The 132,817-nt window shown below is 38.5% G+C and overlaps 1 protein-coding gene across 4 annotated transcripts; it reads right to left on the reverse strand.

Moving 5' to 3' along the window:
- Positions 1-7,781: 7,781 nt before the first annotated feature.
- On the reverse strand, positions 7,782-93,533 carry fynb (FYN proto-oncogene, Src family tyrosine kinase b). Of its 4 annotated transcripts, none has more exons than XM_056250871.1 (13): positions 93,336-93,533; positions 60,647-60,714; positions 34,521-34,795; positions 31,821-31,917; positions 30,024-30,122; positions 28,110-28,213; positions 27,055-27,204; positions 21,246-21,401; positions 18,741-18,920; positions 17,856-17,932; positions 16,723-16,876; positions 13,306-13,437; positions 7,782-8,055 (listed from the first exon to the last, which is right to left on the reverse strand). In XM_056250871.1, the coding sequence occupies exons 3-13, from the start codon at positions 34,783-34,785 to the stop codon at positions 7,847-7,849; spliced, it is 1,623 nt and encodes a 540-aa protein (XP_056106846.1). In that variant the 5' UTR covers positions 34,786-34,795; positions 60,647-60,714; positions 93,336-93,533; the 3' UTR covers positions 7,782-7,846. The 4 variants fall into 4 exon arrangements, with proteins under 4 accessions (XP_056106846.1, XP_056106679.1, XP_056106608.1 ...); XM_056250704.1 differs by lacking the exon at positions 21,246-21,401 and adding an exon at positions 22,332-22,496 and having other exon boundaries at positions 60,647-60,710; positions 93,336-93,532; XM_056250633.1 differs by lacking the exon at positions 21,246-21,401 and adding an exon at positions 22,332-22,496 and having other exon boundaries at positions 93,336-93,532.
- Between the last annotated feature and the right edge of the window lie 39,284 nt (positions 93,534-132,817).

A 132,817-nucleotide genomic window follows, 5' to 3' on the forward strand; every position in this document is an offset into this window, starting at 1 on the left:
GCATTTTTCCATCTTAAAAACATATCTAAATTACGCCATATGCTCTCACTAACAAATGCAGAACAATTAGTTAATGCGTTCATGACATCAAGGCTAGATTATTGTAATGCTCTACTGGGTGGTTGCCCTGCACGCTTAATAAACAAACTACAGCTAGTTCAAAACGCAGCAGCTCGAGTTCTTACCAGAACCAGGAAATATGACCATATTAGCCCGGTTCTGTCAACACTGCATTGGCTGCCTATTAAACATCGTATACATTTTAAAATATTGTTGATTACTTACAAAGCACTAAATGGTTTAGCTCCGCAGTACTTGAGCGAGCTTTTAAAGCATTATAGTCCTTCACGTCTATTGCAATCTCAAAATTCCGGCCAGTTGATAATACCTAGAATATCAAAATCGACTGCTGGCGGGAGATCCTTTTCCTATTTAGCACCAAAACTTTGGAACAGTCTTCCTACCATTGTCCGGGAAGCAGACACACTCTGTCAGTTCAAAGCTAGACTAAAAACACATCTCTTTGACCTAGCATACACATAATACATTATCGACTTCTATAATTCAATGTTAGGCTGCATAGATTAGGTCAGCCGGAACTGGGAACACTTCCCTTAAATCCAGATGTACTCGTTACATCATAAGAAGAATGGCATCTACGCTAACTTTAGTGTCTTTGTTTATCCCGAGGTTTTCCTGCAGTATGCCGGATCCAGGCCGTATCCAGATCTGACGAAGGAGATTCGCCTGGACCCGATGACAATGCAGTGCTGAAGTGTCAACTATCCTCTCCCTATGGAGGATCCCTTTCCCACTCTACAGATAAAGCGTTGTTGAAAATCCGGTTCGCGTACCCCGAAGTGATAAAATAAAATTCTGTATCAAATTTATAGGCAAGACAAGTAGTCTGTTTAGGCATGGTTGGTAGGGAAATTACAAACCTGCGCACACATATTCAAACGAATATAACTATAGAATCAATTTTTAATGCGCATGTGAACGCCATCCGGTCACAGGTTCGCGTTTAAAGTCTGTTTAGAGAGAACGCCGTCGTCTTAGTGGCCCCTAATGCAATAACAAATGATAATTTTGCTGGAAGTGAATCAATCAAAACCAACTTTAGCCGGAAATAACATTATTCAAAATCGCTATAAAGCCAAAACAATCTCTGTTACCGTAAATTGTATGTTTATCTCTGTAAAGCTGCTTTGAAACAATCTCCATTGTTAAAAGCGCTATATAAATGAAGATGACTTGACTTGACTTAATTTTAAAATTGTAAAAACGTAAAATTGCAATGGTTGTTGTAATTGTAACTTTTGTTTGTGTGTTTTATTAGTGACAATTTTGGGGTAGAGGATACATATTCCAAAACTGTCTGAAAATACAGTATGAGAATTAACTACACAATTACTAGAAATGTTTACCTTGGATATTATAAAATTTGTATGCATACACAATTTGTGGAAAAATAACAATTTTCAAGACGTTTCCAACTCTAACTTTGAACCAATTCTATAGAATATATATATATATATATATATATATATATATATATTCATTCTACAGAATTGGTTAAAAGTTAGATTTTGAAACATCTTGAAAAAATGTATATTTTTCCACAGAGTACCACAAGAAAGAATGCGAGGACAAAAGAAATATACATCACTGTGTTACAGTGACACACCTGTGTGAAAGGCTCATTATGCAGCTCATTATGTGACTCATTATGCAGGTCATTATATTCTCAGGTGTGAATCAGGGCATTATTCAGGATCCTCACAATCATTCACGCCCCCCGCATATTGCCTTTCCAAACAAAAAGTGTCTTACAAAATTTAAATCAATGTATTGTTTTGTGTAAATGATTAGGCAGGATGATTTTCAGATCATTTTGAAGAAAAAACTCTAGGCAACAACATCCATTAGTCAAAAGTCTTGTGGACACATATTTAGTGTGTGTTTTGTGGCCTTATTTTAGAAACTTTAAGTTTTTTTTTTTTTCAATAACCATGTTTGTCAGTGCATGTCAAATATCAGTGCATGTCAAAACATCTCAAGGACCCCAAAAACACCGTAGACCCCAGAGGGTTAATGATTATCGACCAATTGCACTTACGCCTTTAATATCAAAGTTCTTTGAGAAGTTGATTCTGGCACACATTAAAAGTATCATTCCAGCCACTCTAGGCCAGCATCAGTTTGCCTAGCGGGAGAATAGGTCAACGGAGGATGCAATCAACCTTGCTCTGCATACCGCCTTGGGTCACTTGGATAAGTTGAACACATGTCAGAATAGTTTGTTGATTTTAGCTCGGCTTTTAACACGGTCATCCCCAAAACCCCTTGTGTCCAAACTCCACAGCTTGGGAATAAGTGCAGCTATCTGCAGCTGGACTTTGGACTTTTTAAACAACCGCTCCCAGAATGTCAGACTAGGAAAGTACACTTCTTAAAGTCTTACCCTGAATACTGGTGTTCCACAGGGATGTGTGCGGAGTCCCCTGTTATATGTATTCTTCACTCATGACTGCCTACCTGCCCATGAAACAAACACCCAGAGCCGTCGCAAGGGCTGTGCGAACTGTACAACCGCACAGGGCCTCGCGTCACTAGGGGGCATCGCAATCCTGCTGGTTTTTTTTCTCCCCCCAACAAATTAAGGGGGTTTTTCATAGGGCTGTAATCTCCCAGTCAATTAGTCGATTTATTGGTCGATACGTTCTGGATTTTTTTACTTTTTGACGTGTTAATTTCATCAGGTGGAAAGCACTAATTGCTAATGGGGGTGTTTTCAGAGCACCCCTGTTTCACAGGTAACAGCCTGTCTTCAGAACACCCTCCTTGTTTTCACTTTTTTGGATTAGCCCAACCCACTGGCGACAGATTGAAGAAAGTACTAGAAGGCATTGGTATGGAGGTTTGCTGAATATTAATTTAATTGCGAGCGTTTAATTTACTGTCAGTCCTACTTTACCATGTCATAGACATCGACAGAGTGACAGCATTTTACGAAAATAGATAACGGAAAAAAGTCGAATGCAAAGTTTGCAAGCAACAGTTTGCATATCACAGCTCGACTACAAACATGGCATATCACCTAAAAACGGTGAGCTAACTTGTCTGGGTTAGGTTGCCCCGTCTGTTTTGAGCAGGCTATATGAATGAACATAAGAATTGGCATTGAAATATGCCAATTAGTAATAATCATGTTTATAACTGCAGGCGCACCCGCACGCAACGACAGTATTGCGTAATTGTGCTGTATTTGTTTAGAGCCAGTAAAAAAATAAATAATTTAATGATGTCACGGAATGGGTAAGACAAAAGGTGTGAGGACTCAAGTGCAGGAGAAAATTATACTTTAATTATAAAATAAACAAACACAAACCAAAACCCACAAGGGGGGAAAACACAATGAATAAAAATAAAACAACAACAGAACCTGAACAGAGGATCACGGGGAACGGGAGACATTAGACAACGATCCGACAAGGACTGCAAACAAGAGGAGACTTATGGCCCTGTCCACACGGACACGGGTATTTTTATAACCGTGACTTTTTTTACGCGGTTCGGCCGTTCGTCCACACGAAAACGCACTGAAACCGAACATTTTTGAAAACCCCTGCCAGGGTGAGGATTTTTAGAAGCGCCGGTTACAGTGTTGTCGTGTAGACAGTGAAACCGGGGTTTTTGCCTTGCGACGTCAGAGTGTGCGCCGTTATCCGCTGTGTTTGACGTCAGATTTGCGCTTCTGATTGGCCAACGTGGCTTTACGGTTAAGGTTTATATCGCCGCCTGCTGGCGTGGCATGCCCTTGACCGCGCTTGATAGCGTGTTTTTGCGTTTTCATGTAGACGGAGACCGAGCATGTGTGGACGGGATTTTTTTTTTAAACGCTGTAGGAAAAACTCCGGTTATAAAAATACCCGTGTCCGTGTGGACAAGGCCTAAGAAGGGAACAAATCAAGAGGGGACAGGTGGGAGAACTCAAACAATAATCAGGTAACAAGGGGGAGGGATCAGACAATGACAAGAGCACATGGCCCAAAATAACAAAACACCCATGTGCAACACAAGACAGGACAGGCATATGACAAATGATCTCCATAGCCTACGGGTGATTATCCGCTTATCATAATTTAATCTACCCACAAACTAAATTTACACTCTATTCAACAGATTTCAATGTAATACCTTTTAAACATTTGAAAAATATATTCGTGTCTCAGCCGCGAAGCTGAGCTTCAGCCTCGCTCTGTGCGAGGACATGCACAGAGCGGCTGAAATGATAGTGTCTGTCAGTTATTATAACATGACAAAAACAATTGTCTAAATTATGTTGCATATTCCTCAACAGTTCTTGTGCTGATATCACTAGTTGACATAGTACTATTTTCGGAAATTATATGCTTTATTGCGCAGGTGCACGTGATGCAACGCCGTCAGAGTGTGTAATTTCAGTACCAAATAATCAGGTCAAAAACGATTTAATATACTGCAAACATCCTATTAGTTTTTTATATTTATTTATAATTCATTTAAGTGGACAAGGCTAACAAGTAGGCTGTGCAGCCAATTATTCTAACATTCAGAGCCTGGGAGGGGCCTCGTATTTCAAGTTCGCACAGGGCCTCGCACCCCACCTGCGACGGTACTGCAAACACCATTGTAAAATTTGCCGATGATATAACAATCATTGATGCACAATGATGAGTATGCATACAGGGACGAAGTAAAGAATCTGACAGCCTGGTGCTCCAACAATAATTTCATCCTTAACCCCAAGAAGACAAAAGAGATAGTGGTGGATTTTAGAAAGACAAGGAAAATTGATCTGAGTTTTGTGTTCATAAATGGAGTGGCTGTGGAGAGACTCCCCCGTTTTAAATTCTTGTGGTTCAACATTACAGAGCATTTTATTTGGTCTACACACCTCCTCTGTCATTGGAAAAGCACAACAATGTCTTTATTTTCTGAGAAGATTAAAGAAAGCAAGATTGCCTTTTAACGATTTGCAGTGGAGGGTGTACTAACATATTGCATTACACCTTGGTATGGTTAGTTATACAAGAGAAGAACAAATGGCTCTGCAACAAGTTACCAAAATGGCACAAAATATCATCAGCGCAGTTACCATAAGTTGAGAACATTTATTTGTCCAGATGTCGGAGCAGAACCTCCAAAATTATTTGAGATCCCGCTCACCCTGCACACTACCTCCCTTCATGTAGGAGATACAGCACAATTTACTCTTGTTCCACAAGACTGAAAAAAAGCTTTTTTGCTAGAGCCATACAACTACTGAACACGTCCTGACTGGTTTCCATGTATAAATTATATTTGTAATTCCACTACTATTTTGTGTTTCCTTTTTTATTTTTGATGTTATGTATATGTTGACAATAAAGTCTTTAACTATATAAATAAAAAAAAGACAAATAAATCTGCTAGGCAAGTGTCATTTTAATCTTTTGGTTGTGCGGTTTTACAAGAAAACTGCTTGCACCCTGGATGCTGAAAAACAGCTGAAATTAGATATCAATTTAGTATTACAAAATGTAACATCAAATAAAATAATAATAATAAAAACATTTAAAGAATTTAATTGGGAAATAAGAAAGAGGAGCAACGCTTGTAAAGTGTAAAATATTGTACTTTTTTATTTACAAATGGGAAACGAGTAAACAAAATGCTATGTTAAAAAAAATGGGAATGGCAAAGATAATTTTTAGGTGATTACTAACACAATACTGTTAAACCAAATGCAATGTTGTTGAGGGGTTTTAAAGACGTTCTGATGAGCACTGTACAAACCAACAAGGGGAAAAAAATGGTACTTTGGAGTGTTCCATTGATCCAAATTCAAACAGTTCCACATATATTTATGATAGGTTAAATAAAATACATTAAAACTGTGTGAAGATAGGGACCAGTTGTTGTGGTAACCACTGAGGGCAAATGGAACCTGATTACATTTTAATGAGGCTGTGTTTTACATTTTACACTCTACATTTTAAAGACAGCTGCTCTGCTTATTCGCTGCCCAGTCAGTCAATGACCTAACATTTCTGCGTAAAGGGAAAGAAAGTTTCAGGCAGGCTTCCAAGGCACCATAATGTCATGTTTAATTATCAAGAACAAATTCAATAACTTAACTTAACGATTAAGCAGTTCATAGTCGTCTCTAGGCTTGCTGCGGTAGTCAGTGTTACCGGTGTTAAATGGTCTTTGGCTGTATGCCGATTACATTACTTGGCCACCATGGCACCGCCCACACTGTTGTTTTGCTTTTTTAAAGAAATAAAAACCATTTAGTTCAGTTGGACAACGGACGCTATACAATTATACTAAACATTATAGTGAACAATTATCTGAAAGAGTGTGCTCCATTCAGCACGAGCTGCAAAGTTGCAGCAGGAGTCAGATTTCACTGACGAGAGTAAGGAGAGATGACTGACAAGACGATGGCGGAGGATTTGGTGCAAAACACATCCTAGGCATCATTGACAAATATGGTATCTTGTAAAATGTGAGGTCATATTCCAATTTTGCACATAAGTTAAATTCGCAGCTAGTGACAAGCTGTTGTACCCCTAAAGGTAAAATTGTTGCATGTTTTTTTGACAGTGCTATAAACAAGTTTAGCTAAACTTTAACTCTGACTTCCTCTGCAAGATTCACTTCTGCAGCAATGCATGGGATCAAGCTTCCGTAACTACAGTGTCATGTATGTGTAAAGTATGATTGGACCTCTAGTAGAGAGAATGCTACACAAATATTGGATTTCGAACATGCCTTGGTGACTTTCTACCTGAATCTATCTGAATACTGTACGCGAATGTAGCATTTTTCAGGCTTTGGACACAGCCTAAGTATGGGGTAACGGACTTTTAAACCTGAATAACCCTTTCTCTTCCACCATGGAAAAAACATCCATACTTGAATACCCAAAAATACTTGGTAGTGAGGAAACTTAACATATGCTAATATACATTATGGCAGTCTTAAACATTTGGTAGAAAACACAAAACTGTAATGTGCATTAAGTGTAAAATATTCTTTTTAGATTAACATCTAATAATTTGGAGAGGATACAATTCTCAAGAGATTAACAAAATGTTAAATCAATTTAGTATCTTAATAATTATTGTACAAAATATTAAATAAAATGTAAGGAATCAATTTCCCTTGCAGTTTGAGATTTTAAAACCACTAGAATAACAAAGACACTCGGATTTATTCCTCCATCTGGAACATGATTTCATCAGCAGAGGAGAGGACGAATAAAGCACATACATTCTCAAATCTCAAATATAACACGCAGACATAGAGATTCGTTCTATGCATTGGCACCCAGCCAAACCCTTCATAGTTGTCTGCTTTATCCTTCACAAAGAACGGGTTCCTCAACGCGACCATAATTGCTATTTTGCAAAGCAAAACAAAAAGACGAGCGGGCATAACAAAAAACATGAATGGAAACAAACCAACAAAAAAAAACCATAAACAAGCATCTTGTATTTACACTGAATACAGGCATCATTTCATTATAATGGTTATGGCCACAACCCTCAACAAAAACATTTCCACATCCTCCCCCTCCCAACTTTACCCACAATTCCCTCTGTTTACCTCCCCAGCTTGCTCTTGTATACACCCCTCAAGTTGAAAGTCTGTGCAAATTGTTCAGTCTTCAGTCGACTAGGGCATGAGGCCATAGGGGAGTAACAGGAGCTTAGGTGAACACATGAAGCTGTACAGGCCTCCAGTCAGGAGGGAGTAGAGGGGACTAGAAATGGCCCGGGGAGGAGAAGATCAGGGTGAGTCCAGGAGGCTGGGTTTAGAGGTTGTCTCCGGGCTGATATTGAGGTTCGGTCGCCGTGAAGTAATCTTCGAGGAAGGCCTGCAGGTACTCAAAAGTGGGCCGCTCTTCTGCGTCTTTCTTCCAGCACTGAACCATCAGCTCGTGTAGAGAACTTGGACAGTCCTGGGGACTCGGCATCCGGTAGCCACGCTCCACTTGTTCTAGTACCTCCCTGTTGTTCATCCCTATCAAAAACAACAGAAAACTCAATAAGAGAAATAAGAGTAAATTTCAGCAGAACAATGCTTTTACGGGTGCCAACCAAGGGCGTAGATGGGCCTAACGGGTATAGGCTCGCCCACTATGAACAGGCCCCCCCGTTTTTGTTCAAATATTATATTTATTAAAGTATTGTTGTTTCATTGATTTTGATAAAACTACAAACATTATTATAACATCTCAAATCCTAAAATATTGTATAATGATTGTATAATGCTTGATGAGTTTGATTGACATCTGTGTTAGGCAATTACCCAGCTAACAGAATTTTGTTATGAGAACGTTCTCCAAATATTCAGTGTTGGTTCTGGGAACGTGAAAAATGTCCAGTTTTCTTGACGTTAGAGGAATGTGTTTTAAAAGGTATAATGTTCCTCAAACGTTCTTTAAACGTAATTTTCGATTAAAAATTCAACATGATAGTAATGTTGATTTCTAACATTCCAAGAACATAAAAATGTCCAGTTTCCTGAATGTTACTACATAGCAAAAACTCAAGAGTGTTAAAGACTCAAGAGTGTTAAAGTGTTAAAATTTGAGTGTTAAAATAACACTGAAGATTGTTAAAATTAATGTGCTATATAAGTTATTGATTGAGTGATGATTGAGCATTATTGAAGACACCTGATGATAACAAGTAAGTAGAATCGCTGAAGAAGAAAACTCAAATTTTTGTCACCATTGTGGAGATCAGTGTTTGGTTTAGTTGGGCAGTTGACCTTTACATGTTTAACTTTAGATTTTGTTTGGTTGCTGTACATGAGTTATGACAGCCAGATGAACAAAGAGAAAAGGTGATCTGATGGTGTTGGTTATGTTATAACATAATCATTATTTCACTATCATATGACCTGAATCACTGAACTCAAGTAGTCCTAATCTCTGATTAGAATGTATATTGGTCATTACAGATTCAACTGTATAAATTCCAGATTGTTCAATATAATCTAAATGATTTCTTAAAAGTTGTTCTGATAAAAAAAAAACTCTCTTTCAGGCACACACAGACATATAGAATCAGTGTATGAATCTCAACAATGGTGACAAAAAGAATATTTCTAAGACAATTCAGATCATAATTTATTCATACCGCAATGTATGATGGGAGCTATGAATGAGTTTTGATTGGTGGCACCCAGAATGCACTGCAACGTGCTTTATTATTGCCACCATTGTTGAGAATCACAGGCTGATTATTGATATCTGTGTGTCCAAACAAATGTCCATTTTCAACGACTTTTGATCAGAACAACTTTTAAGAAATCTTTTGGATTACACTTACAAATCTGGATTTTTTGCTGTTAAATCACTTTGATACGATAATGACCAATATACATCTATGTCAGAGATTAGGACTAAATGAGTTCAGTGATTTAGGTCATACGATTGTGAAATAATGATTGTTAAAACACAACCAACACCATGAGATCACATTTTCTCTTTGTTCATCTGGCTGTCATAACTCATGTACAGCAGCCAAACAAAATCTAAAGTTAAACATGTAAAGGTCAACTGCCCAACTAAACCAAACACTGATCTCCATAATGGTGACTAAAATAGATTTTTCTTCTTCAGTGATTCTGCTTGTTATCATCAGGTGTCTTCAATAATGCTCAATCATCACTCAATCAATAACTTAAATAGCACATTAACTTTAACACTCTTCAGTGTTAATTTAACACTGAAATTTTAACACTTTAACACTCTTGAGTCTTTAACACTCTTGAGTTTTTGCTGTGTAGTAACATTCAGGAATCTGGACATTTTTATATTCTTGGAATGTTAGAAATCAACATTACTATCATGTTGAATTTTTCATCGAAAATTACGTTTAAAGAACGTTTGAGGAACATTATACCTTTTAAAACACGTTCCTCTAACGTCAAGAAAACTGGACATTTTTCACGTTCCCAGAACCAACACTGAATATTTAGAGAACGTTCTTATAACAAAATTCGGTTAGCTGGGTAGGTGTTATCCAGGCTGTCTCAGGCATTTCACGCCTGTAAGATGTGTGTTCTCCCATTCAGTAATAATTTACAGTTGTGTTAGAATTTTGCTTAAACTTAGCTGCTGTTTTTCTGTTCAAAAAACTTTTTTTAAAAACTTTTAAAAAAGTACTATTGAATACGGTTTTACGGTTGACAAGCCGTCCATCAGCCCACAGGTAGCGGCAACACTTTTTAAATTTCAAGCCCAGGAGTCTCTGGCTTATTCTGTAATATCCAAGGAGTTTTGTTTTGAAAATCAGATCTTTTTTGAGTCATTTTGTATTTGGACGGGTCGTAGAAATGATAGGTGCTGTTGTTTGTCGATGGTGTATGACTTAATTGACAATTGATAAAAGCTATGTGTTAAGTATTCATATTTGAACAGATGCGAGAGATTTTTTCTACACAGCTTTGTTCTTACTTCATAGTCTGAGTATTGTACCTAGGATGTCTTATTTGCCCACACTAAACAAAATGGGGAGGTATAGAATTTCTGAAAAACAAGACAGAAATTGAAGAATGATTTTTTCTTGCAGTGTATACTCATGATAGATGCCATTTTATGAGAGATGTGGATACAGACATATCTCTCCCAAACTCACACCATTGATCGAGTCATATGGTGAGCTAGCTGAAATTCTGAAGTAAATAGAGAATGACTTTTATCTGTATGTGCTGATGTTTGAAGGCTGGTACACACAACTAGCCGGAGATGTTACGGGCCTGTGCCTTGAGTGTGTTTCTTCTCCTGCATGACGTCATGACTATATTCTCTGTCTGAGCTTGATTGTTTGCACCTGCGTCTCGTTGCATGAGTTGCTGATTAACTAGGCTATATTAAGGACATTCACCAGAAAGCAAGCTTTATTCTACCATTTTGAATGTGAATCATACTGATCAGTTTGTCTTCACTTATATTAATTACATACGGCCATGTCGTTATGAAAATATTAGTGTATTGGATTGCTCAGAAAAGATGTATGTTGGTCTTGTCTTCGTTGTTTGCTTGGTCACTTTCGTTTTTCTTCTTGTGCACTAGTTTACAAAGCTGAGTTTTTTGACACCAGGAAAGTTTTTTGAAAGATGTACTTTCACAGGTACAAAAAAGTACAGTACATTGGACCGATTGTGCATATTTCCATCACAGTTTTGTAGCATTCGTGGAAAATCAGGCCGTCTACATTGACAAAGGTCCATTGCACATAGTTGTGTTAGGGATTTAGAACAAACCACTTTTCAATTTTTGTTTTGTTTTGTGGATGATAAAATAGGCCAGAAAACAACCACCTAGAACAATCACCTAAAGGCGGGCGTACACGGTGCGAGTTCGGACACTCGGGAGGTCGTGAGATATTGCACACGTTACGAGTCAGTTAACTTGATAATCACGTCAAAGCAGCTGGTACACGGCACGACTGTCCTGCACGAATTTTATCCCGAGCCGGTGGCAATCATGTGAGCTTTTGCGCTTAACACAATGACAGAAATGTGTGTGCAAATGATTTGTTGAAAAGCAGAGAACATAGCCATTCCTTTCAACTTAAACAACATAAATAGAGAGAGAGAGGTGTGTGTGTGTGTGTGTGTGTGTGTGCGTGTGTGTGTGCGCATGCTGTATGATTGCTGCCACTGAGCTACAGTCCCATGACGTGGTTGTGTATGATTTGGCAATAGGGGACAGGCTACGCTGGTGAAAATCGGGCCGACTGCCCGAATTTTTTAAACATGTTTAAAAATTATCGGGAGTTCGGGAGGTGCTCGTAGCGTGCTCGGCTCGTAATTGCACGAGCGTGCACACACTGCGAGCCGCGACCATAACTGATTCCCACGCGATCATCTGCGAGCTCGTAAAGCAGAAAAAATAAAAAATAAAAATCGCACCGTGTACACCCCCCTTAAGTAAAAAAAAAACTCAATGTAACAACTTTATAACAAAATGTTAAAATCACTCAGAACGCCTTTGCAACCATATAGCAACACCCTAGTATTGTAGTAGCAAGTTTTACACTGGCATGCACAACTACAAAAATCGAGTTATTGTCGGAATGAATTTAGTGCTAATAAAATGTAATCACTTTTGAACCAAAATGACTAATAAAGAGATCCTCAAACTCATGCTGCAAAGGGAATTTTGCAACAACGACTGGGGAGATAAAAACAGACTAAAACTATCAATCAAACCAAAAAATGCAATATCAGATCCCCATTTTTGAAGATATGAGGGCAGGACAATAAGACCTGCTTCTCATGATTAGTGATCCTGGAACAGAACTGCACGTATGAAGCCAGAAGATTCATCATCACCATGAGGGACATGACCAGATTTCAACAACTGAGAGAGAAACGCCTGCAAACATCTGTGGATGACGCAATACTGTGTCGACTCAATGGCATTTCACACCTCCCCCTTTCATTTCTCCCCTACATTCCAGCTAAGATCAAGGTTTTGTTTTTTGTTTTTAGAATTTGTGCAGATATAATTCAACCATGGATCCCCGTCTTCAGCATATTTTAAGAGCCTGAGTGTGATTAAAAGGGTGGTTAATAAATTTTACACAGATACTGATAAATGATTCATCTATTTGATCTAATTACGGAGCCACTGCATGTCAACATGACTAGTTCTGAAAAACGTAAAGGTGTGGAAAGAGCCCGTTTGAAATAAAATGAAAAAATAAAATCTGAGACTGGACATGCCTCTCATAAATTAGTCTACAGATATGTATATCAGCAGATACGCATCAAGGTATGTGGCAGCAAATATCTTTAAACACCTTTAAATGTTAAACATGTCTTTTGGTTTACAGAAGCAATAAAATATCATAAGCTGAGTCTTCAAAAGACACCTATTTTGGATGTAGGTTATAATTTTTTTTAGTTTGATGTATTTTAAATAGGGCTGTCAGTTAAACGCGTTATTAACGGCGTTAACGCAAACCCATTAATTTTTTATCGCGAGATTAACGGTCTTTTTGGCCTAGCAAACTTTGTAGGTTTTTTTTCACATGCTTTTGCAACAGAAAAAAGAAATCAAGAGACATTTAGAATAGATAAAATTGTGCGATTAATTGAGATTAATCGCGAGTTAACTATGACATTAATGCGATTAATCGCGATTAAATATTTTAATCGTTTGACAGCACTAATTTTAAACTTTTAAAGGGTCACATTAGTAATTTCACAATACATCTAGTGATCACTCAAAGCAACTGTTTTAAGATTTACCTGGATATGGAACTCTGCCTTTAGTGACCAGCTCCGTAAGCAGGATTCCAAAAGACCAAACATCGGATTTAATAGTGAACTTCCCATACAGAGCTGCCTCAGGAGCCGTCCACTTAATAGGGAATTTAGCCCCTGAAATACAGACATGGGAGAAAGAAGATTCATTAAAATGAAAGTGCACTGGAATTTCTAAAATACATTGTCTCAAAGACAGCCACCATTAAAGACTTTTAAAAATAAAATTGAATTTTGATGTCATGATTCAATGTCATTTTTTCCCCCCACCTAATATTGGACAGGAAAGTAGGGTTTAGAGAAAGCAAATAACCAGAGACAAGAGAGAGGAAGAGGACCTGGAAAGGACTTCGAGCCACCCAATATGTGCTATTGCTCTGGATTCAAATTTATTTCTTAAAGTCCCCCTGTGTTGAAAATCAAGCTTTAATTGTGTTGTTTATGTGGTGTTTTTAATATGCCTTAAGTCAAACCATGTTCAAATTCAAACCATGTTCAAATGAGTGAGTGGAGGCGGGGCTCGTTTGTTACATTCAAGCTATTTTAAGGCATGACGTTTTTTTTTTTTTCAAGGAAAAACTTTTAAATATGTAATTTTGGTGATCAAAGAAGAGTTTTAAGGGGTAAAATGATTAACTATAGAGGGACTTTAATATCTCTGGTAGTATTGTGCACAATTCATTAGATCTTCTGAAACAACTTTTCTTTTCTGCTGATGTAACCAATGGTGTGTGTTGCCCAACAATATCAAAGTTCACTTCTCACGATCCAATCAAATCTCAAACTATAAAATCAAGTACCATCCTACATTAATTTCAGCTGAATATTCTGTATTAATCGTGGAGCTCCCACTGTCAGTGGCGTAGCCTGAACTTTTTTTCAGGGATGGCCAGGTAGGAACCAGTGATTTTATTGGTGTGGCTAAATAAATTAATAAATAAATATATATATAACCGGTTTTCAAATCTAGAGAAAATCACTTAACATGCATCTAACTGTGTATAGCCTGCGTGGAATGCATTAAACTGATGTGGAATGGAACACACATAAAGCCATGTAGCTACACCCTGCCCACTGTGCCTAAAAATGTTACCTTTCCATGTGAGATACGACCTCTTTTGCTCTAAAAAATTAATTAATCTGTAAATTAATTGTGAAACTGTTTGTAGCTTTCCTGTAGCTCAAACAGTAGAGCGTTGGCGCTTGCAACGCTAAAGGTCATAGGTTTGATTAACAGGGAAAGCAAGAACTGATAAAAATGTAAATGTGTACCTTGGAATGCAATGCAAGTCGCTTTGGATAAAAGCGTCTGCCAAATGCATAAATGTAAATGTAAATGTTTGTTTTGAGAAGTGGCTGATTCTGGCACCAACAATATTGGGAGTTGGGTGGCAGGATTTCTGTGCACGACGAACGCTTCATGTTCACGTCAGCTTCACAGGTCTTCCTGCCGCTTGCCCTTCTTACAGAAAATAAATTGTGACCTTTCAGGTAACTTTTTTTCCGAGCAGTTCCTTGCTCTGCCGCAACCTCTTTGGCTGCTATCTCTCTGCACCTCAGGAATGGGATAAGCGGTCTGCCAATGAGAAAAGTCTCTGCTAGTTTATCTGCTAGAGGCCAAAACTGTGGGAGGGAAGTTATTCAAATCACAGCTTAACACTTCTGAGGAGACAGCATCCCAAAGACTGGAGTTGAGAAACACTGAACAAACATATTGAATTACAAATAATATCTTCTTAAAAAATCTACTTTTGTGTTCTGTGGAAAAAGTTGGGTTTGGAATAATATGAGGGGAAATTACAATTAAACATTTTTGGGTCGACTATTTCTTTAAAGGGTTAGTTCACCCAAAAATGTCAATTCTGTCAATAATTACTCACCCTCATGTTGTTCCAACCCCGTAAGACTTTCGTTCATCTTCCGAACACAAATTAAGATATTTTTTATTAAATCTGAGAGCTGGCTCCCTTCTCCATAGGCTTCTTAAGGGATTGAAACTTGCCGGCCCAGAAAGTTATTAAAGACATTGTTAAAATAGTCCGAGTGACTACAGTGGCTCAACCTTAAGTTTATCAAGCGACGAGAATACTTTTTGTGTGCAACAACCCCCAAAAATAACGACTTTATTCAACTATTCAGCTGTTACACTACGTGAACTCGCGTCAGAGGCCACACAGAAGAAAATGAATAGTTGAATAAAGTTGTTATTTTTGTTTGTTTTTTGCACACAAAAAGGATTCTCGTCGCTTGATAAACTTATGGTTGAGCCACTGTAGTCACTTGGACTATTTTAACAATGTCTTTAATAACTTTCTGGGCCGGCAAGTTTCAATTACAGAGAAGCCTATAGGAGTGAGACAGCTCTCAGATTTAATCAAACATATCTTAATTTGTGTTCGGAAGATGACCGAAAGTCTTACGGGGTTGGAACAACATGAGGGAGAGTAATTACTGAGAGAATTATCATTTTTGGGTGAACTAACCCTTTAAATAGTAGTTTCCCATGCTTCGGGATCAGCATCCAAAACAATATGTATATGTATGTTTCTAGATGGTCTGTAAACACCATAAAAATATGATCAATAAGTCTTTAAAAATGATTTTACATTACTTTAACCAAAGTCCTTTTAGGCAAGTCATGCCACTCGGCCGCCATCTTGGCAACGCCTCCGGGCAGCTATTTCGGACTAACAAGACCAGGCTCCTATCTAAATGAATGGGCAGAGACTCAGAACTGCACTTTCACTGGTCACCGGGACATAAAAACTGCATGTATACAAACACTAATAAAATATGATAAAAATCGCTGAAAAAGTGTGATGACTTTGCCCCAAAATAAGGTTTAAAACGCCTTTTTCCCCACAGGTTATACTTTTACTGCGCATGCGCAAGGGTTCTCTCGCTCTCTGTCGTGCGCGCGCTACTGCTCGCTCGCTCTAGATTCCGGGAGATTTGAACTAATTTGCGGTCATCAGGGAGCTGCTATCAATCTGCGGGAGACTCCCGGAACTTCCGGGAGACTTGGGATGTCTGATATTTACACAACTAACACATCAAATCTGCCGCCTTTTCAAACAGTAACATATTTTCCGCTGTCGCAAACCTCAACTGTGCGCATGCGTCGGTGGAACCAGTTGATAGGCTTAAATGTTTTCCGGCTTGACTGTTAAAAGCAGACGATTGGCTTTCCAGCGGGAGGGGCGGGGCATGTGCATACAACCGCCATCTTTGGCGTTACGGGTTTTCCCTAAATAGTTGTATTAAGGATTGGGGAAGTGGCATGTCTCTATATAAACAGCCAATTTGATTATACTTAAAGAGGCAGCAACTGAATTTAAGTTAAGTTTTTAAGTTGAAATATGTGATTTTTTTTTTTTTTTTACAGTGGATGAATGTGCTTACCTTGTCGGGCAGTGTACTCATTGTCTTCAATGAGTCTGGCCAGGCCAAAGTCAGCGATTTTACACACAAGGTTATCGCCGACCAGAATGTTAGCGGAGCGCAGATCTCTGTGAATGTAGTTCATCCGCTCGATGTAGGCCATGCCTCCAGCCACCTGAATATATACAAACACCGGCATTGAAATATGGTGAGCAAAGTCAAATCCTTGTGGAATAAGTGCTGAGGTTACTATAGGCAAAACTAAGAAAGACAGCCTTCTGAGTATTACAGTGCTGATACAGTAGATGCATAGAAATGATATAACTTCATGAACACAACAGGGGCCAGAAAAGACTCTTTTCAGATCGAGCGGCCCAAAGCAGTTATTTTCATCCTGCTGTACTTGTTACATCATTGATCTACAGTGGCCTCAGTATTTTAAGCAGTAGTATACCTATTCTTGCATCATTAAAGTACAGTAAAATATATCTGTGAATGGTTTGTGTTATCGTTCTTTGAAATACATGGTGGCTTGCTGTTCTCTTATCCAATGCAATGAAATTCAGTAGGGAAACACCAGAAGATATGTTGAAAGATACAGAACAACTTACTGAAATGAATCATGTCTCATGTTATCACTCAATCAGTGTTTCAACCAGGGAAAGACGTCAATAATTCAGCTTGCAGTCTATACAATTTCCTTTAACATTACATTTACCTCAAGAAAGCTATTCAATGTCCATAAACTCATTAGTTAGGTAGAAAAAATTACTCTAGAGAAGAGCATTTTGCTAAATATATGCAGTGAATTACATAATACTAACAGTTTAAGTAAAAATAGAATGCATGTCTTCATTATTTAATGTATATTTGAATAAATCTGTCATGAAAACAAGTTATCACAGTACATTGTTGTTTAAATGTTTATATTTCACCAACAAACTGGTGTAGAAACAAATCTGTTATTAAAAAGTTGATGTACAAACATTTAAATTGCAAATTTTATAACTTTATAATAAGAATTTTCATTACATTCAGTTATTTTTAAGTGTGTCCAAATACTTTCTGGACCACTGTAGATGAGGTTTCATTTGTATTTAACCCGGAACATTCCTAAAGAAGGGCTATTTACACTCAGAGTGATGATGTAGTACCTGGGCCGCCATATCGACGAGGTTCGGCAGTTTCAGCCCCCGTCCCTCCCCGTCCTTAAGGAAATCTAGGAGGCTTCCTAAAACATGCAACGTGCACATGTTAGCTTCACGGATAGAAGAGACATTTCTGCTACAAGATCATGTGTACGCATGCCTGCATAATCACAGATAAACTGTACTTAACATCATATTCCCTTGTTGTTCTGATATAAAAGTGTCTGATGTGCTGTTAACAAATAAAGCTCCTTCCCCAGTCCACCCAGACCCTTTATTAAAACTAAATCACAAAAAGACTTGTTCAGAACTCTACATAGTATTGATGTCACAACCATGAGCACATTAACAGATAACCATCAGCATTAACTTTACATATCAACACCTCTTAGTAAAGAGCGACTTGGCTGTCCTGATGAATGACAATAACAGTATACAGAGATTAGCCGATAATAACAGAGTCCATTTTGTAGAACTAAAAAAACAGTCTGTTTAAACTAATTTAAATGCATGAATTTTTTTTTCTTCCAAGAAAGACGGTGGATTTTGGTCTTGACTAAATTATGTTTTTAATGCTTAATAACATGTGGAGTTCAGGATTTTTCCATCCACTGTCCATTAGGTTTTTCTTCAGTGTTAGGTTAAACGTCTGTTTCCTCCATTACAGGTCTTCAAATTAAATATAGGCCACTATAATTTCTTTTTCTTTCTGTCCAAGCGTTTTGAGGCCTCACGTGACAATTTCTGAGGTTAGAACATCAACCTTCAATCCTGATTTATCTTTAATTGGATTTTTTTTTTTTTTATCAGTGTTGCTAAAATAGATACATTCTATGCCTGTCCTCTGGTTAAGCCATTCTCTTCACTTTTACGATGAGAACAACTGCTGACCTTTGCCCATGTACTCAGTGACAATGTAGATGGGCTCCTCAGAAACCACAGCATAGAGCTGCACTAGTTTATCGTGTCGTAATTTCTTCATGATCTGCGCTTCCTCCAGGAAGGACTCTGGAGACATGGTCCCAGGCTTGAGGGTCTTCACAGCCACTTTAGTGTTGCCATTCCATGTGCCTGACAGCAAAAAACACACAGTTGTCAGTCAGTACAACAGCACAAAGCCCCTAGCCGAACAGCATGCCACAAAATGACTTCCATGCACCCAGGAAATATTGAAACCCCTCTTGTTCATGCAAAATCATTTTGCAATTAAAACAGCCATTATCCCACAAGTACACTCATGGGAGAATCCACTTAAAATCTATGTATAGCATTGTCCATTTGTAGTCACTTTCAGTTGAGAGGAATTCATGTTAAATGAGGAATTGACTGCATGGTCTATTTTTAGCAGGTATAACATTCCATCATTTGATGAACACTGCAAAAAAACTTTTTCGTAATAACTTTTTTTTTTGTCTCATTTTCCAGTAAAAATATCTAAGCATCTTTAAAATGAGAAAAAATGTTATTTAAAAAAAAAAATACTTGAGAAGCAAAATAGTGTAAGATAATAAGATTTCTTCTCAGAGAATATATTGTATATTGAATTTGCCTCATTGTTCTATCCTACTTGGTAAATTATTTTATATAAAAAAAAAATCATAAGCATATGTATAGATACCATTATAGACCATTTTAAAATAGTATAAATAAAATAATTTTGTTACATTTTAGATTAAATCAATAAATGTATTTGAAGATATATTCCGTGAAAACGTCTTAATATACTGCTTATGCAATCTAAAGTATATTATTTTTAGGATGCTTAGATGTGTTGACTTTATAACAGTGATTGAGAAAATGATCAGAACTACTGCTGGTCAATAGAAAATAGATTACAGATTACACTGTACTTGTGATATGTGGCTGTTTTTCTGCAGGACACAGTGAGGAATTTCAACAGACAGAAAACAACACTAGCCGCTTTTCCACCGTCGGGCCAAACCGTTCTCTTTGCTGAACCGTTCCATTCCGTGGCGATCCGGTCCAGATATGGTTCCATTTTCCACTGTGGATCTGTGGATTCTGATTGGCTGTCTATGTTTGTATCGTTCATCAGCTGGATAAAATCGTTCTGAAAGTGATTCCAACGATATTGTTTCTCTGTACCGTTATCATTATAGCTGTGGTGTGAACTCTACAATTCTTTAATATTAAAAACGATTTTTAGAACTATATCTTTATAGTTATAGTCATTAGTGTGAACGGGCCTTTAGCCAGCTACAGAGCAACTAGTAGCCAGGCTACAGACAAGTGACCGATCCTGAGCGGCGACATCCTTACACACATTCTACCAGCACAGTTCAGTACGGTTAGACAACCGTGCCGAGAACGGTTTGTAATCGTGCCGTGCAGTACCAGGCTCAAGTGGAAATACAGCTGGAACCGTTCCTTACCGTTCTTGGAACCGACGGTGGAAAAGTGGCAATTATTAATTTTACAACACTGGAATCTGCTTGCCTTTAAATGACACTGCAATGGTGGATATTCTATTTCAAATGTCAAGTTTTTAACTAGATATTAAAGTTACAGTTACGCCTTCCCTATCCCAACTGGCCCAGCACAACTTCACATTACAGAAGATAATGTTCCAAACGTCATCTCGTGTTTACTTGCAGGCGATGTCAAGGTGGTACTAAAATGGTTACATCAGATGCGGTGCTTGGTTTTTAAATCCACTGATCTACACACACATTGATCTGTGTGACTCTGCTCATTAAAAACTAAATACCAGCAGTGTCCTAAAGGCAATAATTATAAAAGGCAGATTCAGGAGATATTTTGGGATGCACATCTACAGGGAAAGGGAAAGTAAGAGGGTGAACAAGATCGCTTGTGATTAATAAACACCCATGATTCAACTTAATATTTACGGTTCTTATTCTTACCTCCATTCAATGACGTGATAACCACATGTAGAAGAATCACTGAAGCTCTTACAATAATTATAAAAAATAAAACGTGCGCGCACAAATTAGCTACAGTTTGTCTCTCACATAAAATTTGTTCTCGTGAATTATTTAAGTTACTTTTTTTGCAACATTTACATCTATGATGAGTTCACATGTTCATCTAATCCTTGAGCATGGTATGGGTAAACAGAAATGGCTTGCTATCCGTAATGAAGAGGTACGGAGCCCCAAAAGGGACATAGTCATGAAAAAAATATGAGATGGGAGGAACAAATTTATTTTAATGCTTTTGCTTTTGAGGAACTTTGCGTTCGCTCACAAAAAACGCAAAAGTTTTGAGAGCGAACGCAAAGTTTCTCAGGGGAACGTGTGAGAGAATGAGGAATTAAGTTAGCAACCAATATGACTGGATTAGATGAAAATGCTTCTCCCAAACCTAAGTTTGCGTGGAGGTCAGTGAATGTGGGAGAGGAGGCGACTGTCTTACCACACCAAACATCAGCGAAACACCCGGCCCCCAGCTTCATGTCCAGCGTCAGAGACTCGCGGACGATTTCCCAGGAATCATGGCTAAGTCCCACCGTATCAGGGGTGTAGTCAACGCACACGCCCGTTAAATTAAAGCACAAACCATCTGCACTCTCTATAGAGGGGAGGAGTAGAGGGGTTAACTAGCAGGACGGCGGAGGACATGCACTGAGAGAGAAGGAGTGTGGCTGTGATGTTCTGAGAGGGTCGCTCACTTCATGTCTGAATATTTCAGAGATGGATGTAATAGATCCAATCTTTTCTGTATTCGCTTTGATTTTAGGTTAAACATAACTTAACTTTAACGAAAACATTAGTGCTCTGATGTTGGCACTTACTGAACTTATTGTTTTAAAAGTGCAGTCCCAAGACTTGAGACTAAGGTGATCAAATCCTGCCCTTCAAATGTACTGTTACGGCATAACACCAATAACCTGGTAACTTTTATAAAGAACGATAACTGAAAGAGTGGTCACATGACTATCTATAACCAGTAGTTTTAGATCCACCTAGACAAGTAGTTTCAGCTCAAAAAGTATGATCTGGACAACTTTATAACTCCAATTATAATTTGAGGTTTTACTGGATGATTTAAGTGTTAAATTCATCATGAAAGGAAAATTATGATTGCCTAAACTTCTCTTTTGTGATGTACTGTATAGTGAAATAGGCGGGATTTTCAGATGTCATTGTAAGGGGTCTTTTGATTAAAGATTACGAGGGCACATGATTTTTTTATTTATTTATTTTTTATAATGATGTGCTTGGATAAAACATTTAAATAAATACTGCAATATTTCATTAAAAAAGTTTCAAACTTTGCCTTTTAAACATTCCAGAACACTGGCCCAGTTTACTTCCACTGTAAGTGTGTTTTTTCGGCACTAATGCTTTCGTTAGAGCTGGACACGTATTAAACCTGGAAGATCCGTGAATATATTAGCTCACACATTCAGACATTTGTAAAGTGACTCCGCACTCACTTCGACCTCACTCCATCTCCCTCTCTGGCCGGTTGTTGTTAAGCACAGTGGGAGGGCCATACCCATCCAAACCTCCCCGAACTGGCCGTTGCCCAAGCGCTTTATGAGCTGCAGTGACTCCCGAGGAATCTCCCACACATCTTTGGTTTTGACAGACAGGTCAGTGAGCCTTGGCATCCCTTTGTGGCAAGGGACGACCAAGCGACAGCAAAGCCCTGCTGCCCGCTCTGAGCACGCACACAAACACAGAGAAATATACACAATGTCAGAGAGAGAGAGAGAGAGAAGAAAAGCATCAGAAGCACGGAAGGAAGCAGTACAGAGTTTCAGCATGACACCTGCAGATATAGGGTGCAATATGTGTAGCTTGTGAGCCATGTTGCATGTTTTCTTTTCAGTGGCCTTGTGCAACACTAAATGTTAGTGAACTCTCTTAAAGTCCCCCTGTAGTCAATAACTTTATCCCTTAAAACTTATCTTTGATCACCAAAATTACATATTTTAACGTTTTTTTTCCTTAGAATAGCTTGAATGTAACTACACCCTTGCCTCATTTGATATACGCGGTTCTACGAATATGCAAATGAGCCCCGCCTCCACTCACTCACACAGCAGCTCAGAGATTTTTGAGACTGTCTTTGGTTCACTGCAGTTTTAAAGGGGTGATGAACTGAGAAATCTAATTTTACTTGAGCTTTTGACATCTAAGAGGTCATCATATTATAAGACTATGCTGTAAGTTTCAGAACTGAAAACGTCCTTGTTAGTCCAATAAAAGCTTTTATTGACACCAGGCTCAGCAAACGACTCGTTTTTCAAAGTGGGGAACTATGACGACAAAGAGGATAAAACACCACCCCTGCAGAAGATCAACACCTACTTCAACACGCCCGGTTTAGCCCCGCCCACCGATTCGCGCATTACACGTTAAACTCATTATAATATGCAAAACTGTTATCCACTCACAGCAGTGGGCGTTTACTTCCAAGTCTTCAATGCGAGACGCCCATAAAAACCGAGCGTTTTTGAGCTAGGCTCAAAACTAGGGTAGAAGATAGCCTACTTATTAATTTTGATGGTTTTGAATGTAAAAACCAAGCGAACGTCATAAATTGACCTCAGACAACAATATAAAAAAATTTAAAAAGCCAGTTCATGACCACTTTAAGGAGAAAATACTCAGCAATGGTGTTGACATGAATTTGCACATGGTTTGTCTTAAAGCATATTAAAAACACCACATAGAAATATAAAAAACATTAAAAGCTGGATTTTCACCACAGGGGGACTTTAAAGGCACAAAAAAACTCTTTCCTGTGCAACAAAGACTTAAGGACTTTTTTTCCTACATGATCTTAAAAAAAAAAAAAAACTACAACAATAACTAATAACTAAAACCTGGTAACTGATTGGAAAAAAAAAAACAGTGATGTTATCAATCAAACATTCAGTCTGAACTGTTATAGCACTTTTTGAGATGTTTTCCCCTCATTGATTGGCAATAGTGTTGGGCATGCCAGTTGGACTTGTTTTGACATTTAACAAATGGTTAATGTGTGTTCATTTTCCAACAACGCTACAGCAATGTTTACTCCGGACTGTAAAGCTGAGATAACAGAACACTTGGCACCAATAGACGCATCATTTCAGGAATCGGTCACCGAGTACAGTACCATCTGCTCTGAGCTCGAGGAACCCGAGCGTGTATCCGGCCATCAACACAACATGATCCTCTCACACGTGGCAATAAAAGTGTGATGATGACATCGGGTTCATACTTTTTTCTGGTGCGGACTTGAGTTTGACGTCAAAGTTGTTTTGGCAAGCACTTTGATTAAAAGTTTTGCAACATGACCTCACACAAGTATATTTTAAGTTCTGGTGTACATGTGTAATTCAATATGGGTCAAAATTGGTATTAAAGTAATCATACACTCACCGGCCACTTTATTAGGTACCCCATGCTAGTAACGGGTTGGACCCCCTTTTGCCTTCAGAACTGCCTCAATTCTTCGTGGCATAGATTCAACAAGGTGCTGGAAGCATTCCTCAGGGAGTTTGGTCCATATTGACATGATGGCATCACACAGTTGCCGCAGATTTGTCGGCTGCACATCCATGATGCGAATCTCCCGTTCCACCACATCCCAAAGATGCTCTATTGGGTTGAGATCTGGTGACTGTGGAGGCCATTTTAGTACAGTGAACTCATTGTCATGTTCAAGAAACCAATTTGAAATGATTAGAGCTTTGTGACATGGTGGAAGTAGCCATCAGAGGATGGGTACATGGTGGCCATAAAGGGATGGACATGGTCAGAAACAATGCTCAGGTAGGCCGTGGCATTTAAACGATGCCCAATTGGCACTAAGGGGCCTAAAGTGTGCCAGGAAAACATCCCCCACACCATTACACCACCACCACCAGCCTGCACAGTGGTAACAAGGCATGATGGTTCCATGTTCTCATTCTGTTTACGCCAAATTCTGACTCTAACATCTGAATGTCTCAACAGAAATCGAGACTCATCAGACCAGGCAACATTTTTCCAGTCTTCAACTGTTCAATTTTGGTGAGCTCTTGCAAATTGTAGCCTCTTTTTCCTATTTGTAGTGGAGATGAGTGGTACCCGGTGGAGTCTTCTGCTGTTGTAGCCCATCCGCCTCAAGGTTGTGCGTGTTGTGGCTTCACAAATGCTTTGCTGCATACCTCGGTTGTAACGAGTGGTTATTTCAGTCACTGTTGCCCTTCTATCAGCTCGAACCAGTCTGGCCATTCTCCTCTGACCTCTGGCATCAATAAGGCATTTCCGCCCACAGAACTGCCGCTGACTGGATGTTTTTTCTTTTTCGGACCATTCTCTGTAAACCCTAGAGATGGTTGTGCGTGAAAATCCCAGTAGATTAGCAGTTTCTGAAATACTCAGACCAGCCCTTCTGGCACCAACAATCATGCCACGTTCAAAGTCACTCAAATCACCTTTCTTCCCCATACTGATGCTCGGTTTGAACTGCAGGAGATTGTCTTGACCATGTCTACATGCCTAAATGCACTGAGTTGCCGCCATGTGATTGGCTGCTTAGAAATTAAGTGTTAACGAGCAGTTGGACAGGTGTACCTAATAAAGTGGCCGGTGAGTGTATAATTATCCTATTATGGTATAATGCATTTTATAAAGGTTTAGTTCACCAAAAAATGAAAATTCCTAATGTTATTGCAAAGCCAAAAGATTTTCATTCATCTTCAAAACACAAGAGAAGATATTTTAAATAGAATTTGTGTCACTCCATTGAAAGTCCAAAACTTAATTATTTGTAAAAGTAATTACTTGTGACACATGAGAACAAATCTCATTGCTCATATACATTATTAAGCAATGTGTGTTGATCAATATTTACATGGGAATAAAAGCCCTTAATTTAATCGGTTTATTATATGAAACGATTGTGTCTGTTAATAAGGCTTGGATTAAACCGTTCTATTTATATGGATCACAATATATCTATGAACTTTTTCAAGTGTTAACGTTTTGGTGTAATGGAAATTCAAAGGAGGGACAGAAATCTCTCAGATTTCATAAAATATTTTCATTTGTGTTTCAAAGGTGAACGAAAGTCTTACGGGTTTGGAACGACATGAGGATGAGCGAATGATGTCTCGAGAGACGTGATTTTGAGACATGATGCAATAATGGAAATAACAGAAATAGCCAATCAGTAGAATAGATGGCTCATATTTTTGGCTATTTCCTGGCTATGGCATTTCACCTTGATTAAAGCTCGCTGCTCAGAGAGTTGCCATGCCAACTCGCTACTGACAACAAAAGCTTGCAACACTTGCCCCGCCTCTGGGGTCTTCTGATTGGTCCACTGTTTTGGAACTGACATTGGTAATTTTTTTAACTCGACACGGCGGTTAAAAAAACCCGCAACGCTCATGTGAAAGCGCAACTGTCAAACACGTCCGTCTACAGTGTGCAGACTGTCACACATATCTGTATCTGCAATGTATTGTCCTGCATAAGATTTTAAAAAACGTATGATTAATCATTTTAATACATTTTTGTGAATAAATGCAGAATCCAGTCTTTATGTATTTCTGAATAGATTTTCACCCACTCCAAGTTGTTCCTTAGCTACAGTAGTAAGATTGTATTATTTGGTGCATCTGCATTGTAAAGTAATGTGAAACGAGACCTGGGGGACAGAGGTAGCTGGTGGAATAGCGCTAAGGTTTGGACCAAGCAATCGAAGCAAATGTCTGCTTTCAAATGCACTGGCGTACCAAGACAAACACAAGCTGCTGAAACTGAAGCCGGTCAACAATGAGAAAGTGTTAAGCTAAAGCAAACACAGCCTTAGAGTAGCATCAACAGAGCTACTGATACGCAGTTAAGCTCATCCTGATGAATGTACTATTATGAGTATCTGTGTGCATGTTTGTTCTCTGGGCTCAATATGAGAGGTCATGGAAGCAGCAAAATGCACACGCTATCTAAAATCCATACGACTCATTCTCGATGCATTAACGGTCAATATGTTAACTGGAGCATAGACAAAGTACATCCTATTGAGAGAGAGAGCAAGCGCTTCTCAGTTGAGGTTTGCAGTGCCGTCTCCTGAAGGGAACCGCAGAAGCACTGTCAGCGGCATTATGGGATAGAACCATGCCTTTGCAACTCTAACAGGCATCTAAAAATGATCCTGAGTTAAAACAATAATCACCTACAATAATTCTGCATGTGTTTCTGTGTGATGGGTCTGTGGAATGAGAAGTGTGTGTTACCTGTGTAATGCTGGACCAGCTGTTGAAGGGTCTCAAACTGAGCTCTAGTGGTGATGTAATATCCTCCACTGTCCAGTTTACGGATTTTATAATGTTTCACGTGGTCCCCCTTCACATCGTCCCAGTCCCGGATAGACAAAGAGAAGGCACCTGCCACACAGACACACAACAGAAGGATTGCTGTAGTGCAGTGTGGGAATGGGCAACGCAGTAGATGGTGAACCAGAGAACCAATTCTTTATCAGGACCGGTTCCGTTGTTTAAAGAGTACTGGAATAGAATGATGTTAGTTCTGTGAATGATTCTCACAATATGCAAATGTATTCAAATATTTAAGTAGTTTGAGCTAGTAATGAGACTGACTCGATTACATCATTAGTGTTTCATTGGAGTGACGGGGTTTTCATGCTCTACTTTTTCAGTGGCTTCTTTTAAAAGTGAATCAAACCCAACAAGTACTCAGTGTAATTATAATTAAAGAATAGTCTGTCACTAGTATTTAAAAAAAAAAAATATATATAAATCTTTGAAATATGTTACCACATTTTGTATAATACATAGTTATCACCAATTATTCGATTGCATTTGTGCCGCCTCTAAAAATAAATAGATTTAATGCTTTTATATTGAAATGATCATTGGCAATGAAAATTTAGACAAAAACTGTACACAAAACTGTTAAGAAACCAGAAATGTGTGACAAGTGATAGTTCACCCAAAAAATTAAAATTCTGAATTAATTTACTCATCCACATGTTGTTCAAACCTACATGCATTTATTTCTTTTGCAGAAAACAAAAGAAGATATTTTGAAGAATGTTTCAACTTTTTTTGGCCACACAAAGAAAATCCAAAACAACACTGGAACCCATTGACCTTTACGAGACATAAGGGTGACTGAATGATGACAGAAGTTTCCATTTTGGGTGAACTGGCTCTTTAAGAGAAATCAGAATCGTAACCAGAATGCATTTTTTTAATTCTTTATGAATCGCACCCCTAAGAGCAGTAAACTTTTGAGTAATGGTGTCCAGTAAGTGCGTGCTGTTTATTACCTTTCGTGGTTTCGCTCTCACGGATCAGGTAGGTTCCTCGCGGGTTCCCCGTTGAAAGAAGCTGCCTCTCTGCATCTTTACGCCCCAACTTTCCAAAATACCAGCTGAGAGACAGAGAAAGAGCAAATGATCAGAATGCCAAGTCTACATTGTCTTAATTCTGTTGATCAAGTCACGACTGCTTGGATCTTTGTTTATATAAAAGATTGAATGCATTCTTTCTGAACATTTTACTGTATTTATGTTATTCATAACGTCAAAACAAGAAAATGTTTATCTAGGAACATATGTAAACTCAATCAAAAAAAGAAAAAAAGGATGGCTGGGAAAAGTTTTTTAAAGCTGTACACTAAAACGGCCTTACATATGACATCAGAAAAATGCAGACAACATCTGCAAACTTGCATCACTCAAGCATCTCCCTCTGGTTAAAGTTAAGCGTGTTAGACTGAGCCAGTGTCTGACATCAGTCTGGTTTTTGAAAACATAAGGAGGAAAAAATCTGACATCATTAACACACAGTGTAACCCAAGACATCACAGGAGAAATCAACATAATTAAACATTTTGTTTAGAGCAGAAATGTACCTGCCGTCTAAAAAAAATGGTGTCTGAAAAGTAGTAACAAACTTAAAGTTGTGTTTTTTTTATTATTCTTTTATATTGTTATGATAAACGGTTTACTTGGCAATCCATTTGGAGAGAGGGGGGTTGACTACAAGGTTTTTTAGAAAAACAAAAAAGGGGGATTGAAAAGAAAACTTAATTTGTTGTCGTTTTTGGTACAATAACTCAAGATGCAGTCACATTTACTGTTGCTCAGTGGAATTTCAGAGGCAGAATCCAGCCATTCCAATAGGAAACTATAGGATAGAATACATCTAAGATGGCGATTGGTGCATTGGATTAGGATAATGTCACGAATATTTGAAATAGATGTTGGTATATTACTGACAGAGAAACACTGATGTTTTCTGGATAATTGTTTTCTAAAAATTTATCATAACCATTCATTTTGTCAATATACTTCAATATACACTAAAGTACTTGGATTTCTGATTGCCGTCTTTCAAACAACATTTAAAGTCCCCCTGTAGTCAATAATGTTATTACTTAAAACTCATCTTTGATCACCAAAATGACATATTTGACGTTTTTCCTTGAAAAAAAACAAACGTTCATGACTTAAAATAGCTTGAATGTATCTCTACACCCCTTGCCTCATTTAGTACAAGCGATTCTATGAATATGCAAAAAGATCCATTCGTTGACGATCACACGTTGATCTGATTGGTTACAAGGTAGTTTGTGACGTCAGAAACACCAGCGATTGTCTTTGGTTCACTGCAGTTTTAAGGAGAAAACACTCAGCAATGCTGTCGACTTATGAATTTGCACATGGTTTGTCTTAAAGCATATTACAAACACCACATAGACACATAAACAACATTAAAAGCTGGATTTTCACCACAGGGGGACTTTAAAATATAATTTTTTTAACTAATATTTGACTGCTCAAATGTACTTGGCACGTGGTGAATTTTAGCTAAAATGCAGTGTTGCTCATTGGTGCCCTTGGAAAGCGCCTAGTTCGCCTATGCCTAGAATCAGCCCTGCCTTTATGCTTCAGATACGGTTGAGCTTGATAAAATGGTAATACGTGGGTCCGTTTTTGGGAGGTGTCTTTGTACTTTGTCCCAAACAACAACAACATAAATGTTGCCTAGCGATAACATTCAAGCACCGCCCTGCACTACAACTGCCTCTGGATTCATTTAGAGAGGGCTGAGGTTTGTCAAGCATCTTACTGAGGGGTCTCTGGGTTAAGGTAGGAGTGAACCGAATGACATCACTGTACCCCCACCCTTAACACAGCCCGGTGTATTTAACACACACACACAAATCCAAGACTTACTCCTCAGCCTGGATTGAGTCCACCGGGGCGACGTAATTGCTGGGAATGTAGCCGGTTCCTCCTGTAGTGAGAGAGCGGGCGTCCCACCAATCACCCTCACTGACATAAAGAGACAAAGACAGAAAACACACACACTTCTTGTCATGTTTAGGCTTAAGATTTTTTTTTTTTTTTGCAGATTTGTCCATGAATCTGTCCTTCCGTATGTTCATCCATCTGTTCATCCAATACATCCATTCATCTGTCCATTCATTCATCAATCCATCTTACAACCATTTATCTGTTTGTTCATCCATCATCCAGTCTTCAGTACATCAGTCTTCTTCCATCTAACCATCCATCCATTCAGGCATTCATTCAGTCATCCGTCAATCCTCTTACTACAATGTCAAACTCAACACACACTATACTTCTACCTCTTCAAACAGAAACAGGTTGTTGTGTGAAAGACTGAAAGGCCAGATGCAGGTACCACTAATGTTTCTGTGGAGGAGAGAGAGATTGTGTGTGTTTTTCTTCAATTTTTATAATGATCCCTTCATCACAGTATTGGTCATTGCCTCACATCTGTCTCCTACAAACCTTTCAAAGCAAATTCACCACAAGTAAACAACCACATCCACAACACACACACACACACACTTTCACTTACAGAGTGGAAAACGATCTGGTAATTCTGTGAACATCCCATTTATTCGATAACATCCTACTCTCTCTTTAACATGCCCTTCGTGTAATACCCCTCTCCAATAACCAATCTCTCCCTCTCTCAAATAGCATGTGCTCTTCATACAAAACATCATTTCCAAGAACAGCCTCTCTCATCTCTCACAATCATTGTATCCACTTCCCCAGACACACACACACACACTATAGTAATAGCGTGACATTAGAAGACCTGCTGTACTAAGCAGTGCAGGTTACATTACCACCAGCAGATGGCGCTATATTATAAAACATTTTGGCAACAATGCAAAACAGGCTTACTACTACTTACTAACTTCCTTGATACCTACCTTTGAATTCAAGGAGGTCGAATTAAAACTAGACGGAATTCATATAACTGTTGTAAGTGTAGTTTCAATAAAGTATGAATGCAATATGACTAAGTGCAAAATATAAATTTCTGTGGTATAAGTACTGTTTTCCCACAATGCAATGCACTCACTGACCTTTCCTATCCAGTGTGTTGAATAGAAGTAATATTAGGCATGATTTTTAAAATCCCTGTTACAACTTATTACTTGATTGGCTGCCAAAAAGAACAATATTTATATCCTACATGACAACTGTAACATGGTTAATGCACATACATTGTGATAAGGTCACGTGACAAATATTTGAAACCGTTTCAGAGATTGTACACAACATTGTACGCGTGTAAAAATCTAGTCGACTCGTATATATATTGATAATGGAAGAAATTACACTATATGCTGTGGCTGTTGGAAAATAAGTTTCAACTTACAGTTAAAAGAGCCAATCGTCTGTGTTTATTCAATAAAGCGTATGCATATTAGCTGGACCTTTTTTTTTTTATCAACACACTCACGGCAGTTCCGCAAATTTGTGTCTAATTTCATTCATACTTTTTCGATATATGACCCCACTGACGGTTATGTTTAGGAAAGGGGTTCGGGTCTTGCATGGCTAAAAATGACTGTCTGGGGATGTTACTAAAATAGTGTGTGACCTGACTTGCCTTAAAGGGACTTTGACATGATTCAGTTTAAATCAGCAAGTAGTGAACAAGTAATCCATTCCGAACATAGCTTATGTTTCAGGTCTTTGACTTACGTGCTGTTGATGATTTGAAACTTCTCTCCTTTCCTGAAGCTGAGATCATCTTCAGTACGAGCCTCATAATCATAGAGAGCAACAAATAGAGTCACACCTGAGAGAGAGAGAGAGAGAGAGAGAGAGCACATCAGCACCATGAGGATTAAGAATAAATTAAAGCATACTTTATATCCTGGAAATGGACAACAACATAGTGCAACGTGAGCACTGGGAAAGAAAAAGCCATTTTGGTCGGCGGAGGCTTTCAGACAGATCGAATGACATTCAAGACCTGCAATTAGGGCCTTTCAGGAGCCATTTCAGGAGTCAAGACTGTTTCAGCCGATTCAAGATCACCAGTCCAGCACAGTACACACACAAACAGACCTACACACACACACACACTGATGATGTCTGGTCTAAAGGAAGCTGAAAGCCACACCTCTCCCGATGGGATATTATAAAGAAAGCTGTGTGGGATCGGGATGGGGAACATTTGTCTCGTCTGGCAATGCAAAGTCGTCTTCACTATTGTCATTTAGATTTCACTTTGACTGTGTAACTGTCTTTGCCTCAAATGATTCCCACAAGATTTGAGAAATTTGGTCATGACATGGAACCAGAGTAATGGGACACAGGCAAACCAAACCCTTCATTAGATGGAACCCAAACCTAAAATCTGTCATTAGGCACACACTCAGTAAGACAGGAATGTAAAACAATCAACCTCAACGGGCTCACATTCGACAGTTAGCAGTCTGAGGCCATAAGCCATAAGTGATGGTGAAGACCAATCTTTATACATCTTGGCAATCTCATGACCAATCAGAGGTCACACTAGATTTGAAAGGATAAGCCAAATAAAGTTTCCACTTTTTGTTTTGTTGCAATGCAATAAAACAGTGGACAGTTCTTAAAGTCCCCCTGTGGTAAAATCCAGCTTTTAATGTTGTTTATGTGTCTATGTGGTGTTTTTAATGTGCTTTAAGACAAACCATGTGCAAATTCATGTCAACAGCATTGCTGAGTGTTTTCTCCTTAAAACTGCAGTGAACCAAAGACAGTCTCAAAAACACGGTTTGAAATCGCTGGTGTTCTTCTGACGTCACAAACTACCTTGCAACCAATCAGATCAACGTGCGGACAGCATATCATTAACAGTGAACTAGCAGGGGAGTCTCAAGAGAAGACGGGATATCCCGGTATATTTTTCTGTTAATATGACAAATCGGGTACATTTAGCAATATAGCGGGTGAATTATATATATATATATATATATATATATATATATATATATATATATGATGTATGTTATGATATTATGATGAACTATATGCTTTTCTTCACTGACGATTGGAGTTGTTCAAAGCGTTTCTAAGGATGCTGATTTCTAGAAGACAGATTGAGATGGCGAACGGGAACATGGTTTGTGTAACATTAGCAACACATCATTAGCTGTTTGATAACGTTAAACGCAAATGATAAGGTTGCACTACAAATAATCCTTATCCATCAGTTTGACTGAATAAGCTGCCAATTTGATTCATATGTTATTTTCAGACGTATTTTCCTCTTAATTAATAATTTTTTCTTTGTATTCAACTGTCACAAAACGAAGACAACATACTGTGGTCTGCTCTCCCGATTTAATTTACAATATATCCCATTAATAATTCACTGAAATGCACTAAGAATCTCTTGGTATTTCTCCCCAAAATCCTTACGTTTCTTTCCAGGTTTGTTTTCACACGGATGCTTTAAAATGTAATTGTCTCTCCTTTTCACTTCTAATCCCTATCACTGTCAAAATGACGGAAAGCACACTGAAATATTATCACTCAATGCTAAAGTTAATAAAGATTTTTGATTAAGGCAACATATGTTACATAATATAGACATATATTACTGCAGTGTAAGTATAACTGCATATATATAACCAACCCATTTTATTGCTGCGGAAAGAATCAAGCTTTTGGGGTTATCCCTTTTATTTTTTGATAGTTGAAGGGTGAGTAAATCTCATTGTACCCAGATAAATTAAAAAAAGCAAAGAAAAAAATGCATATTGTGTTGATAGAGTGAACCTTTTGCTGATTGTTTACAGTTTAACAGAAGATATTCCAATAATTTGCACAAAGCATAATGGGGCATAGGATAAAAGTGGATTAAGACCTTTTGTGCAATGGAAAGCTTCTGAGGAAGTTAAAGTTATTTTCAAGGAACCAAAGATAACAATAAAGAAACTTTATTTTTAATAGTCATTTCATGAAGTCTGCAAGAATGCACACGTTTTTTTGACCGCCAACAAATATGGGCACTGAGATATGATGCTGCACATTTAATATTTTAACAAATTATAAATAATAAAATGGAAGTTTCCTCCTCTTGTATTTCAGCCAAGGCAGCAATATATGATGTTCAGATTTGCTTGTTCAAACGTCTTTTTGCTTGATCAATTCTGAGGTCAACAAATGTTTTTTTTCAGGTCAAATTAGACGTTTTTGAAGTTTGGCAAATATGGAGGCAGACAAAAAAACAAGATTCAACAACAGAGGTCGATTGAGAGCCCATAACTGAGTAACTTTGAAAAAGCATTATGAAAACACTGCATTTTGTTTGAGCAGCCAAAAATAGCAACATTGACTAACAATGAGGTTTGGGCAGTTGTAAGTTGTAAGAAAAGTGTGTGTCAGAAATTCTAATGAAGTGTGTGTTACCTGTGCCTCCTCGCGAGCGCAGCGTGCCTTGGTGTGTTGCTGTGTTGACCCCTCCGAAGACGGTCACTCCCTGCGTGACCCCAGTGGCATGGAAGTTGTTGTAGTTGGGAATGGCAGCGACCCCAGTGACCCCACTGAAGCTGGGGTAATGCTGTGGCGTAGGGTCGACACCATATCGATAACCTACTCCGCTCTGAGACAAGCTGGTGTCCCGGTCCTCTGTTAACTTAGCAGCCTCTTTGTCCTTGCATTGCACACAGCCCATCCTCTATGATCTATGAAATGAAGACAGAGAGAGATTAGGAATAAACTACCATATAAGTACACCTTAGCATACTTTATAATAACAAATATTTTTTATATATATATATATATAAATATAAATAAAGAACACACACACACACACACACACATATATATAATATATATATATAAATAAAGAACATACTTGTGCAAACTGAATGTAATGTTTTCGAACACAATGTGATTTATAATTAAATGAAAATGTTTTATAGATAACATTTATATTAAATATAATTAGTTGAACTTAAGTGTTTTTTTGACCCACTTAAGTAGTACTTAAGTATATCTTTATATTTAATTTCATAATTACTTCTATTGTCATAATTACTTCTATTGCCTGTGAAATATGGTAAATCTTTACTGTCGAATGTACTGCAAGCTAAAATATACTTTGTCATTTAATCAATTACTATTGAAACTTGTATGTCATACATTTAAATATATTTGTAATTAGTACACATTTGAAGTTACAATTTAGCACATTTAAATTATATAACTTTAAATGTAACATTGAATAACACACAGTTACAATGATAAATATAGCTGCAAGCAGCAAATAACAGGGTTCAAGCACTTTAAGGCCTTCAAACACATTAAAAGTTTTATTAAGCAAGCCTGTAACCACCTAGATCATAGATGAAAAGACAATTTACAGACAATACAGGCAATTTACTAAGGAAATATATGGTGCAAAAGCTTTTCAACAGTTATCGAGGTTGAGCAAAAACTAGTAGATTTTTTAAATAATCTCCAATATTTAAGGAAAGATTCGATTGACAACAGTGGTCCTAGAGGTAAAGAATAAGGAGCTCTACCATATGGCATGAATGTCGTGGACATGTGCGAAAAATCACGTGATATACAATCCTTAATGCACGTTAAAAACGCGAAGAACTGGCTTGGCTCCGTTCGGGCGGAAAACTTAGCAAAAGTAGGTTTTTCAAAAAATCCAAAGCCAATCCGAGACGTGTGTTTCTGCCAAGGAGACAAGGATTCCAATGATATAAAACACTTAAGCCTGCTTCTGATCACTGTAGCGCCACCATCAGGCCTCAGTGACGTTGTAGCATCCCTCACAGTTTCAAGTTTCTACGACGTGCGGTTTGTCTGCCCGATCACTTTTAGGGGAGAATGCTGATCCTTAGGGTTTCAGCGCTTCACACTTGAGCCTTGAACCCCTAACAAGTACTTTGTGCTTTAGTAATAGTATGTTAGCCAACACATCAAAATAAGTTTACATCTTTAAACTAAGACAAAAGATAAGTATAACTTTTAATTTGACATTATTACAAAGTGCACTTATTAAACATGTACTTAAGCATGTTAAAAAACAGTCATAAAGTGTACACTTTAAGTACACTTAACCAACCTTTAATTTCAGTGTACAGTTAAGTACAGTGTTAAGTACAGTGTTATGAAATATATACAGCACAGAGGAAGAATTCATTTTTGCATAGAGATTCTTAAAAAAAAATCTTAAACAAGTAAGGATGAACTAACTGTTTTGTTTTTTTGTCAAGCTCCTCTTGTCGGGAAATTCACTCACTAAAGCACTATAGACACAAACAGCCAGAGAATGTGTGTGTGTGTGTGTGTGTGTGTGTGAGTGTGTGTGTGTGTTCGGATTTTAAAACTGAACTCGGAAGTTCAGCCCATGATCCATCAACAGCACAACAGCTGAACTGTCTGACGGACAATAAACTCCCATCAGGAAACGTCAAGATCTCTTATCCCTCTTCCAGAAGACCCTCACAGTGAAACAGAGAAAAACACACTTGTGAAGAAGTGTGCTTAACTGTGTTGAATGTGAACTTGTAGTGTACTTTAAATCTTAAAATTATATTATTTCTGTAATAAGTACTCTTTTTAAAAGTGTGCTAAAGTGTACTACTTTTTCACATGGGGAGAGAAGGCGAGATACAGAAAATGTCTTAAGGTAGTATTTTTTTCAAAGCCGAGGGGCATCTTTAAAAAAAAAAAAAAAAATTGTAAAATGTTTTGCTGAATAGTGTGCTTGTCCTATCTTTAAAATAAATGCCATTTGGTTTTATATCTAATGAAATGACAGACATACAATTCTAACTGAAGTGACCAAATATAGTAGTAAAGCTGATAGTAAACACTGTAAACTGTTTTCTAGAAACATATAAAGTCAGATTTGCTGGATACATTCTGATTCTAGATTGAGTCATCAGTGCAATAACGAATATTCATGCACTTTAAACTCCATCCAACTAGACAGAAATTCAAATGGATTTTTTATAGTCTATACTAAGAGTTTTTATGATCAAGATGGCTGGACAAAATCAGTGCACGTGTTTGAAAGAGAGAAATAAATGTGTGTATAAAAGCCATTTTTCCTGCTATAATCCAGATCTGTATCAGATTGAAATCTGCAAAGATATAATTTTTCAGTTTTTGAATTTAATCGATGTTTTTCAATGCTGTGCCAGAAGTGGGAACGCATGGATCTCAGTGTTCTTAGCTACGACAGGATTTGCTCATCTTCACTTATGTCTCCTACAGACACACACTGAGGCTGCTAGCTCACTCTGTCTGTACCCATCTCTGACAGGAACATCCGGGAACGGAGAATCCCCTGCTTCGGCTTCCTCTCTCGCTCTGTTTTTCCTCTCATCTCTCTCAGACGGACCCCTGCTGTGTGTCAGTGAGCAGACTAGCACTCTTACACCTACGAGCAGGTCTCCTGTCGTCTCGCTCTTCCACTAATCCACAAAGCTCTCTTTCCATCTTTTATATTTGTCTACCTCTACCATGAATAATGTATGCCTTTCTTGCACTTAAGCAGAAGCACCTGCATGCTGTCAGAGGCGTTACCTGAGGTTCAGCCCACATCCTCTCATTTACAGCTCAAGAGTGCCCATAAACAACAGCTTACTGCAAACATGAACCCACAGCTCTCCACGGGATTCACTGAAGCTACAGAACGTTGACCCCAGGAAATCAACGCAGGCTTATTGGAAAAAGTGACTGTGGCGACAGTTTTGCTGCTGATATTACATTGCTTTTGTAATGTCCAGTAAATGGCGCTAAAAGCATGATCAGTTTGATCCAAAACAGATAAATGTGAAATGAATCTGGAAAAGTTTTATTACGGTTGTTGTTGTACATATTGTTGCAGTTCGGAAATGATATGTCCGATAAGTGGCGTTGAAGGTAAATGCTCTTATCGCGTTTGAAAACCAAAGCAAATCGTCTGATAAAAATGCATTTGCTTTTCGATGTCGAAGTGCAACACTGTACCAGGTGAGCTACTGAGAAAGTTTACTACCGGTATGTCAGAAAATATGGAGCTGGTTATGTGATGAAAACATCAAAATGTAATCGTAACACATGCAACTGTGCAAAAATAAGTCTTTATTAATCAATCTGCCTCTGTAGTCATAATTTGTGTGGAAAGGAATAGAAGTAGTTGGTGTTTTACTGCCATTAGTGTTTATTTCAACTGAAAACAGCAGTGAATTAGGTACAGTTTAGGAGTTTTAAAAATGTAGTTAGAGGCACGTTTTTCCAATAAGCCTGTGTTGCAGGAAATCTATCTGTAAAAGCTCATTGTGTGACAGAAACACTGCACGGATTAACTTTACTTTAAACTGCTTTTGCAATGTAAATCATTGTACTATGCTTACATAAATCTGAATCTTTAATCTTTAGGTGCAAAGTGTAATGTCGATGACACCAATTGGAATTTCCAAAACTAACCACTGTTTGCCAACACACAGAAGCCCACAAAGATCACACATTATTATTATTATTTTGTCTGATTACTGATTCATTCTTTTCTGTGATTGACTGTGTGATTTTCTATGACTGGAGCATCATAATCGATTAAACCTGATCAGGGCTGAAACATTCGGTCTCAATTTCACATGGAAGCACACAAAAGCATTTTGAATGGTTGTGATCTGTCTTTGTTTTAATTTTTCTTTAATAATTAATTACTTGAAAATGTTTAATTAATAAACGAGTAAGTGTCCATTTTTCTGTTGCATCTAAATTGATATAAATAGTTAAGACATTTTTGTGGAATTAGTATTGAGTATAGTACTATAGTACTGTAGTATAGTACTGAAATGTTGATACTTTGACAACCCTATTTTCAGCCAAAATATACACCGTTATCATGAAATTACTCAGATTTACTCATGAAATAAGATGCCTACTTATATGGGTGACATTCACACAAATTGATGAAACTAAGGGTGTGTTTACAGGACAATGATATGCTTAAAATAGAAAAGTTTTCCGCATACAGACGACACCATTGTAAAAACGATCCCCTTTCACACGGATCCGTGAAAACGACTAAAAACGCTGTTTTCTGCTGCCAGGACATTAGATGACGATGTAACACTACAGATTGAACACGTAATACGCATGTGATTAATGTCATCGTCTTCAGAGATTCGCGTTTTTGTTGTTTACAGGGTTTACACGTTTTCAAAAGTTTGCGTTTTCAGGCACCCAAAACGCTGTTGTGGTGTAAATGAATGGCCAAAACACAGAGTTGTACATTTTTAGTTTAAAACGGTGTCGTGTAAACAGCCACTAATAATGACACAAGGGCTTGTTATTTAGGAAATGTGTTAACTATAACACTAATTTGTGATTTATGGATAACAGACCGTACCAAAAAAAGGGGGGGGGGGGGGGGGGTTTGCAGGACTACATTTGCACACAGGTTGTAACACATGTTAGTGAATGAGACACTTGAAGTGACAAGATAAGAAGAGAAGGGCAATGAAAGAAGAGATTGGAGAAGAACAGCGGTAAAGACAAGATGTGATGGATGGAAAGGGGGCGAAAAGAGACGTGAAAAGAGGAGAGAAGCATGAGAGGAGATGAGATGAGAGGACAGGAGAAACAGGAGATGAGAGGAGACAAAAAGAGAAGCGAAAAGTAGAGGGGACGAGAGGAGAGGAGGTTAATGAGATTCTGCAGATGACAAGTGAACTGCTTTATTAAGGGAATGGTTGTAATAAGAGATGAGAAGGAAGAGAAGCAAGAGAAATAAAGAGATGAAAGGGCAAATGAAAAAAGACAAAGAGCAAAGAGTCTGCAGAGACCAAGGAATATTTTATATCTAAGAGTGAGAGAGAAAGACTGAGAGAAGTGAGAGAGAGGTGGAGAGATTGTGGCCTGCGGGTATTTTGAGTGGTTCAATATGCGAAATTATCACCATGTAATAATAAGTAAATAATATGCTATATAAATAAGCTAATTGGGCTATTTTTTTTAAACGTATAACAGTTAGTTCTTGACCTGAAGAAGGACAGACGCAGGCAATCGCATTCACTCAGTGTGTGTGTGTTTGTCCCTGAGCCCAGCCTTTTTCTCAGACCAGATGACAGAGGCAGTGCGATTGCCTAATATATTTGTGAATTTCATTTTATGTAAACAAACATGCATGTAAACACAATGGGTAATATATCAGGTCACCAAAACTCATCATGGTCATGTCCGTATATCTTGTTACAACACAGAAAAAACATTGGCTGTTGTCAATAATCAAAGCAAATGCCAAATATCGGCCATGGCAATAATCCCAACCTATATCTAAATTTGGCATTTCTTTATGGATTGTATGCTTATACACCTTTTTGGCAAGGTTTCACTCCCTTTGGTCAGCATTGTGATTCTGTTGTCAATGTCATGAATTAAGCAAAGAGCAAGACTCTCAGTCTCAACCTACAGTTACTCCAAGATTACAAGTTAAGATGGGGCCATTGAGCATCAATAACAGTGTACTGAGTGTAGTATGACTATTTAAATCATTCAGAGCTGTCTGTTGTTTATATAATCATATTACATTATATTCTAACCAGTAACAATATAATTAAGATGTTTAGTAATGTAACATACACATTACTAATATACACAGCTCTTACATATTTAAAGTGTAGTGGCAATGCTGCTTATAGCTGGATCATGAAGTTGTCTTGTCACCATAGTAATGACCTTGTCCCAATTCTTCCTGTCACTCCTTGGGATGCAACCATTCTTGTACAGCTTTCTAACACACTCTCACTTTTCCCACTAACAGAAACTCCCAGGGAAAACGTCCATAACCCAGCGGAGACGAAGATACTGGCCTTCATCTCAACCGTCTGTCAAATACAGCCAGCACAGCACCATTGTGTCAAATGAACGCAGTATCAGAGAGAGAGAGAGAGAGAGAGAGAGAGAGAGAGAGAGAGAGAGAGAGAGAGAGAGAGAGAGAGAGAGAGAGAGAGAGAGAGAGAGAGAGAGAGAGAGAGAGAGAGAGAGAGAGAGAGATAGAGAGAGAGAGAGAGAGAGATAGAGAGAGAGAGAGAGAGAGAGAGAGAGAGAGAGAGAGAAAATCAACCATAGACTTTGTACTAATTAAAAATTTGACAAAACAGAAACGTTAAAAATACAACTAGTCAAATTTGAGCCAAATTTTTTTGTGTGTAATTTGAATACAATTTTGTCGTCATTTCACTGCTTTAAAAATGAATTCCATAATTATCCATATTTCACAAATCTAGAGAAATATTGATGGGTGAAGAAAAAGTATCTTTCATGTTCTCATGTTATGTTTTTATTGTTAAAGGGATACTTCACCTCTGGAAAGATGAATGTGTATTTAAAATGGGTCATTTATGTAGAAGAAATGTGAAATTATTTTTTAATTTGGAGCTTTCTAGACTGAGAAAAGCCAGAAAATGTATTTTTGGCTTATGTGGATGAAAGACAACAACTCCCAGAATGCACTTGCTTCGCTGCCCTAGGAGGCCACGCCTACCGGTAACAGACCGCAGTAGTTAAACAACAAGTCTAGGTAACTAGTGAGTCTCTGTGATGAGTCTGCCCGAAAATGTGTTTTGAGATCGCCCAAAATGTCCGGGATTCGGCTTTTGCGTTCTACAGTCGCCATTCATTATGTTTACTGTGGAGAGTAGGACGAGGCGAGGGCCGCGGGAGAACGGCGCGAGGCCGGTAGCGTGATTACCGATGAGCGACACCTGTGAGACGCACCGGTCTTGTATCTCTCTCGGAGGAGCGGGAATTTTCTTAGCAATGTTAAAACGCACATCAACCGATCACTTGTTTAGCGTTCATGTAAACACTGCATTCAGATTCACCAATCGGAATGAATTCAGTTAGATTGAAACAAAAGGTGTGCATGTAAACAATGAATGGCGACTGCAGAAAGCAAAAGCTGAATCCCGGACATCGACGGCCGGACATGTCCGGGAAAAAGAGGATGGTAACCCCTACTAGCTTTCTCCACAGAACAAGAGCCTGCTAGCTTAGCTTCCAAAAAAAGATGTCTGACACTATGTGTACATTCTGTGAGTGAGATCCCACCCTCTATGGGCGGGTTGAGAACATGCGGGATAGCCCCTACTGGCTGTAGTCTTTAGCCTCTGGCCAAAAAATCATCCAATGACGCAAAATGACGATTTTTGCGTCATCGGAGGATTTTTTCCAGACAAAAAAATACATAAATCTCTCGTCTCAGGGGGATATGAGGGTGGAAAGCACGGTAATTCGAAAATACTACAGGTTTTCTACTAATACAAAGCTTAATGCTAAATCCTGAAGTATCCCTTTAATTAACTCAAATACTTGTGTTAACCTTTTTCATTTAAATCTAAAATTGGTGTGAAAAATACGGGGTGGGAATCTTTAGGCACCGCACGAATCTTTAGGCACCTCCTGATCCGATTTCGTGTCATAAAAGTATTTTGAGACGCACATTTCACCACATACACAGAGTCGCGCACAGCCGCATGCGCGAGAGCTCTTCACAAAGTGCACGAGCATTTGAAATTGAAAGCAGCTGTCAGTAAGTTTCACAAGTTCCATTTTTAATAAGCCTACAGCATTCCAAACAACAGGAATTATTCCTTCGTAGAGCATTTGTAAGGGAAATTCCGGCAGGCGAGACCACATACTCACTGCAAGCATAACATCAAGCAAAGAGCACGTTTCTCACAGCGCATATCCTGTGAAATTAAGCCTGTGAATGTCCTTGTAATTCGCTTAAACTTTTCCGAACTTTATGTAAGGGATAATGTACATCCAGCTGGTTGTTATCTCAGAATAAACCCCGACAGGGTGATCAGGACTTGATCGGGTCTTTCATCAGACTGAAGGAGTTTATTCTGATATAACAACCGGCTGGATGTACATTATCCCGCTTATTACACGGCTACTTGCCACACAAGTAAATAATTAGACAACAAATATTGATCTAAGACGAAATATTTTATTAGGTCTTTAAACGCAAAGCTTTTGTTGCAGCGCGGCAAGTTCAAATTACACAGCATTTCACCACATATATAATTATGAGGATAAGAGATATCAAGCGTAGCGTCAGTTCTGGCAGGTCACGTTAGTCAAGCTGGAATCATGTGACTCTCAGCTGATCCACGTCTACCTATAGGAATACGACGCCTATCACTGTATACATATACGTATAAGCTCCTTCAGTATTATCAGCAGCTATCGCGTTTCTCAGGAGATAATTAAATGGCGAAATTCGGCTGGCAAACCACATTATCTCACAAGGAATCGTGCAATCGGGAATTTAGCGAGAGGAATTCGTTCCCCACAAGGATTTCACCTCAGATTCATTCAAGTTCTTGAACTTGAACACAAGATTCGCCGCATCGATCATAAGCTGCCTGATTTGGAAGTGACCTCAGTCTGCATTGCTGCTCGCATCGCTGCATTATTGACACAGGACTCGACGTGGTTCATTCTCCATTCATCTCTGAAAGTCTTTACGAAGCTAAACTAAGTTCCATTTTAATGCTCATTGCTAAAAGCTATCAGGATAGGGGCAACATGCTTGTTGCTTGGGCTTATCTAGTCATTTTCATTCAAATACTCCTGCTAGGCTTATGCGGTCATATTGTCTATGTGCGTTACTTATCTGTTGTCATTGGCAACTGCTCGCGTTGCACATGCAGTGATTTTAGCACTATGCAGCACAGATTTAAGCAGCTTGCGGTGATAGTTAGGAAATAACAATTCATGGTGCAAACGGAATAATTTCTTCTGTGGCACAGCTCTAAAAAGACATAATAAACAGTCACATTCAGTTGAGTGTCAGTTCAGCGTTGATCCTGTCGGGTATTGGACACGCATGTGCAACGCAAGCAGTTGCCAATGACAACTGATAAGTAACGCACATTGCTGCCACTTCATTTCAGACGGCATGTCATCCATGGGAATATGCATGTTTACTACTTAAGCATTTCGGGTATTGACAACATACTTGTTGCTATGGCTGATGCGGGTATTGGCAACATACTCGTTTAGGTCATCCAGGTAGGGGCAACATACTTGTTTAGGTCATCCAGGTAGGGGCAACATACTTGTTTAGGTCATCCAGGTAGAGACAACATACTCGTTTAGGTCATCCAGGTAGGGGCAACATACTTGTTTAGGTCATCCAGGTAGGGGCAACATACTCGTTTAGGTCATCCAGGTAGGGGCAACATACTCGTTTAGGTCATCCAGGTAGGGGCAACATACTTGTTTAGGTCATCCAGGTAGAGACAACATACTCGTTTAGGTCATCCAGGTAGGGGCAACATACTTGTTTAGGTCATCCAGGTAGGGGCAACATACTCGTTTAGGTCATCCAGGTAGGGGCAACATACTCGTTTAGGTCATCCAGGTAGGGGCAACATACTCGTTTAGGTCATCCAGGTAGGGGCAACATACTTGTTTAGGTCATCCAGGTAGGGGCAACATACTCGTTTAGGTCATCCAGGTAGGGGCAACATACTCGTTTAGGTCATCCATGCTTGTTTAGGCAACATACTTGTAGGCTCACTCAGGTCACTGCAAAAGCATCCAGAATCGCGCTGTCAGTTGGGTTTGGGGGATATTGGCATATGGTTTTGTTTTGGGGTTATTGCTGCTCTCCCTGCTCTTATCTATGCTAGGCTGCATGGATGCGCAGGGAGTTCTCGCCCAGAACAGGACCATACCGCCAATCCAAACTGTATGCTAACTGTCAATCGTATTTGACGATAATGGTCCTGACAGAAATTGATTTGAGATGAAACGATTTTAAAATCGTACCTGTGTGTTGTCTTTCAATCCAACAGTGAACAAAACAATAGTAGCAAAATGTCATCAGCTGCGTTTGTATGAAACAAGAGAGAGCGAGTCCACGATACTGGATGGCATAAATAACCGTAACACAAAATATTGAGTTTTAATATTTTATTAGCTCACCAAACGCAAAACTTCCACAAAGAAAAAACGTTCCTAGCAAGCGTAAAGCACTGCTGACTTCAGTAACCCGGATGAGCCTGTGTTTCTGTTTTCAGCGGTTGTTATCAGGGAATAACATACCACTGGATGGCGCTATTGACCAATCAGAATCAAGCATTCCACAAAGCAGTGTAATAAGAAAGATTATTTTACGGAAGGTTCGAGTGTTGTGTGTGAGGAAAAGGAAGCAAGCAGAATACGGGTGTTCAAACGCATTGTGCATCTGCGGTTAAAAACTCGGCTCAGAATCGATCCAGAACCATTGGAGAGAGAATTGCAATGCATCGATTTTTCCTCCCACCACTAGAAAAATATGTGAGTAGATATGTGTGGCGGATGATTTTAGCAGATTTGATCTGCACTTACAGATCGAGGACCACTGACATCATCAAGGCACAAGAGCAAGAAGAAATTCCTGATCTTCCCTGACTGCAGCTGCATTTTAAAAGTCCAGCTTTATCTATTCAGAAATAAACAGTGAAGTGAAACTAAGATGAAATGATCACATAAGTGCTGGGAAGTCAAGGAAATAAGTGATGACATTGCCTTAATAATGAAGCTGTATCCATTGTGAACAGACTGTGTTTTGCTGTTAGTCAAAGTTTAAAGATAGAAACAAAGGGAACAAATGGATCTTTTCCATATGCGCAGCGGCTCCTTAGATGCATAAAACATTGGAGTGTCTGGGGTCTGGCATTGCTAGGTGAAAGTGGGAATTTGTGGATTGCTCACCTCAGAGAAAACTCACGTTAAATATAATTTACAACCGTAATTTAAAGGGAAGTCTAAATAAATTCATGTTGCATAACTACTGTCAACATTTTTATCTGAATGTTTCTCCTTCTCTGACCTCATATACTCAATCAATTACTATTGATTCTTCATTAGTCAGGCATCGTAGGAGAGGTAACTGTTTTTGCCGGAGAATACCATTCCTCCCAACTAGGCCATCAGTGAGCACATCATGGAAGCCATCAAAGACTGCAGATTTTGCCTTTTATGATTTCTGACATGGGACAGCTGTCAGCAATGGGTGGCTGCAATCACACGGCGCAGGGAATACAACACAACAGCTTTTAGTCAATACATCCAACAGGAAAACTCCGGAGCAATAATAATACACAACTATGTCAAACGCAAACGTCACTGAACAAAGAACTGAGAGCACAGAAGGCTTAAATACACAGAGTAATCAATAGTGTTGGGCGATATGCTCCACATTTATATCGTCCTATCGTCAGCAATACACAATACTTTCGTGGGGGGCGGGGATTACTTATTTGATCATTAACTTATTTATTTGCTTATTTACTCATTCATTTGCTCACTTTTAATTTTTTTTAAATTAGGTCTCAATTTGCAATAGATTTCCCAATCCTACTCGGTCCCAGTTGTGTTTGCTATACCCTTTGCCACATCTCTCTCAACCAAAATGTTTTTTAGCTCATTATCAATCCATGTTGCCCTTCACTGTATATTTTTTCACAGGTGCATGTTTGTCCACTAAAGTGTAAAATAATCTTTCAAAAGCTGCCAATTCATCATCAGGATGATTTTCCTTATAAGCATCAATCCAACATACATTATTTACGTCCGTACAAAATAATTCCTGACATAATCTCTTATATGATCTTTTATAAATAACTTTTAGTTTCCTTTTAGGAACCTTTGCTTTCCTAGTAATAGCTATTATATTATGATAACTACACCCAATAGGAACTGATACACCCTTAGAGCACATTTCCACAGAATTTGTAAAAATGTCGTCTAAACAAGTAGATGTTTTCTCGCTGGAAAATAGTCTCGGAAAATAGTGATAAATTACATGCATTAATCACATTCACAACTTTACTCTTTAGTGGACAGTCCAGGAACATCCAGTTAATGTTTAAATGACCCATCAAGTAAATTTAATTTCCAGTACCACAAACATTGTCAATCTTATCACACAGTTCACTTCAATAACAGCTGTTTGCAGATGGTGGTCTGTAGCAGCAACCAACGAATAATGATTTAACAAACTGTAGCTGTACTTGTAGCCACATCAAGTACTACATCTACAGGCATTAAAAAATATACAGCTATTTGTGTATACGGCAAACCCTCCACTGTACCCATTCCTATCCTTCCGGTAAATATTATAACCATTTATATTCACTACATAATCTTAGAATGTCTGATAAAGATGTGTTTCTGATACCGCTAAAACATGAATATTTGTAAATCAATACATCTGTTGTTGTTGTTTTTTTTTAAATTAGCAACTAACAATGACAGGGAATACTGGGAAACAGGAACAGAATGAAAGCGAAACAAAACAGAATGAGACCGTTACAACAACAAAATATGTTATACATGTTATACATATGGACAACATATGAGCAGTTCCATAATCCAAAACCAATTACACTCTGCACATACAGATCAATGAAAGCTAAATTTTTTAGGCCAGAGATATTGATTGATGTTCACACATGTAGGGTTGCACATGTGGTAGTGATTATACATATAGGTCACCACATGACCCTCAAAAACATGATGCCACGTCATCATCAATTCATGTGCATTTGTGCTTTTGTTGTGAGGAAAAAGAGGAAGTTTGGCATTGTTCAGATAAACGTCTGGATTTCCACAGTTTCCTCAAGCTCTAGTAACCAATACACAAACCCAAAGGCTAGGTTACACAAACATCTTCGAGGTCAAGTGTTTTTTAATGCTACAGTATAACACTTTCTTCCATCCCAGTTTGATGTGCAGAGTCGACTATAAGCAAGCCATTAGAAAGTTGACTGGGTTGCCACATCTTCTGACCAATGGATTCTCATTTAATTTTCCCAGATATGGATTTTTTTTTTTTAAATAAAGACTAAGTGAGAATTAATTAATCCAATAGATTAAGAATAAGCTGGTAATCCAAAAGTTGTATAAGGTTGTAACAAGTGTTGTCAACTCCCCCTACACATGACCTAAATTTACACCCCAGTGTCTAATGGAGACATGCTTGAAAATAATCCATACATGAGGAATTTAATTTACCAGATGCACTATAAAAAAACACTTTCAGAACTCAATACAGCTGAAAAAGACCATTTATTGAAACTAAAATGCAAAAATGGTTGTCAGAAAAGTGTCAGTAACTTGTAAATGTTGTAATCATGTCATCTGGTTTTCTAAGTGTTCAATTCACTGTGAAATATGCCATCAAAGTACTGCAATCCAGAGCCGTCAGCTGGCTCATTCTGCAAAGCTACTCCAGAGCGGATGTATAAGCTCTGATGGTGACAACGCTGTTTCACGATTGGCCGGATTCACTGATTTCCTGTTTATTTCAAACGCCTTCATTTTGTGAGCTGATGCTCACAAATCCATGTTTTAAACAGTAAAAAACCTTTATTTTTAAATGGTATAGGTTTATGTTCAACTTTAGTCTTGTACATAGAGGTACATAACTTCCCCCGCCATTGATGAGATTTTTCATTATGACACAATACTGCCCCACTAGTTTTACCAGCAGTCTGTGTAACTTTTAGGGGCCACTGTGTAACTTTCAGATTTTCTGAAATGATACAACATCTCCCGTAGGGCTTTATGATTAATCATAATTAATGTTCGATTTTGATTATGACTTCCAACAAATAAGAAAACAAAATAATCAAGGTAAAACAATTTTTGTGCTGCTGGCACGTTCAGCGGTGTGTTTTCGTTCCTCCCGAAGCCAAACTTAACATCCAAATCCGCCGAATAAGTGAGTGTTATAAAATGCAGTCTACTGTTGCTGAACTGTGGGACGTCCCTGACATTAAAAGAGAGTTAAGCCGTGAAAGAGACACTGACTACGTTTACATGCAGCCAATTTTTGGGTTAAGGTCACTATTCGGGTTTCTGAAACATTAGGAATAACCCGTTTACATGCGTGAGCAGAGAGAGTTTCTCCTGTATACATGGAGTTGCAATATCCCGATGTAAACGGCGACGCACGGTTAGCGTCAAGACGTGCGGACAACCTTAAGACGCAATATGCGTCATTTCCGATTCTTCTTCCTGTATCCAAAGACAACAACAACAGCAGCAGCACGCGGATAATGAATAGTTCGGGGCAGATAGCGATCGCCTTTGTTTGCGCTTTGGTGCTGGTAACGTTACTGACCTCACTCCAAAAGTATGCTGTGCTGCGTCTCGCCATGTTTACTTCCGGTATACTGCACGCGGGTTTTTGTAAGCGCCGAGAAGTTCCTCCACTCAAAAGACCAAGATTCCTTGCGAATAGAACATGCGCAGAACACAAATCATTATGGGGATATGCCGATACGCGTTTACATGACCAAAAATTCGGGTTAGAAAAGGGGTACCCCAGGTATATTCGGGTATATTCGGGTTTTGGCCGGTGTTTACATGGCCGTGCGTGACTGGGTTATTGCTAATAACCCGGTTTTGAACGGGTTATTGGCTACATGTAAACGTAGGCACTGTTTTTCAGGCAGCTTTCTGTGCGCGTGCTCCGAGGCGGAGCGAAACGCGGATAAGCAAATGGTCTTCGGATACACAACTAAACGGTGAAATAGCCTACACACAAACATGTCAAAATGCCATTTTGGCAAGTATCCTCGTAAGCACAGTAGGTTATGTCTTAAGTGAATGTAAACAGTTGAGAAAGAAAACGCATGTGTAACAGTCTTAAAGTGACAGCAGCCCAATATTACTGCTTGAATTCAGTGTCATTAATGTTAATCAAAAAAATAAAATAAAAGATAAAACCACTCACTGCTCTTGAATAACTTTTGTAGTTTTAATAATGATTAATCTATATTTAATGTATACAGTTAAGACAATGTTATTTTACATTTGATTACTTTATTCAGTTTATTTTGTATGATATTACTTACTAATATGAAATAAGACTTTGATCATATTGCCCACCAATAATCGTGTTAAATAATCGTGATTCCAATATGATTTTTTTCATATCGAGCAACCCTAATCTCTAGATCGAAAAACAAGCAAAGAAGAACCACCTAAACCAGAAGAAGCGGATACAAGCGGTTTACACACAAGTAAGCTAACGTAATCGCCAAACGTTCAACAGCATATAAATCAAAACTGCTTGACGTTACCAAGAAAATGTCAAACTCATGAAGAGGTAATGACTAAAGCTTTGTGTTGATGGACTCGTTTCTACTCGCTCTATGTATCGATCATCATTCTGAATCCGATTCTGCTGCAATTTTCACAGGTTTTTTTGTTCAAAATGTTTTTTTTATGAAACTTACCCACATTAAAGTATGGATAAAAAAAAAAGAATTAAGCTAAAATAAAAATAAAAACCAAAGGCTCTTCTTTCTTTTGATATATGGACCTTTTACATATTCAAACAACAAGATATTCTGGGGGTCATGAAATCTTGTGAATATGGTCAAAAATGCTGCCGCTGGCTGGCAACTTAAAAATAAAAAACTGGCGGGGAAAGAGTTTTTTCATAAATTCATACGTTGCTTAAGCAATACATAAAGTACTGAATGAAAAGTGTTTCTGTTACTTCATGAAAACATCTGAAACAATTGACAGACGCTGCATCTAATCCAGTTCCTCTGTGATAAAGTATAAAAACACCATCAGTCTTCACATCTCGGTTTCCAACGCCTCCACCAACTGCAAATGGCAAATCTTGCCGATTGGTTAAAGTCCCCCTGTGGTGAAAATCAAGCTTCTAAATGTTGTTTATATGTCTATGTTGAAATCGCTGGTGTTTCTGACGTCACAAACTACCTTGTTACCAATCAGGTCAACGTGTGATCGTCAACGAGTGGATCTCTGAGCTGCTGTGAGTGAGTGAGTGGAGGCGGGGCTCATTTGCATATTCATAGAAGCTATTTCAAGGCATGAAGATTTTTTTTCCAAGGACATTTTTTTTAAATGTGTCATTTTGGTGACAAAGATTAGTTTTAAGGGATACAATTATCGACTACAGGGGGACTTGAAATCCAGCTGCAGCCAAAGTCAAACACACCGATTAATGATGCCGATTCAGTGTTCAGAAACTTGGCCTGCTGAGTAAAAGTGAAGTAACAAGATAAGGAACTGTTAATTACAGTAACACTCATGGAGGAATGGTGACAAATGTCAGTAAATCAAACTGTCCAAACAACCAAAGAAGGTGCTGTGGTTCAGCTGGGAGAGACTCTTCTGTGTGGGTGCAGGTTTCAGATCATACAGAAAGGCAAGCTTTGTAGGAATTTATAACCTTTCAGACAATGGCTCTCGTTACAAAGCTCCACTAGTCACATTTGACGAAAGTAGAAGTCAGTGGGTGGGGTGATCGGTGTATTGCACCGCTGTAACACTCAACACCGTTGTTTGCAGTGCTGCTATTATTGTGTGCATGTATGTAGTGTTAAGCTCCAGAGGATGTGGTTAACCTGAGAATGACAATGACAAAGCAACACACAACCACACTAACTTTCCATCAGAGGTGTTTCTCCCGAGGGCAGCAGGAGCAGCCAAGACATATTTAAACAAAATGTCAGGATTTAAAGTCTCAACCATTAATTAGTCAGAAAAACTAATGAGGATGGCAATAAATAATCAGCAAATAGTTGTTCTTTTCAGTTTACACAAGTTAGAAAGACAAACGTTTTAGATCTCTGTTATGTAATGTTAGTGCTCAGCTTAACTTGGCTTGAACTTGGATTCACAAGTAAAAAAAGTTGAGTTCGTAGAACTTATGTTTGATGAAAGCATAGATCAACTTTAATTGTTGTTCAGTATACTTAACCACACATTAAGATGAATGAAAATGCTAACGAATAGCTCTCCCCTCATGGTATATTATAGATATATTTAGAGACTTGGATCAAATATATAGGGTGAATTCAGGTTGACTGGAACACATTTTTGCCATTGAGATGACAGCGATACATTTTATAGTCTATCCCCTAAACCTAAGCCTTTCAGGAAAACATTGCTTAGCATGGTTTATAAGCGGTTTTCCTCATATGGACCGGAATTTCGAACAAAAAATTTGGGGTGTAACGATACCCTCATGTCACGATTCGATACATATCACGATACGATATTATTGCGATACTCCAAGACATATGGTAAAAGGTTAACAAAAAATGTACTGTTGATTAAAATGCTAAATTTAGTATTACATTGTGGGTGTAAATGAATAAGCTTGGACTTGGTGCTGGAAACCCAAAGCACAGAACAATAGAGACACCAGAATAACAATATTCATGAATCTGAAGCTGAAAATACAGAATTATTTTAGACGAATATGCTAGCACTCCGCCACTGACTAGATGTATTTAGACACTTTTTACTGGTAACAAGACATTTGGCATTATCAGGACCCACAAATATTCCCCCATTCCATTATAATACATTATATTCAACATTATATATAGTAGTTCAATGCAGAAGTGAGTGACACTAAAACTCTGTAATTTTTATTTCGGGTGAAATATACACAATACATATTGATGCATTTTTGTATTGCGATATATTGTGACACGATATTTTGTTATACCCCTACAAAAAAATGCAGGTTTTCCTTTCCTTGGGGGGACATTCCTTCCCCACAATGCAGAACATACCTGGACCACATACACAGACATTACATTTTTTTTTTTTTAAAAGAAAGAAATATTTTGCTTAATTCGACTCAAAGAAAGCCTTAGTACTAAGGTTCTTAATTGATGTTAAATCAAGTCAAGTCAAGTCATCTTCATTTATATAGCGCTTTTAACAATGGAGATTGTTTCAAAGCAGCTTTACAGAGATAAACATACAATTTACGGTAACAGAGATTGTTTTGGCTTTATAGCGATTTTGAATAATGTTATTTCCAGCTAAAGTTGGTTTTGATTGATTCACTTCAAGCAAAATTATCAAATGTCTGTGTGATGAGGGGCTTCCAGTGACAACAGCCAGTCAGAAACGGGCAGAGGAGACACATCATCAGACGGTTGCTAGGAGACCCGATTCCTCCTCACGGCACAATATCCACAGTGTGAGAGAACAGTCTATACTCTCATCAAATGTGTATGTGTTGGGAGCACATATATTCTCAATACATTCCGATTGATTTTGCAGGTGATACAATATTATTACGCAACATTGTGACTAGGGGTGGGAGAAAAAATCGATCCATCGATGCATCGCGATTCTCTCTCCAACGATTCTGGATCGATTCTGAGCTTAGTTTTTAACCAGATGTGCGATGACGAGTTTGCTTTAGAAACACCCGTATTCTGCTTGCTTCCTATTCCTCACACACATACACCACTCGAACCTTCGGTAAAATAATCTTTCATAAAGTTCGGAAAGGTTGAAGCGAATTGCAAGGACATTCACAGGCTTCATTGCACAGGATACGCTGTGAGGGACGCGTGCTTTCTCTGATGTTACACTTGAAGTGTGCTGTCTCGCCCATCGGTATTTTCCTTACAAATGCTCTACAAAGTCATCATGTATGTGGTTTGGAATGCAGTGGACTTATATATTTAAAATATGAACCTCACTAACAGAAGGCTGCTTTCAATTTCAAACGCTGACGCGCGCTTTGTTTGTGAGACTGCTCGCGCATGCGGCTGTGCGACTCCGTGTAGTGGTTTAATGTAGCCTACTTGTGCAAAAATAACGTAAACACAGCCAGTTAACAACAGTAAAGATGAAGAAAAATCACTCAGTTCTTGAATGGAAAACGTTCAGATAATCTATAGGCTACTGAAAGCACTTTTTGTTTGTTATATTTTTCTATGCTCCTCTTTATTATTTGTTATTAGTTTAAAATTCTTAACATACAACTGTTTTAATAAAAAAAGTATTTTTTAAAAAGTAGGCTACTTAATTACTTAAATGTAAACTAATTAATTAATAAGGGGGGGAAAGGTAGATAAAGAATCGTTCTGGAATCGGATCGTGAATCCCAGAATCGGAATCGGATCGGATCGTGAGGTGACCAAAGATTCCCACCCCTAATTGTGACTATCACAAGGATTTTAATGTGCTTTTTATTTGGCCATAAAGTTTCCTAAAGACACTGTTCTTAGACTTGTTGTCCAAACTTTCCTTATCTTACAAATATCCGTGTTAAAAGACAGAAATGTGTTCTAACAGCACCTGTCATGTAAACTTTAATAGCAAATATAATGTAAGACAGTGAATCAGTTCAAATGGTACACCACGAATCACGTAAAGATTGAAGTGTGCAAGTACATCAAGTTATTGAGAAAAAAGTAGTTCAACGAGTCAACAATAGCAGGATGTAGAGTCATGTCAGGTGTAGAGTCAGTCCCTGAGCCTCGAGGCTGAATATACGCTGACTGAAGCCAAAGATGTCGGCTTATTTCAGACTTCTGTCGCTCAGACTGAGTTTCTACCACACGAGTGGCTCATCCTATTAAATCACTGTAAATGATCAATATGGAGATTCAGTCAGACACTACACTCACCCAGATATAGTCCAGGACGAGATGACGGACCACTCGTAGAAAAATTAACAAAATAATAAGCAGAGCATGCTAAGGAAGGTCTGAATTTCAGTCAAAGAAGCCAATCGCCAAACATTTGGCATTTACAGTATCCGTTTAAACTAAAGGCAGTTAGATAAAGATTTCAATGATAAATGTTTAAGAAATAAATGTTACAAAAAAATGTTTTAAAATTTCAATTAAATTATGTTATTTGGAACTTTGTTCATCAAAAAATCATGGGAAATACTGTATCATGGTTTCCACAAAAATATGAAGCAGCACAACTGTTTTCAACATTCAGCTTTGATCACATGAATTATATATTAAAATATATAAAACATAAGTTATTTTTAAATTGTAATAATATTTCACAATATTACTGCTTTTAGAGTCTATTTACAACAGAATGAAACAATCTTAGACCCCAAACTATTGAACGGTACTGTAGACGTGACTTCAAACATCAGTCGAAGCAGAACTTCTCAGGAAACAAGACCCTTCGGTGTGTGTGTGTGTGTGTGTGTGTGCATGTGCATATGTGGTCAGTGCATCCAAGTTGCACGCTCACAAACCTTGGGGCTTTTGTTTTGATGCCTCTGCAATTGTGCTTGCACAGAAATGCATGTATGAAACACTACCTTGGTATCGCTGACTCACAAAGCTAGAATATTTCGCTTCTCAAATGAGTGCATGATATTGCAAGCGATTTCACAGTGATATAATGTTTTTTTTTGTTTTTCTTTTTCTTTAAATGCAGGAATGTAACAGTGGGAAACTGCAATACTACGTTAAAGTTATGGGTCTGGTTTTACACATTGAGTTTAGATTAAGCCAGGATTAGGCCTTAGTTCAATTAGGACATTTAAGTGGCTTTTATAAACGTGCCTTAGATAAAAACATGACTGGTGCACATCTGGAGACAAAACAATGGCACTGACATATTCTTCAGATTTATCAGTGCAAGTTGCTTTCAGTTAAACCAGCTCAAAGATGCATTTTAGTCTGGGACTAGGGGCAAGGTGATGAGCGCTGAAACGTCTTGACTGTTCACAGCTACACTTGACTGTGACGCATGAAGCTTGGCTCTACCCACAATCCTTCACGTCTACCCACAAGCATCTATTTGAATGGCTGAAAGGCAGCTGCTTAGCTGGTTATTTCAAAATTAAGATCAGAAATAGCTTCCGAGTTTCTACTCTAGATTACCCCCCACCCACGTCTCCGGCCCTAATGTTTACCACCAACCACTGATCTGAGAAATGCAGCCTGGAGGTCAAATAAAATGCTGCACGACTGGCGCTGTGGTTAAACACGCAGTTGAAAATGACTTGTTTCATCTTTTAACCTTTTTTTACTAAAATAATGCCTTTCAGTCAAAATTACAGCATTTATGACAATTAGACAATCATGAAAGCAAATTGGAATTGCTCATAATACATCTTCATTGTGAATATTGACAGTACAATTTTGAATGACCACACGCCGCAGCAACAGGTAACAGCGTACAGTGTTATATATATATATATATATATATATACTCATACCGTATATACATGCTAATATTTATTAAATATATGCATGTGTGTGTATTTATACAAAATAATTATACACAATACACACACATATATTATGTAAACAAACTTTTATTTTGCGATTAATTGTTTCACAGCCCTAAAGGAAATGTATATTTTGCATAAAGAACATGAAGCCGGTTTCAGACAGTTTTTGTATTGTGATTGTTGTGATCTTTCCAAACTGTCAGCAGTAAAGTACAGTACTGCAATGTGATCATTTGTGTAATATTCACAGTAAACAAATTTCAATGAGAAAGAGAGTTTTGTGCTTAAAAGTAATGTGACAAAACAACTTTGGTGTAATTGTTTTGTTGTTGTGGAAAATCCCCTAAATGCTCTTTTCTCATAACACTGAAATAAAATAAAAACCATTTTAATAATACTTGAGCGTTATATCTCATCCCTGCTTCATGATTGTTCTTGCGTGTATGCGAGTTGATTTAGATTTAGAGGAATGCTCAGCTGTGGTCTTAGCTTAGGTGTGCAAGTGTCAACAGCCAGATAAAGGATCTTTGCAAAGCTGCATTTTCTATCTGAACGAACTGTCGTGTGTGAAGACGACGCCAACAAGAACCATGTGCCCTCCGAGTCCCGCTACACAATGTGTGTCACAGCTCAGACTGGGAACAATAGAAGAGGAACAGCTGGGCCCATCCAATCCTCATCTGTCCGGTATTAATGCTGGCCCATAAACCTCTTTAGAGAAGCCACAGCGCAGAACGTGACAGACTGCACTCCATTTAAAGGCCTCGCTCTTAATTATGCAAACACACTGTGAAACTGTGTGGGTTAAAGGAACGTCTGTGATATTTTGAGGTGGGCGTTCATGTAGGTCGTGTGGAAGGTATGAGTTGGCAGGGTGATGCTTATTTGGGGTGATGCATGCACACGTGCTGGTGTCAAACACTCAGCTAGCTGGAATAAAAAGAAAAATGTTACCAACATTCTCAAGTACTTCAGCTAACCGATAAACCAGCATCGTTTTTGGTACGCTCTTAAAAATGTGATATTGTAAAGTGCTACCAAATGATAACATTTTAAAACTAAGGTCTCATTTGTTAACATCAGTTGATCCATCCATTAACTAGCATGAGCTAACATTGAGCAATATACTTTTACAGCATTTATTAACCTTTGGTAATGTTACTTACAAATATTCATGTTAGTAGTTCACGGTGCATTAACAAATGTTCTTAAATGCATTAGTAAATGTTAAAATTAACAATAGATAAGATTAATAAAGGCTGCAGAAGTTGTATCAAAAATAAATAAGAAAGTTAAAGTTTTATAGGCACAAATGCTCGCCTTGCGAACTCTCCTGTTCGAACTCGTTCATTTTGATGAACGAGTCAATGACTCGGAAAAAAATACGTTCATTTTGATGAACGAGTTCGAACAGGAGAGTTCGCAAGGCGATCATTTGTGCCTATAAAACGTTAACTTTTTTATTTATTTTTGAAATGACAGATCGTTTCTCTAGATAAGACCCTTATTCATCGTCTGGTATCGTTTAAAGCCCTTTGAAGCTGCACTGAAACGGTCATTTAGACCTTTTACCGTTTGGCTACCATTGAAGTCCATTATATGGAGAAAAATCCTGGAATGTTTTCATCAAAAACATTAATTTCTTTTCGACTGAAGAAAGAAAGACATGGACATCTTGGATGACATGGGGGTGAGTAAATTATCAGCAAAAGTTATAAAAAGATAATTTGATATTTCTTTAACTGGAATGAGCCCTGCACTATTATTTTGTTGTTGTTGTTGTTGTTTTGTCATTTGCACAGTTTCGACATCACTCACCATGCAGTTTTAGTTCCCAACTATGTTTATTTTAACAGTCCAATCATGACTAAACACAGTTTAAGATTCACCTACCACGAAATATGAATATTTTGTGCCAAGATTCAGTGATGTAGTACAGGCAAATGAAACATGAATTGACTTTAGTTTTTATGCTAATAATAGCAATATTACCATACGGTACTTGCATTTTTTTTATTATTATAAAAACAATGTGAACTTTATATCTACACAATGTTCTATGACATGAACAAACCTTTAAAAATAATTACACTTTTTGAAGTATTTTTTATTTGCTGATGTTTGTCTGATTAGTAACTGATTTTAAGTTTTGATATTTTAGCGTGCTTTAATATGGAAGGTTGTTTCTGCCACAGAATAAATGAAAAAAAAAGGTAATTGCGACCTTTTTGTCTCAGTTGCGTGATATAAAGTCACACTTGCGAGTTATAAAGTCAGAATTGCGTGATATAAAGTCAGAATTGTGTGTTATAAAGTCAGACTCAGAATTGTGTGATATAAAGTCGCTATTCTGAGGAAAAAAGTAATTTATTTTTTTCCTTAGAATTGGACTTTATAACTCATAAAGCCAGAATTTGAAGAAATAAATTCACAATTGTAACTCACAATTGCTAAATAAAAAGTCGCAATTATCTTTTAAAATGTTGTATTCTGTAGTGAAAGCTTCCATACTTTAAAGTCACCATGAAATCAAAACTGACAATTCTTATTTTTTATGCAAAATTCCAGTAAGCATTTAAAAAAAAAAGTTTATTTCATGTGCTTGGCAAGGGCAGGGCAACCTGTCTCTCACATGAGATCACAGCAATAGCAAACCACAATAATTCATTAATTCCCCAAGGACAAAATCTCCTCCCTCAGATACACGTCACAATATGGAAGAAAAGACTATTGCAACTTCCATTTCATGTCGATTTTAAAAAGTGTGTTTAACATCATGCTGTGCTTTAGTTGATAAACCCCTTTTAGAAAAGTTGACTATTTTACAGAGACATTCAGACATGCCTTTAGCTATTGCGTTGTCTCTTCCAGCATCCCACCTTGAATGTTGCATTTTTAAGATGGTGAATTAAGTTTAATAAGTTGCCTTATGAGTCACGACCTCCTCCATTTCATTCCATCAGTGTCGTTTTCATTGACATTTCTAGCATAGAAATTACACTAAACCAAACCAGCACAGAACCAGAACAGTTGAATTCCTTACTGTTCTCATTCCTACATGATGCCGTTCCACCCTTCATCTACAGTAGCTCTAGAGCGTATACTGCTCATTCAGACTGTGCTTATATGAGCCACAGAGGTCTGGTTTAATGCAACTGGGTCCTGGGTTCTCTTTATTATGCAGTAGGAGTGTTTCAGGCCTGCTGAGTTACTCAGTCCAAACATCTTTGATGTGCAGCAACCGACTGACACTACCCAGCAGGCCCTGGGCTTAAAACGCTGACCACTGTGTTTCTCTTCTTAGACAAGAAAAAAAAAAGAAACACAAGAAGAAAAGAGAGAGACCCAAGGGGCATAGGACAGTAGTAAGCAGCTACACTATTATAACGTATGGCGCACGTGACTCACTGAAAGGTCAAAACCCAAACACACACACACACACATTCCACAGAGTCTAATCACTTCAGTATGTTTTAGCTAGCCCACATTACCTCACACACAGCACAATTCATATAACTTCACATACACACATTTCCGAGTCAGTTTTCTTTCCACAGAGAAGACACACCCAACACTGAACTCTATCCAATTTATATCATCCAATGTATACATTATATCACACGTTTACTAAATGAAGACATACAAAAGACCTTTACTGCCCTACAAAAATTGTGTTTAGAATCTTTGCCCATTTTCTTTTCTGATTTTGGGCAAATCTGTGTAATTATATGGAACGGATTGAAACATGGTGAACTGTGTAAACAGAGCGGAGCACGACACACAACCATATTAGCCCAAATATTGAATACATAATCAATTATTGGACTACAACTATACTCATTATGCATTTACTAATAACATCAAAAGGACTAACTATTCTTATATAACTAGTTAAGATGCGTTCAAAAAAGTATTTTAAGAGGTCTGTTACGCCAACCTGATCTCATAAGAAAACATAACTATTTTACAATTTCATATGAATTCATTTGATGTGATTCATACAGAAACACAATTTTTAGAAGAAAATAAAGCAAGCATGAAGGTCCAGCCCAAACCAATGCCTAAACTGCAAATTGTACCGAAACATAGAAATAAGATCGTACGATATTAGCCATCAATTCGCCAAAACTTGAAATGGTTACGAATAGCCTTGAGAGTGTGTTGGTTTCAGCTGTTAACAGTGTAGGACCCTATACATTTCTCACATGAATATAAATGGCTGTCAAGTAAAAAGCTGAGTAAGCAACACATTAAGTAAATGACTTGTGTATTTCCTTGACCTTTTAAACACACAGTAGTATAGTTTCGTTGGGTCCTATTCTTTGGAGCCCCACAAAAAAAAAGCATAAAAGTGTAATTATTGGTCAAATGTTTGGTCAAACTGATTAGCGTTCTTCTGTATCTCTAGATGTGAATGTTGGGTTTTGAAATAGTGTAAATCCTCAGTGAGTTCTGTGGGTGTAGATTGATGTTCGCCAGCCTACAGCTTATCACAGTGTGTTACACTCACCTGTATTTAGAGCACAGCACAATCCTTATTTCCTCCACATCGCTTTGCGATTCAAAAGAGAATCCTGACAGAAACAAAAGGAGAAAAAGACTGATTAATATTACATTTATAATGTGATAAACAGCTTTATGGTGCGCTCTGATCTGGATTATGGACCTTCTGTGAAGAACTGCCAAAAAATAACAAAAGAAATATGTCAATCACTTTGGGACAGTTTAATCACAATCAACCTTTCTATGTCCCCGCTCTCAATAGTATTAGCTGCTATTTTTAGGGACAGATTATATCAGAGTGATGGTCCTCACCCACCCAGACAGAGTCGAGTCGCGTCGCAAACAAATGCAGCCCTAGTCAAACATATCTAGACTTATGACTATCTGTAGGTCTGCACAATATTACATTTTGACAATTTTCACACAAACTTATCGTCAATCCAATGGTGCACCCGTGGGAACAGTCCTTATCATGCTCCAGTTCACCAAATGGTTCGTCCTGACAGTCACAACGTCCCAAACATCACTAAAATTAAGCAGCAATGCTCAGCAAAAATGCTAGCAGGAATCTGGATATTGTACAAACCTCTTGCCATTTGAACACTAAAACAGAAATCAATTAATTTAATTCAATTCAAATTTATTTGTATAGCGCTTTTTACAATACAAATTGTTTCAAAGCAGCTTTACAGAAAGTGCATTTCAGAAATGTAAATAGAAAAAATACAGTTAGATAATCATGTATTAATTTAGGGCATAACATATCGCCGGCGTCGAGTCGTCTCTTCACAGGCGTCGAGTCGTCTCTTCACAGGCGTCGAGTCGTCTCTTCACAGGCGTCGAGTCGTCTCTTCCAGGCGTCGAGTCGTCCCTTCACAGGCGTCGAGTCGTCTCTTCACAGGCGTCGAGTCGTCCCTTCACAGGCGTCGAGTCGTCCCTTCACAGGCGTCGAGTCGTCTCTTCACAGGCGTCGAGTCGTCTCTTCACAGGCGTCGAGTCGTCTCTTCACAGGCGTCGAGTCGTCTCTTCACAGGCGTCGAGTCGTCTCTTCACAGGCGTCGAGTCGTCCCTTCACAGGCGTCGAGTCGTCCCTTCACAGGCGTCGAGTCGTCCCTTCACAGGCGTCGAGTCGTCCCTTCACAGGCGTCGAGTCGTCCCTTCACAGGCGTCGAGTCGTCCCTTCACAGGCGTCGAGTCGTCCCTTCACAGGCGTCGAGTCGTCCCTTCACAGGCGTCGAGTCGTCCCTTCACAGGCGTCGAGTCGTCCCTTCACAGGCGTCGAGTCGTCCCTTCACAGGCGTCGAGTCGTCTCTTCACAGGCGTCGAGTCGTCTCTTCACAGGCGTCGAGTCGTCTCTTCACAGGCGTCGAGTCGTCCCTTCACAGGCGTCGAGTCGTCCCTTCACAGGCGTCGAGTCGTCCCTTCACAGGCGTCGAGTCGTCCCTTCACAGGCGTCGAGTCGTCCCTTCACAGGCGTCGAGTCGTCCCTTCACAGGCGTCGAGTCGTCCCTTCACAGGCGTCGAGTCGTCCCTTCACAGGCGTCGAGTCGTCCCTTCACAGGCGTCGAGTCGTCCCTTCACAGGCGTCGAGTCGTCCCTTCACAGGCGTCGAGTCGTCTCTTCACAGGCGTCGAGTCGTCCCTTCACAGGCGTCGAGTCGTCCCTTCACAGGCGTCGAGTCTGTGTCTGGACGACACAGGCGTCGTCCCTTCACAGGCGTCGAGTCGTCCCTTCACAGGCGTCGAGTCGTCCCTTCACAGGCGTCGAGTCGTCTCTTCACAGGCGTCGAGTCGTCTCTTCACAGGCGTCGAGTCGTCTCTTCACAGGCGTCGAGTCGTCTCTTCACAGGCGTCGAGTCGTCCCTTCACAGGCGTCGAGTCGTCCCTTCACAGGCGTCGAGTCGTCTCTTCACAGGCGTCGAGTCGTCCCTTCACAGGCGTCGAGTCGTCCCTTCACAGGCGTCGAGTCGTCCCTTCACAGGCGTCGAGTCGTCCCTTCACAGGCGTCGAGTCGTCCCTTCACAGGCGTCGAGTCGTCCCTTCACAGGCGTCGAGTCGTCCCTTCACAGGCGTCGAGTCGTCCCTTCACAGGCGTCGAGTCGTCCCTTCACAGGCGTCGAGTCGTCCCTTCACAGGCGTTTAGTCATCTCATTAGTTCTGGGTTCTGATTTTTGAGCCAATGGAACCCACCTTCAGAAGACCTACTTGTTCATTTTTTATTTAGCTTTTCTTTCTTTTTCTTTTTTTAAAGATTTTTGTAAAAATGTTGAACATTTGTAAATTAATCTTACCCTTTCCTTATTCCTTATGTAATAGCCAGCCGTAATTTTACAGAATGTCATTTAAAGTCCCCCAGTGGTGAAAAGCTTTTAATATTGTTTATATGTCAGTGTGGTGTATTTCAAATATTTTAAGACAAACCATGTGTAAATTCATGAGTCAACACCATTGCTGAGTGTTTTCTTCTTAAAACTGCAGTGAACCAAAGACACGGTTTGAAATCGCTGGTGTTTCTGATGTCACAAACTACCTTGTAACCAATCAGATCAACATGCAATCGTCAACGAGTGGATCAGTTATTCTGAGCTGCTGTGAGTGGAGGCGGGGCTCATTTGCATATTCATAGAACCCTGCATATACTAAATGAAGCAAGGGTGTAGAGTTACATTCAAGCTGTTTTAAGGAATGAAGAATTTCTTTTTTCAAGGAAAAAACATTTAAATATGTAATTTTGGTGATCAAAGATTAGTTTTAAGGGAGACCATTATTGACTACGGGGGGACTTTAAGGCCTGTTCACATCAAGGACAATAACTATAGCGATATAAAGTTCTCTGATCAAATCGCTCTGAATATAAAAGAATAGCAGACTCCTCACTACCACTATAATGCTAATGACACAGAGAAACAATATCGTTGGAATCACTTTCAGAACCATTTTTCCAGTTGATCAGAGCCAATCAGAATCCATCCTGCTTTAAAGTGCTTGAGCATTTAAAGCTGCAGAAGACAAAACTTACATCATTTACATAAGTTTGTGCTAGTGATAAAATATTGTGTTAAACAGAGTTGTATTGAATGAAGATGTTTTCTAGTTATTATAACAACACAGCAATTCATCAAATGATGAACAAACAATGGAGAAGAGCATAATAATAACGAGGAGAATATCCAGACGTGGTGTCGTCAAGAACATTTTACCATTTTATAGAGCCTAGGTGCCGGGTTTACTGTGGCAGCTTTGTGTCAGATCAAGATCATTCCTACTGAAATCGCATATAAATATCTAGAGATTCCACAAACATCCCCAGAAGCGCTCATTGTATTGGTCGGGTAACTTTGTTTCCCAGCATACTGATGAAAACATGTGCACTTTGCCTGCCAATCAGATTAAGGTTTGTTGCTCTGAGTAAACACTTGCTTCTTTTTGCAATATGCTTGAAAAGATATGATCTGTGAGTGTGATGTCAGATCCTGAGACTGACAAAGGCCAAACTCATGTACTTCACCCAAGACTTAAGAGAGCCATAACACTGCAGGCTAAAACTCACCACAAACACACACGCAAAAGCAAAGCACTGACTGAAATAAAATTAACCTCCAAGGACAGCCTTTTGTAGGACAAACCCATTTTCTTAATTAGGTTTGAATACAGGCAAAAAAAAAAAACATCATGGTATTCAACAAGATTTAAGAGAGTGTGACAGTAGTAAATGGATCTTTGTTAAATGAAAAGCCACAGATATTCTATAATGGAAAGGCAAGCAATGATGCCTGATTTGTTCTTTAATGCTGGGCTGTCAAGATTTAATTTAAGGGTTAATACACCCATTAATGAAATTTGGCCAATATTACAACAATTATGTCATGTTGTTCCAAATATTATTATCTTCTGTGAAACACACAGGTAGAAAAGACGTCTGAAGTACCGTAGCTCTTCTATGTTCAAGGTAATCGTCCATGTTGGTTTAGCTCTAAAAATAAATATCCTGCTATGTTCACTTACAAGAGATCTCAAAATGTGGCGAATATGTTGCGGAGATCAGATGTTGTGCATGATGACAAAAGAAATATATATACACAAGGGTGTTTTCCATGTCATAATCATGTTCCTCTGTATTACAATGCACACAAGTTCCATTCACATCAAAGCTTGTATAACATGTTCCCCCAGGAATGTGATTTATTCATCCCAATGTCCATGTCCATTAATGTATTTTAGGAAAACATCTGAGCATTAAGAATTTTAGTGAGGGAACATAAATCAGCCATTTGTAGACATGATGTTACTTCTATTGCTAGTAGACACTTTTTATTGACTATCATCAGAAGATTGAACAATACTTTTTTTTAGAAGGTTATGAACCCACTGTGGTGGACTCCTATAGGGCTTAATTGTTATTGAGGATTTCGATTTATCATAATTTTTGTAAGAGAGAGAGTGTGTGTGTGTGTGTGTGTGTGTGTGTATGTGTGGCCTGGTAAACCCTACGTTATGGGTAAAATGTCCCCACAAGGATGGCAATATCCGAAATCCTTGTTCGTGTGGGGACATTTTTTGGTCCCCATGAGGAAATCAGCTTATAAATCATACTAAGTGATGTTGTTTGAAAATGTAAAAATGCAGAATGTTTCCTGTGATGGGTAGGTTTAGGGATAGGGTTAGTGTAAGGGAATAGAATATACAGTCTGTACAGTATAAAAATCATTATGTCTATGGAAAGTCCCCATAAAACATGAAAACACAACGTGTGTGTGTGTGTGTGTGTGTGTGTGTGTGTGTGTGTGTGTGTGTGTGTGTGTGTGTGTGTGTGTGTGTTAATAGGCACAATATTTCTGAACGGCATGTTAGATATCTGGTCTGTTTTTTTTTTCAGGCTCAAGAAGGTGGACTGGTTTTTAGTGGTGCTCATTGCAGTGTTAACTTAAGCTACACGGCTAACCCAGAGCAGGTTTTATTCTGCGTTAGAGATCGCAAACCAAAACTGGACCAATCAGCTGTGAGCAAAGTGGCATATCTGATGCGATAAAGCCACTAGATTGCCCATCTTTTGCTGCAAATTATGAATTAAAATTATGAATAATTCATTTATTCATATAATTATATTAATTGACAATTCATATTAAACTTGGCAGTTAAATTAATATATAAATACATACTGATTAAGCTTACGTATTTTCATTTGAGCTGTGCGAAATGAAATTATTTAAATTCAGTTGACTCACTTGCATTGAGTGTCATATTTTTTTCAGATGCCTTCTCAAACTCTCACTACAGCAGCAGTTTATTCCTGCCTTGTAAATGCATTTAAATTCATGATATTTTTCATAATGACCTCTTAATCGCTTCTGTGGATTGATTGTTCGATTATGAAAACCTGATAATACTCAAGTATTAAAAACAAATCTCTGAAAAGCAGTTAGTACACTGAATGCTGCTAGCCAAAACATGTTTATTATTTTATCCCTGTTGTGATTTAAAAAAAAATCTAAAAGGACAGACCTTTTTTTTTAAAGCTTTTTAAGCAAATTAACAAGCTCATTTGTAGCAGGAGCTGCATGAAAATTATTCAAAAATGACACAAAAAAAAAATCATGACAACTTTGAATGAGTAAACAATTTTTTTTGGACCTTTTTCATTTCTGGGTGAACGATTCCATTAATAACCAAGAGAGAGAGAAAAAAGTTATGATGTAGCAAAGAACCTGTCTGGATTCAGACCCAGCAATGACATTATGACCTGACAGCATGTCCCTAATGTTCACATAACACATTCTATAAAAAAAAATCAACACAAATATGATGGTGTGCTGCCTTAATATTCGTTTTTAGTCGCAAAAAAGATACCGAAACAACCTTATGGTTCATAGATCTTCAGCCAGACATCGTATGTGTGGAGCAGGCAGAGGGAAATCTTTAATTGAGGGTTCAGTTGTATTTTTAGAACAGCTTGGATATAAACTAAAGGAAGCGCTCGCTCTGTGCGGCTCACAGAAGGGAAAAGCTTTCATTTTCTGCCTGCTCCACGAGGACGTTTTGTGAGTATGTGCATCGGACTAATATGAAAACTACAAGTAATGCAATTAAAAATAAACTGGTACTGGTAAAACAAACTAGACTTAAATACATGACTCTAAACCTGACCTGAATTATATTTATTTTTTTAGGGCATGGTAAATAAATATTAGAAACACTTTAAAACCCAGCAACAGATCCTTCTTAAATCAATCTGTCTGAACAGGACAGATAGATAGATAGATAGATAGTGATAACAATTATTTATTTATTTATTTTTTAAATCAACATTTGAAATCACAATTACACTAGTACTGTATGTGTCAGGCTGTCTGCCATTTATTCAGTCGTCCTCGCTCTAGGTCTAGTGAACTCCCAGCATGCACTACTCTCTTTTTCTATCCTCGATTTGTCCTTCTCTCCCCGTCTCTATCATCATGTGGGGTTCTCGTGAAGATGCAGTCCTGAGGGTGTCGTGCATTCAGCTGGATGCAAGCATTCACTCACACACACAGACTCTTTATATGTCAGAGAGAGGGCAGCTCAGAGGAGAGAGAGAGAGAGAGAGAGAGAGAGAAACGAATCTCACATTCAAATGAATGTTATTTACTGACTGATAGTGGCATGGCGGGATATTCAGTGCTGAAGGCACAAAGCTGCACTGTTGCCTGCAAACAACACATACGCACGTGTATGAATGATCACAGCAAGACAATTCACAACATGAATTATGCAGAGACCAGAGAGATACAGATGTCTTTTGTTTGGGTCTGTACAATATAAATACTTGACGGAGCTGAGCTCAACGGGAATAGAGCATTTCATTAATTCCTGTAATGCACCAAAATTCTTGAACTGAAAGTCTGGATCCACTCTGATGAAAGCAGAAACTGGTCAATGAAAATGCTCATTTCTAAATTGGCCTTTGTCTTGATTAATCATTTCTATTAGTGTAGTTAACATATGCTTGTGCAGTGTTGATCAATGTAAGAACTTACTATTTCAAACTGATATCTTGCTTTTTTGGCATAAACTATAGATAAAGAGAAAACAGACCATCAAGGAACTCTCAAACCGGTTTATGAATTCCATGTGATGTTGTGTTAGCCACTGATATAATGCAGAAAAGTGTATGCGTACAGGGAAATTATTACAGGTCTTTATTAACCAGCCAGCAAATTTATGCATCCATCTTTTTTCGGTGCATGCATTATTGATTTATAAGAGTGGCCAAACAGCACTAAGGAGAGAGCGAAAACACTTAGGCCTGAAACCTACTCTATGCTATGTGTTAGTGCATTTAATAACGCGTTACCTTATAATTAGTATTACTATTTTTAATTAACACTTTTTATATATTTTTTTTTTTTACAGTTAAACATAAGTTAAAAAGTTACAACATTATGAAGGCATTTGTGTGTATACATTTAGATGCGTCTTGGTTTTCCACCACGTCTGTGGTTGTACTAAAGAAATTATGCGCATCTTAACTGCAGCTGAGCATGCTAACATGTTCTATACATCATTAAAAAACATGTTCTATACATCATAAAAGCAGTTTTTTTTTTTGTTTTTTTTTATCTCCAGGTTCGGCATTAAAAATGACAGCATGAAGGCTGAGCAAACCAGGACTAAATACAACATTTTCTTTTTTGTACCGGACCACAAGTGTGAACACACCCTTAGTTTAAAGTTTTTATCCACACATATCCAATTAATGCCTACTATTTAGTCAATGTTTTGTGCCCAACCACACAGGGTGTTTGATGAGAGACAAAACGTGTCTCTGTTTGTGTGATTCAGCTTTGCCCTGGGGACTGTGAGGAAGCAAACTGTTCCAGCTAATTGAATTCCTTCAGAAAGTCTGCTCCCCAGACAGCAATCACAATCAGCCACAAACACACACAAAGTCTGTTATCATGACACACCATGTCACTAAAGACAGAGCGGCAAATCTGTCTCGTTTTTAATGTTTTGAATTTAGTAGGCTAAGCTTCCCAACAAGACATTTGATATATATTTCGCCCCCAGACCATCTAATTTATTCCAGACACAAGGGCACCCCAAACTACGATCATATTTGGCCATCAACTGTGTGGATGATTGTTTAACTAAACCATGCAGCACAGAAAGAGCTTCAAGTTTTACAATTGGTTCTCAACAAACAAACAAAAAACTCAACCCCCAAAACCTCAACTTGATCTTTTAAACATTAATTCTGAACAAATTACAAAGTCAAACTCATTAGGGTAACAACTTAGGTTGTCACATGCAGTTAAATATTATACGCACAGTAGTTTGTTACAAATTTATTTTTTTCCTCCAAACTGACTGTTTATAAAAAGCATTTTGACAAAGAAGGTCATTTGACCATTTTCATTTGATCATGCAATGCTACTGAAATAGACGTGTGTAAATTTCACAGGAAATTTTCCAGAATAGGAACATGTGGTCGAAATTATTTGTACACAGAGTTTCTGAACTTCTTCTGAAAATGATGTCATGAATTATTACACAACTTGTCCATGACATGAAGTCCCAAAATACACACTACACGTTTTGTAGAGAATCTTGCTGAGAAAGTTAGTTAAAGCTAATTAAACTATCATGTTTATAGCGAACTGCCTGAAAAACAACATCTGGACAACGCAAGAAGACATGTTAAATATGGGACAGCACGCTTAATATGCCCTGGCTAAACATTTAACATTTTCATTTGCATACTTGTGTTAAGTATGTTCCTGGCCTAAGGCAACAAAGTGGCCAATTGTTAAGTGTCTCTATGGATTGGATGATGGTCTCTCTCAAAGAACAGGCTTAGCTCCCTACGCAAGGGCAGAGCAGTGCACTGTGGGCCGTGGTGATATGTGATGACCTCAGCAGAGGCTGGGAGTGGTGCAGCTGAGACGAAAAAGAGTCTGACCCAATCAAGATTTTCAACTGCTCAAACACATAGACTGAAAGAACAGAAGGATCAAAAGATGAATACCTCCAATTTATCCTTTAAAAAAAAAGTACCAAATTTTAATATTATTCAACTATCTTTGATTTTATTTAAATTAATCCAATCAAATCCTGGTGGTTTTTAAGTCTTATAACCATTTCCAGCTAAATAAAGATCACATTATGGAAGTTAAATGCATTGAGAATGCCATTTCACATTGATATGACTTGTCCTGAAAGTAGTTCAACCTTAAATAAAAATGTGCTTTAACCACTGTTGAATGGGTTTGCAGGTCATTTTTTATAACTGGTAGACTCTTTCCTTGCGCACACTTGGGATGTAATATTTTGATGTAAAAAATACCTTCACCACCCCAACTTAATATGCAAGGGCAACTATAATAAATCATTTGTAGGAAGATTTCTTTAAGAAGTGTAAACACTGTGTCTCAAAACACTGCAAAACTGGCTCAACCAATGGCAGGGCTTTGGGGTGGGATTCAGAGTTGTGTTTCCCAAAAGCTTTGTTAGCAAACTGTGGTTGTACGTTCTATCATTACCAACATATTTCAACTATTCTTTGTTTCCTGAAACTATAGTTTCAACGAACATTCGCAAACATCGCAAAGTTGTGTGGTTGGAGCAAAAAAGCAAGCCAGGGCCCCACACTAAATTCATGTTTCTACCACAATACCATGGTTGAGAACGCCTCTCATCTTGCAGAGCGGTTTAGTGGTTGTGTGATAGAGATGGGTCTGCTAGTAAATGCACTTGCTCTAAAGCTCACGATGAGTGATCTTTGGGGTCGAGCAGACAACTGGTCCATGTGTCGCGCTTCACACAAGTAGCGCTGTTTCATTCCGCTGTTGGCGCGTTAACCATTTAATGTTTCTCATACGTAACAGAAATGGCAGCGCTTATTACATAAGCAAATTGGTAGTGGCGCCAGTCCAAACTCTAACAAAGTTTAGTCACATCGGCAGGAAAAAAGATGGTAAAATGTGACAATTTAGTCGCAATTAGGAGCCCTGCAAGCTAATATTCAGTAGGCTACAAGCTTTCATTTAATTTATATACACAAATTTCGTATAAATTTTTACAGATCTTTTAGTGGATAGTTCACCCAAAAATGAAAATGCTGTTATAATTTACTCACCCTCGTGATGTTCCAATCCCGTAAGTCTTTCGTTCATCTTCGGAACACAAATGAAGATATTTTTAATAAAAACTGAGCCAGTTCTCAGCTACGCAACCACTTTGATGCAGGGGCGTAGCCAGTATTGGGCCAGGGCGGCACTGGCCCGCCCACATTACTCACTGGCCCGCCCAGGCAAGTTTGATAAAATTCCATTTTTAGTTTATTTTTATTATTCAAATGTATTTATGAAAATATATTAATATATACCTGATTAATTGTTGACTGCTGTGTGTGTTTAATTTGTTTTTCGAATAAAATTTAACTGGTGAAGCAAGTTGTAGAAAGCCTCTCTCCGGAACGTTATTGGTTGCTATGGTTGCTGTGGGTTCCGACAGGAAAACTCTCAGCGGCGTCGGCGCCACAATAATGGCTAAACAACTTTCTTTAATGTGCTATTTGGAAAAAAAGCAAGAGTTGAGGAAGAAGACACGCCACTGCCTTCATCATCCGAGTCCACCCAGCCCAGTTCTTCCGACTCATTACCCCAGGAGAAGGCTAGTCAGGTGCTGGCGCCGGCCGCTTCTTGCTCCCTCTCTCCCCGTCAGCCTGACGCGGGTTTATCCGCCGATCTAACTGGGATATTATTATTTTAGCTTACTTTATTTTCGGGTGAACTGTATTTGCACTGCTGAACAGAATAAAATAGACAGGTTATTGTGTCTATACTGGTTTGTCCAGCCTTTATTGAGCTCTGTTGGTTGAACATAATGATTTGCCAAATATAAAGGTGTAACTGTTTTTTCAGTTTGTCTATTAATGTTAATTATTATTGAAGTCATTTTTCAATAATTATTATTGAAGTCATTTTTTTCTAGAAAAAACTATAGGCCCAGTCACATTTTCACTGGCCCACCCAAAATACAATTTCTGCCTACGCCACTGCTTTGATGCTTCAAAAAGTTCATAAAGAGATCGTAAACTAATCCATACAAATTGAGTTTAGTCCAAATTTTCAGAGAGGCGATCGCTTTATATGATGACCGAACTGCAAAACTCATTGGATCTTGCTGAAGCTCAAACGTGCTGCGTAACAAGACAATGAACCTCATTGGTTCTTGAAGAAGAGAATGAACCTCATTGGTTCTTGCAGAAGAGAATTAACCTCATGATCACTGGAGCTGGATATATATATATATACATATAAAATATTATTAAAAATATTATATATTATATACATCAGGTTACCAGTTAGCTAACGTTAGTGAAGTGTTGGTCACGTAAGCTATCGCTGCAATTAACCTATTATCTTCCAATAAACATTTACTAAAACTGGCTACATAAAATATAACTACAGACTAGATTCACGAGAGGTCGGCTAATGTGTGTAAAAGTAAAAAAAAATACAGTAATTTCAATAATTTTCCAGCGAACGTGCTTCTGAAGCACTGAAAATGAATGGGGTTCAATGGAGAAACTATCAGTGTTTGGAACTATTGGCCGCTCCACGACACGCGTTACTTCCGCATTCCAAAGTTCCTATGGCGGTCTATGGGAGTGTCGCAACTCTTTCTCTCTATGGCTCTGGCCGGACCATCATTCTATCCAACGATTACATCCAATCAAACTTCATCCTTACGTTCCTAACTTTAAAGCAGATTTTAGATAGGTTAATTAATATTAGCTGTCAAACACTCCCATTCACTTACGCTGCGCTCCGTTGTCACGTGACAGGGAGCTGACTACCGCGCGACTATAAGGCTGAATGAGAGAGAAAATGAAACGAGGTTTTTCCTGCATTGAATTTTTTTGGCGACCGCCAAAGCCTTATTTGATTGGTGAGTGATAGATGACTGACTGCTGCGCTTGTGACAGGGCTCATATTACTGAAAGAACGAGCAGAGAGAGAGAGAGAGAGAGAGAGAGACGGTCGCGCGCGCGCGCGCACAGTCTTCAAACAGTCTTGCTCTCCCTCCCTCACGCATATAAATCTAGAATTGACACGATGGTAAAAGGTAAGAAGACCGAAGTTTCACGTGAAGCATTCGGAGATTTTTCTAATGACTCATTTGAACTGATTCCATTTAATGAATGGTTAAAACAACTGATCTGTCCAACACTGAACTCACGAGACATCTGCATCGGTGTATAACAAATCGGTAACACTTTACAATAAAGTTCAATTTATTAAACTCTAGTTAACTACATTAGTTAACATTAACTATTAATAAACTGCATTTCTACAGCATTTATTAATCTTTGTTAATGCTAATTTAATCATTAATAGTAGCCTTATTGAAATCAAAAGATGTATTTGTTAACATTAGTTAGCCTAATGCACTGTGAAGTAACATGAACAAACAATGAACAGCTGTATTTTTTATTAACTAAGATTAACAAAGATTCATAAATACAGTAACAAATGTATTGCTCATGGTTCATGTTAGTTAGCCTAATGCATTAACTAATGTTAACCAATCAAACCACATTTACTCAGAACACCTGTTAAAATAAGAATGTAAGTGTGCTTACCCCATTTATTTTTAGTAAGAGTGGTTAGGAAGATTTAACCTTAATAAACTACAGTATTTTCAGGTTATTTAAATGACAATGTGAAGAAAACTTACCAAAAAAACCCAAAACTTTTAGTTTAGACTGGAGTGAGGTGAAACCAAAAACAAAAAGTGCAAATCAAGTTGTTGTTAGCTAGCTTCTAATTGTATTCAATTGTATATGGTAGAAAATTAGTTAAAATAAACTTTTTAATGCTTTATTATTGTAGTTTTTGATATTGATATGATGATATACCAAAATGATGATTAGGTTTAGCAAAGAAGGATTTTATCTTACAAAGCTATGAAATACAGTGGTAAAATCACAGCTTTAATAAAAAATAAAAAAAACAGGGCAAGAAAGGATGACAGTGTCCATCGGCCACCACCGAAAAGAAAACCAATACATTTTAAGCGCAAGAGCTTGGTTAAACAAGGAGAGAGTGCCAAGCACAAAAAAATGCAGGGACAAGTGTGTGGAAAACAAATCAGGTTCAATTATTAAGGCTTTTAATCATCAGAATGCTGCCGGTCGTTCCGCTCTACTGGCAGAGCTAAACGTCAAATTTGGTGGCTGCTCCTAAATTTTTGCTGGTGCTCCTAACTTTTTGAAGTTGGGAGCACCAGTGCTACCAGGTAAAAAAGTTAATTTCGAGCCCACTACAAAATTAATGACAGACACGTATGGCTGCCTTCACTTTAAGAGCTAGTGCACGGATCATGTGTTCATTATACTGGCATGCGTTTTATGCTTATTAAAGACAAAACCGACTATGTTTAGAGTATACTCACGAAGACCGAAATTGACAATTTTGCGTGTTAAAGAAATATAATCCGCGAAAAATAACTTTTGTTACTGGCCAGCTGTTTTTGAGGAGGATTTTCTATGAATGTGCGAATAGAAAATCATCTCAGAGAGCACTGATTAGTTTAAAATCGCTTGAATGTTTAAACTGGTAAGACTTAAAAAGACGTGCAAATGGTAAACTTCAGTCACGATGCACTGCTGGCCCGATTGTGCAAGTGAATATTCCGTCATGACCCGACTCCTAAACGCGAGTGTGTTATCGCCGCAGCGCTTGATGCTTGCCTTGCACAACACATTTTGAGAGAAGAGATAGAAGACGCGGCGCCGCTGAACACTCACGCTGTTTGTGAAATTGCGTCTGGCAGATAGTTGTTAAAAGAATGATTTGATTTTATAATCGGTGTGGATTACGATTGCGGGAATTTCCCGCATTATAAATGGGAGACCTGCGGGAATGATTAGAATTATGCGCAATACCCGCAACCCCACGCCGAAATTCGAGCCCTGCACACAGACTGTTGTCTTTGTTCTGCTCTGTTCCTCAACAAGTGACATTTTACCTGCAGTATTAGAATAAAGTATTTGACATTTGCCTTACACAGTATGGAATACAGACTCTAGAACATGTTTAGACTGCTACTGCAGGCAGGGCAGTTAAGGCGATGTCTGGTGGCATAAGCACGCCTCTATGAGATGAGCCCCATTCGTCTGCTCAGAGAACACATCTGACAGAGGGTGAGCAAAACAGGATGACATGACACTGCCTAGAAAAAAAATCATCTCAACAAATTCTCCAGCTTAAAGGTACAGCCCAGTCAGAACAGCAAGTGGAATAAAACCCCAGAATGTTTCGAACGGTCATCTGCGTTTCCACGGTTACCTTTCCAGGGTTCTGGATGCTGATGCCGTGGCCAGATGCTGGATATGGTTTCTCCTTTGTGCTAAGCATTCACACAATGTATTTCAACAAGCAAACCTTGTAGCATTGGGTTAATTGATTAATACCAGCAAAAAAGCATTTCGAAATGGAGCAAACAGGAACATGTGAGATGAAAACCGCTTTTGTGGTTAATGAGAATGTGACCGAATGTTCTGGAAGTGGTTTCGTGCAGTGTTTCAACAATTCCACCAGCAAATACCAACATAATGTTTCGTCAATGACAGAAAAATGTAACAAGCAAATAGAATACCAAGCAAATCTTGAATGACAAAGAAAATGGTGAATGACTGTGTCCAAATTGTAGGGGTGCTCCGATCAGGATTTTTGGGGCCGATCACCGAAAGCTGTATCACCCGATACCGATCACCGATTACAGGGTCTATTTGAAGACTTCTTTTTATCATGTAGCATTACTTATTAAACTATATTTAACAACAATGTATGTACATTAAGTATTACATTTAAGAGAAGACAATGCATCATGAATTGACACCATTTGCAAGCAACATGTATTAACATATAAAATAAAATAAATAAAAGACAGAACATCTGAGTCTTTAAATTTAGCTTTAGACTACTTTAAACTAAAAACAGCAACAAAAAAGGCTATAGCCAAAATAATGTTTTGAGTCAGTCAGCCATCAGTTTTTCTAATACACTTAAAGACCCACTCCGATGAAAATAATGTTTTTCTGGGTGTTAACATGTTCTTATGGCATTTTTCTGATGTTAGAGGACATATCTTGAGAAAAATAATCTCAAAGTTGTATTTCTGAGTATTTCTACATTCAAATGGCTGTGAATCAGTAGCAGACGCTAAAATGCCGGCTAAAATAGACTGGAGTTGTGACGTAGTAACTCCACTGGGCGTCGCGACGTCTTGGAGTGAAATAATGATCGGTGATAACTTTGATTAACTTCGGATAATAATAATTAACGTGTATATAATACTGTTGCCCCACCGGTATTGGGGATGTAAGCTAGCGGGAGAGACAGAGCTCTCAGCAACGGGCAGGGGGAGGGTCGTCTCTGTGCCAACGGCTCCGCCCACAACGCAGAGGCGAATTGCTAATGAGCTGCTGCCGCTCTGCTGAAGCGAAGTCCCAGAAAACGGCACAGGTTTTGTGATTTTGGCTACAAATGGCATAATCATAATTTAAAGACCACTGGGAATGTTTAAAAATAGCTCAAAATATGATCGGAGTGGGACTTTAAAGGACCACAGGTAGTAAAGTGCACAGCAACAAAAAAAAACTAACAACTTCCATATCTGTATCTATAACTTAGCTTTCTTCTGGGATGCTTAGTCAGATTTTGTGGGCATTTAGAGAGGAAGAGAGAGGTAGAGAAACCTGTGTGTGTGTGTGTGTGTGTGTGTGTGTGTGTGTGTGTGTGTGTGTGTGTGTGTGTGTGTGTGTGTGTGTGTGTGTGTGTGTGTGAGTGAAGAACCCTTGCAAAATTATTTTAAACATTAAGAAAGCCACCACTTCTGGTCACATCTATGGTTAGATTGATTTTTTTTTTAGATCCAGTGAAGTCTGTCCCACCATGTACCTAATATAAATAAATAAAACATCTTCAGTTAACTAGCAGATCATTCATTTAGTTCGCTATTAAATAAGAAATCTAGCGCTAAAACGTGTTTTTGAACTCAAGCTGCGCGCTCGTTGCCACGGCGATCAGTTGCATGGATACAGTGCTCTGTGCCTCGCGCAGTCTTCACTCGGACGCGCGCTTCAATCTATCGCCGTTGCGGACTCTTCATTCCGGTGAAATCACAAAATGAAACACAAACGTGTCCTTGCTTGATATAACTGTAACCACTGATGAACATATTCAGTTTTGATGAGAGAAAAAAAATATGTACGAGTGCGGATTAGAACCCGTAACCTCTGACACGCATGGCAAAAGATCTCCCAGTAGACCATTGAAGAACTCAAACGTAAATTGCGGATCAATGGATTTATTTACGGGTTGAGCAGAGAGGCAGCGCAGTTTGACAAGCGGCCGCGGCATGGTACACACATTGCAGATTGCTAATGAATTGTTTTTTCACACACCTTGTAGAATTGCCAGACCGGTGAAGCCATTTTTACCAGGGCGTAAAAAAATTGTCTCGCGAGTTTTGCATCATCTGATCGGCTTTTCTGGATCGGCCTTTATAGAGACCGCCGATCACACATCCCAAAGCAATTATCGGCCGATTATGATCGGCGACCGATCAATCGGAGCACCCTTACCAAATTGATCTGTTTTTATGGGGCGGATACAATTAAGTGTAACTTTGCCGATTTTCAACCCGCTTTGTATTGTTACAATGCATATGTAAATGAAAAATGTTTACTCATTCTCCGTGAAAATTCACATTTATAAATTCACATTTATTTGTCAGCAAAAGTCCACTGGACTGCAGATTATACTTCACCAGTTTGTATTCCCGTCCGCTGACACTCGGATTGATGGAGGGTTATTAATAAAGTAATTGTAAGGGTAGGTTTATCACTGAAAATTTTATCGTACTATGTCTCTTAAACCAGCATAATGGTAAAAATGGAACACTGTGGCGACAGTTTTCTTACTGGTATGGGACGGTGTTTGGCTTTGGGGCTGATGTTTGGTGTTTGGCTCTGTCAGAACTGACGGAACGACTCCATTTGGCCGAAAACAATGTTTGTGGTCATCCGATTTGAAATGTTGACTACAAACACAGAGGTTTTTACACATTTTCCGTCACAGCGTCCTCTCTGTATGCACGATTCTTTGCAGCCTTGCCCTTTAGCCGCTGCCTACAACTGTCCTTCACTGAACACCGAAAGTAACTTACTCCCGCTAAACACTTTCTCTTTGAATTCTTGCACCCGGGAACAATACAAGTCGACACCCTTATGACTAAAAGTTTACTAAGAAGTGTTTCCTACTAAAGCAAAGCAGTATTTGTCTCTGGTCAAGCGAATTCATAGCAGATTTGTGGGAGTGGCCTTGGGCGGCAACATGCCCAGTGCTTTATGGGTGTCGAAAGGCTGTCAAAAGGGAACAGCCTTTTTTTCTCTGTTCTCTAGGTAAAAAATAAATAAATAATAACATTTCTACTGTATAGGCAGCCAAGGTTTTTGAAAACCCCTTTTGCTAGCGGTGAAGTTCCATTTTAATGCTTGGCTAACGTCATTGCATAGGAAACAGAATCAACGTCGCCCTACAGTGTTTTGATGACGTTATCCACATAAATAGTCATTTACAGACAAAGCATTATAAAATAATTTACAGTTTGCGATGTTGTTTCCAATGTAATTAGAGAATTCACAAAGAAACATTTGTTGAAAGATAAAGCAACCATTACACTGCCTCATTTACAAAACAATCTGCAGTAAAATGCTTTGACCAAACATATAATCCTTCGACACGTTCCAGGACGCCATTAAACGCCATTAAAAAGGATGCCATTAAAAAGAAACCATCCACTTGTTTGACGCTGGGATCCTTTTGAAGTCAGTACAGAGACACAAACAAGCTGTTTAAACTGCGAACAAAGCTATCATTCTTTTACTTTTCCATTTGTCCTGTTGTCGACAGACAACAAGTGTGTGGAGTATGTCTGAACGCGCATCTATATACTGTATCAGTGTAGACAGCGTCAATGATTATAATGGGCTCTATTTAGGCAAACGTCAGCCATTAGGCGACTGAACAGCAGTGGGCGGGCCTATGGTGTGATGATGTGTAACTATTTGTCAATATCTCTGGAGGCAGACATGTGAAAATGTATTGGCCCATGTAACATCACAAACCCCACAACATCAAAATAAACTGTTTTCTGGTGCCTGGCTAAATAAATGCTCGGTTTATAATGAGGAGGATGTTTTAAGCTATAAAACGTACAGGATATTTCCTGGTACAAAAAAAACTTTGACTTATATGTCAAAAGATTGAGGAAAATCTGATTTCACATGTCATTATCCTACTTAGTAACTACTTCTCCAGGGAGAGAGAGAGAGAGGGAGAGAGGGAGAGACATTATGTGTGTGATTTCCACCAACCCCGAAATAGATGCCACACATCTCACTAAGCCTACTTAATTTTTCCAGATGGAACAGTTAGTGTGTATGATTTGTAGGAGGGTTATAGTGTGTCGCTGTGTGAAGGTTCATGAGTGCATCCAGTTCTGATAATGATGGAAAAGAGTGAATAATAAAAAAAGCAAGAATCAAGACTACGTGCCTGGCAGACACAGCTAGCCCAGCAATTACTGTATGCTTCCTACATAGACAGCATTCTTGGGGATCATGCACCACAAAAATGCTCTCTAGGTAGGCAGCATATGGACTCAGGAGACTTGAAATAAATGCACATGATGCTCAAAAATGTTGTTCAGAGTCAGACATGTTAGTCTCTTGAGCATCAATATCACAGTTGAATTTATGTTTAAAGAGGAACACCACATATAGTCAAGTCAAGTCACTTTAATTTATATAGCGCTTTTAACAATATAGATTGTTTCAAAGCAGCTTTACAGGGATAATAGGAAATTGATGGAACAGAGATTGTTTTGGCTTTACAGCAGCTCTAGAAAAAATATATTGTCGAGCTAAAGTTAGTTTTTTGATCGATTAACTTCCGTTGTAAAAATCATTAGTTATTAACTTAGGGGCCGCTTACACGACACCGTTTTAACAGAAAACAGAAAACTTTTAATGCGTCCTGGCCGTTCATTTGCACGACAACAGTGTTTGGTGGCTCGAGAACGCAAACTTTGAAATGGGTTCCAAGGTGCAAGTTTTGAAAACGTTATCATCTCCGTGTAAACTTCAAAAACGTGGATCTGTGAAAACGGTGACGGTGTGCACATGCGTATTACATGTAGGGGTGGGGGAAAAAATCGATTCTTAGATGCATCGCGATGCGGACGTGGACGATTCTGAATCGATTCACAATTGTCAAAAATCGATTTTCAAAAAAAAAATAAAAAAATTTAGATATATATTTATAATAACGTAATATTGACGGAACGCGAAAGACGGAACTCTGAAGCGCGGAAGTGCAGTGGCCGGACCGTCTGTGGCGTGCACGTAACAGACGCGGACGCGATGGCTGAGCGCCAAATCCAAACACCCTCCTCGTTAAAAGCTGACGTGTGGAAATATTTTGGCTTCTGACGTTAAAGGGGGAAAGGAGCTGGACAAGAGCCACACTAGTTGTAAGCTTTGTAGAGTAAAACTAAAATATTTCGGAAACAAGACACATATGAGAGGCCATATGACACGTTTCCAGCCAGAGGAGGAAAAACACTCGGATGTAACGTTACCGGTCGTTGTTATATTATTAATTTACTACAAATATGCTGCTGCTAGTTCAGACACACATGTATTTTCCTGTTGGTTCTTTGCAATGTTAATAAAATATATTGTACGTTAATTCTTTATGGGTCATTACTTTCTACTTTTAAAGCAAAGTATTTATAGTCACACACACACAAAAAAAAGATTCTGATAATCGATTTAGCATCGAATCGCAGCCCTCTGAATCGTAATCGAATCGAATCGTGAGGTGCCTAGAGATTCCCACCCCTAATTACATGTTTAGTCTATTAGGTATGTGCGTTTGAATATGTGCGCAGGCGTGTAGTCTGTCTTTCTCTACAAAGTGACACCGCCAAATTACTCGTCTGGCCTGCATAATACAGAATATTTTGTCGTTTCCGCGGATCCATGCGAACTGGAATAATGTTGATAACGTTTTATCTGTACAGAGGAAAAGGGAGGGACGACTTCACAGGGGAAAGACTAGTTGACACTTCAGGGCTATAGTTGACGTATTTTCTATTGAAACTGGAAAATCATTTTGTGGTTCCAGAGTGAGTCAAATGACATTTACAGCTCAGGTAATTACCACAAAAATCTGTATCCAAAGTGTACATGAGCAAAGATGGAAGAATTGAAATTGCATACAGAGTAACTGCCATAGAGTTGAATGAGAATTCGAGGGGATGTTAGTTAGGAACAGTCTAGAGAGCATTAAACTAGACACAAATTTGAATACACCCATTAATACCAAATGAGTCATCAATATTTTGGCATACAGCATACAGTAAATGGTCTCAATAACAGACATGTACTGAATTCCACAAAACTCCAAAACTGAGTTTAGAGTACCCATATTAAGTCTGGGAGCACTGTGACTTTTCATGATGTTTATCACTGCTTGTGTTTTCGGAATTTCAGACAGGTTTATTATAGATCCTAGAATGACTATATTTGTTAGTCGGCATAATTAGGTTGAAAACACTTTTTCATTCAAGAGTTCAAGACCACTGCTAGAAAACATGCAACACTTGATCACTTAGGTAAAGTTGGTTTTATATTCGCACATTCGCACATTCGCGTTAAAGAACTTTTTCAATTAAATAGTCAATGAAGCAAATTTTTTTCAGATTCGAAGCAGCTACTTAATATTGACAACAAAGATTGTGAACTACAACATTTTCTACAATCTATCAAAATGGGTAAGTATATTTTTAATGCATACACACTTTGTTGAATATTCAATGTAGTGTGGTAACCAAGATAGGGACCGTCTAAAAAGTTTATATTGTTTTTCATCGTGTGCAAACAGACAACTACATTTTAGCCAATTACAGATGTACCAGCAAATATCTCTCACATTATGTGTTCTAATGCAATAGAATGTCCTTATAATGATGGTGTTTAAAAAGGTGTTTAGGAAATAATAAAGAATGAACATGTAGGCAACATGAACTGTAATCTGGTAACAATCCAGACTGTAGAAAGTGGAAAATCATGTGTAATCTCCTGAACATAGTTAATCGCTTCATTTTACATCTGTTTATATTTATGTTTGTTTATTTATTTGAAATCAAAATGAACAAGAACAGTGTTGGTGTTGGTTTTAATTATGACATATGATTTATTTCAATAGGTTTTGAAAGGATGGGCCGACTGTTCCAAAACAAGTTGGATGGTCTTGTCTTGACCCTACAGAACACACTACAGCCCACGTCTTGCTGTTTTATCCACCTCGGTTTTTCTGTTTTTAAGTGTAATAAATACTTTACAGTGTAACAGTGTTCTCCAGGTGCTGAATAAAAAGAATGGCCTAACAGTATTTTATGTTTTCCTGTTGTATAGCATCTTCAATTAACATTAAACTCTCACAATAACACAATTTGTGTGCATTGATTGATGTTTACAGTCCTGCAGAAATATCACTGTCCATGGTACTGAATCCATCAGATTATTGACAAGTACCCAGAAAGCATGACAGCAAACATGATGTTTATTTTGGGGGTGAAGGGTGTGGATTTTGGAATAAACTGCTGCTTCAATGTATATGTAATGAGTGACTATAATCAAGGTTTTCTTTCTAAATATTACACGAGTGGAATGACTTATCTAGGCATGTGAGATTTTACTTAGTTATAGGCTAGAAGTTACCAGTATGATTACTGAAATGTTTGTTTCATGTATTTTCTAATGTCTGTATTTGATATCTGAAAGCAGTAACAGTGCTTGCTCATTTAGTGATTCTGTGATCTTTGTAACGGCCTACGAACTCCTGTGAGAGTCTTGAAGCTGACTTCTGCTGATGAAACTGAAAACTATCTTCAGTTAACGAGTTCGTTTGCCCATAAAATCTTTAAGATATTAGGTTAAACTTATTTGGCTTGCTGTCCGCTGGAGAGGGGCTCGATGAAGCAGCTTCAACTCGAGCTCTGATATACCCCCCAGTGGCTAAATGTAGGACCTGTTAATTAAAGGGCAAGGTACCTAAGATGAAGGTGGAGTTTGGGGAGGTGGAGGGATACTGGAACAGCTGATACTAGGGAGAGGTAAGCGGCTGCTTATATACTCTGTTTGTTGATTGAAAGATTGGATGGGCTCGCTCCTCCCTAACTTACGTTTAGGAACTTCATTAAATCTTTTCTTTATTATAATTCTGACTCCTGCTCTTCATTTCTTCATATCTGGTTCTGGGTCTTTGACTGTGCGCCCCTAACAGGTGAACATTTAAAAAACTAGCAAAAGTCCTATGGGGTTCTTCAATGGCACACCTTCCATCAAAAAATATTACATTATCTAAATGTATTTATTACTGTAATGGCTGAAAACAGTAACTTCTTTACTTCATGGATGTATTTATAGAAGAATGATTTGCCTTAAAAGAACATTAAAACCATTAAACAAAGTACAGTTTTGAAAATATCTCCCTTACTGTACGTACAACTATCAAATGTGTATTAAAAAAATGACTGTATTTCCCCTAAAGTATTCTTTTCGTGTTTCAAAGGCTGTAGTGCTTTCCTAGTGACCACACTGACTTACTACAGCTGAAATTTCCACAATAACTCCCATACTGTACGTACAATTATCAAATGTTTATTAAAAAAATGTCTGTAATTCCCCTATCCTAAAGTATTCTTTTCGTGTTTCAAAGGGTGTAGTGCTTTCCTAGTGACCTGACTGACTTACTACAGGTCAAATTTTGACAATAACTCGCATACTGTACGTGCTATTGTCAAATATGTTTATGAAAAATTAACTGTATTTCCCCTAAAGTATTTTTTCCCGTTCCAAAGGCTGTAGTGCTTTCCTAGTGACCATGCTGACTTACTACAGGTGAAATTTTGACAATAACTGCTTTACTGTACGTACAATAAACTAATAAGTTCAAGAAAAAATTACTGTAATTCCCCTAAAGTATTTTTTCCCGTTTCAAGGGCTGTAGTCCTTTCCTAGTGACCACACTGACTTACTACAGGTGAAATTTTGACAATAACTCCCTTACTGTACGTACAATAAACTAAAATGTTTATGAAACAATTACTGTAATTCCCCTAAAGTATTTTTTCCCGTTTCAAGGGCTGTAGTGCTTTCCTACTGATCAGACTGACTTACTACAGGTGAAATTTTGACAATAGCTCCCTTACTGTACGTACAATAAACTAATAAGTTCAAGAAAAAATTACTGTAATTCCCCTAAAGTATTCTTTTCGTGTTTCAAAGGGTGTAGTGCTTTCCTAGTGACCTGACTGACTTACTACAGGTCAAATTTTGAAAATAACTCGCATACTGTACGTGCTATTGTCAAATATGTTTATGAAAAATTAACTGTATTTCCCCTAAAGTATTTTTTCCCGTTCCAAAGGCTGTAGTGCTTTCCTAGTGACCACACTGACTTACTACAGGTGAAATTTTGACAATAACTGCTTTACTGTACGTACAATAAACTAATAAGTTCAAGAAAAAATTACTGTAATTCCCCTAAAGTATTTTTCCCGTTTCAAGGGCTGTAGTCCTTTCCCAGTGACCACACTGACTTACTACAGGTGAAATTTTGACAATAACTCCCGTACTGTACGTACAATAAACTAAAATGTTTATGAAACAATTACTGTAATTCCCCTAAAGTATTTTTTCCCGTTTCAAGGGCTGTAGTCCTTTCCCAGTGACCACACTGACTTACTACAGGTGAAATTTTGACAATAACTCCCTTACTGTACATACAATAAACTAATAAGTTGAAGAAAAAATTACTGTAATTCCCCTAAAGTATTTTTTCCTGTTTCAAATGCTGTAGTCCTTTCCTAGTGACCACACTGACTTACTACAGGTGAAATTTTGACAATAACTCCCTTACTGTACGTACAATAAACTAAAATGTTTATGAAACAATTACTGTAATTCCCCTAAAGTATTTGTTCTTGTTTCAAAGGCTGTAGTGCTTTCCTACTGATCAGACTGACTTACTACAGGTGAAATTTTGACAATAACTCCCTTACTGTACGTACAATAAACTAATAAGTTCAAGAAAAAATTACTGTAATTCCCCTAAAGTATTTTTTCCCGTTTCAAGGGCTGTAGTCCTTTCCCAGTGACCACACTGACTTACTACAGGTGAAATTTTGACAATAACTCCCTTACTGTACGTATAATAATCAAATATGTTTATGAAACAATTACTGTAATTCCCCTAAAGTATTATTTTCCCGTTCCAAGGGATGTAGTGCTTTCCTAATGACCAGTGTGACTTACTCCAGGTGAAAATTTGACAATATCTCCCTTACTGTACGTACTATTGTCAATTATGTTTATGAAAAATTAACTGTAAATGACCGTAACTATTTTTCTGCGTTCCAAAGGCTGTAGTACTTTCCTAGTGACCAGTGTGACTTACTACAGGTGAAATTTTGACAATAACTCACATACTGTACGTGCTATTGTAAAATATGTTTATGAAAAATTAACTGTAAATGACCGTAACTATTTTTCCACGTTCCAAAGGCTGTAGTATTTTCCTAATGACCAGTGTGACTTACTACAGGTGAAATTTCCACAATAACTCCCTTACTGTACGTACAATAAACTAAAATGTTTATGAAACAATTACTGTAATTCCCCTAAAGTATTTTTTCCCGTTCCAAGGGCTGTAGTGCTTTCCTACTGATCAGACTGACTTACTACAGGTGAAATTTTGACAATAACTCCCTTACTGTATGTATAATAATCAAATATGTTTATGAAAAATTAACTGTAAATGACCGTAACTATTTTTCCACGTTCCAAAGGCTGTAGTACTTTCCTAATGACCAGTGTGACTTACTGCAGGTGAAATTTCCACAATAACTCCCTTACTGTATGTACAATTATCAAATGTTTATTAAAAAAATTACTGTATTTCCCCTAAAGTATTATTTTCGTGTTTCAAAGGCTGTAGTGCTTTCCCAGTGACCTGACTGACTTACTACAGGTGAAATTTCCACAACAACTCGCATACTGTACGCACAATTATCAAATGTTTATTTTAAAAAAAATACTGTATTTCCCCTAAAGTATTATTTTTGTGTTCCAAAGGGTGTAGTGCTTTCCTAATGACCAGTGTGACTTACTCCAGGTGAAATTTTGACAATATCTTCCTTACTGTATGTACAATAATCAAATATGTTTGTGAAACAATTACTGTAATTCCCCTAAAGCATTATTTTCATGTTTCAAAGGTTGGAGAATGTTCCTAGTGATCAGACTAACTTACTAAAGGTTAAATATTGCCAATACCTGCCTTACTGTAAGTACAGTACATACATATTTTTTTATGAAAAAATTACTGTAATTCACCTTAAGTGTTTCTTCATGTTCCAAAGGTTTTAGTATGTTTCTACTCAATTAATTTTGATAAATGTATTAGGTAAAAGTAGGTATTAGAACTGCTGTTCCTGGTACAACACATTTCGTTCATTGATTAAAAACTGTAAAGATTTTAGCTTAATCATATTTTTAACGTTATAAATAAGCAACAATTAATTGTAATGATTCAAATCTGGAATCCATTGCTGCTTCAATGTATATCTAATGAGCTAATTTAATCAAGGTATTAATCAATATTTTCCTTCTAAATATCAAAGGAGTTGAATGACTTCTCTAGGCTTATGAGATTGTACTTTGTTTTAAAATGACCAGTGTGATTATCTAAAATGTTATTTCATGTATTCTCTGTATTGAAAATCTGAGAGGTGCACTGTAAAACCCAACACGTTATGCAAACTCATTTCAGTTGAGACCGATTACCTCAATTCAATTAAGTTTAAAAAACAATAGTTATGAGTACTCTGAACTTATTTTAACCAAATCCACTAAAACAAGGATATTTCTCAATACACAATTAAACTTCTGCATTCAAATATCTTGATATTTGATATTATATATTGAGTAAAAACAGTGAAATTACAAACTTTAAATGAACTTTTAAGTGCTTGTAGTTACGACTAGCTCACACTATCACACACAAAGTCAAATCCTTTAGGTTAAGCTAACTCATTACATTTGAGGACACCGATTACCTTAATTTAATTTTTATTTTAAGCAATTATTTAAGTGACTAATTGATTAATGATTGAGCATTAGTGATGAACACCTGCTGTTAACAGGCAAAATCACTGAAGGAAAGAAAAACTTGAAATGCAAATGAGCTGCTGCTCCCAGCACAGGGGGCGGAGCCTCAAGAGGTTCCGTCCTTTTACCTCAAACAAACATGCACTGAAAATGTCAAAAACATTTAGCCTTTTATTGTCAAACCAGAGTCAGACATAGATGGAGTGACACAAGAAGAAGTGACAGAGGTTTAGAAGGTGATGATTTATTGAGTTTCGTTCAAGGTCACCATATTGGAGATTAGCGGTTGTTTTAGTTGGACTCTTGACCCTTGCAAATTAGTTTGTCTTTGGCTGCTGTTACTCATGTGTATATAAAACACATTTGTTATGGCACAAAAGTCAAAAGAAAATATGATCAGTTGTCAATGGTTGTGCTTTGATGATGAAAATCATCATTAAATGACATGATGATTGAACTTTTACAGAGTCTAATCTCTGATTAAACAAGTGATGTATTATTAGGTTTGCCTATTTATTTAAATTCAGAATTGGATAAAAGAAAGGATTTTACGAACAATTTTCGCACAAAAAGCTTTCATCTATTGCATTATTAAGACTAACACAGACATCAATAATCAGCATATGAATCTCAACAATGGTGACCATTAAAAAGTTATTCATGCCGCAATGCATGCTGGGAGCCATGGATACATTTTGTATTATGCTAGTACCCAGCATGCATTGCAGCATGAATCGTTATTTAATGGTCACCATTGTTGAGATTAATATGCTGATTCTTGATGTCTATGTTAGTTTTAGTAAAGCCATAGATGAAAACTTTTTGTGAACACTGCTTGTAAAATCCTTAATTGTATCTGATGTCATAACACTGCTGGCCCTTTGCTGTAAAATCACAGTTTTGAATAAAACTATAATTTGTCATCCTTTTTAATCAGATATTAGACACTGAAAGAAATCATTGAATCAGGTCACTACATGATGACTGACATCAACACTTAACCATCAACATCTGATCACATTTTCTCTTGACTTTCGTGCCATAACAAATGTGCTTTATAATCACACAAGTTTCAGCAGACAGAGAAAATCTTGTCTTCAAAAGTCAAGGGTCAGGAACCCAACTAAAGCAAACGCTGATCTCCATCATGGTGACCTTAAACGAAACAATAAATCATCAAATTCTGAACCTCTGTTAATTCTCTTAAGAACTTCTGTAGACGTGCTAATAAGTGCTAATAAGAATAAGACTAGCCATTGCACACTGAGTCCGAAATTGTCGTATGCGTTTTTTCGGATTCGTAATTCGGTGGCTCTGAATTGTCAAAACACCATTCAAACTGCTTGCTACAGATGCGAAAAACACAGAAAATCAAACCCGATCCGATTTTTTTTATGACGGACGAAAGTTTCGGAGGCAGTGTGCAAGCGTGATTGACATAACGTGAGGTCGTATTTATTTTTTAACGTGCAGAAATTTCAGATGTGAATTTCGGACTCAGTGTGCAATGGCCTTAAAGTGCTGTTTGATGAGTTGTTTAACGACGTGCTGAGATCTTGAGACTTCATATCTTGTCATATCAGTTGATTTAGCTTAGACCTTGGTGAAGGGTATAATTGCTGATCTTTGTAACTGTAACAGAGCGGCCTACGAACTCCTTGTGAGTCTTGAAGCTAACTTTTGCATGATGAAACTACAAACTATCTTCAGTAAATCTTTCATTAATTTATTATAATTCTGACTCTTGTCTTAAATTGACTGACTAACTCCCTGGTTTTAATTAATCATATCTGGTCCTTGGGTCTTTAACTGTATACAGTGGTAATCTATATTGCAACAAGGTGAGCACAACCATTGGGCATCTTTCCAGGTAGCTTGTCTGGTGATAATCCAAGGCATGGTACCAATATTTTGCACTGTTGCTGAAAACTGTGCTGAAAACAATATTTTCATTCAAACACACACATTTATTTCACTTCACTTCACTAAAATAAAATATAGTAAAGTAAAAATGACGTGACAAAACAATCAGTTAAAGGGTTTATGATAATATAAGAACAACTTAAACCAAGAGAGTATCAACAACAGCAGAATTATGAAGAGGTGATATTGAAATATTACTCTAACCATGAGGAATTAATTACAACTTTTATGTATAATCACAGTTGTATTCCATGGACAATTAGAAAGATAATACAAATAAAACAGTGTTTACATCAACAGTGACTTTCTACGTTACTTTGGTTGAATTTGAAGTTGAATTTGGAGGGGGGAGAAAGATCATAAAAGTAAATGTCATGTAAGGACAAAGTTTGTTGGCTGGTGGCTATATCAGCACATGTGACTTAATATGTGAAAATATTGACCATGAAGGACAACTACACTACATACAGATTGACAGGAGAGTCAGTGTCAGAAAAGATGATGCCAACAGCATCCTCTGAACAAACCATTATTTTGGATAACCTTGCATACAAAAAATATACCGGACTCGGACTTGTGCAATCAGACCCTTTTATTCCTGCTGTACAAGAAGCAAAAATTACATGTTGGTCATAAAATTCTGCACTGTACAGTATCTGTGATGCCTTCTTGATCTTGCTGTACATTATCTGTCAGATTTGCTGCAACAACGTGAACAGGTTCATTCACTACAACCTTAAACAAACAAAACCCCTTTAAGTGAATTACAGTATTGCATTAATATGTAATACAGTATTATTAAGTATTGTCAAAATTTCACGTGTATTAAGTCAGTCTGGTCACTAGGAAAGCACTACACCCTTTGAAACATGAAAATAATGATTTAGGGAAATTAGAGTATTTTTTAAAATAAACATTTGATAATTGTATGTACAGTATTGTAGGTATTGTCAAAATTTCACCTGTAGTAAGTCAGTCAGGTCACTAGGAAAGCACTACACCCTTTGGAACACTAAAAAATACTTAGTCAATTACAGTAATTTTTCATAAACCTATTTGATAATAGTATATACAGTAAGGGAGTTATTGTCAAAATTTCACCTGAACTAAGTCAGTCTGGTCACTAGGAGAGTACTACACCTTTTGAAACATCAAAAAATACTTACGGTGATTTACAGTAATTTTTTCATAAACATAATTGACAATAGTACACATACAGTAAGGGAGATATTGTCAAAATGTCACCTGTAGTAAGTCACACTGGTCATTAGGAAAGTACTACAACATTTGGAACGTGGAAAAATAGTTACAGTCATTTACAGTTAATTTTTCATAAACATATTTGACAATAGCACGTACAGTATGGGAGTTATTGTCAAAATTTCACCTGTAGTAAGTCAGTCAGGTCACTATAAAGCACTACAGCCTTTGAAACACGAAAATAATACTTTAGGGGAATTACAGTAATTTTTTCTTGAACTTATTAGTTTATTGTACGTACAGTAAGGGAGTTATTGTCAAAATGTCACCTGTAGTAAGTCAGTCTGATCACTAGGAAAGCACTACAGCCTTTGGAATATAAATATAAATATTAAAAAACACTATAGGTGAATTAAAGTTTATTACATAAACATATGTAATAAACACACGTAATAATGTTTATTACATAAATATATTTGATAATTGTACAGTAAGGGAGTTGTCGTCAAAATTTCACCTGTAGTAAGTCAGTCTGATCACTAAGAAAGGACTACAGCCTTTGAAACAGGAAAAAATGCTTTAGGGGAATTACAGTTATTTTTTCTTCAACTTATTAGTTTATTGTACGTACAGTAAGGGAGTTATTGTCAAAATTTCACCTGTAGTAAGTCAGTCTGATCACTAGGAAAGGACTACAGCATTTGAAACAGGAAAAAATACTTTAGGGGAATTACAGTAATTTTTTCTTCAACTTATTAGTTTATTGTACGTACAGTAAGGGAGTTATTGTCAAAATTTCACCTGTAGTAAGTCAATCTGGTAACTAGGAAAGCACTACAGCCTTTGAAACAAGAAAGAATACTTTAGGGGAATTACAGTAATTTTTTCTTCAACTTATTAGTTTATTGTACGTACAGTAAGGGAGTTATTGTCAAAATTTCACCTGTAGTAAGTCAGTCTGATAACTAGGAAAGCACTACAGCCTTTGAAACAAGAAAAAATACTTTAGGAGAATTACAGTAATTTTTTCTTCAACTTATTAGTTTATTGTACGTACAGTAAGGGAGTTATTGTCAAAATTTCACCTGTAGTAAGTCAGTCTGATCACTAGGAAAGGACTACAGCATTTGAAACAGGAAAAAATACTTTAGGGGAATTACAGTAATTTTTTCTTCAACTTATTAGTTTATTGTACGTACAGTAAGGGAGTTATTGTCAAAATTTCACCTGTAGTAAGTCAGTCTGATCACTAGGAAAGGACTACAGCATTTGAAACAGGAAAAAATACTTTAGGGGAATTACAGTAATTTTTTCTTCAACTTATTAGTTTATTGTACGTACAGTAAGGGAGTTATTGTCAAAATTTCACCTGTAGTAAGTCAGTCTGATCACTAGGAAAGGACTACAGCATTTGAAACAGGAAAAAATACTTTAGGGGAATTACAGTAATTTTTTCTTCAACTTATTAGTTTATTGTACATACAGTAAGGAAGTTATTGTCAAAATTTCACCTGTAGTAAGTCAGTCTGATCAGTAGGAAAGGACTACAGCATTTGAAACAGGAAAAAAATACTTAAGGGGAATTACAGTAATTTTTTCTTCAACTTATTAGTTTATTGTACGTACAGTAAGGGAGTTATTGTCAAAATTTCACCTGTAGTAAGTCAGTCTGATCAGTAGGAAAGGACTACAGCATTTGAAACAGGAAAAAATACTTTAGGGGAATTACAGTAATTTTTTCTTCAACTTATTAGTTTATTGTACGTACAGTAAGGGAGTTATTGTCAAAATTTCACCTGTAGTAAGTCAGTCTGATAACTAGGAAAGCACTACAGCCTTTGAAACAAGAAAAAATACTTTAGGAGAATTACAGTATTTTTTTCTTCAACTAATTAGTTTATTGTACGTACAGTAAGGGAGTTATTGTCAAAATTTCACCTGTAGTAAGTCAGTCTGATCACTAGGAAAGGACTACAGCCTTTGAAACAGGAAAAAATGCTTTAGGGGAATTACAGTAATTTTTTCTGGAACTTATTAGTTTATTGTACGTACAGTAAGGGAGTTATTGTCAAAATTTCACCTGAAGTAAGTCAGTCTGATCACTAGGAAAGCACTACAGCCTTTGGAATATAAATATAAAAAAACACTATAGGTGAATTAAAGTTTATTACATAAACATATGTAATAAACACATGTAATAATGTTTATTACATAAATATATTTGATAATTGTACAGTAAGGGAGTTATTGTCAAAATTTCACCTCTAGTAAGTCAGTCTGATCACTAGGAAAGCACTACAGCCTTTGGAACAGGAAAAAATACTTTAGGGGAATTACTGTAATTTTTTTTATTAATATTTGTATACTGAACGGGAGGTACTGTCAAAATTCCACCTGTAGTAAGTCAGTCTGGTCAGTAGGAACATACTACAACCTTTGGAACATGACAAATAACATTGTTTTAATATTTTAATCTCCTCAAAACGAGCTTTCCTTCGGGTTTGCACTTTGCAGATGGTCCCTTCTTAGCAGCCTGCGCATAGAGATCAATGTATTTTGTCCAGTGCGAAGGAAAGATCGTTTTGAGGAAATTTATGTTGTAGCTTCTGGTGTTTTATCTGTAGTTATATGTGATAGGTGTTGTGTGTAGCAACAACGTTTAGTTCACGAGTTATTGAACGCGGAAGTCCGCGAATGTGTGAATATGCGAATATAAAACCAACTTTACCTAAGTCACTTGATCTAGACCAAAGTATATGTCAGTACTGTGTCTAAAAATGTAAATTACACAAAAATAACTTCTTGGCTGTATAGAATCCATATCACACTCACAAATAGGCACAGGGAGTTTTCAAGCACACATACACAAAAGAACAATTAATAATAACAAAAATTGTCAACGATGTAACGATGACCTAGTTAACACAGTTTAAGCAACAAGCAACAGAGTAGGCGTTAATAAACAAATCCAGGGGAGGGTTTGATGAAGTGAAGGACTGCATGTTTATGCCGACACAGCAGAATAACAGACAGGAGCGTGAGCAAACTAAATATCGGTCGCATCTAAAAATATCAGAAAGAGTAAAGGCAACATTGTGTCTGCAGTGCGTTACAAATCACTGCATAGAACAAAAATCACAACCTCAGCATCCTTAGTGCAAATCCCATAGACTTATTATCAATGTGTACGTTTGTGTGGAGAATGAGGGCATGTATTGAAATGCAATAGATGGTGAGCACGCTTCCATTTCTAATTACTACAATATAACCAATTATGCACTTACCCAGACGATAGCCTAAAGTCCTGTCTTTATGTTCTCCATGGTAGCCTACACAACCCAATTCCTAAGATTTCCGTGGTGGTGTAAAGTACAGCAGATGAACAGGGATCGGCGAGTAAAACGCGTTTTCAGCAGGATATCATTCACTGCTCCGAGCGGCTGGCTGATGATGATGATGATGATGATGGCGCAGCGGCAGCATAATGAAACTCAATGGCGCTGCGTTTTGATTGACAGCTCCTTCAGCCAAAAGAATGCTCTGGATCGCGTTCAACATGAGCTCGAGCATTTCATTGGCTGAGGAAGCTGTCGATCAGCCCCACCCGGGGGTTTGTAAACACGGTACGCGCAGGACTGAACCATACACGCCGGCCGACTGACACGCGAGTCTTTTTTATGACTCCTCGTTGATGGTTTTCATGTCAGTTAAAAGAAGTGTTAAAAGAATTTACAAAGAATGGTGGATCGAAAACGAAAGGAATTGTATCAAATGAGGTCACCTCCTCTCCCGTAAGCCTCCTTCTGCGACAAAGTCCAAGCATGTATCTGCTAATGCATTAATGCCTAAACTGTAGGGGTACTGCAGCATCCCCTGTCTTCACGGGATTGTAAATGCAACGCAAATTTTTGGTCATTTACATTTAATCATTTTTAGCATTTAGTAATTTATTTGTTATAAAACTCTTTAAGTGAACTTTTAAACATGTTACTTATATTGAAATATGCTTTTCTTTTTTACATGCAGAGTGTGACTTCATATTGTGACAGTTACATTTCAAATTATTCTCCACATTTTATGACTAAATACAGATGATATTGATACAAGAGGTTCATGTTGCCAAGTTCACACAGAAACTGTCTAACATTTATTTTGATCATGTTTCTATACTGAACAACTTTGGAAACAATATTTTTGGATACTTTGATTCTGACCCTACTAAAAATAATGATTGCTTTGTTATAAACTTAATTTATCTTCTTTGTGAATTTTATATCCATAAATGTAAGTTTACCAACAACAAACCATTTGTTTGTCTTTTGGAGATAATTTAAAATGTATCTTAATACTATTACTATTCAGTAAATAAGAAAGCAAGTAGAACATCTTCAATTTGTAAGGACACTGTAATTGATGTATAGATTAATGTTCCCCTCACGTTCTTTTTCTCTTTCTTCTCTTATTTTTCTTTTGTTATTTTTCTGTTTTCTGCTCATCTTTGTTAACTCTTCTTTTCTCATGTGTATTCTGATGACACATTGTTAATACATATTGTATACAATCATAAACGTCATCTCTGTATTTTTAGCAATCATTTATAAAAATTAAAATAATTCGTCCACTCTCCTGAGCCCAAGTCCTCGTGTTGTGTAAGGTAGGGAGTTTTTTTGTGTGTTCATTTTTATTTCCTGTTGCTGTGTGGGCTCTTTTATTGTATATGTGTGTAAACAGCTCAATAACCCTTTTGTTTAAAGGCTTAATTTATGTCATGTAGACCGGTCAGTTGCATTACGATTGCAAGTAGTATCAATAATGTCAACAGTGTGATGCGCAGTCAAATGACCCAGTCTGTATACTGTTAAAACGAGTTTTCTCACCAATACACTTGTTGTACGTGCTTCATGGAGTTTTTACGACTCAATATTGTGTTTTATTCAAATGTGGTGAACATAAAAAAAACACAGAACCCCCAACCTAAAACATTTTCCAGCGCCCCTGCTAATCTTGCTTTTAAAACTGTAGCTGCAATTATTATAAGAAAAAGAATGTTATCATTCTTTGGTGTTGACACCAATAGCTATAGGCTAGTTATTGTTATTTATTATTTTTTTCTTGGTGTGAGAGGGACTTTACTGTGTAGCTTCCACAGAGGCCACTATTAAGCTTGTTTTAAATGGCAAGGACTTCTAGAGTAGCGCAGTTTCCTTAGTAATGGAACGATATTATGAAAATGCTAAATATGTTTATTGTGTTGAAATTATTATAAAATCAGTAAAGCAGGAGGCTGTGCTATTGTCATGAAACAGGAGAAGAGACACGGAGGCAAACATAACAGTTCTTCATTCACAGGTTGCTTGCGATCTATAGGATAGTCAAACAGGTGAGGGAAGAGCAGCAGTTCAAACGATAGTCACACTTAACTGACAAGTCTTTCTTCTTGTAGGATGGAAGATGAACACGATGAGGATATCTGGTTGGAAGGAACATGTAGAAAGTTTGTATTGGTTGGTATGAGTCAATGATCGCACCGAATGTAAATGACTGCATTTAATCCGAACATTAGATAACTGCCAGCCGATACAGACCAGATATAAGTGAACAAGGCCACCGGGCATTCTGACTGGATGAGACGACATACTACGGTGGCTTGTAATAAACAAACTGCATAATCATTTAACCAAACGCCTACAGAACAAGTATCTTGAAGAGGACGATGAAGGTAGGTACATGAAGGTGAGTAGTCGGGTAAGTTCACTCTCATGTAGAGACTGACGCCTTGTCCAAATACCCACTTGCGGTCTTTGCACTTGACCACTTGTCTACTTGCATGACATATTTCCTCTATGTGGCCCAAGTGTTCAAGTAGGCGTAAAGACTGCTAGTGTGTGTAGAACTTTTGATCACCCGATGGGACACTCTTAGGGTGTACTCACACTAGGCACGGTTGCCATGAACCGGGCCCGAGTACGATTGTCCCCCCTCCCCACTCCCCCTCTGGCCTGCACTCACATAGGGTTTCAGCATTCGTGCCGGAGCACGCTTACGTCATTATGGTGCGTGCGACGGTTTCGGGATAAACAAGAAGAGCGGCGCTCTCTGAACACAATGAAGTCCATCGCTCTGTTTTCTTTGTGGATAATTTTGTGTCGTTTGGTCCACGGTGGTCCACAGCCTGTTGTTAAACAGATGCGTCGCCTTAGTGGCGCGAAAATTTTCACGTAATCGTGCTGCTCGTATGAGGAGGTTTGCAAGGTACCAGCTGAAGTGCAGCAAGGACTTTGCAGCTTTGATTACGGACTGTGTTGGTTTTGGAGCGTCGCAAAACCATGACGCCACGCGTCCTGTTCCGTGCTCCAGCACGGTTAGCGCTCACACTGCATGCGAACCGCGCCCGAGTCCAACTGAACCGTGCTCTGGCCCACCTCTTCCAAGCGGGCCAGGGCCGGCTAATCGAGCCGCGCCCGGGCACGGTTCGGAGCACTCACACTAGTCAAACGAACCGCGCTTTGGTGGTCAAACGCACTCGGGCACGGTTCAAACTGGCTAGTGTGAGTACACCCTTAGGGCGCTTTCACACTTGGTTCGATTGCCTGTTCCGAGCCCGAGTTCGATTGCTCCCCACTCCCCCTGCCCCCAATGGACTGTGTTCACATTATAATATTTGTATCCAAAACGCGGTACGCTTGCGTCATCAAGCTGCAGCTGGCACGTAATCATGTTGCTTGGTAACCGGCGCCGTTATGAATGAAAAGGCGTCAAAATGGATAAAATTACTCGCTTCACATTTGTTCTTCTTTTTTTTTAACCTTTAGTTTTGTTTTCAAAGAAAAGATACAGAAACACACTTGCGTCTGTCTGCCGCAAAAGTACTAAAATCGTTCCAAAGACAGCTGGCTGTCCGCTGAAGACAATTTTTGCGGAGGAAAGCATAAATCATCTCTTTGCTTGCAGTGCGTTAATCCCGTTTTTCGTCAAGGTAAGTGTATGCACACACACACACACACACACACACGCACTGACGACTGTCCTGTCGACCACATTATACATTATACGTCATCAATAGCGGTTCACTTCCGCGTTTTGGTACGATTGCGTTCATATCAGCAGCGAACCGTACTAGAGTTCACATGATCCGTACCCCAGACCACCCTTTTTAAGCGGACTCGAGTACGGTTTCGTGGGTGCGAGTTCGGAATCCAAACTAACCGAATTCTGACATCATTCGAACCCGGGTGTGCACCAAAAGTTCTAGTGTGAAAGCGCCCTAATAGTCTTGCAAAAAATGCAAGTGTTTACAGAACTTTTATTTATTATATTTTCAATACTTTGCATCATTAAAGGAGAACTCCGGTGCAAAATGAACCTCGGGTGTAATAACACATTGGTACAGACTAAATCGTTCCCTGAGATTTGTTTTCATGATAATCGAATGTAAAGAGTTTTATCTCTAAAAACAGTTTAGCTTATAACGCTAGTATATTGGGCATCGAGTAAGCAAAAAGAGATCGCTAGTTAATACCATTAACAAGGCTCAAATTAGCCCCACACTAACACGCAGCATAATGAGTGTCCTTACATGCAAACCGAAGCATTGAGAACTTTGTAAGTGTATAGACAGTTTAATAAGAAGATACTTTACACAGACAGTACAGTTAGCGCATACAGACAGGAGCCATCTTGGAAAACAGTCTCGATCAGTCAAACCACGAACACGGTGATACGTGAGCTGAACTGTGACTTGGAATCTCATATGGTCCGTTGTTTCCGGAAGAAAGCACTGAGCGCATAAGAGAAGCACTGAACGCAACAGAGAAAATAAAAAAATAAATATAATTTATCTTATCTTCAATATCTACACGTACTGTTCGCTCACCTTCGTGGTTCGACTGATCGAGACTGTTTTCCAAGATGGCTCCTGTCTGTATGCGCTAACTGTACTGTCTGTGTAAAGTATCTTCTTATTAAACTGTCTATACACTTACAAAGTTCTCAATGCTTCGGTTTGCATGTAAGGACACTCATTATGCTGCCGTGTTAGTGTGGGGCTAATTTGAGCCTTGTTAATGGTATTAACTAGCGATCTCTTTTTGCTTACTCGATGCCCAATATACTAGCGTTATAAGCTAAACTGTTTTTAGAGATAAAACTCTTTATATTTGATTATCATGAAAACAAATCTCAGGGAACGATTTAGTCTGTACCAATGTGTTATTACACCCGAGGTTCATTTTGCGCCGGAGTTCTCCTTTAAATAAACTTCTACATGTCTGTTCAGTAGTCGCTATGTAACTAACAGAAGACACAAATTTAAAATTGTGGTGCTTCTAATTAAGTGATAAATATAGTTGCAAATGTTGTACAAAATAGGCCTACACATAATCATCTTTGCACCAATAAAATGTGCAACACTTGTTAACACAAAACATGTGTTTACTACCAAATTATATGTATCTAATTAATTTAAATTACAGTGGAATGTTTCAGGGCACACGAGTTTCCGAACATAATGCATGATGGGATATGCTTAGCCTCAAATATCACCCTGAAGCTGTATTCGAGATTGTGTGGGTTTAGTGTGCATTAAGGGCACTGCGCGTTGGCATTTTTAAAACATGGGAGAGTCTTGCGCACTTACTTCCTGTCATGTGCATGCGCTCTTAGGCCAAGACCGCAAGTGTGGATATTTGGACAAGGCATTAGTGAGTGTGAGCTGTGTGCTTATAATGTGTGCTTGATGAGAATGTGACAGGTGTGGTGGGTTAGTACTCTGGTGATTGGGAACGAGTGGGTGGAGATGAAGGACCTGGTGCTGATGGCATGCTGGTTGAATCCATGACATCTATATTGTGAATATAATCACTCCACTGTGTGGACGTCTAGCCTAGCCCTGGACACTTCGGCAAGTGATTTCAGTTATCCTTACAGCCTACAAAAGCAAAATAACCAAACCCCACAATGACACTGAACAAGCAAATAAATGTAGTCTAAATATGTCAAATATGTTATTCATATTTTTAACTATATTCTAAATAAACTACAAATAAATAAATATATACATCATATTTATATTTCTTTTGTCCTCACATTCTTTCTTGTAGTTCCCTCTCACATACCTGACTGAAAGGCTCATTATGTGGCTCATTATGCGCGTCATTGTCTTCTCAGGTGTAAATCACAGCATTATTCATGATGATTCACGCCTCCATGCATATTGTCTTTCTAAACAAAAAGTGTCTTACAAGTTTGATTCTGGCGTCCCAGAGTCGCCCCTCTCCGTCCCCCACTCAACTCAGCCCCGCTTACTTACCGGTACATCAGCGTTTCTTTCTATTGTGCTTGAGATCCCTCCTGCTGCTGAGGTTGCTCCTTCCTCGTAGTTCAGTGGCATAAACCCTTGATGTGACCTAACCACAATCTCTTAACCACAATCTCTAACGCCACAATCTCACCGCAACCCGACCATACGCGCCAACCAGTTTGACTAAGGCTGTCGAAGCCCCACTGTCGTCGTTAAAGCAGGATCAGTGGCAATGGTTCCGTATGGCATACTACCTAACAACCCGACCATACGCGCCAACCCGTTTGACTAAGGCTGTCGAAGCCCCACTGTCGTCATTAAAGCAGGTTCAGTTGCAACAGTTTCGTATGGTATTCTACCTACTGCAAAACACAACAATATCTATCCAACACAAATCCTCATTCACGCAAAATACAGTACACGGGATTTAAAAAAGTTTTGATGAAACAATCCATATCCAAATAATCCAACAGACTATTCAAGTTTTTCAAGAATTATTCAAAACCGTAGTATGGTGGCCTGTACACAGCCAGCCAGAATCTTTCCGTCTCAACCACAGCCAGTTTCTGCTCCTCTCTGCTACTTCAGATAAGTTATTCACTGTGTGAAGCAACTCTTGGCCACTGAATCCGACGTCTCAGAGAAACCAGGTTGTAGAGTGTCTTACAAATCCAAAACAACCCATTTCCACTGGATAAACCCGGACTCTCCATCCTCGCTGTTCTGCTTCAGTGGCTAGATGAGCATACCGCAGTTTCTTCCTCTCATACGCCTCATCTACAGCATCCTCCCATGGCACTGTTAACTCTATCAGTTGAACAATGTGTGCTTATCCAGACCACAAGACAATATCTGGTCAAAGGTTAGTGGTGGCAATCTCAGGTGGAAAAATAAGCCGTTGATCAACATCTGCCAGCATTTTCCAGTCTCTAGCAGCTTCCAGTTGTCCTGGGCGAGAATTGGTTTTAACACCTTTTCTTGGTGGTTGCTCTCCTGGGCAGAGAAATATTGTCTTCTGTGTGTAATGTTTTGCTAGAACAGGTGGCAACTTATTGGTCATGTTACGCTTGTCTTCCAATGCTAAAGCCAAACATCGCAGTATCTGGTCATGGCGCCAAGTAAACCGTCCTTGGCTAAGAGCCACCTAACATCCTGTCAAAATGTGCCTTAATGTGGCAGGTGATGAACACAAAGGACATGAGGGATCTTCTCCTACCCAGAGGTTTAGGTTCTGTGGTGATGGGAGAACATCATATGTTGACCTGATAAGGAAACTGATCCTACTGTGTTCCATTGACCATAGGTCTTGCCAGCCCATGTTGCATTGTTCCACACTCTCCCATCTCATCCATTCTCCCTGCCTGGCCTGGGAAATGGCCTTTATACACCTCATCCTCTCCTCCTGCTTTCGCACCTCGTTGACTACCAGCTTCCTCCTTTGAGCTGAGGCTGCCTTGTGCCATTTAAGAGGAGCTAAACTGAGCCCAAAACCCCCGCTTCCATGCTGTACCTGTCCCACGATATCACCAATTTGAAGGGCAGCCTTTGCATCTTCCAATGCTTTCTTTGCTGACCACTTTCTTCACTCACTTGCTTTTTGTCAAATAAAGAAAAATAAACTTTTTTTTAACTTCTCTCTGTCAGTGAAGTTCATTCTGAAACGCGTCCGAAAAGGAACTGTAACTAAATACTTGTCACACAGGAACGAAAGATTTTTCGTTATGAAGCTGAAATTCTCTTCTTTTAAATGAAGTAATTTATATAAAAAACAAATATTCTCAGTTGTTCTCAATGCATCTTTTTCGTTATCTACATGTATATTAAAATCACCAACAATTAGGACTTTATCTGCAGCGAGTACTAATTCTGATAGAAAGTCAGCAAATTCTTTGATAAAGTCTGTATGGTGCCCTGGTGGCCTGTATACAGTAGCCAGCACAAATCTCAAACGTGATTTATCATTTGCACTATACACAGCAAAATCCCCAGTGTTAAATTAACACTCCTGGTGTACATATAGGTCCAACTACAGGGTGTTAAAAATGAACACTGAAGCAGTGTTGAAGTTAATGAGATAATTAAGTGATTAATTAAGTGATGATTGGCCATTAGTGGTGACACATAATGTTAATGAACAGAAAAAAAGAGAAACGCAAGAACTACTGACTTCGAGCCATTACACATTATTGCACTTATAGACGGAAATGTTTTATGGAATTTTTCGTTTCAAGATACCATTATGATGGGCAGCATTTGCTTTAGTTGAGCTCTTGACCCTTTTTTTTTTTTTTTTTTTTTTGATTTTCACTGTCTATTAAAACATTGTGTTTATAAAGCACATTTGTTACTGCAAGAGAAAACCTGCTCACAATATGTTTTGATGATGACATTATCATCATGTAGTGACCTGATTCATTTTCAGAGTTTCATGTTCATGTTCTGATTCTAAATATTTGACTATATCCTTGATGTCTAATTTTAGCATTGGTGATTGTAACCCTGATATTCTACAGTTTGAGATCCAACAGCAATATGAACAATTTTGAAAAAACTTTGTTCACAGAACCTTTGTGTGTTTGGACACCCATACATCAAGAATCAGCATATGAATCTCAACAATGGTGAGAATAAAAAAACTAGTGACAAACAGATCAACTCTGAACATCACAAAACAAGCTACTAAAGTCCTAACAAAACAATAGCAAAATAAAAGCAAACAGGAAAAACCAATGAAAATTGCAGGACAATTCAGCTGCATAATTTATTCATGCTGTAATGCATGATGTGAGCCATGTATGCGTTTTGATTGGTGGCTCCCATCATGCACTGCAACATGAAGCATTTGTGTGTGTCACCATTGTTGATATTCATACGTAGATTCTTGATGGCTGTGTGTGATTTTAAATCCTTCAGATTAATAAAGTACTACGAGAATTAGCTAATGTAATGAATATGAATAAAGCATTTGTATAATCAGTTTATAATGCTGGTTCAGTGTATCAGGCCACTACAGGATTGTAGGATTTGATTTGATCTAAACATTACCATCATTACCTGGGATTCATTTCCCAAAAGCATGTTAAGCCTAACTTGATCGTTGGACAATTGCAACAAATGGTCTGTACTAATCGATTAAAATCGATTATTAAAATAGTTGTCAACGAATGTCATTATCAATTAGTTGGTCTGCTTACGTCACGGGAAGCGTTTACTGGTGATTGGTTGAAACAGGCCAATCACGATGCTCTCTGTCTTACATGCGCTGCGCTTCATGAGACACACGCAAGGTCTCTCTCCCTTCGCCAATCTGCCATGCGCGCAGAGACCGAGATCTTTTTTACAGTTTATGTTTGGAGCACAGTCTCTTCTGTCTCGCGTGCGCGCACTTGCTTGCGCACTCTAGATTCCGGGAGTTTTAACTAATTTGCGGGCATCAGGGAGCCGCTATCAATATGCGGGTGACTTCCGGAACTTCCGCGAGACATGGGATGTCTGTATTTTGTCTTGAGCATCAGGTTGCGCAATCAGTTCGCTCGCAACATACGTGATGGATTAAAATACCGCTACCGCAGAAATAGGTTAAATTAAAACGGTGTTTACAAAGTGAAGCATTAAATATAAAGGCAGTTAATAACAGCAGCAGTAAAAGATTGTTTTTTAGTCACTGTACTCAGTGGTTTTCAGCGAATGCTTGTGCACTAATGCATAATTTTTCCTGTCCTTTTAATCAAGCCTGTTAGCTTGCTGCATACCTCCATTCCGTTCTCTTTTTATAGCAGTTGTCTACTATTGAGTTTTAATTGTTTTTCAAACGCTATCTACTACGGCTCTACGTTCACATACTTGTTTTCAGTCTTTCTATATTTATTTTATCAATTATCCTTATAATTCAATTAATTTTAAATAAAAATTAAATGAATTATATATTTGAGATGTTTTTAGTTTATATCTTCACATCTGAACAACATGTCGGTGTAAATTTGTTTTAACAAAAATTGTCTTAAAACATATGTTGGATATGATTTTTAATTAATTTTACATTAATTATGGTTGTCAACTTGCCATCAGCAATTATCATTAAAACAAAGCAAATATTGATATTAGTCAAACTCAATGTGTGGCTTTTGCACTTTTTAAAGTACACGTTTACACATAAATACCCTTGTGGCGAGCAGGATGAGGCCGAGGGACGTGAGAGAGCGGCGCGAGGCCGGTGGCGTGAGTGATAATGAACGACACCTGTGAGACGCACCGGTCTCGCATCTCTCACGTCCCTCGGCCTCGTCCTGCTCGCCACAACCCTGATTTAGGGTTTTATTTAGTTATAATAAACAAAAAATCTTTTTGGATTTTTTTATCCGATTAATTCGATTAATCAAAAAATTATCGTCCGATTAATCAATTATCAAAATAATCGGTAGTTGCAGCACTAGTCTGTACAATCAAATTAGGCTTACGATGCTTTTGGGAAACGCAGCCCAGATCATAGTTTCTCTTGCCACAACAAATGTGCTTTATGAACACAGAGTTGGAACACAGATAAAAACGAATATTAAAAAGTAAAAGGACAAGAGCCCAACTAAAGCAAACACTGATCACCATTATGGTGGCATGCAATGAAACATCCCATAAAACATCACCATCTAAACTTCTGTAAATCTAAATAAGACTGTGTGTAGATGTATGACAGAAATAAAGTCAAACTGGTAATAATAGGTGCAGTAATGTGTAATGGCTCGAAGTCAGTAGTTCTTGTGTTTCTCTTTTTTTCTGTTCTTGTTGTTTCTCTTTCCTTCAATGATTCTTCTTATTATAATAGGTGTCACCACTAATGGCCAATCATCACTTAATTAATCACTTAATTATCTTCAACACTGCTTCAGTGTTAATTTTTAACACCCTGTACTTGGACCTATATGTACACCAGGAGTGTTAATTTAACACTGGGGATTTTGCTTTGTATATTGTTACATTAAGCATCAACACTTCAAAAGAATTATATTTGAAACTAGATTTCTTAGCAATTGAAAATATAACTATAAATTACAGCAACACCTCCCCCTTTGCCTTTCAGACAAGGTTCATGTTTATAACAGTAATCTTGCGGGGTGGACTCATTTAAAGTAATGTAATTGTTTGGTTTTAGCCAGGTTTCTGTCAAAGACAACACGTCTAGTCAAGACAAGTCAAGTCATCTTCATTTATATAGCGCTTTTAACAATGGATTGTTCCAAAGCAGCTTTACAGAAATAAACATATTATTTAAGGTAACAGAGATTGTTTTGGCTTTATAGCGGTTCTTGAATAATGTTATTTCCAGCTAAAGTTAGTTTTGATTGATTCACCTCCGTTGATATGATCATTTGTTATTAAATTAGGGGCCACTAAGACAACGCCGTTCTCTAAACAGACTTTAAACGCGAACCTGTGATTAACGCTGACGGCGTTCACATGTGTTCACATGCGCATTAAGAATTGATTCTGTAGTTATGTGCTTTTGAAAATATGTGCGCAGGTTTGTAATTCCATACAACCCATGCCTAAACAAACTACTTGTCTTGCCTATAAATTTTGATACAGAATTTTGTTTTATTTTATCACTTCGGGGTACGCGAGCCGGATTTTCAACAACGCTTTATCTGTAGAGTGGGAAAGGGATCATCCATAGGGAGAGGATAGTGGATACTTCACCACTGCATTGTCATCGGGTCCAGGCAAAGCTTCTTCGTCAGATCTGGATACGGCCTGGATCCGGCAGGCTGCGGGGAAACCTCGGGATAAACAAAGACACTAATATTAGCGTAGATGCCATTCTTCTTATGATGTAACGAGTACATCAAGATTTAAGAGAAGTGTTCCCAGTTCCGGCTGACCTAATCTATGCAGCCTAACATTGAATCATAGAAGTCTATAATGTATTATGTGTATGCTAGGTCAAAGAGATGTGTTTTTAGTAGGGTTGGGTACCGAAACTCGGTGCCAATAGGGAACCGGTTCCGACGTAAACGGTAGTAACCAGACCGAAAAGAACGAAAATTTCGGTGCCTGATTTCGGTGCCTAACTTCATTAGGCACACACGCACACACAAGGTCTCTCGCTCTCTCCCTCTCCGCCGTGCGTGTGCTACACAGTTTGGAGCACAGTTTCTTCTGTCTCGCATGCGCGCTCTTTCTCGCAAGGTTTGGCTGCATTTCACGTGTAAAATTACGTGTCAGAACGCCCTATGGGTGTGCCGATAGTCTGAATCCCATATAGAATCAAGCCAATTCATTGGCTGATGGCGCGGGCGCCGCATCGACGCACTTACGTCGTCATATTATGTTGGCGCGCGCGCGCCATCTGCTCCTCTGATTTCTCTGCCGAAAAAGGAAGCTGGTCGGCAGCGCGAGGAGCTTGGCAGCGTCCCGTTCCCTATTGAGAGATATGTTACACCAGTAACCAGAGATGTTCTCTTTCATAGGTTCACTCAACGCTGCGTAGCTAAGAAGCAGTGGATTTGTATTTGTAGGCTGCTGTATCACGTGCCGTTTGAACTGACGCGCTACAGCGATCTGTCACATTTCAATGAGCCAAAACGTTATTTATTGTGTGAATCTCGTAAAAATATTGACAGAATCTGACAGCTGTGGATTTGTTCCATATCAAAAGTAACCTTCTCTGTCTTGTCTGTCCGTGTCCTCTTTGTCCGCGATTTTTCTGTGTGAAAAGGGTCATTTGCGTGAGTCTCACGGTCAATGCGTGAGAGTTGGCAGCTCTGCCTGCTAGTAATCTCTATTCATTATATTATTACATTGTTTGATACAATATTGTTTCATTTGATATTATGTAAATATGAATTTTTATTTTATATTGGTTTTATTATTACCATATGTTACTTGTATTTATATTGTTTAAAGATTTAAGTTAATATTGTGTCCAGTTTGGCCCTGTAAATTAAAGGGTATTATTTTTTGATAACGTGTGTGCGGTTTCATTTTCTTAAGTACCGATTTAAGAACCGTTTAAGCACCGGAACCGTTTAAAAAATACCGAGTAGGTACTGGAATCGGATAAAACCCAAACGATACCCAACCCTAGTTTTTAGTCTAGCTTTGAACTGATATTCTGATATTTTAGATATTCTAGGTATTATCAACTGGCCGGAATTTTGATATCGCAATAGACGTGAAGGACTATAATGCGTTAAGAGCTCGCTCAAGTACTGCGGAGCTAAACCATTTAGTGCTTTGTAAGTAATCAACAATATTTAAAAATGTATACTATGTGTAAGCACCATTTATTAGTAGCAAGTTTTGTTTATGTTATAACATTTGTTACTCTTTCATTCTTGTGTTTATTTTGGTATATTGGTGCGACTTCTGTATTGGAACTCTTATTTTGAATTTGTACTGGAACTCTTGTTTTGAAGTTTGAAGGAAGCTGTAAGGAAAATAATAAACAAGTGTGGACGGCGGAGCAACACGGTTGTTTTAACGTCGTTAGTTCTCTCCAAGCCAACTCAACGCGTAAAACTGTCTTATGTCGTTCATACAATGTGGTTATAATAAGAGAAGTTTAGTTTAAGTTTATAATTACGAACAATTAAGATAGCCACTACATAAGTAAAACAACCAGGCTCAACAAGAAGACGACGGCGATGACAACGCGTCGCGAGAGCCACCACCGACTTCCCAAGAACAGAGAAGACCTGGACAACAGAAAAGCTGCAGATAAGTGCCCAAAGAACTGCAAGAAAGAAGTCAAAATTAAACACTAGGACAAGAGTTGTGAAAAAGTAAAGAATGGTGTTACGCCGCAGAAGTGTGCCAAAATGAAGGTGCTCCTCAACTTCTTGTGAGAATAATACGATTAGAATGTTTTGGTCTTCTGAAGATGACATTCATTACGAAAGACTGGTGAGCTTTATGTCATAGACCATCATTTTTGAACATTTGTCGAACTAGAAGTTGTGTTTACGGCCATAATGGCGGACGATTCACACGATGCAAAGTCAAGAGCTCAGAGCTGCAGCAGCGGGAGTAGCCACAAGAGGGCGCCAAAGTACACCGAAAAAGGTCTGGATGAACGAGTGAGCAGGCTTATAGGCGCAAGACGATCCAAGTTGTCACAATTAACATCAAAAAGGAACAAGATTGAAAGACTAATGAAAGATAATGAAAATCCAGACATTGTTGATGAACATTTAAATGAATCCTCAAAACTACTAGAAGAGTTTGCTCATTCAAATGATGATGTACTGTTGCTGTTACCTGATGATGAACACAATGCTGATCAGATGTATTGGTTCAAGCCAAAAATAGAACAGTTCAGCGTTTTCATAACTGATGTTAAAACGTGGATAGCTACATCAAGGCAACAACATCAGGAGGATGTGAGTCCGGATGACAGCGTGTCTGTGGCTGCCACACCAGCGGAGAGGAAGTCTGCAGTCAAAAGCACAATGAGCTCAGCTAGTTGCCGCTCTTCAAGATCATCCAAAGTCTCATCTATATCATCGGTGCGACAGAAAGAACAAGCAGAACGTGCTGCCTTACTTGCACGTGCAGCATCACTAAAACAGGCAGGCATTAGACATCGAAGAATGCAAATTAAAGGCAAAGAAGGAACAACTTGAGCTTGAGATAGCTATTGCTGCTTCTACAGCAAAAATACAAGTGTTGGAAAACAGTGAGTATGACAACTGCAAAGGTGATGCAGGTATTCATCCTGAGACTGTCTTACCAGGAATGCCACAGCTATATAACCAACAGCCTTATGGTAAATGATGAGCACATTGGTCAATTAAAGGCAGATGATCTTCAAGTGAAACATGAAACTGACACACAATCTTATGTTAACAGAAGTCCAGTAAATCTGTGTGAGGTAATGTTGAAACAAAATGATATCACTGAGATGTTAGTCAAACAGCAAAGACTGTCACATTTGCCCCAGAGAGATGTGCCTCTTTTCAGTGGTGATCTACTTGAGTTCAAAGCTTTCATAAGAGCTTTTGATCATACCATTCATGACAAAGCTGATAGTGACAGTGACAGGTTATATTACCAAGAGCAGTTTACCAGAGGGGAACCCAGGGACTTAGTCAGAAGTTGCCAGCACATGAGTCAGTATCAAGGTTATAGTGAGGCGAGGAAGTTGCTAACTTATCACTATGGCAACGAACTAAAAATCGCAACTACCTATATGAATAGAGCATTCAGCTGGCCACAAATAAAACCAGATGACGGCAAGGCCCTTCAGAGTTACTCTTTGTTCCTCACTGGATGTAACAACACCATGCAAGACATTACCCAACTTACAGAAATGGACAGTCCCACTAACCTCAGAAACATTGTCTCCAAGTTACCATACAAAATGAGAGAAATGTGGAGAGTTTCTGCATTTGACATTCAAGAGAAACGTGGTACAAGAGCAAAGTTTTCAGATTTAGTCATGTTCATAAACAGACAAGCTAAAATAGTTGTGGATCCTGTTTTCGGTGACATAAAGGATACTGAAGATAAGGGAAAATATTATGCAAATGTGAAAGCGACAAAATCATCAAGGCCAAAGGGGAGTGCGTTTGCTACAAGTGTTGCACCTAGAGAAATTGAAAGGCCACCAGACAATGGTAGAAACTCATTTCGTTGCAACATCAGTGCCTTCCAGAAGCCTTGTGTATATTGTGAAAAACAACACACACTAGCAGAATGTCACAAAATCAGAAACCAGCCATACAAAGAAAGGTTAGAGTTTCTTAAAGGAAAGGGTTTGTGTTTTGCATGCTTGACACAAGGTCATCTGAGCAAAGACTGTAAGAAAAGAGCTACATGTGAATATTGTTCTTAGAAACATCCAAGCATGCTCCACTTCTCAAAAGAAAAGGATGATGTAGCTGCCGAAAGCAGGCAGAAAGACACTGCTGAAAACACAGAGACTGGTGCAATAGCACACACTTCAGGTGGAGTTTGTGGAGCCACTGGGGCCGGAAAAGACAGTTGTGTGCTGTCAATTGTACCTGTGTGTGTCAAATCAAAGAAGAGCAATAATATCATTCAGACTTATGCATTCATGGATAGCAGAAGTCAAGCCACTTTCTGCACAGAGAGCTTGATGAGACAGCTCAACATGGAAGGCAAGAAAACTCAAATCCTGCTTCGCACGATGGGACAGGAAAAGTTGGAGTCAAGCTACCATATTAAAGGATTTGAGGTGTGTGGTTTGAAAGAGAACATTTACATTGACATACCTGAGATCTACACTCACAAAGATATTCCTGTGTCCAAAGAGAACATTCCACACTAAAAAAAATGATATGTTGGCTTTACTTAACTTTTTTATGTAAACAGGTTCCACCGGTTCCACATAACTATGTTTCGTTAAACAAACATATGGTCATGTAACTTCAACATCATGGAATTTGGTCATTTTAAGCGACCCAATTAAACTCTGAGCTAAAGAGTTAATTAAGTGAATAACTGAGTGATGATTAAGCATTATTGAAGACACCTAATGTTAACAAGCAGAATCTCTGAAGGAGAAAACCGGAATGTTTAAGTCACCATTATGGAGATAAGTGTGTGTTTTAGTTGGACTCTTGACCATTAACTTATTAACTTTAGATTTTGTTTGGTTGCTGTACATGAGTTATAACAGCCGGATGAACAATAAACAATGGTCATCTGATGGTGTTGGTTGTGTTTTAACAATCATTATTTCACAATCATTTGACCTGAGTCACTGAACTTATATTACACCGAATTTCTGAGTTAAGATAACCTTTCGAATAATAGCAGCATTGTAGAGCATACTATTTTTAGACTTTTCAATGAAATTCAAATGATCAAATCAATAAAAAATAAAAAACTTCCTAAAAAATATTTTGAGTAGGCACACACAGACATCAAGAATCAGCCTGTGAATCTCAACAATGGTGACAATTATAAAGCATGTTGCAGTGCATTCTGGGTGCCACCAATCAAAACTCATTCATGGCTCCCATCATGCATTGCTGCATGAATAAATAATGAGCTTATGATCTGTTTGTCACCATTGCTGAGATTCATATGCTGATTCTTGATGTCTGTGTGTGCCTACTCAACATATTTTTTAAGAAGTTTATTTTTTGTGCAAACTTCGCGCTGAGGAAGACGGCTGAAGATGCTAAGGAAAACATGGCTCCTGCTGCAGTTGCAGCAGTATTGAACAATTTCTATGTAGATGATTGTCTGTTGTCAGTGTCAGATGAAATCCAAGCATGTGCTATGGTCAGGGACTTGACAGCACTGTGTGAGAGCGGAGGATTTCACTTAACTAAGTGGATGAGTAACAGCAGAGTTGTTCTTGCTTCTATTCCTGAAACAGAAAGGGCTAAAGAGGTCAAAGACTTGGATCTTAGTCATGATGCATTACCTGAGGAGCGAGTACTAGTGACCTGGTGTAGTGAGTCAGACGTATTTAAGATCAGGATAAATGCAAAACCAACACCACAGACAAGACGAGGTATCCTCTCATTTGTAAGTGCGATATATGATCCTTTAGGGTTTCTGTCACCTGTCATTCTTCCAGCAAAGATGATCTTGCAGAAGCTGTGTAGCATGAAAATCACCTGGGATGAAGACATCCCTGCAGAACTGGCTCAAAGGATATTGTTGTGGCTTTCTGACCTAATAAAGCTTCATGGTTTTACTGTGAGTAGATGTCTGAAACCAACTGGCTTTGGAGCTGTGACATCTGCTCAGTTGCATCATTTCACAGACGCGAGTGAGAAAGGTTATGAAGTTGTTTCCTACCTTCGTATGACAAATAAAGACGGAGAAGTTCACTGTTCGTTCATCATCGGCAAGTCCAGAGTGGCACCGTTGAAACAAACAACAATTCCGAGGCTGGAGCTAACAGCGGCTGCTGTTGCTGTAAAAATAGATCGACTCATGAGAAAGGAGCTGCACATGCAGCTTGAAGAATCTGTGTTTTGGTCTGATAGCACTACAGTGTTGAAGTACATCGCCAGTGAAAATCTGAGATTTAAAACATTTGTTGCCAACCGAGTGTCACTCATTAGAGACAACACAGAGCCAAGTCAGTGGATGTATGTTAATTCAGAGTTGAATCCCGCTGACCATGCGTCACGAGGAATGCCTGCAGAAACATTCAAGATGAGTCAAAACTGGATTGGTGGGCCAGAGTTTTTGACAAAGGACAGGAAACACTGGCCAGTTTCACCAGACATGAAAGACATACAGAAAAAGGATGCTGAAGTGAAAGAAGCAGTATGTGTAACTGCCATCAACATGCATGAGAATCCATTTAACAAGCTCATTTGTTATTATTCAGAGTGGCATTGTTTGAAAAGGGCAGTTTCATGGATGATGAAGGTTAAAAAACTGCTTCAAAATCTGAGCTCACACCGCAAGCTTATCACGTCACAATTAAGTCATCATGTAAGTCATCATGTAAGTCATGAGAAGAAAACTGAAATTGTTACACACAGAATGCAACAGTTCAAGTTAACTGTCAAGGGGTCTTTGCTCACCACTGAAGATTTTGTTATGGCAGAAGTTGAGATTATCAGGTTGTCAAAATCAATGCTTTAGCGATGAACTTAAAGCTCTTCAGAGAGGTGACAAACTCAAAGGAAGCAGTCACATTGTCAAGCTTGATCCTGTTGTCCAAGACGGGATTTTACGTGTTGGTGGAAGGTTGCATCAGTCTGCACTGCCAACAGATGTTAAACATCCTGTGATACTTCCTAAAGATCATCATGTCTCCACGTTGATCCTCAGACATATCCACAAAGAAACAGGACATTGTGGGAGAAATTACATGCTATCCCGGCTGAGAGAGAGATTCTGGATCCCGCAAGCAAACTCTGCTGTTAGGAAAATATTGTCGAAGTGTATACCATGTTAAAAGATTTCAGCAAAACCTGGAGAACAGAGGATGGCAAATTTGCCACAAGATCGCCTAATGCCTGACAAGCCACCCTTCAATGTGGGGATAGACTATTTTGGGACCTTCGAAGTGAAACATGGGCGAAGTACAGTAAAAAGGTATGGTGTATTGTTCACCTGTCTCACTGTTAGAGCAATTCACATCGAAGTTGCCAACACACTTGAAACTGACTCGTGCATAAACGCATTCAGGAGATTTGTTGCTAGGAGAGGTCAAGTGTCTGTTGTGAGATCAGACAATGGAACGAATCTGGTGGGAGCAGAGAAAGAAATGCGTGAAGCAATTCACAGATGGAACCACTCAAAAATCTCAGAGATGTTCATACAAAAGGGCATTACCTGGATGTTCAACCCGCCAACAGGCTCACATTTTGTGGCATCTGGTAGAAACTAATATGTTCTGTGAGAAAAATCCTCACCCACATTCTGAAACAGCAGCCTCTCGACGACGAGCGTCTTCATACATTGATGTGTGAAGTCGAGGCAATTGTTAATGGCAGGCCTATAACACGAGTGTCAAGTGACCGAAATGATTTGGAGGCACTCTCACCTAACCATTTGCTTCTCCTTAAAGGCCAGCCTGTGCTGCCACCAGGACTGTTTGACAGAGGACTTGTATGGCAAGAGAAGGTGGAAACAGGTGTAGTACCTGTCTGACATATTTTGGAAGCAATGGACTAAAGAGTACTTGCCACTGTTGCAAGAAAGGCAGAAGTGGACAGTAACAAGGAGAAATCTGAAACTGGGAGATGTTGTCCTTATAGTTGATGACAGTGCACCAAGAAGTTCCTGGTTGATGGGAAAGGTTGAACGGACACTTTCTGATTCAAAGGGATTTGTGAGACGTGTATTTGTCAAAACTAAATCTAGCATTTTGGAAAGGCCAATACATAAATTATGTGTGTTGCTTGAGATGGAGGAGTAAACTAAGTGAAGGCATTTTTTTTGTTTTTTTTAGGTTATATGTGCTTTAACTATACTTTTGTATAAGGCAAGATGTTGATACATGCTAAAAGTGCATTTTGAGTTCTATTGAATGCAGATTTGAAATATACTGTTAAGATTAAGTACAAGTTTTGTTTGTGCAGGTGATGAATCCTTAATTCTGAGAGAAATGACGCTTTAATATTAAAGATGTAATTGTTATGTTGCAAAATTAACAATTAGGGGCCGGAATGTAAGCGCCATTTATTAGTAGCAAGTTTTGTTTATGTTATAACATTTGTTACTCTTTCATTCTTGTGTTTATTTTGGTATATTGGTGCGACTTCTGTATTGGAACTCTTATTTTGAAGTTGTACTGGAACTCTTATTTTGAAGTTTGAAGGAAGCTGTAAGGAAAATAATAAACGAGTGTGGACGGCGGAGCAACACGGTTGTTTTACCGTCGTTGGTTCTCTCCAAGCCAACTCAACGCGTAAAACTGTCTTATGTCGTTCATACAATGTGGTTATAATAAAAGAAGTAAGTTTAGTTTAAGTTTATAATTACGAACAATTAAGATAGCCACTACACTATGTTTAATAGGCAGCCAATGCAGTGTTGACAGAACCGGGCTAATATGGTCATATTTCCTGGTTCTGGTAAGAACTCGAGCTGCTGCATTTTGAACTAGCTGTAGTTTGTATATTAAGCGTGCAGGGCAACCACCCAGTAGAGCATTACAATAATCTAGCCTTGAGGTCATGAACGCATGAACTAATTGTTCCGCATTTCCCAATGAGAGCATATGGCGTATTTTAGATATATTTTTAAGATGAAAAAATGCAGTTTTACAGATACTAGACACGTGACCTTCAAAAGAAAGGTTGGTATCAAAGAGCACACCCAGGTTCCTAACCGACGACGAAGACTTAACAGAGCAGCCATCAAGTGTTAGACAGTATTCTAGGTTATTACGTGTGGAAGTTTTTTGTCCAATAATTAGAATCTCTGTTTTTTCAGAATTAAGTAGTAGGAAATTATTAGTCATCCAATTTTTTATATCAGCTATGCATTCCGTTAATTTTGTGAATTGGTAAGTTTCGTTAGGTTTTGAAGAAATATACAGCTGAGTATCATCGCCATAACAGTGAAAGCTAATTCTGTTAAGCTTTCCTGTAGCTCAAACAGTAGAGTGTTGGCGCTTGCAATGCCAAGGTCATGGGTTCGATTCTCAGGGAAAGAAAGAACTAATAAGAATGTAAATGTGTACCTTGAAATGCAATGTAAGTCGCTTTGGATAAAAGCGTCTGCCAAATGCATAACTGGAAATGTAACTCCATGTTTCCTAATGATATCTCCTAATGGTAGCATTTACAGAGTGAACAGCAACGGTCCTAGTACTGAGCCTTGTGGTACGCCATACTGAACTTGTGATCGATAAGACATGTCTTCATTTACTGCTACAAACTGATAACGGTCAGATAAGTATGATTTAAACCATGCTAGTGCAATTCCACTAATGCCAACATAGTTTTCTAGTCTATTTAAAAGAATGTTGTGGTCAATTGTGTCAAATGCAGCACTAAGATCAAGTAACACTAATAGAGAGATACAACCACGATCGGATGATAAGAGCAAATCATTTGTGACTCTAATGAGAGCGGTCTCAGTGCTATGGTACGGTCTAAATCCGGACTGAAAATCCTCGCAGATATCATTTCTTTCTAGAAAGGAACACAGTTGTGAAGTTACTGCTTTTTCTAACCAGGAGTCTAGGTTACAGTCTGTAATCATATCATTAACAAGAAGTGCTTTTGAAGTAAGAGATCGAAAATTCAGCAACCCAAGCTTTATCATTTCCTCATTTGTATTATATCTGTTGTTTATTTGTTGAACATCAATGAAAATGTTACCCTTAAATGGGTTTGGAAGTTTTTGTATGTCCTAATTCGGGGAACAGACGGTCGGTTTAGCCAGTCTGTCTGCTTCCTGACCTGAGCGCCAGATTGTCATGTTTGGGCTCTAAGACTATGTGCCATATTACTAGTTAGAAGAGCAGCATCATCCCAGGAGGGATGAATACTATTTCTTTTCAACAGGTCAGGTCTGCCCCCAATTCTTTTCCAATTGTCTATCAATTCTATATTATTTTGCGGACACCACTTTGACAGTCAGCCATTGAGTGAGGACAGTCTACTAACTATCTCATCACTCTTGCGAACAGGTAGGGGGCCAGAGGAAATTACAGTGCCTGACATCGTACTTGCAAGTTCACACACCTCTTTAACGTTAATTTTGGTGATCTCCGACTGGCGGAGACGAACATCATTAGTGCCGACGTGAATAATGATCTTAGAGAATTTACGATTAGGATTAGCCAGCACTGTTAAATTTGCTTTGATTTCAGGCACTCTGGCTTCCAGCAAACATGTGACTATGGTGGCTGGTGTCTCTATTTTCACGTTCCGTGTAATAGAATCGCCAATAACTAGGGCATATTCAAGAGGATTATCAGTGGGTGTTTCACTGAGTGGGGAGAATCTATTTGTTATGGTAATTGGAACGGAAGAGCGGTGTTTTGTCCCGCGACTACACCCAATTACTGTCACCCAATTGCCCTGCTGCAAGGGGTCTACTTCAGCCGGAACCGAACAATGTACAGTGTTCACTAAGCTAGTCGCATCCAAAGCAGTATCTAAAGCCGTATCTAAAGCCATTGCACTTCTACAATTAACCTCGATTAAAGTTTGGATGCGTGTCTCTAGTTCTGAAATCTTCTCCATCAGCCTGACTGTCTCCCTGCATTTATCACATGTAAATCCTATGCTGACAAAGAGGACTATGTTATACATGTTACATGAAGTGCAGGTGACAATGAGAGGAGAAAATTACATGACTCACCGTGTTTGTTGACTGATCCTACTCACCTATGTTGTTTGATGAAACTTGTAAAAGGCGCGAGCGCGCGCACGAGAAAAGTAAAATAAAATAAATAGAGAGTGCACGGATGGCACGCAAAAGGCTAGTGATTTACTAGCGTGTTGTGCTACCAATAACGATTTAGATAGAATCTAGCTGTCACGGATGGAACAGGACTCAGACAGGTGGTACCGTATTTTCCGCACTATAAGGCGCACTTAAAAGCCTTTAATTTTCTCAAAAAACGACATTGCGCCTTATAATGCGGAGCGCCTTATATATGGATGGTGAACACACGTTCACCAAGACGGGGAGACAGAGCCGGGCGACTTACGCCACTATCTGCCAATGGATCGTGGATGCCTGGGCTGATATGTCAGTCTCAACTGTGATCCGAGCTTTCACGAAGGCAGGAATAATCTCTTTATTCAGCCAGCTCACATACCCGTATTTACTTCCTGTTTTCGGTCGATGTCCACAGTAGTTGATTGTCGAGTTCGCGCGCGCGATCAAACCTCCTCCATGTGTTCAACATCTGATTCAGATGAACTGTCCATTTGAGCTGATATTCTCAGAACACCACACAGAACCGTCATCGGCTGACAGCTGACAGTCTGAGTCAGTGGCGGCTCCTGCAAGATCTCTCGGGGGGGCAAATGTTTGGATGATTGATAAGGACAAGGTCCACCCATGCAATGGATAAATAAACAGCTTAAGCATGTAAAGGCAACTTCACTTTAATATTAATGACAAATAAAGTGACTTACAATAAATCTTCTTGTTTCTATACTCACTTTTATTACACTTATTACATCACATTACTCACTTAAAGAGATAATTTTCATTTTTGGGTGAACTATGTCAGTAATTACTCACCCTCATGTTGTCCCAACCCCGTCAGACCTTCGTTCATCTTCGGAACACAAATTAAGATATTTTTTGATTAAATCTGAGAGCTGGATCACTCCTCCATAGGCTTCTATGGAGGAGTGAAAGCTGGGTTGATGTTGGACCATCCAAGGGCGTCCCAGAATGAGCTCAGCAGTGCACTCCTCCAGCACCATGAAGGAGATCTCTTCCGAGTGCAGGCAGCCGATGCGGAGCGTCAGTGTGGGGGTGAAGTGACGAATTCGACCTCGACCCAGCGGTCTACCCTGGATGGTTTGGACTCGGAGATCTTGATGACTTTGGCGTTTACGAACGTAGGAGCGTTTAGAACGAGGAGTTGAGTGGAAATGAAGTTCCCCGCCGAGCCGGAGTCGAGAAAGGCTTGTGCTGAGACACATACACTGGAGGTTAATAAATGAACAGTTGTGCGGTTCAAGGTTGAAATCTTAGGATGAATCTGAATGGTGCTTACCGCAGGGCGTTGAGGTCGAATAGGGCAGGAGTTGATGAGATGTTTATCACCCCCACCATATAGACAAAGACGATGTTGAATTCTACGCTGCCGCTCTGAAGAAGAAAGATGAGTGGAGTCAATCTGCATGGGCTCGGGTGCTGGAGGGGCGACTTATGGAGCCGAGGACGGAGGATTTACAGCGGTTTCTAGAACATCACAGGCAGATAAGCGTTGAGATACTCGAATGGTTTTCTGAATGAGGTTTTCAATTCCCAAGGAATCCTCATTTACCACCACCAGCTGACGGATGTTAGGGTTGAGACCATGTCGAAAAGCTGTCATCAAAGCTGTCTCATTCCAGCCACTAGAAGCCGCCAGCGTGCTAAATAGAAGGGCATATGTACTCACTGAAGACTTTCCTTGACGAAGGTTGAAGAGCTGAACGTGAATGGTGAGATCGGAAACTGTCTGACCAAACACTTACTTGAAATGCTGAATGAAACGTGAAAGGGATTTAACCGCAGGAGAATCTGAGTTCCAGAGAGATTGGGCCCATTGGAGAGCTCTGCTGGACAGCAGTGAGATAATAAACGCCACTCGGGCTGAATCATTAGAGAATTGATGTGCCTGCATTTGGAAATATAGCGATACCTGAAGCCAAAAAACGCTGCATTCCTCCGCCTCTGCGTTGAATGTCGCTGGTCGGGCCATGGGACTCGCAGAGGCAGCTGACGAAGCAGCGGATGTTTGCGGAAGTGAATGGTGGCGTGCTAAGTGAAGGAGATCCTCGGGAACGGTGGGTGGATTAGCCGGTGGAGAAGGAAGTAAGGACTGGTGAACAGCCTGAACTAGGGCTGGGCGGTATGACGATATATATCGTTACCGCGGTAGAAAATGTCAACCGTAACAGATTTTTTTATTCCGTGTATACCGCAAAATGCAAATAAGTGGGCGTGGTTAACTCGCGTGCAACGTGCGTAAGACTGAAACACTGAGAATTGTAAAAAGAAACACGGAGAAAGCAGATCAAGAGGATCCACAAAGGAATTACATTTTCTAAAGGGTTGTTGTTGTTGTTAACGTGATATTTTCGGGGGGAAAGGCGCAGCAGTCACTAGAGCAGTGCAGCACCCAGGCTACAGATAAGTGCACGCTCGCAACGGGGAAAGCTGGACAACAACAGTTATCAATATCGTAACGAATAGAAATAACCTTAAATAATGTATAGTTATCTGCATCTTTCCGTCTCTTATGTATAGTTTTAAAACACGCAAACAGCTTGCCGCCCGTGGTAATGAACAACCTGCTTGTTAAAGTGAATGTTTAATCCTGTAGCCTATCTGAGGCAAAATTACTAAATATGCATTGCGAGTTATATATTTCTAACTCCAAACAATTGGCCACCGAACCAGCTGATAAAATCTTCCTTTGATTCGATCCGTGATTACAACTTGACACTCAAATTAACCGATCACATTTTACTGATGCAGAAGATACAAGGTGTGTATAATTTAAACTAGGCTACTTAGTCAACACTAACAGTAGCTGCTGTTCGGTTTTCAAACTGCTGCTCTCCTGCTAGTCACTTCTGAACTTCTATTGATTAAAGCGCAGGGTGACGGGTTGCCAGATATCACAAAAAGAGCAAAACAAGCCCCTTAAAAACGCAGTGTAGCCTAAGCAGACATGGCAAAAATGTACCAGGGAACACATTTAAACAACTAGTATTACTATCCTACAAAGTTAAAAGGAAGTAACTAATTTATCATGAATAGAATAGTTCAATATAAAATATTCAGATATTATAAACTGATTGATGAAGTAAAGCATAACATGAGATTGAAAAATTATTCAGAAACACTTTATTTAAAGTTTAATTGCACCTATGAGTTGTATTTAATATCAATCAGTTGGGGGCAGTTTATCTAAAAGTTGATGAGTGTGTTTTGTTTATATTTAGCTATCTAAATAGTTTACCAAATAAATAATTTACCAAATAAGAGAAAAAGAAAACAATGTGAAGTACTTTTCATTTCTAAAGTATTTGGGTTTATTTATTATACATATATAAATATCTATATCGTGAAATATATCGTTACCGTGAAATAAAATGAGTCATACCGTGAAATAGAATTTTGGTCATAACGCCCACCCCTAGCCTGAACCAGTTCCGCGAATGGATCGCGAAATGGATTCTCCACGGGCTCTGGACTCTGTATTTCGTTGGTCTGGTCTTCTGTCACGGATGGAACAGGAGTCTGACAGGTGGTAAGTGAAATAGTGTTTATTTACCAGTTGCAGATCCAGACAGAGATATGGTGAGTATGCAAGCAGACGATATTCAGGATGGAACTTAGCTCAAGGATAACCAGAGTCTTTGTTTACAGATGCGGATGGAGAGTCACTGGGAACAGGGTGATGACCGGAGACTGGAGACTGAACTTCCGTGTGAAGGTTAGCAGGTGATCGATGGATTGAACTCAGGTAGGTAGCAGGTAAGTTGCAGGTAAGTAGAGTGATAGTCTGTAGTGTCTTGTAGAGACGAGACCAGACAATGTGTGTGTGAAGAGGAGTTGAATATATAGGGAGGTGAACTGATGAGGTGCAGGTGATGGTGATTAAAACTCAGGGGACTGTGAACGAGTGGGAGGAGTGAGTGAAGCTGGTGGAATCCTGACACTAGCGATGTCAGGTTAATGTGTGATGTTGGGTAAGCTATATTTATCACTATAAACAACAAGGAATGATAGTAAATAGTGATTCAAAACAGAAAGATATACGAAGCTTACAGACTCAACGCAACAGCAGCAGCAGCAGCAGCAGCAGCAACGAGGCAGACAGGAGCGATCAAGCAGATATGTTGAAATAAAATGTCTTTGTATAAGTAACAAACTGCAAATTAACATTTATATGCTAATATATCATAAACACTGTTTTTATGGTAAAAAAAAAGACTACTGCCACATCAAATAAGCTTTTGTTCGCCAATTTCTGCTCATATGTTAAATATATAGTATGGTATGTTTTGTCAAAAATAAAGTAGGTATGTTGAATTATCAAATAAAATGTTGAAATAAGATGTAAGAGCTAATATGTATCAACCTCACATTCTTTGGTACCCAGTGACCCACCTGTGTGAAAGGCTCATTATGCAGCTCATTATGCGGCTCATTATGCAGGTCATTATATTCTCAGGTGGAATCAGTGCATTATTCACGATCATTTATACCCCTCCGCATATTGCCTTTGTCTTACAAAATTTAAATCAATGTATTGTTTTGTGTAAATGATTAGCCAGGATGATTTTCAGATCATTTTGAAGCAAAAACTCTAGGCGACAACATCCATTAGTCAAAAGTCTTCTGGACACATATTTAGTGTGTGTTTTGTGGCCTTCAGAAACTTTAAGATTTAGTTTTTTCAATAACCATGCATAAACAATATTCTCTCAAAAATACAAAAATGTACATACATGTTTCTCAAATATTATGGTAGCCCTGTTTGTGCTAAATAGAGTGTAATGACACCTTTGCCATTAATAGGTTTATAAGCAACTGAAAAAAGCACAAATGTCAGGGCATGTCAAAACATCTCAAGGACCCCAAAAACCCCTTAGACCCCAGAGGGTTAAAGCTTCCAGCTTCTCTACTCTTGTCAAAGAAACCTTGTACACAGTCAGTGGCCACAACAACCTCTGCAGTAGACCAAACTGAAAGCACCAGAGTTTTAGTTTGCCTGGTAGAGCGCAGCTGTCTATGCTCTTCAACCCTTCCACTGCTTGTCGTCTAACTTCTCCCACTCGAACTGTGTCCTTTAGATTAGTGGTGGTAATCTCAGGTGGAAAAATACACCGTTGATCAACATCTGCCAGCATTTTCCGGTCTCTAGCAGCTTCCAGTTGTCCTGGGCGAGAATTGGTTTTAACACCTTTTCTTGGTGTTGTTTATTTAAATTTAAATCAATTTAAAATTTAAATCAATATATTGTTTAATGTGAATGAGTAGGCAGGAAAGAATTGACTAGGGCTAGGCTACACAATTTAGTTACCAAAAGTCTTGTGGACACATATTTAGTATCTGTTTTGTGGCATTATTTCAGTTATTTTTTTATTTTTTTATTCAATAACCACGCATAACCGTTATTCTCTAAAAAATAAAAACATGCACATACATGTTGCTCACATTTTATGGTAGCCCAGTTCATGCTGAATACAGTGTAATGACACTTTTGTCATTAATATGTTTATAAGCAACTAAAAAAAGCACATATATCAGGGCATGTCAAAACTTCCCCAGGGCCCCAAAACCATCTTAGACACCAGAGGGTTAACCCTCTGGGGTCTGAGGTGTTTTCTGGGTCCTGGAGGTGTTCTGACATGCTCTGACATTTGTGCTTTTTTCTGATACTTGTGACTTTTTCATGGCTAAAGTCTGATTACACTGTATTCAGCACAAACTCTGCTACAGTAATATGTCAGCAGCATGTATGTAAAAGTTTTTAGTTTTGAGATAATGACGTTTATGCGTGGTTTGTGAAAAAACAAAAACAAAATGTCACTGAAATAAGGTCATAAAACCCATACTAATTATTTCTTCACAAGACATTTGAAAATTGTATCACGTGGCCTAGAATATTTGCTTAAAAACTATGTGAAAATCATCCTGACTACTCATCCAGATAAGACAATATATTGGTTTAAAATTAGTAAGACATGTTTTGGGTAAGAAAGCTTTATGCGGGGAGGCGTTAACCACCCATTAATATTGAGTGCTTCACACCTGAGAAAGACAAAGACCCTCCCCTAATGGCCCTATACGGTGCTATCAGGCCCTATCATCATGAGGAGCCTTGCACAAAGAATGAGGAGAGACTTAAAAAACGATGGCTTTTAGATTGTTTGGATTTATTTACAACACAACATAATTCAAAGATACACAACAAATGACAAAAAAGCACATTAGTAAACACACTGATCTAAAGACAGAGACTTGTTCAGTCACACACCTTTGTGCCATTTCTAAAACATAGTAGGCTACATACCTGTCATCTCCAAGGTGTTTGATTTTTCACTTTACCATGTTCATGTACAGAGACTCATGTGAATGTTTAAATCAGCAGGACTCATCAGTGGCATCTGGTCCCTTAAAAAAAAAACACCTGTGAACGCTGATATCAAGAGAAAATTAACATATCATTTGTTACTTTGTTACAACGTTATGAAATGAGATTGGAGTAAAAACATGAAGCCTAATGTTTGGTGCGTTTTGCTTTTCAAACCCACAGCGCGAGTGACTCAAACTCACAGCGCGTGCAGAGGACATTTACTGAAGCGATCGAGCCGCTCCAATCTATGAAACATTATTTTTTACCATAGGATACATATCTACATCTGAGCAGATATCCACAAACACAGTATTTAACAGTAAACACAGGTCTAAACATTATAATATTCACTATATTAGAATAAACACTCATACTTGTTATATACTCCTACTGTTATATCGTGCTGTGTTTAATTATCGAACATAAAAACATTCTTGTGTCACACATGTATACATTTAGCATTAGGCTTCATGTTTTTACTCCAATCTCATTTAATAACGTACATTTTAGTCTGGCTAACTAGTAGCTACAATGTAAAGTTTATGCAACAATAACATGCTACTATTAGTGTCTTACCTTAAAAATCGTTCTCATAATCAAATCATGTTCTTCTAATTCTTCTGTGGTAAATCCAAGGTAAACAGCACAAACACAATCTTCAAACGCGGCAAAAAGCAGAGCAGGACTGCTGAAGTCGCTGATTCTTTGTTTTGAGGTGATGAGGGCGGTAACAGCTCTCCGTCCTCCGCGTGGATAATTTGCATATGAACAGCTTGCGCGCGTGTGGGCGTGGTCACATTAGCGCTAATCAGCTCGGCCTGGAGAAACTGTAACATGTCGTTGCTTTCATACGAATTACTTAAACAGAGAATATTTGTTTTTGATATGATTTAATCATTTACATCAAGCTTCTTAAAGACATATGTTCCATGTCACAGTGACAAGCATTTGCTGAGTTACAGGTCATATTCTGTCACGTTTCAGAATGAACTTCACATTGAGAGAGAAGGTAGAACGCGCATCATGTTTAATTTCTTTATTTTACGAAAAACACAGCGTTTTGTTTTTATTATTAGTGTACACAAATACAAGAAGACATTTAACAGTTTTGAATGATGTATAACACTTGCCTGTATGACAAAAATAGACGGAGTTATTTGAGTCTATTTTGCACTGATAAGAAAAAAAGCGAGACAATCGCGTGAAAAGAAAACCTGCGCGATTGCCGACGCCAGGGGGTTAAGGATATACAGGCGTCTTGTAGACGGCACTCTGGCCTCTGTTATAGTGTTGGCCACCCTTACTGGGAGCTGCAGAGGGACCACAGATGTAGGCTCCACAACTCGGGTTGGGGATGCCAAAGGGACCCTCTCGCCTGAGAGGGTCCCTTTGGTCCCTTTGAGAGGTGTTTCACCAGAGTGGAGCCACTAGGAGGACTGAGCATCTTGTCTCCCTGATTTGCCTGATGACCTGAGGGAGCAGAGCAATCGGGAGAAAAGTGTACAGGCGAACCTTGGGCCAGTCTTGGGCCTGCACGTCCTGTTCTCTTGAGAAAAATGTTAGGCAAAAAGAGTTGTCTTCTGAGGCGAAGAAGTGTATCTCTGCCCTCCCAAAGATGGGTGGGGTCTCCATTCTCCCGGAGAAACCCCGCCCTGGGACAGCATGTCCACTCCTTGGTTCAACCTGCCCGGCATATGCACAGCTCTCAGAGAGCCCAGGTTACACTGTGCATATAGAAGGATGTGTCTCGCTATTTTCTAAAGAGACCATGACCTGAGGCTGCCCTGGCGATTTATGAAAGCCACCGCCGTCATGTTGTCCAAACGGACAAGAACGTGGTGCTCTTTTAGCGCGGGCAGAAAGGCTTTTAGGGCCAGGAAAACTGCCATCATTTCGAGGCAGTTGATATGCAGACGTTGGTCCAGAGTGGATCAGGAGCCTAACGCTGGTCTGCCCTTGCACAGAGCTCCCCAACCCGAGATGGAGGCATCTGTCATGACAATCTTCCTCTGGATTTCAGTTCCAATTGAACGCCTGTCTGATATAGGCAAAGAGTTCTTCCAAGGGGCCTCGGAAGCACTTCCAATGCACTTGGTAAAAGTGCTTGGAGCCAGAGACAGCCGAATGGGAGGACTGTATATTGCTAAGCCACCCCCTCAAACACGAATATCAAGAACAGTCTGTGATGAGGGGTTTTCTGGATATGAATAGCCGCATTTCCACGGTCAGGCCAAAAGTGCTAGTGCGTGCCAGGGCCAGTCGTGTTTCCACTGTCACTTTCGGGGCTTGATCGAGCCTCGTCGGGGCTTCCTCTGGGCCAACGGCCAGGGTTTTCTGGCCCGCCAAATACCTTGGTCCAAAGCGGGCCAGCTCGGCCTAGAGGAGTGGTTACGAACAGGTTTACCTGAGTCTGGAGATGGCTGCGCCGGATGATTCTGTCAGCATTAACCCTCTGGGGACCAAGGTGTTTTTGGGGCCCTTGAGATGTTTTGACATGCCCTGACATTTGTGCTTTTTTCAGTTGCTTATAAACATATTAATGGCACAGGTGAAATTACACTCTATTTAGCACAAACGGGGCTACCATAATATGTGAGCAAGATGTATGTACATGTTTGTATTTTTGAGAGAATATTGTTTATGCATGGTTATTGAAAAAAAACTAAAAATTAAAGTTTCTGAAATAAAGCCACAAAACACATACTAAATATGTGTCCACAAGACTTTTGATTAATGGAAGTTGTGGCCTAGAGTTTTTGCTTCAAAATGATCTGAAAATCATCCTGTCTAATCATTCACATAACACAATAGATTCTTTTAAATTGTGAAAAACATTCCCCATCGGCCCAACCCCATTGTAAATAATTAGGTGATTGAGAAGATAAAGACGACCCGCATATTAATGAGCCTTTCATTCAGGTGTGTCACACAAGAAAGAATGCAAGGACAATACACACACACACACACACACACACACACACACACACACACATACATACATATACATATATATATATATATAAAATCAAAATATAAATGAAAGTCAAAAGCACATTTTTAGTCATACCTGGAAACAAATCCTGTTCAAATAGGTTATATGGCCATTCTACAGAATTGGTTCAAAGTTAGAGTTGGAAACATCTTGAAAAGAAAATTGTCTTTTTCCATAAATGTCTTAGTAGGCCAATACATTTTATCATACATATTTCAAAGTTAAGGATCCATTATTTTGATATACCTTGCATTGGAACAAACACTATTCTTAGTTGATTAGTTTATTGACAAAACATACTAGGGGCCCTATTTTAACGATCTGAAACGCAAGTGTCAAAGCGCAAAGCGCAAGTAACTTTGTGGGCGGATCCCGGCGCTGTTGCTATTTTCCCGGCGGGATAAATGCCTCTTGCGCCTGGCGCAAATCTAAAAGGGGTTGGTCTGAAGTAGCTTCATTATTCATAGGTGTGGTTTTATGGAGGGATTATTGGGTCAGATTGAAAACTAAAAGTCTAAAACTAAAAGTCTTAAACGAAAACCAAAAGTCTAAGTTTGAAACTAAAAGTCTAAGTCGAAAACTAAAAGTCTAAGTCGAAAATGAATTTGGTATTTAGGATTGGGCATTTGGTATTTAGGATTGGGCATTTGGTATTTAGGATAGGGCATTTGGTATTTAGGATTGGGCATTTGGTCATTTAGCCATTTAGGATTTAGGATTGGGCATTTAGGGATTTAGGATTGGGCATTTAATCATTTAGCCATTTAGGATTGGGCGATTGAGGATTGAGGAGTGTATGCAAATAAGGAGGCGTGGCCCAAATACTGGAGGCTGGGTTTGAAATGGCTGGTGCAGATGCACCTTATGGACAGCAGAGGGAGCTCCAGTGCTAAGGAGCACACTGTTATGAAACCGAACAGAGCGAGTGAGCAGGTCTGGAGCGAGGACTGTACTTTATAATGTGATAACTTCAACTTAATGACAGCGTTGTATAGGGGTACTGGAACGGTACATGTATTCCTATTGAACCGAAACGGTAGCCTACGGGCGTCACGGTTCGGTGCACAAATTTACACGGAGAATACACGGTATAAAAATAAATAAAACTCTAAATAGCGATACATTTCGCTCTACTCGCGTTTGGTGTGAACGCAGCATAATAAACAGGCTGCGACGTCAAGGTTTTACAGATTCAATATAGGCTTGTTCTTACTTAATAGAAAACATACGCACATGCGCACTCTTCAAAAACGGTGCTTTAAATCTCTTGACAAACTAAAAGATGTAAATGACATTTGTATGTATTCTTAATGAAAGAGACAGATTGTACTGAATGTCAACTTGCTTATTTTTCTCAATATTAGGATTTATTGAGTCCATATGTCATGCAAACAAGAAACTGCTTCTAACATTATGACAGCTTCGTCACTGCCCTTATGAGCGAGTTATCGAGTCATTCATTCAGTAAATGACAAAGCATGGCCCTGTCCCAAATGGCACACTTCATTATTCAAGTCTTGTGGACTTACAATGGCTGCTGCGTGAACGTGTCTGTTAAGTCCATGAGACCATAGGACAAACACTATTGCAATTTCTCAAGAAAGAGAATGACAGTCATGTGACTATTTTATCTGTAGTTTCATGACTGATTTAAATAGTTACAAATCTGAAGCTTTAATGAATAAAAAAGTAATGTTCAGCCATTATGATATCGCTTTTAAAACAGAAGAGATCTTGCAAAAACACTACAACCTCTTGTATGAAATTTGACGCACATCAACACTCATTATACAAACCTCAACATTGGTGACAAAAAATATCATCGCTAGTTTTAGCCAGCACAGACACTGAATCATCGCCCTATATTAACTGTGAACTGTTATCAGTGGTCCAAACTCCCTCTCCCACCTCCTTTCCTGCAGCCCCTTGGGTTAAACTTTATTTCGATTCTCCAACTACATGTCAACTAACTCTCATTAGAGTATTAGTAGACTGTCAGTAGACTGTTAGGTTATGGTGTTAGGGTTCGGGTTAAGAGAATAAGTTGACTTGTAGTTGCCAAGTAACTTAAAGTCAGTAGAATATCTGTTGGGGGATCATCAAAATAAAGTGTTAGCAGATGTTAAAGGATAATTCCGGTATTTAACACTTTAAGTCTATTTTTTTGTTTGTTTTGGATGAACTAGAGTGGTGGACTTAGAAAATTTGACGATGGGTCCTTTCTCGACTTTTTCACTATTTTAGAATCGCCTCTGACCGCTTCAGAGTGGATGTCTATGGGCATGCTTAAACATATCCTTAAAACAACCCTTAACGTTCATTTTCAAAACTGTGCAACTCACCGAGTGGTTAGTGGTGTTTGTTGATGATTAAAAACAAATATATCGGCGCAATGTATGCTTTCAATCCATGTTATTTGCTATAGTGGAACTATTTTTTCAAATACCTCACAACCGCGTATAAACTTCCGCTCGATATTTGAGTCTGAAGCGTTAGCACACTCCCGACCACTTGATGGCGACAACCACTTTGCCGCAGTTGCTCAGCTCACGCTAGCCTTCTGAGAGACGGAGAACCGAGCGAAAAGACTACAACCAAATGTAAACAGACCCCTTTCCGTTTCCGGTAGCGCAGTAACATCAACGAGCACTGAGTCCTCCAACAGACATCAAAGCGATTTTAAAAAAGGGCAAATAAAACACGACAGAAACTGTATTTCGCTACGCTACTTGTTTTGTTCGTTGATGTTTTTAACATCAACGAACACCACTAACCATTCGGTGAGTTGCACAGTTTTGAAAACGAACGTTAAGGGTTGTTTTAAGGACATGTTTGAGCATGCCCATAGACATCCACTCTGAAGTGCTCAGAGGCGATTCTAAAATAGTCAAAAAGTCCAGACAGGACCCATCGTCAAAATTTCGAAAGTCCACCACTCTAGTTCATCCAAAATAAACTAGAAAATAGACTCAAAGTGTTAAATAGTCAATTAATCCTCTAATGACGGTTAGTTGACATGTAGCTGCAAAGTTACTTATAGTTAGTGGAATGTCTAAAGTGGACTATCGGAATAAAGTGTTACAGCCCCTCGTTTTCCTCCATGATGCCTTGCAGCATGGATAAGCCTCAGGACATGCACTCACCCGCCTCACCTTAGTGAGAGGATCCTGTGGCTCCTATGGATCCTCCCTTCCTTTGTTCAGTTTTCCCACCACTCTTTAGTTGTCATGGTAATTCATTTAATCAGCACAGGCGTTTATTATGATTTCCTTCATTTGGCTTGTACTTAAGGGGCTGTCTGTTCACTCCTCAGTTGTTAATGTTACATTGATGTTTGCTGCCTGGTATTATTTGAGTTTTTCGAGTGTGGATTATTAAAGCCAACCTGATCATCATCATCTTCTTGTTTCTTCCTGCAACTGAGTGTGACGGTCAGTAGCACATTATTGTTGGTGTTGTTCTATTTCAACTTCTTAGTTTTCTGAGCACACTGTTAAGGCAGTCAGTGTAAAAACTAACAAAACAGTCAAGGGTCAAGACTACAGGAAACAGAAACACTGATCACATCAATGGTGACTTTGAATGTTTGATCCTCTTTCTTTAGGTGAATCATCACTAATGGTCAATCATCTCTTAATTATCTAATATAATTGTCTTAATTATCTAACTCTAACACTGCTTCAGTTTAACACTCTGTACAGTTGACACGTGCGAACACTGAGCAGTGTTCATGAAACACAGGGGATTTTGCTGTGTAACATACAACCTTAAGCCATATTTTTAGCCAGAAAGTTAGTGATCCTTCATATTTAAAGGATATTCGAAGAATGTTTTTAAAATATTTTCTGCCAACATTATGAAAACATTCATCAAATACTAATGATAATTTTATGGTGATTTCATGATTATTGTTTTGAAAGTGTTTTTTTTATTATTTTTATTATTTTTATTTTTACACTTAGTTCACCCAAAAATGAAAATGATGTCATTAATGACTCACCCTCATGTCGTTCCAAGCCCGTAAGACCTCCGTTCATCTTCGGAACACAGTTTAAGATATTTTAGATTTAGTCCGAGAGCTTTCTGTCCCTCCATTGAAAATGAATGTACGGTATAGGCCTACTGTCCTTGTCCAGAAAGGAAATAAAGACATCATCAAAGTAGTCCATGTGACATCAGTGGGTTAGTTAGAATGTTTTGAAGCATCGAAAATACATTTTGGTCCAAAAATAACGAAAACTACGGCTTTATTCAGCATTGTATTGTCTTCCGGTTCTGTTGTCAAGCCGCGTTCACGAGTCCGCAGTGACGCTGCTGACGTGTATCTGGTGCGTCCGTGTATTCGGGTTCAAATAAATATGACTGGGCAAAAAATGCAAGTCTTCCTCTGTGTGGAAATCCTTAGACACGTTTGCGAAGATTGTTTTGTTTCCAGCGTGCGTCTCCCTCAGACTGTAAACGAAGCTCGGGCGCACCAGACACACGTCAGCAGCGTCTTACGTCAGCAGCGGCACCAAACGCGGATCCACAACAGAACCGGAAGACAATACAATGCTGAATAAAGTCGTAGTTTTTGTTATTTTTGGACCGAAATGTATTTTCGATGCTTCAACACATTCTAACTAACCCACTGATGTCACATGGACTACTTTGATGATGTCTTTATTTCCTTTCTGGACAAGGACAGTATACCGTACATACATTTTCAATGGAGGGACAGAAACTCTCGGACTAAATCTAAAATATCTTAAACTGTGTCCCGAAGATGAACGGAGGTCTTACGGGCTTGGAACGACATGAGGGTGAGTCATAATTTTCGTTTTTGGGTGAACTTACCCTTTAATGTGGGACAGGCTACAAAACTTACCCACATTCCAAGGATGTTTTTTTAAAACGACACACACAACCCTTTTCATTTGAAGTTAGTTGTCATTCTAAATGTTTAAATGATGTTCCAAGAATGTTGTTCTAAGAATGTTTTCTCTCAACAATATGAGATTTAAAAAATCTTCTACATACAATTTATAAATAATGTGTTTGTGCCAACCTTTTGAGAACATGTTTAAAGACCAGATAACATTGACTATTATGTAACGTTTGTTCATTACTTTGAGAGAACCTTACCAGAACGTTAGCGAAAGTTATGAGAACGTTCCCTGTTAGCTGGGTATAGTTCCTGCTAAAAGTAAAATTATTACTGTAATGTGTTACTAATGCATTTCTGCACACTGAGCACAATTTTGTGTGTTTTCTTTGTGTGTGTGTGTGTCATAAATAACCTTCTCGTGTGGTTTTCAGACAGCAGGCCCTGTATAAAGTTTTTCAGTCTCAGAACACATTGGTTTAGTGTCACACGGACAGGAGGGCTGCAGCTGCTATCACACTCTAATTAAAATGCCAGTTGTAGTGTGAAGTCATTGGATAGAGTTTCATGACCAGAGATGCGTAATGTGTATGTGTGCTTGCAAATGGAAGCTCTACACAAAACAATCTATGGCTACAGAACACAATAATACAGATAATGTTGCTTCCAAGACTAATCATTCTCATCATTTCCATGAAACCTCATCAGCTTCTTCATTTTGGTGACATGTGTAAATCAGAATGTGCAGCAATGTTCTTTTAACAACATAACATGAATCCAAATGTTTAACTTTGTAAAACATATTTAATACATGTCAAGGAACAGAGAACAGAGAGAAAAATAATATACATCAAATTTATAATGTATAGTTTGAACTATCCAGTAATGTATAGTTTGGGTATCTAAATCCCTTTTCAGTTTTATTAAAATGTACAAAACTCTGTAAAAATGAAAGTATTCAGTAAATACCATATAAAACCCACAAACACCATATTGTGGAAATAAAGGAGATTCTGGTGGGATTATGTTAGTTGTCTCTGATTCTGGAAAAAAGGGTTCTGGAATAATCAAGTACCGCTTTTCTCCAGAAGGTGGTGATAGTTAGCTAAAAATATATATATCGTTTTTGATAGTGAAACATGTAATTTTCAGAATTGCAGTCTGTTGTTTGAGTGGGCCATTGCATAGGTACAGCATAGGCTCAGCCAATGGTCGGAGTTGGGGTGGGACTACCTCATTATTATTGCAACTCTGTTTAATGCTATCAGTGGTGCAGAAATCAATCACATACTACACAAATAATGTGAGAAACTGCCCTGTAAACTGTTTTAGCATTCAGAGATGGCAAGGCCATATGGGAAACATTTAGTAGTTGTTACCTCTCTTTTTTAACAAATCAAACTGTAGGATCGTGCTATGCTCAATTTTACAACAGGCTTATATATTAATCAATGCTTTTTGATGTTGATTTTATGTGTGGACTAGCTGTTCCTCTTAGTGTCGGAAGATGAGTGTGCAGATACTGGAAATATTGGAAAGTGTAGCAGAAAAGGTCAGTCGAAGGGTGAAAATCATGACGGGACCTTATAGTACAGAAGACATAACTGCATGAATGCCGACTGTAAACTTTTGTAAGACCAAAATGCTTTGAAAAGAAGTTTGGAAACAGGAGTAAGAAAGTAATAGTATAAAGCAGGCTGTGTTGAGGTTGGTATTTCTCTTTATAGGAGGTCAACTTTTTTTTGAGCCAGTTGCAAATACCAGGTGACCAATTACACTGAAGCCAATGGAATATGTCTTATGTCTTCACAGTGCAGGTTAGTGGAAGAATAGTAGTTACAGCATCGATCAGCAGCAGCATCAACTTAAAGGATTAGTTCACTTCAGAATTAAAATTGTCATCCATGTCATCCAAGATGTTCATGTCTTTAGACGAGTATTTGTGGTTAAGAAGTATATAAATGTTTTATTTTTTATTTTTTTATATTACTGATGGTTTTGCTAGGTAAAACCCGTATTCCTCGGCTGGGATCGTGTAGAGTATTTGAAGCTGCACTGAAACTGCAATTTGGACCTTCAACCCATCACTGTAAACCCTAACGCTCAAAATACTTAATTGGTTTGAGTAGGAAAAACTTAAATTAAACTAATTAGTTCAGTCAAATTAACTTTTATGAGTATTTAGCACTTTCTTTTTCTTTCAAGTTCACAGAATGGATATATTTTAAGTAAACTGAACTGTTTCATTGTTTTGAGTTTTATGAAATTATTTCTTTTAATTTAGACGAACTTAAGTTTAACTGAAACGGCTGGGATGTGTATTTCCCAGCATGCTTTGCCGATGGCACTCGAAAGGGAGAGTAAAGGCTAAAATTAAGTGTAATACAATGTTTTTTT

This window comes from Rhinichthys klamathensis, unplaced genomic scaffold (assembly GCF_029890125.1).
Source record: "Rhinichthys klamathensis goyatoka isolate OS25496 unplaced genomic scaffold, OSU_Roscu_1.1 h1tg000001l_1, whole genome shotgun sequence".
Taxonomy (NCBI): domain Eukaryota; kingdom Metazoa; phylum Chordata; class Actinopteri; order Cypriniformes; family Leuciscidae; genus Rhinichthys; species Rhinichthys klamathensis.

Excerpts from the sequence above, each read along its gene's own strand:
- fynb (XM_056250704.1), bottom strand. The coding sequence starts at position 34,785 with ATGGGCTGTGTGCAATGCAAGGACAAAGAGGCTGCTAAGTTAACAGAG. Across the intron at positions 27,205-28,109 it reads TGAGAGCGAAACCACGAAAG|GTGCCTTCTCTTTGTCTATC; the intron begins GTAATAAACAGC and ends TCTGTGTGGCAG. Across the intron at positions 17,933-18,740 it reads CACTGAGTACATGGGCAAAG|GAAGCCTCCTAGATTTCCTT; the intron begins GTCAGCAGTTGT and ends TGCATGTTTTAG.